This window comes from Sciurus carolinensis, chromosome 4 (assembly GCF_902686445.1).
Source record: "Sciurus carolinensis chromosome 4, mSciCar1.2, whole genome shotgun sequence".
NCBI classification, from domain to species: Eukaryota; Metazoa; Chordata; class Mammalia; order Rodentia; family Sciuridae; genus Sciurus; species Sciurus carolinensis.
This window is the reverse complement of record NC_062216.1, coordinates 54478750-54600645: the sequence shown is the minus strand read 5'-3', so window position 1 is coordinate 54600645 and position 121896 is coordinate 54478750. Positions and strand designations below refer to the sequence as shown.

At 43.1% G+C, this 121896-nt stretch overlaps 2 protein-coding genes across 18 annotated transcripts; one reads left to right on the top strand and one right to left on the bottom strand.

Moving 5' to 3' along the window:
* Positions 1-3095: 3095 nt before the first annotated feature.
* On the top strand, positions 3096-23698 carry Letm2 (leucine zipper and EF-hand containing transmembrane protein 2). Of its 5 annotated transcripts, none has more exons than XM_047551175.1 (11): positions 3096-3101; positions 4515-4596; positions 6091-6541; positions 7857-8000; positions 12425-12562; positions 13074-13274; positions 15173-15292; positions 18908-19021; positions 20798-20890; positions 21582-21683; positions 22349-23698. In XM_047551175.1, the coding sequence occupies exons 2-11, from the start codon at positions 4550-4552 to the stop codon at positions 22409-22411; spliced, it is 1473 nt and encodes a 490-aa protein (XP_047407131.1). In that variant the 5' UTR covers positions 3096-3101; positions 4515-4549; the 3' UTR covers positions 22412-23698. The 5 variants fall into 5 exon arrangements, with proteins under 5 accessions (XP_047407131.1, XP_047407129.1, XP_047407133.1 ...); XM_047551173.1 differs by lacking the exon at positions 3096-3101 and adding an exon at positions 3220-3550; XM_047551174.1 differs by lacking the exon at positions 3096-3101 and adding an exon at positions 3706-3999.
* Fgfr1 (fibroblast growth factor receptor 1) lies at positions 17961-76814 on the bottom strand. Of its 13 annotated transcripts, none has more exons than XM_047551165.1 (18): positions 76336-76814; positions 66962-67143; positions 41822-42088; positions 40354-40443; positions 39902-40074; positions 37476-37599; positions 36381-36571; positions 35256-35406; positions 32194-32396; positions 31253-31398; positions 30901-31022; positions 30333-30443; positions 29731-29921; positions 28711-28833; positions 28421-28491; positions 27992-28129; positions 27715-27820; positions 17961-27607 (listed from the first exon to the last, which is right to left on the bottom strand). In XM_047551165.1, exons 2-18 carry the CDS (start codon positions 67050-67052, stop codon positions 27431-27433), a joined length of 2475 nt encoding a protein of 824 aa, XP_047407121.1. In that variant the 5' UTR covers positions 67053-67143; positions 76336-76814; the 3' UTR covers positions 17961-27430. The 13 variants fall into 13 exon arrangements, with proteins under 13 accessions (XP_047407121.1, XP_047407122.1, XP_047407118.1 ...); XM_047551166.1 differs by lacking the exon at positions 35256-35406 and adding an exon at positions 34374-34518 and having other exon boundaries at positions 40360-40443; XM_047551162.1 differs by having other exon boundaries at positions 32200-32396; positions 76336-76469.
* Between the last annotated feature and the right edge of the window lie 45082 nt (positions 76815-121896).

Sequence of the window (121896 nt, the reverse complement as noted above, 5' to 3'; positions counted from 1 at the left end):
ATTGTAGTGATCCATCTAGTTGGTACTACTGCAAGAAATGATCATCTTTAGAAGATTCCTACACGTCAATTATTATTATTGTTATTTTTAAAATATTTGTTTTAGTTGTAAATGGCTCTTTTATTTATTTATGTGTGGTGCTGAGTATCGAACCCAGGACCTCACACATGCCAGGCAAGCGCTGTAGCGCTGAGCCACAACTTCAGCCCTATTATTATTATTATTATTATTATTATTATTATTCTGGGAATTGAACACAGGGATGCTTTACCACTGAGCTGCAACCCGTCATTAGTGTCTTTTGTTTTGGGACGAGGTCTCTCCAAATTGCTGAGGAATTTACTAAATTGCTGAGGCTGTCAAACCTGCAATCCTCCTACCTCAACTTCCCGAGTTGCTGGGGTTACAGGTGTAGGCTCTCAGCACAGATAAATTATTTTAATGGCCACTAATTATCTATTAATTTGTTAACCGTGTAAAGGTGATATTGTGAATTAAGAGCTCCCATTGCTATTCATCTCTTTTAATTTTACTTATTTATTTTGACATGGAGTCTCACTATGTTGCCCAGCCTGGCCTGCAACTCCTGAGCTCAAGCAAAACTCCTGCCTCAGCCTCCTCAGTAGCTGGGACAAAAGGCAACATCACTACCCAAAATTTTAAACTATTTTTAAACCTATTTTTTGTAATACCAAAAAATACCAAAAAAAATTTTTTTGTAATACCAAAAGTTTGTGTAATACCAAAAGTTAAATGAATCATAAAAACACATTTTTATTATAAATATGTCCTAAAAACAGATCGCTAAGGGAGCCATCTGAGTCATTTGATTCTATCTCCTGGAAAGGGGTTAAATTTGTCTTTCATTTTTTCTTTTCCCTACCTTTCTTTCTACCTCAATCCTCCTTTTTCCATCTGCCTGTAACCTCCATGCTTTGTTGATAAACTGTCACCTTGATATGGAACCTGAATTTTCCCCTTGAGGAGAATCTTGTAAATTGTTCCCAGGAATTTTATTTTAGCCAGCTTCTAATAGCTATGCTGACAATAGAAGTTGAAATTGGGCTGGGGCTGTAGCTCAGTGGCAGAGCGCTTGCCTAGCATTCGAGAGGCACTGGATTCAATCCTTAGCACCACATAAAAATAAACAAACAAAATAAAGGCATGCTGTCCATCTACAACTACAAAAATTTTTTTTAAAAGTTGAACTTATGTCAAGTAGATTCATATAGTCTTCTCTGCAAAACATTAAGATACATTACTATTTAGGGAAATGAGCACAAAAAGTTACAATATACATTTTCAGCATCTAACATCTTCTGAGGCTTAGAACATGCTTACTCCTCTACATAGAAAAGGAGCAGACAGTTCATCAAAGCAGAAATCCAACACAGTTCTCAGAGACAGAATTAGAGAAAAAAATTTTCTTTTTTTCTGATGATTTTATATAAAAACTCCTTACATATCAAATCATGTATCCTGAAAGTCAAAGAAATTGCCAAGTCTGATAATATGAAAAAACAGACTTTGCTTTGAACAAATGGATTTCAGTAAGAAGGGTTCTTAATCCTTTCTCTTTTAGAATAGAGTTGCTGACATATGGCCATGGTAGAAAACCTAGCTCATCTTTCAAATGCTAGGCATGGAATTGTTCATCTGGTTTATGAATACTTAATGATTTTCACTGTGCCTGGTTGTAAGTGAATACAATGCACGAATAAGAATATTTCCTGGTATAAAATGTCTCCCAGTGAACTGGGAAGAATATTTTTGGATCCTTTATGATCTTTTCCAGAAAAGAATGTGTTTATGGTAAAGCAGTGATTAATTTGTGAAATCAATATGAAAGTTATACCTATATTTTAAAATTCAAAATTTTCTATCGTGAATTTTCAGGGAGGGAAAGGTAAAAGGAAGGAAAGTCTTGTAGATTTTAATTCTAGTAAACATAGAACGTGAAGTGAAACATTTATGTGGAAAGTTAGGCATCAGATATGCACAAAGGGGCCTCTAGTGGCCAAACTGAAAAGTTTTACCTATTTAACAGTTGATTCATTTGGTTATTAGCTGAAAAATGCTTTGTGAATTAAAGGCGGTCTGCACTTCTTACTGAAATTTAATACCCGCCATCTTTCATTTTTACAAATGTGCTGCCCAGATGAGTAAAATCTGTAGTCGGTTTACATGTGAAGAGAAGCGTTCTTACTTGAGAAAGCGATCCTTGGTCTAGTGTAAGGGTAAAGCCACTACAAATTTTCTCTTCCTTTAAAAGAAAGCCAGATCAAATGAATAAGAAGGGATAACTGGGGAACAAGAATATTTCTAGATCGTTCTCTTTCCCAAGATGGCTCAATTTCACATTGTAGGAACTGAAGTGCCTCCCAAAGCTGCAATGCGTACGTCATTTCACAACTCGTATAATATACATTTTAAATATAGAGATTTCTACACAGACTACTCATAGCAACACCTGTTAAGAGAACATCTCTAAAGCAAAAAAAAAATTTAGTGGAATCCAGATTTCCACGTGAAGCTTTCACAGCATTCGGACCTTGGGCCTGGAAAAAAAGCCGTTCTGCCACGCACTTCAACCTCCTCCCTGCTCAAGTCCCCCTAGGCAGTTTCGGAGTTGGAGGAGGGCAAGGGCCGGAGGGAGAACACATCAAAGTGATGTCATTCGTGACTCGGAGAAGGTTACCATGGAGACTATCTTGCTAGGGCAAGAGCCTCTTTAATCCAACCTTCACTCAAGGGTTTCCCAGGAGGATAGCCACAGACTACAGAATGTGGACAGACAGAAAAACGCCAGTCTTCGATCCTCCAGCACCGACACTCTTTAAACTAAACCCAGCGGAGAAGTCATTTTGCTGGTGAGACCTTGCTGCTTCCTGGGTGGCTACGGTGAAGGACGCCCGCCCTCCCAGAGTTTGAGAGTTCATTGGTTGGCGGTGTCGTCACTCAGAGTGACGTCACGGGGCGAGGGACAAGAGGTGGAGTCATAGAGACTTGGCCTCGGGCCCTTCTAGCTTGAAGGGCCGGGGAGGAATTGGGAAGGAACTGGGAGGACCTCGGCGGCCGTTCCCGGGAGCCGGGCCGAGGAGGTAGGGGTGGGCGGGCCAAGTCCTCAGGCTGTTACTTGGACCGTGCCTGCGCGTTCTTCTCCAGAGCCCGCTCCCTCTGCATCCTGCCCCTCCCACCAGCGCCCAGTTTCCCCCACGGTTTCCAGTTCCCACCGCGCTCTCCTCCGCCAGTGATTTCGTCCTCTTCCCTGGCCTCCCAAACTTTGGAGCTCAGCCTCCATTTCCCCCTCCATCCGCGCTTCATTTTCGAGTCTCTTCTGTGTCCTGAGCCCTCGTTCTCCTTGTCTTCATTTTCAACCACACGGGTCACTAGAGTGATCGTTCCTGTGTCGGCCCCACCCCCGCACACACACACAAAATCCCGGGACCCCACCGCAACAGTCCACCCACACACTACGCGCGCGAAAGTCGCTGACTGAGGAAGCAGAGGGCGCGTTTTGCACCCGGGTGGTGACGTGCCAGCGTCAGAGGTAACCCCAGGAACCCTGGGCGTGGGGGCCGTGCGAAAAGCCAGGCCGTGCTGGCCGCCGTGCTGGCCACCGTGCTGGCCGCCGGTCTGCGCCCGGGCCCGGACAGCCTGGAAAGTGGTGGCCCACTGCCCAGAGCAGGAGTGCCCGGTGGGAGAGCGGATTTACGGCCGCAGCAGGTCTTGTCTCGCTCCAGCAAAGCATCATCCACCGTTGGGCTGGTTCCAGAGACGCTGAGCCCTGTTCAGAATGTTAGCTCTGTGGTTGAGATTTCCGTCCAAGAAAGACCCTGATGCTCCCTTAAACCCATTTACAGGAACGCACAGTAGATAGTATGAGATTAAGGTTCCTTACAGCTCCTTGCTGGCCCTAGCTGAAAAGCGCCACTTGATGGAGGAAAGCTCAATTTGGGCTCTGGAAAATCGCTAGCGCCGTTTTACCTGCACTTGAATGTAGGCACCATGCATATCTTTTCTGCTACATAAGTGAGATTAGTGAGTACTTTCAGGCTGTAGGATTTGGGATAGCCTGGCCAAACATGGAAAAAGCTAATTGAAAATAAATCCATGGGAGGAGGAAAAAGGTAGGGGAGAAGAAAACAAATTCAGGGTATTTGCTTTCGGCTTGTATTCTTAGTCTACAAATAGATGTGTTTTTCTCATCTTAAATACCTGCCAACCATCAAAGGAAGATTACTAGACATATTGCCCAGAAATAAAAATGTCTTTGACGGTCATATCATCTTGATAAGCATTATCATCTTAGAGATCATTTCTGTGTTTTGGGATCTGAAAGGTCCATTCTCACATCCAGAGCTAAGAAAATATTGTTAGGAATGAACTGAAGGAGGTTTTGTACTTTGAATATGCAAATTTTCTGCCCTTGCCATAGCTAGAAACATTTAAATTCTCATATTGTTTAATTGATGTCTTTTAAAAATACTAAATTGTTACTACTTTTGTCTTAGGTCTCTTTGTTAAAATTGTTCAGAGAAAAGTAAATATGGCATTCAACAGTTGCAATTCAGTCTTAGCTTTTGTCCGCACAAGGTAAGCACTGGAATCCCCCCTCCATAAGTTTATGAACTTCATTCTTCAGGATGGAAAGGATATGTGTAAAAGGATTGACTTAGTACACAGTTAAAACCTTGTTGACTTTTAATTATGTTTGTTCTTAGGAAGCTTACTAAAATCTTCTATATGCTTTAGAATTTGTGCTGAGAGATTTTGTAGAGGTCTGGTACAGGTAAGATACAAGATGTAGTGACAGGTGCAGTGACACTCAGGGGGTTGAAGCAGAGGATTGCAAGTTTGAGGCCAGTCTCAGCAATTTAGTTAGACCCTTTCTCAAAATAAAAATTAAAATGGGCTGGAGATATAGTTCGTTGGTAGAGTGTCCCTGGGTTTAATTTCCAGTACCACATACACATAAGTATGGAGTAGTTTTAGAGTGACACCTCTATAATTGATGAAGCCTTTTGATGTAAAAATGAGTAAAATGGCTAATGAACAAGTCCCTTCTATGGCAAATTCCTGTTTCATTAAGGCATGTTATCACATTGTAAATTTTCCCTTTTGGTTATTCAAAGAATATTTTTATGTTGGCATGCTTCAAAAACACTCAGCAGGGCTGGGGGTGTAGCTCATGACTGGCATGCATGAGGCTATGGGTTCCATTCCCAGCACTGGGGGAAAAAATCTACTTTGTGGCCTGAGCCTATAATGCAGCTACTCAGGAACTTGAGGCAGGAGAATCTCAAGTGTAGGGCCAGGCTGGGCATATAACATAGGCAATATAGGAAGAGCCCGCCTTAAAAAAGAAAAGAAAAGAAAAAGAATGAAAGAATATAAAAAAGCTTGGATCTATCTTATTGTCTTAAGTGAAGACTATAAGCTGTTGTGATAGAATGTAGAGCTCCTTGACTGGGAATACTCAATTCTAATTTTTACTTTGAATGTTCTTGAGAAATTTTAGGTGAAGGGCATTTCAGCTGTAAGTGCCTCCCATTTAAGGGAGACCGGAGACATTACATAGACAAAGAGGTATTATTTGATTGGTTACCCCCACAGGGACCATGGAAAGTTTCATTAAAACATTCCTATTGTCAATAGAGAGATTAAAAACACAATATGATAGTCCTTAAAGACAATATTTTTGAACATAATAATCCCTGATGGAAAGATGTGTGCTAGTAGATTTTAAAATGAGTGGTTGAAGAACTTCTAAGCAATTTATCCTTAGAAATTAACTTATTAATATTTCTCATAGAGCATATTTGAACATATAAAATATTATTTATCAGTTGAGGCAAAAAATTATATTTGGAGTAGTGTAGCTCAGTGGTACAGTATATGCTTAGTATGTATGATGCCCTAGGCTATATCCCTACCACCACCACAACAAAATATGTATATTTCATTCACTAATAAACACCAGCTGCCTATAGGCTTTAAAAAGTTTGGTTTTAACTAAATATCTATTTCTTTAATTTTTAAGTTTGTAATAGTATGTGCTCAACTCAGAAATGTTGCTCTTTATTCCAGATTCCCTAGCCATTTTGTCCATCCTATCTGCTCTTATTCCCCATCACTTGCATTTCTTCACTTGCCAGATTCTCATTTAAATAAGACATATATGAAGAACTATAGAAGCAAGAAGTACTGTTATCCCAGTCAGTCAGGCAATAAAACACTTCATTTACGAACTAGACCAATACAAAAGCTACACACATCAACTTGCTGGCTACAACAGAACCCTGGTAAACCTCAGCTGGAGCAAATCCCAGAAAAGGCAAAGGTGATAATCTCTCAGTCCACAAAAGAAATTGGAACAAAGATTAAAGAAGGAAAGCGATCTTTCAGACAAAAAATTATGGATGAACTTAAATATTATTATAACGGATTCTACTTACTTTGGATTGACACCAAAATTGCCACCAAAGTGGTTTGGAGACTGCTTCATGGACAGGTGCTGACCAGACGAGAGAGACGACGGGTAGGCAAGAATCATATTCAAGCAAGAAGATGTGAAATTAAAATGAACTATTTGGGAACCAAGTTTTAAACTTCATTTTAAATATCCCAAAGTAGCTTGCCTTGCATACTCAAGGCTCTGGGTTTGATCTCTAACACTCTCCATCTCAAATCCTAAAGTAGGAATAGTTAACTACTGGTGAAAATGAGTTTCTTCACCTCACAGTGCTGGGGATCCAACCCAGGACCTTGTACTAAGTAAATGCTCTACCCCCAGCTTCATCCCCAGGCCTCAAGAAAACCAGTTTCTTACTGAGTTTCTTATTGGTCTACAGCTGACTTGCTGTACAGCTTTAGGCAGTATTCTTTGTTGTTTTATATATTTGTCTACAGAATAGATATGTTTTTTAATTTCTCCAAGAGATTGAGAGATTTCAAGTTTAATGTGCATCAGAAATGCCAAGTACTGTTAGCCAGGCATGGGCATACCTGTAATCCTAGGGACTCCAGAGGCTGAGGCAGGAGGATCACAAATTTGAGGACAATCTCCAACAACTTAGCAAGGCCCTTTGTGAAAAAATGAAAAGGGCTGGGAATATAGCTCATGGATAGAGCACTCCTGGGTTTAATCCCCAGTACCACCAAAAAAAATTTAAAAGAATTGGGGGAGTAGCTTAGTGTTAGAGCACCCCTGGATTCAATCCCCAATACTGTGGGGGGTGGGGAGGGGAGAAAAAAGAAATAATAAATGCAAAGTATTGTTAATATAGTAAGCATAGGGGCTGGGGAGATAGTCAGTAGAGTGCTTGCCTTGTAAGCACAAGGCCCTGGGTTCGATCCCCAGCACCAAAAAAAAAAAAAAAAAAAAAAAAATATATATATATATATATATATATATATATGTATATATAGTAAGCATATGCATTTTAAAAAACAATTTTAAAGCCAGACACAGTGGTACATGCCTGTAGTCCCAGGTACTGGAGAGGCTGAGGTGGGAGGATTAATTGAGCGCAAATGCTCAGGACCAACATAGTGAGACACTATCTCAAAAAAGAAAAACAATAAATTTTAACTATGTTATTAAAGTATGGCAGACCCTTCACTTAGATGAAAGCTAAGATGCTAATATTATTTTTTGATTGTTATAGATTTCCTTGAAGAGATCCATAAATAATACTTAAGAGCTATAGGTGAAGAGAAAAATCCCACCTATTTTTTGAACAGCTGCAGAAAACCTATCTTGGGCTCTTAACACTTTAAGAATCAAGGCAGGCTTTTCTGTTCTTAGCATATCATAAAATAATGAAATATTGCTTATGCATTTAATTCTTTAGCTATTGAGAACTTGTGCTGATTTCTTCCGCTTGGTTCCATTTATGGTATTCATAATTGTACCCTTCATGGAGTTCTTGATACCAGTGTTTCTGAAACTCTTCCCAGAGATGTTGCCATCAACTTTTGAAACTGAATCCAAAAAGGTATGTAGAACTTTTGAACTTAAAAAAAAAAAAGAGAGAGAGACTTTATTTTTTGGACCAGTTTTTAAATTTACATGAAAATTGGGCAGAAAGTAGAGAATGTCCATATACTTCTATCCCCCATATTACACCAGTGAGGTGCATTTGTTGCAACTAAAGAAATCATATTGATACATTCATTATTTAAATCACAGACTTGACATTTGGGTTCACTTTTGTGGTATACAGTTGTGGGTTTTGTAAATACATAATGTCATCTATCTGCCTTCACATCATCACACACAATAGTTTTACTGCTCTAAATATCCCCTGTGCTCTACTATTTGTTCCTTGTGTGTTCCTTCCGCAACCCATGGCATCCACTGATATTTTTATTTTTATTTTAATTTTTGTAATTTTAGAATTATATATATTCTCTTTCCTAGAATGTAATATACCTGGAATCATGCAGTGTATAGCCTTTTTAAGCTGGCTTCTGAAAAATAGTATAACTATAGGTAAATATATAAAAAATTTAAGAATACTGCCTAAAATTATACAATAAATCAGTTGCAGATAAATAAGAAACTCAGGAAGAGCCAGGTGTGGTGGCTAATGCCTGTAATCCCAGCAACTCAGCAGGCTGAGGCAGGAGGATCACAAGTTGGAGGCCAGCCTTGGCAACTTATCAAACCCTATCTCAAAATAAAAAACAAAGCCTGGAGGTATAGTTCAGTGATGGGTTCCCCTGGGTTCCAGCCCTGTACTGAAAAGGAAAACTCAGCAAGAAACTCTGGTTCTCTTGGGGACTGGAGATGTGACTCGGTGGTTGAGTTCTTGCCTAGTATGGTTAGTGCCCTGGGTTGGATCCCCAGTACTGTGGGGTGGGAGTAGAGGAGGAGACTGCTTCTCACTAGTAGTTGATATTTCTACTTTAGGATTGGTGGGGAGTGTGTAGTGGTAGTGGGGATCAAATCCAGAACCTTGATGATAAGCAAAGGGATATTTAAGATGAAGCTTAAGTTGAGTTCTGGCAATATGCATTTAAAATTCTTCCATGTATTTTCATGGCTTATTTTATAAATTTTATCACTGACTAATAGTCCTATGTATGGATATACCATGGTTTATCCATTTACCTTTTGAAAATTGGTTGATTCCAATTTTGGGCTATTAGGAGTAAAATTGCTATAATTGTGTTCAGGTTTTCATATGGATGTAACTTTTCAGTTCATTTGGGTAAATAACTAGGGGAGTGTTTGCTGGATCAAATGATAATACTATGTTTAGTTATATATGAAATTACTAAACTGTCTTCCAAAGTAGCTGTACTAGGGCTAGGGCTATATCTCAGTTGGTAGAGTGCTTGCCTCGCATGCACAAGGCCCTGGGTTCAATCCCCAGCACCACCAAAAACAAAGTAGCTGTACTATTCTGCATTGCCAACCAGGAATGACAGTCCTGTTGTTCTACATCTTCCCCAGCATTTGATGTTGTCCATGTGTTAACTATTAGTCATTCTAGTAGATATGTACTGGTATCTCATTGTTGCTCTCATTTGCAGTTCTCTCATGATATATGAATGTTGAGCATATTTTCATGTGAATATTTGCCATCTGTGTTTCTTCTTTGAGGAGGTGTCTATTCAAATCTTTTGTCTACTTTTTAATTGGGTGGTTTTTCTTCTTATTGTGGTTTTGAGTTCTTTGTATATTTTGGAAAAAAGTCCTTTATCAGATAAATAATTTGTAAATATTTTCTCCTAGTCTGTGGGTTATCTTTTTATTCCTGACAAGTGTCTATCACAAAGCAAACACTTTTAATGAAGCCCATCTTACCAATTTTTTCTTTCATGGATCATGCGTTTGCTATTGCAGCTAAAGACTCATTGCCAAACCCAAGATCACCCTAGATTTTTCTCCTTCTCTTTCTGAGGAGTTTCATAGCTTTACATTTTACATTTAGATCTATGATCCATTTAGAGTTAATTTTTATGAAAGGTGTAATGTCAGTTACATTACAGTTTTGCATGTGAAAACTGTTTTTCTAGTACCATTTATTTTGAAAGAGTATCCCTTCCCCACTGAAGTTTAATTAAAAAAAATAAAGATAACAAAAAACCCACTGTGGTGACTAATTAAACAGTAGGTATGATTTATTCAGCCACATAGACTCTTCAGTGCTGAGTAGTCCTTAAGAAGAAGGTGCCTGATGGTTGCCATCAAGGGGATGAATGAGAAAACAGAGGTACTTTTCCCCTTCTGTGTGACAATTAGACAGTGGTATGAAAGTGTGAGCAAAACTACTAGAGGACAGAAATATTTCACAGGAGAGGTAACTTTAGAACTGAGACTTAAAAGGGTGAAATTTTGCCACAGTTTGAAAAAGATATTCTAGACAGAAAGAATAGCACTTAGTCAGGCGTGGTGGTACATGAAATCCAAGCAGAATCTGGAGGCTGAGGCAGGAAGATCACAAGTTCCAGGCCAGCCTTAGCAATTTAGTGAGACCTTGTCTCAAAAACAAAAAGGGCTGAGGATGTAGGTCAGTGGTAGAGCATGCCTGGGCTCCATGCCCAGTATTGGAGGGGGGGAAAGAAAAAGGAGAGATAACCATGATTTAGAATTAATGCCACAGCATTCCAAGGAAAACATTAGTGAATACGGGAAGGTGGGGGAATAGGGGAAGTGATTTATCTAAATATTACCTTTCCCTGGAATGCCATACATTCCCCAAACATACATATAGACACACACACACACACACACACACACACACACACACACTCAGTATTCCAGAGAGGGAGTCAGAGGAGCTTTCTGTGCTCCTCCTGCATTTCTCTAGTCTGGCACAAGCTTGTAATCTCAGTGGCTCAGGAGGTCGAGGCAGGAACATTGCAGTTTTGGGACTAGCCTCAGCAGTTTGGAGAGACTCTGTCTCAAAGTTTAAAAAAAAAAAAAAGGGCAGGGGGTCTGCAGATGTAGCTCAGTGGTAGAGCAAACTTGGGTTCAATCCCCAGGACCACACACACACAATAATAAATAAATAAGAACCATATATTTCTCTTACATAGCACTTATTTGTTCTATTTTTATGTTAATTTGTGGAAGTACTGGATTATTATTAGTCACTGTTGTCCATCTCACTAGAGTAGAAGAGGCCTCTTGGAAGAGGGCAGTAACTCATCAATTTTTGCTAATTTTAATCCTGAGTACCTAGTATATGGTATTGCTCAATAAATAAATGGATAACTGGGCATGGTGGCACATGCCTGTAATCCCAGGGGCTCCAGAGGCTGAGGCAGGAGGATTGTGAGTTCAAAGTCAACCTCAGCAACTTAGGGAGGCCCTAAGTGACTCAGAGGGACCCTGTCTCAAAATAATATGTAAAAAAGTGCTGGGGATGTGGCTCAGTGGTTAAGTGCCCTGAGTTCAATCCCTTGTACCAAATAAATAAATTAGATAGATAGATAGATAGATAGATAAATAGATAGATAGATAGATGGAAGATATGAATGAGAGACTAAATGGATTCTAACCATGGTATTGCTGTTGTGTATTTTTGTTTTGGCTGGGTCGCTTAAGATGTAAAAATCAATGATTCCTATGATTGGCTGATCATTAGAATCTCCGGGGTGACTTTAAAAACATTTTTATATGTACATACATATATAAAAACATATATTTACATGTTACATATAAACATTCATATGCATGCATATGTATGTTTTATATATGTATATACGTGTGTATTTATATGTGTATGTTTTTAAGTTGCTTGGGAAATTCTAATGATCTAATATATATAGATATAACTAGATATAGATATATTCCTCTTTTTTTCTATTTCTCTCCGCCCACAAGCACCCTGACCATGGTTAGATTGAAAATGCTACCACATGGCATTTCTCATGATGAACAGGGATTAAGAAATACTGGTCAACCTAGTGTCTTGAGAGTGTACATTTAATTCCTCTTTGTATAGTGCTTTTTTTCATATGTACCAAAACACTTAACTAACTGTATTGTAATTAACTTTATCTATTCTCTAACTACTTCAGCATAGAATTGATTTCCTAGTTGTCTTTGTAGTGTAAGATCCAGGGCTACTCAGACCAGGAATTGGCTCAAGTAGCAACCTAGTTGATTAAGAAATATACCTCATTCTAAATAATGACAAAGCCTTCCAATGAGGGAACATTTTGGACCTTTTAAATGCTTATGATCATCATATTAATGAGAAATAAATGTAAGGTTAAGGAAACAAGTTTCAAATAGAAGATATTTTGTATTTGCTCTGGTTCTTGCAAATCCCAATTAAGCTTGCAAATAATATTAATATAGTACATGTTATAGGCATGAGCAATAACAAGGTGATAGTTATTTTTTCCATCTTTGCCAAGTTGCAGTCATGAAAGATTAACTTTTTCCTCTTCTACTATTAAGGAAGAAAAACAGAAGAAGAAAATGGCTGCAAAGTTGGAAGTAGCAAAATTCCTTCAAGAAACAATTACAGAAATGGCAAGGAGGAACAGAGCCAAGATGGGAGATGCCTCTACACAGCTATCATCCTATGTAAAACAGGTGTTAGTCTTTTATATCATACCAAAAAACTTCTGAGATGGAGTTATATGAAAAATGCATGTCATCATGGAGCTTCCAAATTGTTCAAATCTTTGAAATTGCTAATATGTAAGTTATAAAATACAGTAATAGTAAACATACAACATCATAAACACTTATAGTAGTTTGCAGGAAAGCCTAAGTAATCAATATGTTGATGATAACTTCTTGGAAAGAACAGCACAATTCTCCTTATTTTTCAGGTGATTCCAGTTCCAGACAGAAAATAGAGTTCATGGGCTGGGGTTGTAGCTCAGTGGCAGAGTGCTTGCCTAGCATGTGTGAGGCACTGGGTTCCATCCTTAACACCACATAAAAATAAACAAATAAAATAAAGGCATTCTGTCCATCTATAGCTACAAAAAAAGAAAAGAATGTTCGTAATGCTTTGATGTCTATTTCAAAAGTCTTTTGGGAAGGTTACATTTAGTAGGAAATACATTTTAATTAGTTTCTTTGTCTTATTGCCTAGGTCCAGACAGGCCATAAGCCCAGCACAAAGGAGATACTTCGTTTTTCCAAACTCTTTGAGGATCAGCTAGCCCTGGAGCACTTAGATCGACCTCAGTTGGTTGCTCTTTGTAAACTGCTAGAATTGCAGACCTTTGGAACCAACAATTTGCTCCGCTTTCAGCTCCTGATGACACTGAAGTCTATAAAAGCAGATGATAAAGTAAGAGCTTAACCATAGCTGAAGGGGATTTGGGAGGCATTGGGAGGCATCTTAGGGTGCCTTTGTGATGAAGTGCAATATTTTCTGCTGGGTCTGCTCATGGATTGATTCTGGCAAAATGAGTGGTTAAAACAATCATTTTAGGAATTGTTTGTTACACTGGGACCCATTTTCTTAAGAATGCCATCATAAGCAGTCAGTAATTTGGATGTCTTAGCTGAGACTAATCTAAAGCAGTTAGGACCTGCTGGGAAGGAAATAGCAGCTCAGTAGATTCCTGGCAAGGCTTTACCCTGCACACCTCTGCTCCCCTACTGAGGAGCTGTTGCCAAAGTAAATATTCTGCTGAGTGAGTTGGGCTGGTTAGAAGCGGGTGGCAAAGCATAATGCTGTAAGGAAAAGCAGAGCCTCGACATCTTACAGAAGGCACCATTTTGACTATAACTACTAATTAGACTCCTTAAAAAAAAAAAAAAAAAAAAAAAAAAAAAAAGGAAGCGTTTCTTGAATCTAAATCAGCTGCTATAAAACATTCTACCAGTGGGAGCAGGCGTCTCAGAAATGTGAAAGCATGATCCTGTTGGCCTTATTTTGTTTTACATGTTGCTTTCAGAACTTTGGAATAAGCAATACTGGTACCAGAGGTACCATAGTTTTGGATCACATCAAGCAGAAACTGTTATTTATTGAAGGAGTTTTGTGGTCCAGTAAGAGCATTCCCACGGTGGTGGTAGGGGACAGTGGGGGAAAAACAGTACTGGGACATGCAACAAATGGTACCATGAAAGCTTTTCAAGTGCAACATTTTTTCTAATAAACCCTAAAGATGCTATGGAAGGGAAAAGAAGATGTCACAACCAGATACTGCAAAATGCAAGAGGGGAAATACTTTGTTGATAAAATGTTGAGGAGTTGTAGAAATATCTCTATTATTAGCCAGGTGTGGTGGCACATGCCTGTAATCCCAGCAACTTGGAAGGCTGAGGTAGGAAGATTGCAAGTTCGTGACCAGCCTCAGCAACTTAGTGAGGTCCTAAACAACTTAGCAGGACCGTTTCAAATAAAAAAAAAGTGTGTGTGTTGGGGGCGGCGGGGGGGTGGCGCCCACTGGGGATGCAGCTCAGTGGTTAAGTGGCCCTGGGTTCAATTCCCAGTAACAAAATAAAACAAAGAAAAAAGAAAGAAAGTTCTCTATGTGATGGGCCGACTCCATTTTGCTCTGAGACTCCATGTTATGTAGGAAATAAACTCCCATGGGAACACCCCACCTCTGTGCCCATCATCAGTTACTTGGTGTGACATGTTTAATAATATACAATGGCAACTACTATGTAGTAAAGAATTGCTCTTTTTTGATTCCTATTGCTCCTAAACAATGTACCATGTGAACAGTGATTATGTGGATGTTAGTAACCATTCTTTAGTTTGGACCTAGGTAAGGGTCATTTTGACCCACTTCTCCCTCTGTCAATGATCTCATGATGTTAATGTGTAATTTTGAATCATAGCCACACTTATGATTAATGTGATTATTGGTATAAAAACCCCTACAACCCTGTGGTCAGGGCTGTTCTCCCAATAGTCATTTTTTGGGGCATTGTGTGAGACAGTCAGCCGGCCGGCTTAATAAAGACTCTCAAATTTGGACTTCTCAGTGGTGATCGGTCTGTTCTTAAGTTGCACCCCATAACATTTATTAATACCTGCCAGCAGGATTTCCTTCTTTAAACTACACCTTTCCTAAGTCACCTTGAATTTTTTAGTGTCCTGGACTTTGCAGCAGTCCGTGCAGGGAACAAAGGATCAAATAATCAAATTCTACTGATTTGCTGGAATGTAGGGGATTAGATAAAATTGGAACACAAAGATCAAACACAGTTCCTTAACATTTCTTGCAGATGATTGCCAAAGAAGGGGTGAAGGCTTTGAGTGTTTCAGAACTACAATCTGCCTGTAGGACCCGAGGGATGAGATCACTGGGTCTTACTGAGGAACAACTGCAACAACAGCTCACAGAGGCAAGTAGATGCACTCCCAGTCTCTTCTCTGGAGCTCTCTCCCCTATGATTTGCAGACCTCATCTTGTGAATATTTACTTTGTAAGCTGTTTTAGTCAGCTTTCCATTGCTGTGACAAAATATGGGAAATAATTTATCAGAAGAAAAGTTTATTTTGTCTCAAGGATTTCAGTTCATGATCACTTGGTCTTATTGCTTTGGGACTATGGCAGCATAGTTCATGATGGCAGAAGTGCATGGCAGAGGTCATATCAAGGTAGTCAGAAAGGAAAAAGGAAGGGCCTAGGGTCTCAAAATCCCTTTTAAGGGCATGTCCCCAAATGACCTAACTTCTTGCCACTAGGCCTTACCTCCTAAAAGTTCTACCAACTCTCAACAGTGCCATAGGCTGGTGACCAAGCCTTTTAGCACATAGGTTTTTGGGGGACATTTAAGATCTAAACCTTAGCAAAAGTGAACCATTTTACCTGATTTGCTTTACTCATTGAACAGCAGAACACTGAAGAAGCTAGATTTATTTTGCACTTTGATTGGGACAGGGCATTTTATTAGCTTTCTATAGCTGTATTACAAATTACCAGAAACTTAGTTCACAGTTCCATAGGTTAGAGGTATAGGCTGTGTTCCTTTCTGGAGGATATGAGGATGAGTCCATTTTTAAGATCATTCAGTTCAATGACTGAAACCAGCTCCTTATAGAACTGAAGTCCTTATTTCCTCAGTGGTTTCAAGCCCTGGACTGCTCTCAGCTCCAAGAGTTACCTATATGCCTTACCTCTTGGCCCCCTCTATCTGCAAAGCTAGCAGTGGACTTGTTACATGACAGATCCCCCTCACACTTCAAATATCAAACTTCCCATTTTTGACCTCTAGCCCCAGATTTAAAGGGTATTAGGTGAGGCCTAACTGGAAAAGTTCTCAAGGTCAACTGACTTGGGACCTTAATCTCCAAAATCCCTTCATATAACACATAGAATAATGTTTTATTGAGTACCTGTGAGACAGTGTGGGTATAACAGGAAGCAGGAATGTTGAGACCACCTTTGAATTTTGCCTACTCTAGGTACTGTACCGGTCTGAGCAGAAATTCTGATTCAAGTCGTTTTATGGATGTGACTCTGTCTAGACATATGGACCTCACCTTGTAGTGCCCAATTAATGCTGCTCCAAACCAATTCAGTATTTGCTTTGCTAATAGATGTTTCATATTATCCTTCAGGGCTGGGGATATAGCTCAGTTGGTAGAGTGTCTTGCAAGTACAAGGCCCTGGGTTCAATCCCCAGTACCACAAAAAAAAAAAAAAAAAAAAAAAAAAAATTATCCATCCAATAGTAATTTAATCAAAACTACCAATGCTTTAAAACAAAGGGATAACTCCTATTAAAATTCTCATTTTTATAATTTAAAAAATGTACAGAGATTATTTTTGGGAAAGAAGCCATTGTTGTGACTTTGAAACCATGGTCAGGAACTATTTCCTTTTACATGTGGGACCAACTATATTTGGAAGATGAACATATTGTAGAGACACTTAAAATCATGAATTTCTTTTTTTCTTTCTTTCTTTTTTTTTTTTTTTTTTTTGTGGTGCTGGGGATCGAACCCAGGGCCTTGTGCTTGCAAGGCAAGCACTCTACCAACTGAGCTATCTCCCCAGTCCATGAATTTCTTAAAATTGAAGTATTAAATGTCATAGAGTATTATACCGTCAAGTTGTTTTCTTGAAAGGGTATATTATTTTATAATCACCAACAAGGGAATAAGAATGTTAACATAATCATATTGATATTCAGCATTAAGTATTACTTAAAGAATTCCATTAAGGATAATCCTATGTTGTTTAATTCACAAAAAGAAAATTGAAAAATGGTAAACATGACATATCTTCACCTTACTCATATGATAAATTAAAACTAAGAGATGCCACATTCACTATTATATTGGCAAAGATCAGACGTTGTAATCACACTGTTTTTTAAGAGGTTGGGTAAAGGGGCGTTCTTGCATTGCTGGTAAAAAACCTCCATGAAGAGTAATTTGGCATTATCTTTCAAACTTTAAAAATTCATATACTCTTTGACTCATCAACTTTACTTCTAGGAATTTATCCCATATTCTTGGACATGTGCAAAATGAAATATGTATAAGATTATCTATTGCAGCACCATTTGTAATAGCAAACAATTGGAAATAGCCTAAAAATCATTGATATGAGAATCACCAAATATACTGTGGCATTTCCATATAATAAAATTTTTTACTAGTATTTAAAGAGAATCAGCACTACATCTACCTACATCTACTGATGTGAATCAATTGCCAAGATAACTCATTAAAAAAAATGCAAAAGACAAAATTGTGTGCACATTACCCTTTGTGTAAAAATTTAAAAGCATAAATCAGCCAGGTGTGGTGGTGCATACCTGTAATCCTGGCAACTCAGGAGGCTGAGGCAGGAGGATTCCAAGTTTGAGGCCAGCCTCAGCAACTGAGACCCTGTCTCAAAATAAAAATAAATAAGTAAATAAATAAAAAAGGGTTGGGGAAAAATTAAAAATGGCTCAGTGGTTAATCACCTCTGGGATCAACCCCCAGTACCAAAATAAAGATATTTTATATATGTATATATATGATGTCGTGGAGGATTATATAAGGAATCTGGTACCAAAGGTTACTTCTAGGGAAGAAGGTGCCTTGAGAATAGGGGTGGAAGGCAGACTTGTTTTTTTTTTTTCCTTCAACATCTTTTATATTTTACATCCCTAGAAAAAGAATCCCAGGATTTTCTCTCCTGTATTTTTGCCTTGCTTCTTCGTGGTCTGTGATGCCAGTTTAAGTTGTCAATACATTGAAACCAAACTGACAGGATAAGCAAATTATTCTGCCATTTTTCTAGATCTTTGAGCTGCACATCAAACCTGGGGCTGATCACAGCTTGTTTAACCTGCCTGTGAGGTTCCCAACAATTTTCCAAGCCCTGATCATCAGTGACTTCAAACTGACCAATGTAACCATGCTTCATCATTACAGAAAACAGATGACAACTTTGGAGCACAGCCTAATAAGAACCTGGCATTTGCCTCTTTTCAGCATGTTGATGCTCTTGAAAGCATCAGCCAGGACATTCAGGCACACCATTATGGCAGCATGGAAAGAGGGTGGAAGAACCAGACTTATTTTTATTGAAAGCATTTTACTTTTTGAATTGTCTTTTGTTTATTTATGAATGATCTAAAAACATTTTAAAAAAGAAAAGCTTGGCCTACTTAATACTTAAAATTTTACATCTCATCCTCATTCTAATGTTTGTTTGGTTAATGAAACCGATTTATTCTTTCATGCCACTTTTTGTCTTAGAGAAGATGCTTAATTACTTTAATCCATAATTGGATCGGGAACTTAGTTGCTCCCTCTCCGGGTCTGAGATCCCACTACAGTGTGTGTGTGTGTGCTGCTGCCAAGTACTAGCACTGGAAGAGAAGTCAGTTGCCTGGTGTTTTTATACTTGTTCAGCATAAGTGGGGGGAAGTTGCAGCTGAGGGAAGCAATAGATGACTGTGGGTCACTTCAGCTTTAACATTCTGTGATTCTATTATATTTTATTCTTTGTCCAGTGGCTGGACCTCCACTTGAAGGAGAACGTCCCTCCTTCTCTTTTGCTCCTGTCACGCACCTTCTACCTGATAGATGTGAAGCCAAAGCCAATTGAGATACCACAAAGTGCAGAAGTGAGTAACTGGGTTCAGGGAGAATCTGTATGTGTCCACAACTGTCTTGTTTCCTCTTATAGTCAAAGCTGGCATTTCTTTTGGAATTTGGCCCAACTAGCTTTAACATCTTCTTTATAATTCTAAAAAGAAAAAATTAAAGACACTCAACTCATTTCCTTACTCTTTTTTTGCCTTCAACTCAGCAACTTTTTTCCTCCTGTTATTTCACCGAAGAACCAACTCAGGATAGGCCCAAGCACTGCAGCACTTTGCTCTGGGTACATCAGAAAGAGCTTTTCACTACTATGTGGTTTCTAGTCTTCATAAGCAAGAAAGGAAATATGACTGTAGAAGATGCTACACATGTGGTTTAGCAGATTAGTCTTAAGTACTCAAAGTGAGGACAAGTCTTTTTTCTTTTTTTGTTTTGTTTTTTTGTACCAGGGATTGAACCCAGGGGCATATAACTGCTGAGCCACATCCCCATCCCTTTTCAGTATTTTATTTAGAGACAGGGTCTCACTAAGTTGCCGAGACTGGCTTTGAACCTGTGATCCTCCAGCCTCAGCCCCTGGAGCTGCTGGGATTACAGAAGTGTGCTACTGTACTTGGCTAGGACCAGTCATTTTTAATCTTAGATATGATGTTGACTCCCTAGGCCAAGCCAAGGATAATTAGTTGAAGCATGGAATATCTACTTCAGTAAATGATTTCCCCTTATGTATTTCCACAGAATATTCTGATTTGGGGCAATTTTGTACAGACTATGAAGGCAGGCTAGTGACTTCTGGATCAAACCCCTGGATCCATTCAAAACAGACTTAAGTTTTTTTGTCATTCTTAGACTGCTTTCAGGAGCAAGGGAATCTTGGAGGAATATGTCTCAGGCTAAATTTGGATTCTCAAAATTATTCTTTATGGGCATTAACTCTATTTAGATGTTGATTTCTGGAGTAAGAAAAAGGAATTAAGGACAATGTGACAAGCTCCTTGGAATTTTATTGGTTGTTCTTTTCATTCATGTTTTTAAACTTCTATAAAATGAGAACAAGTAGCATACCAGGTTTCAAAAAGAACTTATGATATCAAATAAAGAATGCTATGACTTTGAATTTAGATAGCTTCCTTTCCTCCAAAGGACACAAAAGAGGTTATTTCCAAAAATTAGTGATTTTTTTATCAAAATCTAATTAATATAATTTTTAATGATAGATTGACTAATTATTTTATCATTACTCCTTCATCTAACCTGTTATCTATTGTTATTATCTTTCCTCATCTTGCTTGTTACCGAGGGCCTAGACCATGCTAAGCATATACTTTAACCACTGAGCTATACCCCTAGCTTTTTAGGTGCTTTTACTAAGCAATGCCTACATTTTTAGTCAGGCAAATTTACCATTTACTATGATACTAAAAACAATAGATGTCAATTTTGACTATGTCATTGCTATTAGAAACTGATAAGTAATTGAGAAATGGCAACTTCTTTTTGAGACTAAGAACAGGACCAATATTGGCAAGTCACTGGCTTGTTAATGACTGAGGATTTCAAGTACTAGAATTTAATTAGAGTGCTTCATTTATAAGTAGAGGGCTCAAAACTCAAATAGTAATACTAAGTTGCTATTTCAGGGGCATATTTCATGTTATTCACAAAGGGTGTAGTTTGGAGAGGAAGTGAGGGATTTAATGGAAAGCAAAATGTGCTAAAAAGCACTGACTACTATAAAAGAACTTGAGCTTCAGGAAAAGCAGAAAGCTAATGCTTATGTAAAATGTTATTTTCATTAGGCTGCAAAGATAGACATTCCTGTGGAATCACCTACTTCCCCTGACTCTAAAGAAGACACGGTAGATTCTGCACCTCAATTGAAGGGAACTAAGGTTAGACAATTACTTCTTGCTTAAGTTAAAAATATAAAGTGCTACATTAATTTTCTCTATTTTTAATCCTTTCAACGAAACTGAATTTATTCCTTTATTAAGGAACATTTATTGTACTGTTTGATCTGTTTCTAAGGAAGTTTAACATTTGGGATTAAGAGTGTGGCTCAGTGGTTGAACCCTTGCCTAGAATGTGCAAGACACTGGGTTTGATCTCTCCACCACTGGGAAAAAAAAAAAAAAAAAGTTCAATATTTGGTTATATGTAACTGGATTCCAGATTTTGCCTTTTGAATTCTATTCCAGAATATGAAGCAGTTGTGGGCTAAGGATATAGCTCAGTGGCAGAATGCCTGTTTAGCATGTGCAAGACCCTGGGTTTGATCCCCAAAACTGCCAAAAACGAGAGAACATAAAGAAGTTGTTTCTGAATATGAAGTAGTTGTTCTTGGTAGTCATGATAGTAGATCCACTATACATTTAATTTCTAAATGTTTTCTCTTCTCTAATTGTTTCCATCTAATTTTACTGCCACATTTGAAAAGCTAGATAGAAGATGCCAATTTCTATCTTTTTGATGAATGCTTAACTTATATAATGACACTTTTGGTTTTAATATTGTAATCCTTAATTGCAACCATCACATTCTGTTTTAACATCAGTAATCCAATTCTCAATTGTGATGTTTAAGGATGAAGAATTTACACAACTGCCATCAGTGTCATCATCACCCAAAACACCATCAACACCTATTTCATTACCTAAAGGACCCATTACTTCTTCTAAAGAAGCTGTAAGTACCTAACAAGAAAGAAAACAGAAAAAAGCTTTCCCTCTAGTTATCTCTAAAGGTAGTGAGAATCTATAATTATGACCATGGCAAAACACCACACAGTTCTTCCTGTCATCCAAACAGGAAGTTGTAGGCAGAACTTTAGTCATCTTTTATAAGATGTACTATATGCCTGTTACCTCAATTACCCAAAAGTAAAAAAATTACCAACAAATGCCATGGTGGACCAGACCTAAACACGTTAAGTCTAGAAGCTAATTACAATACAGGCAGATCCTTATTTTTTATGAACTAGATGGAAATAGTTTCTGTATGTTATGTTTTACACAGGTTTCTGATGTCAGGAAACACTAGAAGAAAAGCAATTAAAATTTTAGGAGACATACTTATAAATAAAAAAATATTTATCTATTCACTCTTCCCATTTGAGTGAAGGAGTTTGGGGCAAGGGCAAAAAGCATGACACAAATAAACAACAGGGGAGGTCACAGGACAGTAGAATTGTGAAGTGGCAGAGGACCAAAGCTGCTGATATCTGTGAACACAGCATTCTGAAAGTGATCCCAAGGCACTTGGGGGCCTTGTTTACCTGTCTTCTTCATTTTCATTACCAAAGTAAATTTATAAATTACTAATTGCAACCAATGCCTATGTTTTCTACCTAGACACTCCAGGCCAAATCACAGAAGACATCCCAGAACAGCAAGGCTAATTCAAAAGGAGCCTAAGAACTACTTGAGGATGGAGCTCGCTCCCTCCAGCTATCAGCCCTCTTCTGCAGTGGCACCCATGAAGAACTTCAGGCTAAGACAGTATCTGGTTTGAGATAGAGGATCAGCCATTTAGTCCTTGGGGCAGTCCTTTGGGGCCTTGTAAACATTCCAGATGATGTCAGCAGTGACACCAAGTTCAGGCCATTTAGAGAAATGTAATTGCAAAGTCCATTTCCTCTGTACCATTATGTCATCCCACTAAGCTGTAAAGTCCACCCCCACCACCATGTATTTTTTTTTAACAGTTTCCTATTTGTGTGCATGTCTTTTAAGAAAGGAAATTGTTTTGCATAATGGAATTATCTTGGCACCTTGGATATCTTTGCCTCCTATGGTTTGGAATCTTGAGTCAGAACTTGGAGACTCCAAAAGTCATTTTAAGAGCACCTAAGCCAACTTTTTCAGAATGATCCTCAGTAGGAACAGAAACAAAGTACCCTGTGAGACAGGATGGATATACTTCTCAGTAAGGTCTTTCTAGATATAAAGGAAATGCTTCTTAGAAGGGAAAATGGGAAGCTAAACAGACTGGCAATCAAGACTTGGCTACTGCTTAACTGTTCCAAAACATCCTCCTCCTGGGCTTGCAAAGGCTGCTGGAATCTGGGAGGTGGTCACTATTCTAGCACATATGGCTTTCATTAGCCACCATTTTGCTAAGAAACATAATTAAGGGTTTAACGCTTAACCATTTGTTTGTGCTGGGTGTGTGTTTTTTGGTCAGTTTGTCTCTCACAAATAAGACTTTGTTAGTCATAGGGGTTGGTAAAGTTTGATATAATCCCTATGCTACTTAGTAACAAGTAGAATATTTAGTTATTTATATTCAGTGTTTTCATTATTATTAATAGTGAAACAACTGAACAGATTGCTATGCAGCTGACCAAAAGCTTTCTTCCTTTGGGGAAGTGAGAAGGACAAAGGTATTTTAGCCTGTGAGTGATGAAATTAGATTACTTGCTGTGAAACTGAAAGAAGTTAGGTGGAGTCAATTAAACCAAGTAAAATGCAGATCTGCTTCACCTGGAACCACCTATATGATAAATGTCACCAGCACTTTATAGCAAGAACATGCACTTTAAAATGCTTCCTAAACTTCTCCATCAGAGGATAAACCCACCCTGTCCTACCAGTTAATTTCAGCTCCTTAAGGATGATGAATCCCTACTTGCGAATACAGGATTCTATGGATATTGCTATTGGCAGAGCCAAGTGATTCACAATAAATTTTCCCATTTTTAAGATGATGGGTGTTTTTTTTTTTTTAATTCGTCTACATCTCAGGTATGAATTATGGGAAAGGAATAAGCTAAACTTGCTCAGGTTTGTTTCATTTGAATGAGTTGCATATGTAATTGGGTTGTTTACAATTCTTTCAGCCTTTCCCTATGAGCTGATTGGGAATGGTTAGGTTGAGGGGGCCTGGCCACTTTTGGCCCAAGTTGGCCTTCACATATTTTTTTCTAATATCTAAGCATGTAAGACACTTGACACACTTCCCCCTCTTAAAGAGAGTAGCTGTCCAAGAAAACTCAGGAATGTTTCTTTATACTTATCACTTAGGGTGTTTGGCTGTTGGGTTCCATGACTGTTAGATTTAGCCCCATGCCAAAACCTGGCTGATGTTGCTCTGGCATGATTAGCAATCAAACCTGAGGGGGAACAACCCTAATTTGTAGCATTTGCAGGTTTCAGTGATGTAATACTTCTACCAGGCTGATTTCAGGCCACCAACATGAAATCACTGAACAATGCAGAGTTGGAAAGAGATGTGCACCACTTGCTCTAGGTCTCCTGGAATCACAAGAGACAGCTGAACTAGTTGGCATCACAGTTACCCAATGCATCACTTCCATGTGCCAAGGCACGCATCTGGGAGGCAGAACGATACAGAAGGTTTTCAATATTGCTAAGTGTCGACCAGAGGGAACTTGCCTCCTACCGAGTCTTCTTTAACATCTGAGTTCTTGTTGATATTCCCCCTTCCTGGTTCATCAGTTGAGGGAATGAAAGGCAATGCCAGGTTGCTTTGAAGCCCCCTCCTTTCTATCTCACTGCTCTCTACTCTACTCTGCAGATGCAGGTTCCTTGGCTCTACCAGCTACTAATATCATTGCTGATCTTTGGTATTCTCTAACATCCAACCACAGTGATGTTAGACTTAGCCGGTGTCTTACTCACACAGAATTCTGTTCCAATACAGAGTTGGTGGCACTTATGGTCCTGCACTTGTGCCAGGAATAATACTGTAATTTAATCACTGCAGTACAACTCATAATAGTGATATCCAATCAATGCTCTGTAATGCTAAACCTAGGCTAAAGACTTGTCACTCACCACCAGTACATACTCACAGGTAAGGTCAGATTAATATTACTTCAAAGCAAACTGGCACATTCCCTAATGGTGTGAGATTAGCTTGCTGGTGCCACCCAGTGGTGACTGATAGACACAGTGAGTTTGTTAAGATAGATTTCTTGCTTCATCTCATGTTCAATCTTACTTACCTGAGATCAATACATTACATTAGCAGTGCCAAGGGAATGATGATCTTCAGCCTATGGCAATTAGGAAAGATGGAAAGGCAGTATTGATTAATGCTATGGTGATCCCAGGCCCTAATCTTTTAACCCTCAGGAAACCAGGCAGATTCAGTGCTTTGACAGCAAAATGTCTTCATTAGATAAACTGGATTTCCTTCCCCAGGAGAACGAATCTGGTCATCTAAGTAAAATGGTCATTTCATTTTCTCTCAGGTCAATTTCACTATTTTTTATTTGACAGCCAACCCATCCTCTGGGGAAATTTGTGGGTGATTTGAGTAGTAATAGCAAGGACATCATTGTTATAATAATGGTACCTTATATTTCTCTAGCACCTCTCCTACAGGCATATAAAGCCCTTTATAGATCCTCCATCCACTCACACAAAATCATATCAGGTAGGGCCAAGGCAGAAATTACCACCATTACAAGGAAAGACACTACTATATGGTCTCAAAGCACATGATTTTAAGAGCTAAAATTCATTTCCTGGTTCCGTTCACTAAATTATGCCTTCTTTAAACATAAACACAAATGGTAATATGCCAACAGTTGCATATTTACAGAGAGAAACAAAGATAAGGGAATTTTACAATGGTTACCAACACAGCTGCTGCCAAAATATGCCCAGCTCAGAGAGTTAATTTAAAGCAGCAATCCCATTTTCCCTACAGAAATGCTGAACTTTTTTGTTCCAGCAGTTGCCCAGCAAAAAGCAAGCTTTAAGGACAGGCTGAGTAGTACTAGGTTGAACAATAAGGTATAGAAGAGCCAGAATCCACTTGGTGAGGGCAGTGACAACCAGCAGGTGGCAGAAGTTTCCAAGTAGCCAAAAACCAAAACATTTAGAGATTTTTTTTTCCTTTTCCTGAGGGAGGAGGTGGAGTTTGTACAGGAAGAACTATAGGAAGCCAAGAACTGTGATAGACCCAACAAATGCAGTCTGGTCATGTAGATACAGGAAGAATGGTTTGGGGGACAATAATAAACAGAGGAGGCTGGAAAAGATAAAGTGAAGGGACCTGAATGTAGAAGTAGATGACAAGTTTTCCCTCACTCAGAGGCACAGGCCAAGCTACACCCACATCACAGGTGTTAGGGGAGCCAACTATCTTGGGTTTGAGTCTTTGCAGACCTTTTTGATCAGTCTTTAGCTTTCCTCTCAGTCACTTTAGGTTTTTTTTTTACCCCTGGGTTGTTCCAAGGCCCCTCCTCTCTGTGGCCCCTTCCCTGCTTCCTCTGAGGAAACAATCTGTGGTTGTGGGCTGCTTGGTCTTGGCTTTCTGCCCAGCACCTCTAGGGCATGATTCCTGCCAAGATGCAGACATCTTCTTTTCCTGCCTTTCCAAAAGCATGGGAGAGGCAGGAAGTTTGTCCTGGAGGTCTGGGTGCACAACCTAGGAGGAAGAGATTACCAGGGAACTGCAGGGAACATGGTGCCCGCTGGACAGACAGCCCACGGACCCTTAGTCTCCCTTCTTTCCTGTGTTCATTTGCTCCCTTTTCACACAGCCCGTATAAAAATGAAGCAGCAGCAAATTTTATTGAGGGACCTAAACTGAAAATAGGTTTAGAACATAATTTAAAAAAATAAAACAGCAAAAGTAGCAAAAAATATATGACCTTTTTAAAAACATTTTCCTTTTTTTTTTTTTTTCTTTTTTCTTTTTCTTTTTTTTAATATATAGCAACTGATGCCTCCCAACCACCAGGAGCATCTTACCCAATGGGTAAATCTCTGGTAACGACCCTTTTAAAAAGACATGTAAATATATACTCAGATTTATACACTTTGTGTTTTCTTCATAGCTATATACAAAGCCCCTAGTTCAGGGCTGGGCCCCAGGGCCACACCACTACTCCCAGTCTTTGCCTCATCATCCTCTGGTACCAGGTATTTGGTCAGCAAAGCAAATTAGTATTGGAATTAATATGCCACTGGCACCATCCATCTGGAGCAGAGGTTACCTTCAACTGAGGCTGAAGCATTGAGCTCCCTATTGCTGTAGCCCTGAGGACAAGGCACCTGCCACCAGAATGCAAGGGACTGACAGGTTAAGGTGAAACAGACAATACCAATACTAGAAAGCTCAGTAAAGCTCTCACTTGCATGCCTGCTCACTTCCCACTCCCCAACCTTCCAGGCAGTGCTGGGTGGCAGGGAGGGGGTCTTGGTCCAACACCTGGGAAGGAACAAAGTGGCCACCAGCAAGTACCTGCCTCTTTGCTCCTCTCTCTCACAAGCAGGTTGAGAGGAAGAGGAGGAAGAGAGAGAGCTCAGTGGGTGCAGGCAGGCCACACAGGAAGGCCCCAAGTAGGCAGCTGACTCCTGCCAGCAGGAAAGGGGCAGGGAAAGGCAGTGAGTCCAGCAGGGAGCTGTGGGAAAGGGACACTGTTGATGATGGAGGTTGGGGAAGGAAGGGGGTGGCAGTCAGCGTCGTTTGAGTCCACCATTGGCAAGTTGGGTAGGGTGTCGGGGTAGACAGGGCTCCTCAGGCAACGGCTCATGAGAGAAGACAGAATCCTCCCCTGAGGAGCAGGTAGAGCTTCGGGTGTCAGGAAAGCTGGGCGAGTACTGGTCTAAGGGCATTGACAGATCCAGATACTCCTGTGATAGGTGAGAGAGAATGATGGGTAGGGCATGCCCCCGCCCCTCCCTGCACGAGTGTTTGCCACGACGTACCCACGTGAGGACAGCCTGAAGGCCAGTCTTACCTGGTTGGAGGTCAAGGCCACAATGCGGTCTAGGTCTTCCACCAGCTGCTTAAAGGTAGGTCTTTGAGAGGGCACTGCATGCCAGCAGTCCCGCATCATCATGTACCTGTGGAGATTGGGAGGTCAGAGAGGAAGGACAGAAGTAGAAACATGTGGAGGAGGGCTTGGGGGAAGGATAACTAGGAAGGGTCACTTTATCTAGATGAACACTCCTCTCCGTATGCTATCAAGCCCATTCTTCCCCCAGGGCCTGACTGAGGAATCTTCTCAGGCTTACAGCTCGTTGGTGCAGTTACTGGGCTTGTCCATACGATGACCTTCCTTCAGCAGCTTGAAAAGCTCCTCCACAGGCACACCAGGATACGGGGAGCCACCCAGAGTGAAGATTTCCCACAGGAGCACCCCAAAAGACCACCTGTAGATGAGCAAAGAGCCACTGTGTCTCAGAGAACAGAGCTGGGCTTTCCTATTTCCCCTTGAGAAGTGAGCATGGCAGGCACCCATTCCAAACCTCCCCCTGCCCCAACACAACTTTTAACTCCAAGAGAACACCGGGAGAAGACTGGTGTCCTCAACATGTGGGGAGAGAGCTAGTGGATAAGACAATGTTGGTGTCTTCTCTCCAAGACAGGCGGCTCTCATCAGTCCAGGGGGCATGCAGGACTCCCACACTCAGAACCCCTAGCAATTGCTTATTCAAACTCACACGTCACTCTGGTGGGTGTAGATCCGGTCAAACAGTGCCTCAGGAGCCATCCACTTAACAGGTAGCCGGCCCTGTGAGCATCATGAGGAGATCGGGATGGCCCAGGGCAGGCAGGGCACAGGCAGGATAGGGCTGGGGGCCGGGGGTGGGGTGAGTTTGGTGCATATTTTCAGCCCATTCTACCACAATCAAGGACAGCAACCCAGGTAGGTTATAGCAGAAACATCTAAGTGGGTGATGCCTGGTAGGAGAGCACCGAGGGCAGAGGACAAGCCCAAGGCAGCACTCACATTGGTTGTCTTTTTATAGTAGTCAATGTGGTGAATGTCCCGAGCTAGGCCAAAGTCTGCGATCTTCATAACATTGTCCTCTGTCACCAGGACATTCCTGGCAGCCAGGTCTCGGTGTATGCACTGCAGAGGGGAGGATGGGAGACAGGTGAGGGGTGACAGCCCTGAAACATGCACTGTGATCCAGCTGTCAGAGTACTCCCAACTTTAGAACTCATTCTGTAGCTAGTGGCAGAACCTGGTCTTCTACCATACCGTACCCTCTGAGCATCTATTTCCCCTCCTAGAATGTTCTTTTCCTCTACTCCAAACACCCAGTTCCAGGTCTCTCAATCATTTTAGCAAACATTACTATAGGCCTCCTTTTTGGTCCTTTTGGTCTGAGCTTCTGGATTCTCACCCCAGAGAATGACCTTCAGACTGTATGGGCACAACACCAAGCCCTCTCTCTTTAGGTACAGCCTATCTATGGTGAGCTGGGGCTCAAAGAGAGCCACCAATTACTGAGCACCAAGAACTATACTTAATTTTCACTGTCACAGGTGTGGTTTCATTTTATTCCCATAACAATTCTACGACATAAGTGTTACTCTCATTTTGTATTTGAATTAAAAAAAAAAAAAAAGATGTTCAACAGCTGTCCAAGGCTATACATAAAGTAGTGGAAAACAGACTGGAACCTATTTCAGTCTGATCCCAAAGCCATTAAACTACAATAGCTCTCATGCCTCCGAGATTCCCTGAAAGGTAAGACAGCACACGGGATCAGTGGTGAGTATGTCTACAACTCTACCAAAAGATTAAAAATCACAAGTTGGGGGCTGGGGTTGTGGCTCAGTGGTAGAGGACTCGCCTAGCACACAAGGCCCTGGGTTCGATCCTCAGCACCACATAAAAATAAGATGGGGGTATTGTGTCCACCTACAACTAAAACATTTTTTAAAAAAAAATCACAAGTTGAAGTACTCGGAGGGCTTTGTCCAACCCCAATCTCACCCATGGAGACTTTACGTTCCATACCTTCTTGGAGGCAAGATATTCCATGCCTCGGGCCACTTGATAGGCACAAGATACCAGGTCCTTGGAGGAAAGCTGCTCCTCTGGGTTGTGGCTGGGGTTATAACAGTATTCCAGACCCGGGGGCCTCCGGGCCTGCAGGAACTCCCGCAGGTTGCCCTTGGAAGCATACTCCACAATGACATACAAAGGACCTGGGAGCAGGTCAGGCAACAGGTAAGCAGGTTTATAGCATCAGCTGGAGGAAACACCATCCACCAAAACACACCATACATGTGTTCCCTGATCTTAAATTCCCTTTCTACCTCCTGATAACAGGGAAAGTCATTCTACTACCCAAAGAAAGTCAGAGAAACAATTCTTCCCACCACAGTCCAGAAAGTTCCAAGCAAAGTTGGGCGTTAAGAGCCTTAATTTAGACCACAATTACTTCCCTGTTCCTGCCCATACAATGTGTGCAAATCTACATGCCTATATTCCCAGAAGAACACTAATGGGCACCAGTCCAGATCCAGAGAAATACATTCCAACCACTACTAAACTAGCCTCTCCTCTTAACCCGAGAGAGTCCTTGTCACTGGCAAGCAACCAGGGCCCAGACCTACCATCTTGTGTGCAGGCCCCCAGCAGGTTGATGATGTTCTTGTGCTTCCCGATCATCTTCATCATCTCCATCTCTGAGATCAGGTCTGACAGGTCTTTCTCTGTTGCATCGGCTTCACATACAAACCAGAGAATGGGATGAGACTCTTTATTAGGGAGGGAGGGGGCAGGACAGTTAAAGGACAAGAAGAGGGTGTATGTCTGAGGAGCCCCTTTTCTCCAGGACTTGCTTCTCTCCTCCCCACTTCCCAATCAGGTTTATTTTCCCATCCCTTGTGGGAGACAATTCTGCAATATATGGTAGTAAGTGTGGCCAGGGATATAGTGAGAAAAATCAGTTATGGGATCTAGAATGAGCACCTGAGCACAGCCCAGGTTGACATCAAGGAATGAGGTGAGATGATAGCCATCTCAGGGTACAGAATGCCCTTCTACTCGCAGGTAACCCATGTAGGCAGCATAGCAGGTGCAGGCATTGAAAGCCCCAGAGAAGGTGTCCCACTTGGTTGAGACTCCAGTTTGCCTAGAAAGGGAAGGGATTTCTTTTGCAAGGCCAGAAACATTACTTACACTTCAACATCTTCACGGCTACTTTGGTCACACGGTTGGGTTTGTCCTTGTCCAGCCCAATGGCCTCTGCCAACACCACCTGCCCAAAGCAGCCCTCTCCCAAGGGTTTGCCTAAGACCAGTCTTTTGGGGAAAAGAGAACAGTGTAAGCTGGGGCTGGTAAAAGTCAAACCTTTATGACACCTCAGCTCTATCTCTCCATATTTCACCCAAGTGAGAGCAGAGAGCAGGCAGCATTCTCTCTGTAAGCACTCATATACCTTCACTTCCTGGAAGCCATGGTATACATGATTCCCACCATCAGAATAACAAGCAAAAAGGAGTCCTGAAAAACTTTGGGGTTAGAAAAGTACCTGTCCCTAGGCAGCTCCCAGCGGGGATCTTCAGGAAGCTCATATTCAGAGACCCCAGCTAGCATGGGCGTCCCACTGGAGGAGAGACGAGAGGGTCGAACCAGAAGCACCCCAGAGTTCATGGATGCACTGGAGTCAGCTGACACCTGCAGGGGAGAGTGGGGTCACCCTTCTAGCAAGGGTGCGGGGGAAGTGGCAGCAGCAGGTTCCTTTCAGTTCCTCATCAGGGCTTTTCACCATGGCAGAAGAATGCCTCAGTGTATATAATGTTCTTTCCCCAATGCAGAGTGGCAGAAAGACCATTCGAGGTCAAAAGACCTAAGTTCTAAGACTGACTGATTTCTACCACCTCACTAGCCTTTCTGGACTTCACATCACTCACCTTTTAAATGAGCACACAAATGTACTTCTTCCAGCTTGATATTTTAACACTATTCCAATAACCCTATTCTTGTCCTGATTCTTTGCAAAAACTCTGCCTCAGATTATAGTTTCCTGACCCCTAAAGCAAATTTCAGAGTCAGCAGTGTTCTGAGTGCACACACCTTAACCTTTTGGACTATTTCTTTCCTGAGGGAGAGGCATACAGAAGGGAAGGAGTATCCAGGACCTACTCAGGCCTTCTCCACCCCAATCAGTCCTGGGGACTGTCCAAATGCACAGAATCAGCTTCACATTTAAGACAAGACTTTCTTCTAAATCCTTGTGCCAGGTGAGTGGGGCATTTGTGGTTTATAGGAATTTACAAGCATGAACAGCAGTGTGAAACTGATTTGGGAGCACCTAGTTTAGAATGTTCCAGAGGCCCAGAGGCCAGAAAGCAAAGCCTGAAGTAAATTAGGGACAGTGGAGGGGATAGGGCATGAGAGCATGTGTGAGAAGTCCCTGGAGGTCCAGGAAGAGAAGGTAGCAGAGAACATGCGAATCCCCCATCTACTTTCTGTTACCTGTCTGCGCAGAGGGATGCTCTTGGCCAGCTTGTGCACGGCCATCTGGCTATGGAAATCACTCTTCTTGGTGCCACTCTTCATCTTGTAGATGATGACAGAGCCCACCATGCAGGAGATGAGGAAGGCCCCCGTGCAGTAGATGATGATCTCCAGGTACAGAGGTGAGGTCATCACTGCCGGTCTCTCTTCCAGGGCTAAGTCAGTGTGAACAAGGTGTTAGCAGGCTCTGGGGCCCCATCTCTAAGAGGCCCTGCTCCATAAGAAACATGAAACTCACTTCCTTTCCCCTGGGAACTTTTAGGGAGGAGAAGAACCAAGCCAGGTCCTAGCTAGGATTGTGAGTCTGACAGAGGATCAGAGGTCCTGGGACCTCTGCGTAGTCCTTAAAATGAACGGAAGTCCATAAAGGAATGAACTAGACTATCTTAATACACAAGTCCCATCCTTCTTTATCCCAAATGCTCCTCGCTTACTTGGACTGCTGGGCTAGACAGGTTATTAGACACTCCAGAAGCAGCTAAAATGTTTCTTCTGCATGCCTTTCTCAGCCTCATGGAAACAAGGCCCTTCTCTGCAGAGCCTCAGCACTGTACACACATACTGATCACTTGGGAACAGACAGCTTCTGAGTCCTTGTCCCTCAGGGCCCAGGAGGTCATTGAAGATGAGGTCAATATCTTGTTCAGTTCTGTATGCTTATAAACCTGGCACACAGGAGGGATTCAGGGGACAAATAAAGAGAGGGTGGGGACTGTTCCCACCTCACATCTGTGTCATCTGTCAGGTCAGACGTGTAAATATTTACACCTTGCCAAACCACAGGCAAAACTGATTTTGACTTTCAAACATGATGTTTGGACAGCTCCAGATGAAAAACAAACTTTTTTTTTGCCATTCTTAAGAACTTCACAGGCTCTGTAGGCCTCAAAACTTTAGGAAATGGGAAGCAGCATTATTTTATTCTCCTCTCCTACCTTCTACTTAGAATTCACACCCATGGCTACAGAAGACACACCAGTGAGTTCACCTTTTCCTTCAACAAAAGACCCTTGGTGCCAGCATCACTGAGTACTCTCTGCCCCACCATGTGGACAGTTCTCCCTTTAAAACACCAGCCAGCTACTGGGAAGGCAGCACCCCTGGGAGCCCTCCCCGAGGGGTACAAGGCATAGCCCTGGAGTAAGCCTCAAGCCTGACAAGGAGACAGCTGAGCTGATAAGAGGAGAAGGGTTCTGTTTTTCTTTCCCAACGTTGAGAAATGAAGACAACTCATTGGGAGCACAGACAGGACAGAGACAGGAACAATGATAAAAACAGAACACTTCTCTGCCGTAAGCAGGGCATTGTGAGACCTTGCTGGGCAAGAAGGACAGAGATGAGCAGAGGCAAAGAGAAGAGAAAGGAGGGTAGTGTGAGCAGCCACAGGACACAGCAGCACCCAGACCACATGCAGGGCACTCAGAGATGCAGTCACAACTAGCATTGGCCCTGCGGTCACCAGCCCACCAACCTTGCGCAGGTTGCAGGCTCCTTTCGTCCTGGTTCAACATACAGACCTCCTTTCTTAGGAGAGGAGGGTTGGCAATAGCCAGAGAGGATCATTATGCCTCCAGTGGCTTCCAGAGACAGTCCTCACTCAAGGCAGCAGAAGTTCACTGTCTAGGTAGTGACAGAGGATGTCAGTATAGAGGGGTGGGCCAGCGCTGGTCTTTCAAATGGCAAGCCTGTCTTGGCCAAGTGCCTACATTCAGGGAGAGGAAGAATGGGACCCTTTCTCATACTTGGAACTGGCCAAAAAAGATCATATAATTAAGACACTCAGTACCAAGTGGATGAGGGAAAGCTACTGGACCCAAGGAAGGAAGGAGCCTGCCCTGGAGAGAGCCCAACTGCAAGGTAAATCAGAGCCCATGCATGCATTGCATTGGCCAATGGGAGAGCCAGATGCAGGTGTACAGGTAGGAGGTCCCTCTGTTCCTGTCAAATCAGGAAATTTCTGAGTGAGCAGAGGATGCAGCCCTCAAAGTTGGAGTAAAAAAGGGCACATGGCAGGCAGGGGCCATCCCTCTATCCGTCTCTCCCAGCACTGTATGTCCCCCAGCCACACAATGCATGCTCCCCCCGTGCCCATGGCAAGGGCAGGACATCGAGAGGAGAAGTATAGTGTATACCTTCCAGAACGGTCAACCATGCAGAGTGATGGGAGAGTCCGATAGAGTTACCCGCCAAGCACGTATACTCCCCCGCGTCCTCAAAGGAGACATTTCTTAAGTGAAGCACTTCCATCTCTTTGTCGGTGGTATTAACTCCGGCAGTCTAGAAGAGACAACGGAAGCAAAATGGACAAGCACCAGACACGGGACCTCAAAGAGACACAGAGAAAGGGAGAGAGAGAAGAGGGGACAAAACCAGAGGAAGAAATGCTCCCCAGCGTCTCCTTTGCAACAAGGAACAAACAAAAACCACCAGGCAGCGAGACCTGTTAGAAGAAGAGACTGAGGCCCTGAGGGAGGAACTCCGGCAGACCTGAGAAGAGGATGGCTGGTTATGACCCTTCACCAGACGCTGGCAGCCACTGGCCCATCCAAGCATGCGGGCGGTGGGCAGCATGGAGAAATGGGGCCCGGCAGGTGGGGGGCTGTTTGGTTTCAGGTAAAGAAAGTCAAGGTGTACACAGAAGGGAAGGAAGGGTGCTGTGTGCACATGTACACACACACACACACACACACACACACACACACGGCTTGCAAGGGAACATCTGGTCCCTTCTTTCACCCACCACTCAACCAACAGTCTTAAGTATCATTCCTAACACAGCCAAAGTCCATATATAGAAATACGCACAGCCAAGGAACACACAAAAGGCACAGAGGGAGCCACCAACACAGTACCAAACCAAACCAGCCTCCCAGGCCGGGTATTTTTCCATGGCTCTGGGCACTAGAAGTACAGTAGGGTAACAGGGAGAGTCGGCGCTGGCTTCCCCACCTGCCCCAGCAGTGTGGGGCCTAAATCAAGTTCCCAGCACAGGGTCCCATCCATCTCCCCATTACCTTTTGCCATAGGTCTGGTGACAGTGAGCCACGCAGACTGGTTAGCTTCACCAATATAATTGGAAACCTTACACACATACTCCCCGCTCTGGGCCTCTGTCACATTGAACAGGGTCAGCACCTCCGCATCCGAGCTATTAATCCCCGAATGCTGGAACAAACCAACGACACACCAGTCAGTTGGGCAAACACTGAGATGTGGCCATTCTTTGCTCCTGTGTGACTTTCAGGCAGCGCATGGAGCCAAGGCAAGGGAAACACTGAAGTATTTATAATCTTCCCTTTTGAGTAGGACAAAACAAAATTGGCCTCAAAAGTCCAAAACATTTGATTAAAATTTTTTAAAAAGGGAAGAAACCACTGTCCCAAAGCAAATGTTCTATTTGTGTTAGTTCTTCAGGACTGGAACAGGTATTATAGAGACAGGCCCAGGCCCAAGATTATGGCCCCTTTTCCTCTAGAATAGTTTCAGCACCAGTGGCAGAGGGAAGGGTTGGGCAGTAAATCTTTGGGACAGCCAAGTCAGGGGAGGATGAGGTCTAACTCTGGGACAAGAAGGTAAACCACTTTCCCAGCTTTTGGTTACTTCCTGTTGCAAGATCCACTGGAGATTTAGCCAATTACCTTCCCTGGATTAATGGAGCATTCAGGGACAATGAAAGTCTGGGAGTGAAAGGAAAAAGGAAGAAAATGCCATTACTCCTCATACCACTTAGAATTTATCTGTGGCATTTGCTTTTCCAACAAAACTTTACTCTTATCATTACCCAGTTGCCAAAACGCCCTAATCTGGGAATCAAGCAGGGCCAAGACTGGGAAATACTAGTTAGAAAATTTTTGGTCCCAGGCAATGAATAAATAGGAATCTAAATGCACTGAGTGGGCTGACCCAGAGCCCTAGCTGTCCCATTCCCCAGCCATTTGTTCCCAGCTCACCTCTACTTTGTGATCTGTCACTAGTCCTGGGAAATGTGACTAGATCCCTACTACGACGAGTGTATGTCTGAAGGGAAAAGGCTGAGTCCCAGTCCTGGGCACTGGGCCTGACCACAGAGACTCGAGCCCCTAAGAGATATTGGTCACCTTCCCAGCACACTGGCACATAAAGACTGGGGCCAAGATTACCTTCAAGATCTGGACATAAGGCAGGTTGTCTGGGCCAATCTTACTCCCATTCACCTCGATGTGCTTCAGCCACTGGATGTGGGGCTGTGGGTCACTGTACACCTTACACATGAACTCCACATTGCTGCCCAGGGCCACTGTCTTGTTGGCAGGTAATCCTGCCTGCAGGATGGGCCGGTGTGGGGACCGCTCTGTGGAACAAGGGAGAGGACAGGCTAGTCAGACCCTGCCACGGCCTGGTCCTGGGATGCTGACAGAGGATATCCCTCAATAGAGGTACACCCACATTGGTGCCCCCTCAGCTTTCCCAGTGATGGGCAGTGCCCTTCCCAGTGCTTCTGAGTTCTTAAACCTGAGCTGGGAGAAGGGATACCCTATCTTCTTGTCCCAAGCCCTCAGGAACCTCCTCTCCAAGGCAATGCATCCACACTCACAGACAGTCAGGTTCTTGTCTACATGAAGGACCCTGTAACCCAGTCACATTCCCAGTCTCCAGTACAGCCTACTTCTCAACTAGAATCAGTCACTTATAGGGTCAGCAGTGATGCCGGCATCAACAAGGAGCTTGTCAAAAACCAGAATCTCACACCCTACCCCAGACCTCTAGGACCACAATCTTCTTAGAATATACCATCAAAGCCAGGGCAGGATGCTGGTTGTGACACTGCACCCTAAGATCTTGGGAGCATGAGATCCAGAACCTCTAGAAGAACTGAGCTGCAATCACAGCCCTAAGGGGCACGGCATTCCTCCTGGAGTCTCCTGTGATGTCTCAGAGTGAGCACATGCCTGTGGTTCTGCATTCACAGAGTGCCTGGCCTCTCTCAGTCTCAATGTATGTGCTAACATGATGCTACATTTAGCTTCACTGCACAAGTCACATCTTTTAGGATGGACCTTCAACAGCATATTCTGCTCCACAGTGACATATAGCTTTGAGATGTATCCTTGTCTAACCCTCTTCACTCTATTTTACAGACAATAACAGTGAGGCTTAACAGTGGAAGTACAGTGCCACATGTTATCCTGAGTCCATCCCTAGGAATGCCCCTGCCCTTTACTCAAAGCCTATTCCTGCCCCTCTGGTTATCTTACCCACGACATCGAGCTGATAGGTGTGGTTAATGCTGCCATACTCATTCTCCACAATGCAGGTGTAGTTGCCTTTGTCTGAAGGCACGACTGAGTCCATTATGATGCTCCAGGTGGCATAGCGGACCTGCAGAGATACATGCCAAAGGGTTCCATTGTGGGTCTGAAGGCAAAAGCCACAGGGCAGTACTGGCACCCTGTAGTACTGCTCAGAGAAGGCAGCATGTGGTCCCAGGCTGCAGTGTTAGCCAGGCCCAGGTACAGAGGGTTCCAGTCTCCACCCATTTACACTCAGAACATATCCTGCAAATTGGCAGATGGGCCTGGGAACTCTGAACATCTTCTCTGTGGCATTTAAGGTCAGCCATAATGTGGATAGATGTGCCTTCGGCACTCTGTCCCCATTTTACCAGGAACCTTCCCAATCTCACCTCTGTCCAGTCCATTCCATTCCTGTGACTGGAATGGCTCTCCTGCTAAGAGAGAGAGACTCCTAAAAGGCTGCCTCTGACACTTCATTTTAAAATCCATCTCTGCCTCAAGACGAATTTCTAGTCAGATCCGTTCTCAACCTTCCCTCTTCTGCACCTCCACTGAAGGTCTCATTTTAAAAAGAGCTGCTCATGGACATTTGCCCTCTTATTAGACCAGAATATCTTTATGGACAGGAATTCTGTCTTGTCCCATCTGAAAGTCAGTGACTTGCAGACAATCAGTGCTTGGTGAATGAACTTAATAACCTTTCCCTATTTGTTCTGGTTCCCTCTGGTTAGAAAAGAGAGACTAGGTTAGACAAAGGATAAACATGAACCCTGAAGATGATCAGAGACTCTGAAGAGGGGTTATGATAAAGATGTTCTTCCTATAACTATAAACAGGCAAAGGACATAACAGAATTTACCAGAGGGAATGAAAGTTGCTTATTAACGTGAGACTTCTAACTTTAGTAATAAGTAAAACAAAAAATGAAAAAAATTTTCATCTGTTAAATTTGTTGGCAAAGGGGCTGGGGTTGTGGCTCAGTGGTAGAGCACTTGCCTAGCATGTGTGAGGCACTGGGTTTGAGTCTCAGCACCATATATAAATAAATGAATAAAAAAAAAAAAAGGTCTATCAACATCTAAAAAAATGTTTAAAACAATCTGTTGGCAAAGATCTAATAAACTTGTCATTCTCATACTCTACTATGGTAAGGTGAATTAATTTTCCCCTTTTAAGAAAGTAATTGGGGTCTAGAGATGCAGCTTAGCAATACATTATATGCTTAGCAAGGACAAGGCCCTGGGTTCAATCCCCAGCCTGCAAAAAAAAAAAAAAAAAAAAAAGTAATTGGGTAATATGCATCCACAGCTTGAAAAACACTCATACCCTTTGACCTGAAAACTTCATTTCCAGCAGTCTATCCCAAGAACACACATTTTAAAATGCTGATTATTATATCCTCTGTAATATTTACATTAGTAAAAAACTAGAAAATACCTAATAGCTCAAAATTGTTTACTAAGTTATAGGTTATTTTTACAAAGGAACCCTCTTTCCTTCCTTCCTTCTTTCTTTTTTTTCCCCTTCTTTTGATACTGGGGATTGAATCCAGGGCACTTTACCACTGGGTTACATCCCCAACCCTTTTAAAAAATATTTTGAAGCCAAGCCTGGTGGTGCACAACTAATCCCAGTGGCTTGGGAGGCTAAGATAGGAGGATCCCAAGTTTGTGACTAGCCTCAGCAACTTAGTGAAGCCCTAAGCAACTTAGTAATACCCTGTCTCAAAATAAAAAATAAAGGGGCTGGGGATGTGACTCAGTAGTTAAGTACCCTGGGTTTAATCCCTGGTATCAAAAAGTAAAAAAATAAAAAATCTGAAGCAGGGGCTTGCTAAATTGTGGATGCTGTCCTCAAACTTGGGATCCTCCCACCTAACCCTCCCTAGTAGCTAGAATTATAGGTATGCACTCCCATGCTTTGTTCTTAAAAAAAATTCTTAAAAACATTTTTTATTAGTGCTTTATAGTTGTAATGAAATCTTAAGCAACCATGAAAAACTAACTTTCAAACACTCATGCTTGAAAAAGACTCAGTGTTAACAAATGATAAGAAATTATACAATGTGATCAACTCTGTTAAACCGCTAAATACATGGAAAAAACTGAAAAGATTTTTAAATTTATTCACATTTTTTGAGATGGAAATTTTTCAAAATACATTACCATTAGAGTTTAAAAGCATTATTTGACACAATTAAAGGCGGGTGATGGTGTAGTTTAGTGGTAGAGCGTATGTTTAGCATGTATAAGGCCCTAGTACCAAAAACCTCAACAAAACAACAAACACTAATTAAAGGCATGTAGTAAGGACCATATATCTCAGCTCTTCCCCTTATTCTAACTTTTTTCTGCTCTTCATATCTGTGTATACATACACATGTGTACCTTATAGCCTCCAATCCTGTGGTCAGGTTTGAACTCTTTCCCATTTTTCAACCAGCGCAGTGTGGGGTTGGGTGTCCCACTGGAAGGGCATTTGAACTTCACTGTCTTGGCAGCTGGCACTGCATGCAATTTCTTTTCCATTTTTTCTGGGGATGTCCAATATGGAGCTACGGCTGCCCAGGAAAAGCCAAGAGAGACAAGAGGGGTGGGGAGAAGGGGATGGTCAGGCTCAGGGGCAAAGTCTGGGCAGGACCCGGAGGTGCCCCACCCATCTGTCCAACCCCTGTGAGCAGTGCCCAGCACTTATCAGAACATTTAGAGGGGGGGCAGTTAGGCACCATGACCCCAGGTGCCCTCTGCTTCTTTCTTCCCACTTCAAGCAGGCCTCCCACTTCCCTCTTAAACCCAACTCCCAGGCCCCAAAAGCAATAAGGTAGGAAACAGTGTCTCACGCATACGGTTTGGTTTGGTGTTATCTGTTTCTTTCTCCTCGGAAGAGGAGTCGTCATCATCATCATCATCCTCCGAGGAGGGGAGTGCATCTACGGGAAGAAGAAGGGTCACTGAGGTCCCTCTGAGGCACCTCTAGAATTCCATCCATAACAACAGTCATGCCCTTAAGGCCACTAGAACATAGATGAATATAGCCACCCCTCCCTGTGAGGACTCCCAGTCCCACCTTTCCCTTGGTGATGACCTTTCAATGGGGCAGAAACTAAGAACTGTGTGCTCCAGTGCTGGTCTCCTTCCTTTCCCACCCCAGTGCACTGCCCCTCTCTGCCCAGAAGCCTCTCCTCTGATTGCTCCATCAGAGGCAGCTGTTCCTCTAATTTAACTCCATCCTGCACTCAAAGGCTTTCTCTCAGTTCTTGATACCACCTGGATGCCCTGGATCTTACAGTAGCAAGTCAGGGAACCTACATCCTTTTTTGGACTGTCAATCCCTGGAAAATCCAGGCAGATCGAGGCAGACCAAGGCATACTGTGCTAGAAGCTACCTCCAAACTCATGGGCTCAACAATCTACGGTTGGGATTTCCCTAGCACAGTTCTGCTAAGGTTTGGAAGATACCCTTTTTAACCACAGCAGATGGGGAGCCTATAGCTGCCAAGACCTCTCCCCAAGAAGTATCCACCCCTTAAAAGAACAGGCTTCACACCCATGTAGTCAGCAACAGGCTCATGCCAGAGCTTTTTCCAGTCCTTCTGGCACTTTTGGGGATCCGGAGGGAAATAAAGAAAGCAAGACCCTCAGTGGGGAGCAGGGCAGGTTCTCAGTGATATCTGGGAGGAGGAGCCAAGTCTACCTCCTGGGGTGCACAAATGGCAAAGAGACAATTTCCACTCTACTTCCTTAGATGGTAGTTTTGTGAAAGTCGCAATCTAAAAGTGGTAGATTCCCAAAGTCACAGAACTCTCTGGCTGCTCTGGCACAGCTCCAAAAGCTGGTGGACAGGTGTTTCTGTAAAGCCTGTGGACATGACGGTGCACCTGGGTCCTTCCCATCACAGCAGGGACTCACGGCATGTGCTGGGGCTCTAGTCACTAAGCTCAGTATCAAGTCCAAATGGCAAAGTAGTGGCAGGATGGAAGCTGGCTGAGAACCACTTAGCACCCTGGAGATATGGGCAAGTTGTTGTAGGAAAATTGTGGGTTCTTAACATCCCAAAAGCATCAGCAACTCCTCTGAGGTAGGTCTTGGAAGCCTCATATTTCTGGCCTGTGGCCTGCCCTACCTGGTTACCCCTTCAAGAGCTAAGCCACGCGGCGGGCAGGGAGCAATGTTAGTGGGCAGCAGTTTCTGAAGCAGAGTGGGGGCAGATGGTGGAAGGGAAGGAGGTTCACCTCATCCTGAAACTAGCAGAGAGAGTCAGAGGGGTGGGATCCAGGGGGAAGTTGAGGATAGGGTTTGGCTACCAACCTGAGACATTGACGGAGAAGTAGGTGGTGTCGCTGCCAGAGGGGCTGCTGGTCACACAAGTGTAGAGGCCAGAGTCAGCGGGCACGGAATCCCGCACCTCCACCTCCTCCCCTGTGATGCGGGTACGGTTGCTTTCCACCAGCTGTACCCCGTCTCGCAGCCAGTTGATGCTCTGCACATCGTCCTGCAGCCGACAGCGAAGCTGCAGCAGGTCACCAGGGTGGACCAGGAGGGACTCCACTTCCACAGGGGCTCCCCAGGGCTGGGCTGCAGCCACCCATGGGGGCCAGGAAGGGGAATCAAGGGGGGAGAGGAAGGAGGGGAGAGACAAAGGGAGTTACGCTAGCCACAGCGAGCAGCAACCTCCCTGGCCTCAACTCACCCCAGGACACAGCTGGGGAGGCAGGAATTGGAAGCGGCTGGCTACCTAGGACCCCCATTTCTTTTCCACCCCACTCCTCCAAAAGTCAAAGGAAGAAAGAGGCAAAGTTAGGAAGCGGCTGCAGCAGCATTAAGCGAATCACGTTTCATTCCCCCCATCCTAGGGGGAAAGTCAATCTTTGCCAGAACTTGTGTACAGAGTGCCCCCTCCCCACACGCTCAGCTTTTGTCAGGAATGACCACCTCCCAGAAGGAACACCCCATTCCTCTTGGCTAGGTCAGCCTCGCCCTTTTCCCTAGTGACAGTTGAATAAATGCTGCTCCTCAAAAATCTAGCAGCCCCCACACCCACTTTGGGAGGAGACCCTGGGTTCACGTGATTCAGTGAGGGTGGGGTATATGGCCCCCCAATGAGTCAGATGTGAATGTGAGAGAGGCAGCCCACGAAGAGGTCAGCTTAGGGGAGCCTTGAGCTAACAGGTGTCGGCCGGAGGATTTGGAGCTTTTGCCTATATTAGGAACGGAGGCCTGCAGCTGCCACAAAACCCACACTTGCTCTGGCAGCAGAAGTTGCTGCACACAAAGCCCCTTTCTCCTCATCTCACTGCCCCGACTCACCCTCCCATGCGCCCCACCCTCCTCCCTGCAACACGCTGTCACACATCTACCCCTGCCCCACCCCTCACTTCTTTTCTGGACAGCATTTCTAGACCTGGGCAGGATGTCCATAGCTTGCAAGATCTGATGACACCAAGAACACCCAACCCTCTCCCAAGAGCTTGCTCACTCTTGCTAGCAAAAAGGTCTGAAATCCTGACAAACCTGGGAGTCAACTCCCCTTCAATAATGGGGGGGAAATGAAAGTTTCTGTTTCCTTTTAGGGTGTACATGCATGCTCCTGGTCTCTGCATCCACCAAAACAATGCACTGGGTGCCTCTCACACCTGCCACCTGACCTACTGCTCCACACCTGTTCATCATAAGAGGCTCTAGAGGAACCTGTCACAGGTCCACAAGGCCCTGAAATACAACATGCTCTCCCTCTGTCCCTGCTCTGACCTACTACCTCCCTATCACTAAAGGGCCCCTGTCTATGCCTGGCTTTCTCCACACACTCTCCAGTGCTTGGTCTGACAGGGACTTCCTCCTGGAAGTCACTTCTCACTTCCAGTCTGATGTATTTACTTTCAAATCTCTAGCTAGCACCCCGTCCATCTGATCGATGTTTGGCACCTAAGAGCTGTTCAATAAATGCTTGATGAATAAATGTCAGAGACATGGTCTCTTCATTGTCTTCCTCTCTGAATTCCCTTCTTTCCTTTGCCCCACTCCTCACTTTTGTGAGCCTTTTTCTGAGTGCACCACAGGTTCTCATTAGAATCCTTAAAAATAAAAATGTATGTCTGAGACCAGACCTGGTGGCATATTCCTATCATCCCAGCTACTCAGGAGGCTGGGGCAGGAGGATTGCTTAGCCTAGGCGTTCAAGATCCGTCTGGGCAACATAGCAAGACTCATTTAAAGAAATGATAAGGAAAGAAAGGAAGGAAGGAAGGGAGGGAGGGAGGAAGGAAGGGAGAGGGAGAGGGAGAGAGAAAGAAAAGAGAGAGAGAGAGAAAGACAGTGGGTGTCCACATTGCAAGCCACCAGAGGCTCGGTTTTCTTCCAAGGGGCCTTGTGCTTTGGCCCACTTCAATTCAAGGTTTCTATCATAAACTAGGGTCATCAGAAATGGGGGTGCTACTTTAAAAGGGCTTGGAAATACTAGGCTAGCACATGTTTATTTTTGTGAATCTGGTGAAGAAGAACACCACAAAGGTAAGCAGAACACACAGTTGATTAAAAATAAGCTTTTGTGGGTCTCAGAGAAAGTTATTCTTTCCATTTATAATGGTTTGTGGTTTTGCCAAATGAAGGCAGAAGAAAAGCAGTTTGGGACTCAACCCTTAAAGGAAAGCAGTAGACACTCCTATTGATCAAATCTTACTTCCCTCAAGTGACCTCACTGATTAAATATTTTGTAGCTCGTGATCTGCATCAGCCGTTGGTCAACAGTGAACTCAAATTCTTAGACTCTGGCATCACACAGCCTATTTCAACAGGTCCCAGAGATGAAAAGTAGTTCCCAAGACAAAATCACAGCAAAGGAGAACACTCAGACACTTGTCCCCAAAAGAAAGTAGCCAAGGAACCTGGCCCTGCCAACACCCACCCCAATTAGAATGTGCAAACAAAACTCTCCTACACAATCTATGAAAAAACCTCAAGAACCAGCTTTCCTTTCTCCTGCTGCAACCCTTTAGATTCTGGTTCTTTTCCAAATGTGTGTCTGGTTTGCTTCATTCTTTCCCATTCCTGGTTCCATCTTGAGATAACCTCCTACATGGCCTCTCTGGTTAGAGTTCAGACTTCCCCCAACTTTTCTCCTGATCTAGATCAAGATCCCAGTCACGAATAGGCTAACATCTACAACCCCGTTGACCTTTAAGGCTCCCCACATCTGTTCCCATCTGGTCTGTCCAACCTTCTCTCCCTACCAGGAGTCTTCCATTTTAAGTCTGGGAGTTCTCTACCCTGACTACATCCTCTCCTCTAAAATAACTAAGCTTCTGTTGACAACTGTCAGCATCTCTCTGGAGTCCTCCTGCCCTCAACTATACAAAGTTCATCATCAAAAATGTCCACCAAGTCTTCAGTCTGCACTAGTGTCTCTATTCTTAATTTTCTGTAAAACAATCACTGGCTGAACCACATCAATTCGATTATATAATGTCTTGTATTTTTTTTAAACACCAGAAATAATTCACACTGTAAAAACTCACCCATTTGAAGTATACAATTAAATGGTTTTTGGTACAGTTTTCCCTTGGTATCCATGAAGGATTGGTTCCAGGAAACTTCCCTCCACCCCACTCTCATATGAAAATATGAGGATGCTCAAGTCCCTTGTATAAAACAGGTAGTATTTGTATCCAATCTTGGTACTTCCTCTCCTATACTTTAAACCATCTCTAGATTAATCATTTGATTAATCAACTAATCAAATGTAAATCATTGTTACACTGTATTAGAGAATGAAAATGGAAAAAAAAAGTCTGTTCATATTCAGTACAGATAACTACCCCCCTCTAATACTTCCCATCCAAGGTTGGTTGAATCCACAAGTAAAGAAACCATAGGCATATGCAGATGGCTGTATATTCAGAGTCGCAGAACTATCACCACAACCTGACTTAAAAGAATATTTTTGTAAGCCCAAAAGACACTCCATACCCACAGAAGTCACCTCCTATCTCTTATACCATCCACTGATCTACTTTCTATCTTTATAGATTTATCCATTCTCCATTTCAGTGAAATCACATAATAGATGATGTGTTGTGGCTTCTCCCACTTTGCACAATGTGGTTAAAGTTCTTTCATGTTGTGACATGTCTCAATACTTTATTCCTTTTAATAGCCTAAAAATATTCCACTGAATGGATATACCACTTCCAATTATCAGTTGAGAGACATTTGAATATACTGTTTCTTAATTGTCAAAAATGTCCATGTCTTGCTTCCCTTAAGAACAAGGAAGCAACACAGAGCACGATTACCTATTATAATTTCCCGAAGAGTGCGCAACAAGGTCAGAAATACAGAAACTATTTGATAGGTCTTTAATTAAATTTAGCATCTGGCAAAAGCTAATTCTCAGAGGAATCAAAAATCAGGCTAGGGCTCTAGGGTATTTGTGGCTTGTTCATTGCTAGTATTGCCCTTGAGTGTATGTCAGATTCTCTATTTACAACACAGGGATAATGCCATTTTCTCCTAGGAGGTGATGGAAAGGTAACCAACCACTTGTTTTGTTTACATGGTCCTCCTGTCTGCATTGCTGCCCTGTATAGTGGCCCTGACTTTGACCCTGTCCTTTGAAAGGTGGCTTATTCCAGAGTATCACTGATCACCAGCAGCCTACAACTATTTAAGTCACCATTTCCCATTCTCTTTCGTTTTTTTCCCTTACTTGTGACTTCTTTGGAAAAAAGGCCCTCCATCCCTGGCTCCAATTTAAAGCTGGTCTTTCTCTGGCCAAAACCAATAGGTTAGGCTAGACATGTCCTTAGGTGTCCGTTAGCAAGAGATGAGCTAACTGATGCTTTTACTGAGCTGGCCGTGAAAAGCAAAGAAAAAAGTCATTTTATTGCTTATCCACTTGAAACTAACATTCCAACCCTTGGAGAATTTGATTCATTAGACTCAGTGACGAGGGTTGTCCTCAATATGTACAATAGGGATGCTTGAGGGAAGTTGCAGACCAAAACACTTGCTTTATGTATCTTATTTCCTGAGAGATAAAGCAGGGATGGAGGCTGAAGACCATGTGGTATCTGGATGCCATGGTGACCCTGCCTAAGGCTGAAAATGTTTTGACTGTGAGTCAAATTATAATGTTCACTATTACAAGCTCTGGATATCATGTGCTTAAAAGTGCTCTATGGGAAAAAGGTGCATTGTGCTTGATACCAACAGAATAGAGTCTCTGTTATCACTGGTAGCGGAAAGGTTAGGGACAGGGCTTGACTTGACATGAATATCCTGAGAGGACTGGGGATGCTGACTTCATTTCCAAAGCCCTGAGTAACTCTCCAGAAAACAGGAGAGAACAAAGGCTCTTACTTAGCTGCTGAATATGAATTGGAGAAGGTCCCAGGTCCTCAGACAAGTGTCTGGGTCAGTATAGATGTATGGACCAGGCTGGATCCAGGGCTCCTTGCAGTAAGAATGAAAGTGATTCATTCACCAATCCCACACTGCTTCTCGAACAGAGCCTCTATCCCCTGGGGTGGGGGAAGTTCAAAAGAAGGGGGACCCACAATTTTCAGTAATCGTCAAGGGAACAGATAGAAAAGACAGAGGTGGGATGGAGGGGGACCTTCCCACGGTGCTTTCAAGTTTAGGAACATAATTAATTAGTGTTAATGAAGCACTATTGAGTCCTCCCTCCCTTCCTACTTGCCCCTCACATACTGCAACTGTGCAATTCCCAACAAGTCAACAGGTGTGGCATTTACTTAAGGCAGGACTGGCCAGAAATCTCCCACTAGTAATTCAGCAGGAGGTTCTACCCTGGGTACATTAGATCAGATCTAAGCTCTTGATTCTAAATCTCTGTGTCTTCTGCCAGCTATGGCCACTGTGAGGTAACACATCAGAATTGAACATTGGTCAACCTTCCCCTTTGGGCCAGCTTCAGCTCTCTGGATCACAAGTCCCTAGAGAGGTCTCACACTGCCTCCTGTCCCCTCACTCTGTGTAGGGTTGGGAAATGGAGCCTTGAAGAGGCCCAAGCCCACCCACACCTTGTTATTCTTTTTCTTTCTTTCTTTCTTTCTTTTTTTTTTTTTAGGTTTTGCAAACCTCATTATGAGGATGAGATACTTCAGCCCCTGAAAAATCCAAGAAGACAGAGAACTGTCTTCAAAATAGCTATTATTAGGTGTGTCTGTGAGCCCTTATCACTGTGCAAGAAGAAATGGGTTAAACAAAGACATGTCTTAGCCTAACCAGGGTGATAAGATGCTCACAACAGCTTTATATGCATGATGCCCTTTATATTGCAACAGGAGACAACTGGAGAATACAAGAACTAAGTACAGGCAATCCAGCACAGGTTCTTAGGTGATACAACTTTTTTAAAAGTTATCAGTGGTCAGACCAGACCAAGTTCATGGCAAAGATCGGACAATGTTGGAAGGGAGGGAGGACAGAAAAGAATGAAATGCTTCTGAGCAAGACTATGCCTTGGGATGAGAAGCACCAGATGAAGCCTGACTGCATGGCCTGCTTGGAACAGAAGGTTCATGATAGAAAATAGTGGTGGTGGGGGGGAGATTTCAAATTGTAAGGACAGAAATATAACAGAGCCACTGAAGAAGTCCCAGGGAACACATCTCTTTGCAGAAATTATAAATGCAGGCCATTTAGGCCACATGGACAAATATACTTGAAAATGTATTTTGAAATACCACTTTGCCAGCCCTGGTCCCATCGCAGCCAATTTGGTCTGGAGGTTATCCATCCCCAAATCCCACAACTTAATATGACCCCAGTGAAGAATAACAACATATTTGCATAGTACTTTGCATCTGCCACGTAACAGATATTATCTCGGGATCCTTAAACAACTGTGTAGACAGGAATACCAATACTGGACAATATTCACAGCATGTGGACTGTACCCCACATAGAGTGCAAAGCTTTCCTCACAGACTATCTGATTTTATTCTCATAGCAGCCCTTTGGGGTTGATTCTCTTCTATCTTATGGAAGAGGTTGCTTACTATATGCCAAGCATAAATTTCAGCATGTTAACTCCTCAAAACCCCACAACGATCCTATGAATTAGGTACTATTATTTTCACCGAGGAGAAACTGAAGCACTGGGATTCAGAATTTGTCCACGATGGAACAGCTAGGTACTGAATGGCAGAGCTGGGATTCAAACTCAGATGGCTTTGGTTCGTCAGAATTCACACACCCAGGGTCTGGCTCTACCACTCTGAGAGGAAACCTGTACCATTACTGTATCTTTACAGTTCCTGACTTCTCACAAGTGATGAAGCCCTCTGGTTCAGCCCACTGATCCTGTGTAATAGTACCCACCTTGGGAGTTCTGAAACTGGTAGCTTTGCCTTATCCTCCCTCCCTTTCCTCATTCCCTTAATTCCACAGCTCATCTCATAACCACTATCTTATAACAGAATGCTTACAACTTATAAATACACTTTTCTGCCCATGCTCATCAACCTCTTATAGTTGAGCAGGTATAGTTGTCCACAATGACAGGTGAGGAAATGGGGGGTGGGATGCACAGCGACCATGGCAGTCTCAAAACTACTAGTAGTGCCCTACTTCGGTACTGCAGCTGATCTGTTGCAACATGTGTATTCATGATCGTGTCACTCCTATTCATTACCTTCTGAACATAAGAAAACAGAGGTCGAGAGGCTTCTTCCTAAGTGATCAGCAATGACCCAGATGACAGGTCTGCGGAGTCCTGGGCCCCTTCACAGTGCTTCTCACCAAGGGAGGTCCAGCAAGCACTGTCACAGCAAGTGGGTCAGTGAGAGGCAACCGACACCAGGCACGCAGGGGCACTGCCTCTGCCTTAGGTAGTACAAGTAGTATATATAGCACAGCCCTCCCTGCTTGTCTCCCTGGCTCAACCCCTCATCAGTCACCTGACACCATCCCTCTTCTCAAGCCCCTCACCCTTGATTACAGCTTACAGCTGATGACCTCTGATGACCCACTGAGAAGATTAAGAACACTAGGCAAAGAGGCTGGTCAACTCTCCCCTTGGGCCAGCTCTGTGGATCACAAGTCCTCAGAGAGGCCTCATGCTGCCTCCTGTCCCCTCATGTTGTGACAGCCCAGGATTTATTCCTTCCACCAGAATTCTGAGCCGCTGGGCTCTCTCTCCTCCTCTGCCTTATCTGTCCAACCTCCTAGTTCCTCACTGCCCCTTACTCTCCCAAGAGACTTTGCTTCTCCTAAAATGCCTTTCTCCTCCTCTCTCTCTCCAACAATCTCTCCATCACATCCCTAGACCTTTAAGCTCACTTATCCTAGATTTGTAGCTGAACTACATTCTTCACTTCATCCTTAATGTACCATTCCCCTGGACTTGAAAATGTTCATGGTTTCATCTTGCACTTGGTCTTGTTGCCTAGCTGTCAGGTTGGTCCACACATGTATGTCTTAACTCCCTCTGGGGTCAGGAAGAGCAACTACATTGGATGGGACAAAGGGCTGAGGCTTTGAGTAACTCACCCCCCACAAACCAGACTTCATTTTTTAGCATGATGTCTCAGGGTAGCAATTTCTGTCATCCCCATTAAATCCTTTGGATTTTGGATTTCTGGGTTAAGAAAATTAGGGGAGAAAGGCCATGCTCTTAAGTAACATGGGGGAACTGGTGGTCTAGGAATGTTTACGGTCTTGGCACAAGCTCCCCAGAGATAAATGAGGGGGCAATTGTGGGAGGGGGAGGAACTCGGGGTGGCTTTGAAAGTAACTTAAAAGGAACACAGAACAGCACAGCGGGGCTCCGGGGGCCCTCTGTGAGGTTTTTTTATTACGTTATTTTGGCTTTGAAATGGAACTGAAAACTTACTTGAGTCTGGCAAGACCAGGCCAGAGCCAGGGAATCAAATCCTAGGTAACACCCATCATACCACAAGGGTTGGGGTGTAGAGAGAAAGAGCCTTCAAGATATGTGACTCCCTGAAGTGAGTCCCTACAATACAAGGGAAGCTGCAGAAACGAGGAGCACAGATCTTGTGTGTGGCAGGAGAGACAGGACAGAGACAGGTGAGTGTGGTAGGAGAGACAGGAACACCAAATCAATTAGCAGGGTCTGACGCCCAGATAGGCAGCATTCACCAGTTGCCCGACCCAGGGGATTTGGAGTAGGGTGCTTTTTTTTTTTTAATAGAAAAAGGGAAAGGAGTAAGAAGGAACATTTTGCATGCAAATGGGCCACTGCCAGAAGAGCCCATTAAAATGTAAAAACTCCACATTCAGCCTGACAAAACGGTGCAAACTGCTGTGTTTGCCAGAGGGGCAGCAATAAAGCTCACAACAAAGGGGCCGAGGAACAATGGCGGGCTGAATGGCCTCTGTCAGCAGGTCCCCTTGCGCGTTGCCATGGGGACCCCACCGGGGCTTACTAAAGGTATTTCCTGAGGAGAAAGGCAGTGCACACATGCCCAGGCAGCCCGGCTAATCCTGACAGGAAGCCATCGCCATTCAGCAGCCCAGGGGCTTGGGGCCGGAGTTTTGTTTTGTTTTTATTAAAAAAAGATTTTGGTCTTTTGTGTGTCCCACCTCGTCACTGTAATTTAGCACAGAGCCGCCTGTGCTGGGTAAAGCCACAGCCAGGGCCCGGTGACTGCCCCGCGACCCCCCAAAACCAGCTCCCCAGGCAGAACCCCACTTGGGAGCCCCAGGCCGTGAGAGAGTTCTGTGTCAATCTTAAAACAGACAGGAAGCCTGAGTGCTAATATGCCGTAATGCACGAGAATTGAGTTTGGGGTTCAAACTTCTGTTCTTGGGTTTATCGGATGCCTCCTTCCTACCTGTACTTCAAATCCCTAGGGATCTGGTCCCCTTCCCCCAACTGGCATCAGCGTCCCCAACCTCCCACTTTGGGAGAGTCTTCTCAGCTTGAAGAAGGACTGTAATTAAGTGATTAACAAAGGAATGCACCCAAGAGTTGTCCTAAAAAGAAATCTCCTTTCTTTCCCCAGCAAGAAGTTCTGGCCCCAATTGTTTACTGATAACACCTTGAGCTGGGTCAAAAATAAAACTCTTATTCCACCCATTTCCCAAAATGGTTCCCAATATACTTTGTTTCTCTCCTTCCTATCTTATCAGCAAGTAAGAACCCAGCATGAGTGAAGGTGGATGCTCTGCAGCTACAGAGAAGGGCAGTCAAGGCTCACAGCTCCTAGAAGTTTGTGTCACCATTTCTCATTTGGCACCAGAAGAATCCGGCCTTGGCAGATTCAGGGAAGAGAGCCAACTACACAGCTGGCGGTGGAGACAGAAACTCCCAAGTGACAACTGCCCCCTAGGACACAGTTTAGAGTAAATTAACATTTCCTAAGCAACTCATAGGTGGAAACAGCCATCTCCAACAGAGTCTGAAAAATGAAGGTGGTACAGTTCCTTCATTGTGATTCGAACCCAGTTCTGAGTTTGAAAATCCCATAATCTTTCAGCTAGACCTTTCCCCAAAACATGTTTGAATCTGGCATTTAGATAAAATCATAGAGGATGACATATTATTTTGGAGGCAAAGAATACTGCCCAGCAACTCTCTTAGACATCTTGGGAAAATTTGAAGGCCATAACTAGATGGAGAAAGGAGTAGGAGTCTGATCAATGATAGGAAACTCCCTAAAGGAACCCCAAATCTGGTATGGGCAATTTATGAGGACTGTAGGTCAGGTGAAGGTCTTATTCCTGTCTTTAATTAAAAAAAAAAAAAATGTCCTAAACTCAGAGCAAAAGTACAACTGCTCACCAACTGATAGAATGCAAAAGAACGAACATCTTCCACTAAGATGTTAGCTTGGTGTGTATGTGTGTGTGTGTGTGTGTGTGTGTGCGAACGGGCGCAGGGGTCCTGATGAAGGAGGGGAGTTAGACCCTCCTACCACTGGCCCGAAGCCCAGCCCTCTCAGCCATGTGTCTGCAGCTGCGACCTGTCATGCACTTCCTGGTCTGGGTTCTGTAATGGAAAGATCATTAAGAGTGGGGGAGGGAGGAGAGCTAGATGAATCAACAGTGAAGAGGTAACCCTGCAGCTCCCACTCTCCGCTGAGCTCTGACCTTAAAGTCTGGTCAGGTTCCTTAAAGAAAAGAATGTATTACCCTGCCCCCCCCCCCCATATGGCTGCCCCTCCCCCATGCTCAGCGGTGCTGATTTGGGGAAGGAAGCGCCAGCAGCTGGGCAGGAAAAAGTTGTCACTCCCTAAACTTGCTGATGCATTAGTAGTGTCCTTAGCTGATTGAGAATGTGCCTTCTGGTGCCCCAAAACCGCAATAGGTGCTGCAGTGCACAAGTCACTAGGCTCTCAGCACCCCAACAGGTTGCCAGTTCTACACCCCATCTGGTCTCAATGTGGTATTGGTGGGTCTGGGAGGTCTGGGTCAGAGCCCTGCATAAAGACTACTCCCCGGTGAAGAAAGGAATGGTTTCTTCGTAAAGTAACATATTTCTCAATGTAAAGAAATGCCCTGGGCTCAGAGCTTGTCTAGCATGCTCGAGTCGCTGGGTTCCACTCCCAACAGACCCCCCCATTTTCACTTTAAGAGAATAAAGATGATAAAACATCCTCTTAAAATGAAATAATGTGGATGATAGTTTCAGGAGCTAAGGTAAGGGAGGAGAGCTCACTGATTAACGGACATGTCAATTAAGTTCTAGAAATGGAATGGTAGTGATGGCTGCACAACAATGTGAGTAAACAATATCACATAACTGTTTCCTTGACAACGGATAAGTGGTGTATTACATGTTAGGTATGTTTTAATCCCAATAAAAATAATTGAATGGTATGGTAGTAGACACTGATGGTTTAGTAAAATAAGTTGATAACCCTATGTGGGTTCCAAAATATTAGGAGGGGAATTATACTGGTCCATGAAACATAAAAACGTGGGACCAAGAGTCAGTTTCACAGATTTCCAGGACCGTGGAACCCCAGAAGTTGCTTCATGTACATGCCATCCATCCACATACCGCATATTCATCTGTTAGCCTCCCTGACTCATGCACACAGCATCAAAGATAAGCATTTTACTCTGTTTTAAGAATTAAAAACAGGGTTTCAAGGTTTTTCTGACTGCGATGTTATGGCTTTCAGGTGGAGCAGGTAGAAGAATGAGCCCAGAGTCTGTGTGCCTTTGCTTCCACAGGGATCCAGGATCACCAGAATCTTGGGGAAGAGAGGTCCTTGGAGAAACTGTTTAGTCCCCGACTGAGCTTGAGTCACACTGGCTGTCACTTAAGCTGTCACTGGCTGGAGGCAGCAGAGACAGCACCTGAGTAGAAATCACTCCAGTGGCTGACCTTACCACTAACTGTGTGACCCTAAGCAAGTCACCTCCCTTGTCAGATTCATGCCGTGTGAAATGAGGAGGCTGACTAACTTGAAAAGTCCTAGATTCCTTCCAGCTCTAACAAATGTCTTGGGTTTTAACTGGGCCTTGCTAGATGGACATTCCCACCTGCTTCCAACCAAGAGCACACTGGTGAGGGGGGAGGGAACATCCTCTCCAAGTAACTGTCCTTAAGAAAAGGGATTCTGTTTTGGTCACAGAGCTCTGGCCACCAGCATCTTCAATAAATGCTTCTTATCTTCACTGCTTCTAAGACTAGCAGAAAACTCAGACATTATTCAAGGATTCATTTCTTGGTCCTTTTTTTATATGCTAATGGAATACAATCCCATGAGAAAAGTTAGGTTAACAAATTTTTCAAATGCATTGGGGATTTGTGGGTAACAAAGAAGGGCTAACCTGATAAAATAAATGCCACTTCCAAACATATTCCTCAGGCATTAATAGGATTCTGACCACTCAAACAACAAATTGTAAGTTTTGGATATCAAAGGGGGAACTTTATTCTAGGTTCAAAAGCTAATTCCTAAAAGCAAAGGAAAATAAAACTTAATTCCAAAACTAAACCCTTAAGTTTGACAATAAAGGAGCAGACTCCTAAAGGGATGGAGAACTGATTAGCAATCCAAACAAAGGTAATGATAATGGACTTAGAGCAAGAGGGTGTCCTTCCTTTCTAGGATAGCTTCTAGAACATTTCCCTATTCCTGCCTTCCTCACACAGCCCTCCAAGATAAAAGTACTCATCTTCTACCTCTCCCCACCTTCTTGCCTATCTTGTCTTTCTCCTCCCAGATCCTCCAAAGTTCCATCTTCATTCACCTCTTCCTGGCATAGAGGTTAGAGCAGTAGGCATTGGTTTTGGAAAGACCTGATCCTGAACAGCTTCACCATTTATTAGCTGTTTGACCTTGGCAAGTTTTGAGACTTTGAGTCAGTTTCCTAAGCTGTTAAGTGGAAACAATGCCTATCATGTAGACTTTTTGGGAATGGAAATGAATTGAGTTTAGAGATTCTCAAAACTATGGGTCCCAGGACTGGTGACAGTAGCATCCCCTGGGAACTTGTTAGTCACCAATGTTGGGCCCTTTTTCAGAATCAAGAGGTCTAGGAGCAAAATGCAGTGATGTGCTTTAACATGTATTCCAGGGGACACTGAACCAGGAGAATCTAAGAACCACTGTACTGAGTTAGGTAAGAGTTCAATACATGGTAGCACAAACTGTTTCTCAACGATATTCCTTGTCTTCTTATTTAAAAAAGGTTTTATTCCTAGCTTTGCTTTTTTCCTTCCATCCTTCCCCATTTCTTTTTCTTTCTTTTTTTTTTTTTGCGGTGCTGGGGATTTGAACCCAGGGTCTTGTGCTTGCGAGGCAACACTCTACCAACTGAGCTATATCCCCAGTCCCCACTTTTTTCTTTTTGGTACTAAAGATTGAACCCAGAGGTACTCTACCACTGATCCCTAACCCTTTTAATTTTGAGACATGGTCTCACTAAGTGTTGAGACTGACCTCCAACTTGTGATCTTTTTCAGCCTCCCCTGTTGCTGGAATTACAGGCATGCACCACAGTACCCCAATAACTTTTCCTTTTTAAAACTAGAAATTTCAGATATCTTTTTAAAAAATGACAATGGATTGCAACCTACTTGTGCAATCATCTATTTAAAAAGTGTTAATAGTCTAAGACATCATATATATATATATATATATATATATATATATATATATGTTGGACACACACAGTCTCCAACTTACTATAGTTCAATTTAAGATTTTTCAACTTCACTGTAGTAAGAAAGTGATACATATTCAGTAGAAAGAGTGTTTGAGTTTTATGATTTCTGATATGCCCTACACTCTCTTGCCATGCTGGGCATCAACAGTGTGCTGCAGCTCCAGGTGAACAACTGATATTCCACAGAATACTGTATTCCTCAGGTTGTTTTGGATGGCTATTTCATAGACAATATGAGATATCAGACGCTCTATTATAGAGCAGGCTTTGTGTTAGTTGATTCTGCAAGCTAACGTAAATGTTCTGAGTGCGTTTAAGGTCGGCTAAGTAAGATAAGCTATGATGTTGAACTTTAGAAGTACTAAACACTAACTTTAGAAGTATTAAATATATTTAACTTCCAATGGCTTTATCAGGATGTAACCCCACTATAAGTCAAGGAGCACCTATGCAGATACATATAGAAAGAGCCAGAAAGATACAAAGTCATGCTCTGTATTACATTTTGGTCAACAATAAGCTACATATGACAGTGATCCCATAAGATTATAATTGAGCTGAAAAATTCCTATCACCAGTGACATTATGTCAGTCCCAAGGTCACAAAGCAACACATCACTCATGTGTTTTTAGAGAAGCTGGTATAACAAACTTACTGTACTGCTAGTCATATAGCACACCCAATTATATACAGTATATAATACTTAATGATAATTAACTGTTTTATGATTTTATAATATGCTTTTTATTGTTATTTTAGTGTGTGCTTCTTCTAGTTAAATATAAAAAGTGTACCGTAAAACAGCAGGCAGCATTATGCCAGCAGCAGCCTCATATATCTCATGTTTTCTGTGTCTTGACTGCATCATTTTCTCTTGTGCTTCATTTAAATCTTATGTTGTCTCATCACAGCCACAGGAGTAGTGGGCTACATCACGTACATAGACGCACACTCCACTTATCCTACGAGTGTGGGAGGCCATGCTACATAGGTCTGTGTAAGCCCTCTATGCTGGTCTCACTACCATGAAATCTCCTAACCATGCACCTGTCAGAACATTCTGCCATCATCAAGGCGATACCCAACTCTGTAAGTATACGTGCTATTATATATACTCTAGCCTACAGATGGACAGTTTACCCCTTTCCTTTGAGAAGAAGCAATCCTATGTCACTGCAGATGTCCTCGTATAACCAAGGGTCTGATGTCTTTATTTGACGTGGGCTTTGAATATTACTTCTTTTTTTTTTTCGGGGACCTTTTTATTTTTTAACATCCAGAAAAGAAAGATGAAAAATGAATAGCACATTTGGGGATTGAGAAAAATATTTTAAAAACTAGTAAGAGAAGATAAAATATTGTGTGATCATAGTTATATTCAAGTTGAAGTCCACACCTAGCTATTGAAGTTGTAGTTCAAGAACTAACAACATTAACACCAACTGGGAACTTAAAATGCTGATTCCTGGGCCCTTGATCAGCCAGATGGAACCAAGGTCTGCATTTTAACAACATTGGATACTACTTCTTAAATGAGTCATTTATTGTATTTGCGTGTTTATTACGAGTTAATGTTGGCTGGGTGTGGTGGCGCATACTTGTAATCCCAGCAGCGGCTTGGGAGGCTGAGGCAGGAGGATCATGAGTTCAAAGCCAGCCTCAGCAATTTAGGTTCTAAGTAACTCAGTGAGACCCTGTCTCTAAATAAAATATAAAAGGGCTGAGGATGCGGCTCAGTGGTTCAGTGCCCCTGAGTTCAATCCCTGGTACCAAAATAAATAAATAAATAAATAAATAAGATTAAAAAGAGTTAATGCTGGCCAGGGCTGAGCCTACCCATGGTGAGGTTATGGGTATAGTTCACTCAAGCATTCAGGAAGGGTCTCCAAGACTTTTGCTGTTTCCTCCCAAAAGGATACATGGATAGTCCCAACTGACAGAACTGGAAGAAAACATTCCCTAACTTTCAATAGGTCTGGTTTCTATTCCTAGGGCACTACAAATAGTGTACCACAAATTGATATGTACCTTTAAAATCCTGTAATTATTCTGTGGTACTACCTTGTAATATATATTTTTGTTTAAACATTAATTTGTTAAATATAAACACTAAGAAAACAAAATTCAGATCTCCCCCACCCCAGTTTTTGCACTTAAAAACAACACTGTAGCCTTAAAAAAAAAAAAAAAAAAAAAAAAAAACCCTAAAACTCAACCTTTATGAACCTTCTGACATGTTTATTTCCATCCATCAGATGCTGTAGGACCACACTACTTTAAGAGCAATCTAGGTAGCTTTTGTGTCCAGGCAATACTGCTACATTCTAGACTAGGTGTGACCTATTAAAAAAACTCAGGTGTGGTAGCTGACACTTGTGGACTTCTGATCCTAGACTTTTCCCAAGTATGAGGTCTGTGGCTACTGTGGAGGGCAGGGTTTTGTTCCACTGATGATTCCAGGCCCAGGAGCCACTGTCATTAGGGCAGCTCACAGACCTGTGACTGATGTGGAACCTCACAGTACAGAACAGAATGTCACAGGAGAAATGGTGCAAGGCAAGCATCTCAAAGGGAGAAGTCAGATTCCTGTGAGATAAGGGGGACTAAGCCAGCAATGTTTATTTTTGTTATTTTTATTTTATTATTATTTTTTAAACATTTAGTTTCTATGGTATTGGGGGTTGAAACCAGGGATACTCCACCATTGAGTTATATCTCCAGTTCTATTTTTTGAGATAGGTCTCTCTTAGTGCCCAGAATGGAAATTATAATCCTCTTGCTTCACACAGGGATGTTTACATTCAAAAGGTGCTCTGTCTCAATTCAATTTGATATAGGGATGGAGAATTATGCAGTAGAAAAAAATGTCATCAAACCTAATTGAGTTTGAAACCTCATGACACCTCTCCCCAACTATATAACCTTTGGCAAGTTACTTAACTCCTTGAACATCAAACTGAGGTTAAGTAATCTCAAGTTGATCATGGGCATGAACCTTGTGTCCACAGGATATAAAGATGTAAAAAAGTAAACCATGGGGGCTGGGGAGATAGCTCAGTTGGTAGAGTGCTTGTCTGGTTCGATCCCCAGTACCCCCAAAAAAAAAAAAAAAAAAAAAGTAAACCATGCAGTAGAGAGTTGCTTATTATTAATTATTATTACTATGGAACCCAGGGTCATACTAGACAAGTACCCTACCACTAAGCTAAATCCCCAGTCCTGCTTTCTGGGGGGCAATCTGGTACAGTGATGAGATCAAAATTTTTAGAATGTAATTACCCTTTGATACATGAACAAATTTTATTTGTAACAGTATACTCACTCAAATTACTGGAAATAACCTAAATTATTCCCAAAGTAGAGGACAGGACAAATAAATTTTATACACTCACAATGGAATACTAAGTAATTATTAGGCATGATAAAAAGTTTTTTTGTGTGGCAATAAAAATAGACGTAAGCTGTAAACCAGTACATAAGTTTCATTTCTGAAAGTTTGTATAAATGTAAGAAAAAAGTCTTTAAAAAATCATTTTTGGGTGATGGGAATATAAGCCTTTCTTTTTTTCTTTATAAGTTTGTATTTACTCTTTCTTTTTTTTTTTGGTACTGGAGATTAAACTTGGTAGGTGTATTACCACTGAGTTACATCCCAGGTCTTCTTATTTTTTATTTTGAGACAGGGTCTTGCTTAGTTGCTAAGACTGGCCTCCAACTTGTGATCCTCCTGCTTCAGCCTCCTTAGTAATTGGGACTATGAGCTTTCTGTATTTTCTATGGTGAACTCATACTACATATCAAAATGAGAATGTTTTAAAAGAGCAATATTCTTGCTAAATGCACAGAACTTTGAGAGGAGTAAACAAACAAACATTAAAAACTCCAAGGGTTGGGGTATGGCTCAATGGTACAGCATGTGCTTAGCATGCATGAAGCCCAAGGCTTAATCTCTGACACTGCAAACAGACAAAACCCAAAAACTTCAAAAAATGTGAGCAAGGACAGGGGATATAGTTCAATGGTAGAGTGCTTGCCTAGCAGGTGCAAGGCCCTGGGTTCAATCCCCAATATACACACAAAAAAGTGAGGCAGAGTTAAGTATGTACTAGATTGCCAGTAAAAACAAACTAAACAAAAAAAGCAAGGAGTGAACAGAGGAAGACGCCAAGAAGAAGAGGTCCCTTACACTAAGTCTTCACTTAAACTCAAGCTAAACCTTAAGCCAAGAATTGAGTAGGAATTACAAAATGTGAAGAGGAGAGCAGCGTAAGGACAGCCAATTCTGTGTGAACACTGGTTACACTGGGTAAATAATGTCTATTTCTGACTGGACAAACAGGTTATATATATAAAGTATATATTGTAGGCAAAAAATGGGAAGAAACTTATTTGGCCAGATGAATGAATGAATGAATGAATGAGTTAAAAAAAAGTCAACACAGGAATGGACCATTAGCCAGAGGCTAGTTTTCAATCCCAGTGAAAACAGGAAGGGGTAAACTCTGACTTCAATTTTCTTGGTTGATTAAACATTTAAAACTTGGTGCCCTTTTTCCCTGCCCAAATTCATAACCACTGAGCCCACTCTTTCTTGAACTCTTTGACCTTCTCACCCACTTGGGGCTCAATATGCCTACGTGCCCAGGTCAGGGCCTGCTATCCCAACATTCACCTCCTTATACAAAACCCATACCAGAATTGGCCATGCCACAACATGGGGTATAAGGAGAGAGCATGGAGTTTCAAGTTCTGCCTGAGCAGATCTTTGTCTGTCCCTGTAACTAAATGGACAGACCCCTTGTCCCAGCCTTCCTCAGTGTGCAGGACACAAACCTTTAAATGAAGGCAGCAGGCATCCTCTTTGGCAAGGAGAAAGCTGTTATGAGCTAAGAGTCAGGAGAGTGGAACTTGGGGGACAGAGGCTCAAGCTTGATGCTACTATGCTGACAGCAGACCTACTGTGGGGGGAGGGTCCAGACGACTGTCCCCTCTACGTGGGCAGTGGCCACCGCCCGCGGGAAGTTAGAGCAAATCCTCAAGGTCAGGAGCAGCTCAGATTCCAGAAGGAATTCTCCTAAAAGGAAATGGTTTGGGATTTACCCCAGGTTCTTAGGATGCCAGATAGGGCAATTAACTTTTGGTTTCAGAGGAGAGGAGACAGTTTGGGAGAGAAGTGTCTGTGGTAAGTCTGTGAATGGGCCATCTTCCCTGAATGAACAGGGAGGACTGGGCAGCTAAATTCAAGAGCCTGGGGGAAGGACAGCAGCTGGACCTCCCTGGTCAGCAGGAAAACAGTTGTCTCATTTCCAGGCTTAGGGAAGGAAGAAGGAGGCAAAGGTGGTGTCTACAGGGGGAGCGGGAGCCCCTGGTGGCCCCAGAGGAATGAGGCATTATAAAAACAGGGTGCAGCTGCTGGTCAGGCTCTCTGACCCTGGACCTCGCCCTCTTGGATAATGACTCCCCAGAACTCACTTCTCCCAAGGCCATCCATCACCACCTAGACAGTCACTCACTGCTTTGCTTGACCAGAAGCAAACACTCTGGCTGGCTGAACCCTGTAAACCCACCTCTCCACCTCTATGCTAAGGCCACAGGCTTGAGAAGAATCCCTTGACTCTTCCTGCCTTACCCTAGACTCTAGGTAGTTACAGAAACCAGGTGACAGAATCACGGGGTGATTCTTTGTTTGGGCTCCTTCCCTTCCCCCACCAACAGCACGTCCTCTGGATAGCCATTTGCTCTTCCCTGAGAAATTCCTCCTCCCTGACTTCGGGGAGTGGGCTGGCAAAGCCAGAGTGGAAAATCAGTGAAGCTAATGGTGTAGCAATGCAGAAGCCAGAGCCAAGAACACAGAGCCTTGGAGTGGCTGAGCTCTACCCAGTGCGGTCAAGCAGGACACGTGAGCACCCTCACATTTTCTCACAAGCTGCTGAGAGTTGCTGGGTCCCCCCCGAACCCCCACCCTAACTTTAACACTTGCAAACAGCCACCTCTTTGAGGAAGCAGATATGGGACAGAGTAGATCCTGGGGGAAACTTGGTAGCTTAGAGCATCTGTGGATTCTAAGACCTAAATCCCCGGCCCTTGTTCTTGAGTGGGTCATTCAACATCACCTTTTGCTCTAAGTAATTCCACTTGCCTTCTGGAATTCCTCTTGCCCTTCAGTGTGATTTAGAAGCAAACAGATTCTTTTCACAAGAAGAAATTATGCTGGGGATGAGGTGGAGTGGGGGCACATCCTCCAAGTATCCCAGGGCAGCTATGGGACACTGGTCTTTAGGCCATGCCAATTAGCTGCAGCCAGCAGAATCACAGCATGTCTTATGCTGGGACACCCTCTGGTACCCATCTGAGGCTCCCACTGCAGCTCAGCCGATGCACACCCCTTTGGGCTAAAGGCAGCTGCAGGACCCCTGTGGGGTGGGAGAGTTGCCAGGACTTTACAACTTCAGGCTGGGCCATGGTTCTGGCACTACCCGCAGCCTTTCTCCCATGGGTGCAGGTTTCTGCAGAACACAGAGACAAAGCCCTGCTCTGTGGTACACACATGGCATGCCGGGGGAATTGCAGCCAGAAATGGAAACATACAGCTTTTCCATTAAATGTAACCTCTCCCCCATTCAAGCAGCCACCAGATTCCTTCAAATCTGGGTGGGTGGGAGGAGCTGTAAAACCCCAGCCCATTAAACCGCTTATGAGTTGCAGGTTTCTGCAGATGGAGGCAAGTATTTTGAGACTGCAAGTCTCACACACTATGCCCTGTACCACGGGATCTGTACGTTTAACCCACATGACTGCTGAAAGAGGGGTGGGTGGGTAAAAGTCCCCAAAATGGCCTTGCAAGCAGTTTTGGATGAACCCACTCATGCTTCCCTAAAGTCCTATTCTAAGAGAAAAATAAATGGAAACAGCCCACTTCAAGCTCAAAACGTCCTTCAAGTTGGTGCTTACCTTTTGAAAGGGGTAGAATACCCCTCAGACTGTGACCCAGCATCAGTCCACCCACAAACCTCAAAGCCTGATCTAAAACAAGCTTACACATGGTAAGATGGCAAACTAGAGAATAGGAAGGAGAGGGAGAGAAGGAGGGAGGTTGGTTTTCCTGGAACCCTTATTAAATCAACTTTCCAAGGACAGCCAGAAACTCCAGGCCCTCCCCGTCCCTCAGGAGCATTTGCAGACTGCTAGTATTGCATTCAGCTGGGGGAGGGGCTGCCAACACACAAACTCACACACACACACACACACACACACACACACACACAGAGCAAAGCCTTTCCAACGGGGAAAAGTTTTCAATGTAGGTAGGACTTGGGGTAGTTGCTTTCAGTTTAGGGACAAATCCTTTATTACACAGATTATAATGTTTTTGAGCACAATACCAGCCTTATTTAATAATCAGTAGAGCCAAGATGATACAATATATCTTACATTTATAAAGTTCCTTAAGGTTTACAGAGCATGAAGATATATTTTCTCTTAACCTGTCCAAAGTCACAGCTGTCCTCTGAGATGGCAGGGCAGTGTGTCGTACCACAGAGCTCATGAGGGATAAAAGGGCCACGCTAGGACAGGGACTTCTTCACCAAACTTGTTCTCCAAGTCCAGTGGCTTTCTACTGCTGAGTCCTAAGGTATTCCAAATTGCCCCATGAGACCACATGTCCCTCACCATATGGGGGTCACCTCCAGGGTCCCAGGAAAATGGATTAAAAACAGTCACTTATTAATCACTGTGTACCAAGCTCTGTTTAAGAGCTGTGCAGGCAGTCTCATTTGATCTTTACAATGACTTTATGAGCACATATTCAATATCAACGGAGTTTACAGAAAGGCACAGAGAAAAACTGTCCCAAGAGCCAACAGTGAATAAGAAGTGGAGTCAAAGCCAGGTGCAGTGGTGCATGCTTGTAATCCCAGAGACTTGAGAGGCTTAGGCAGGAGGAGGGCAAGTTTAGAGGCTAGCCTCAGAACCAGTGAGACCCTGTCTCAAAATAAAATAAAGGGCTGGGGATGGAGCCAGACTAGCCCTGAGTTAAATCTCCATTACTACAAAAGAAGAAAAAAAAAAAAAAAGAAGTGTAGTTGAAATCAAAACAAAGGAAGTCAAGGAAAAACTTAGGCCCACATAAGAGTTGTGCATGAATGTTCAGAACGTGGTAGTTTTATTAAAAATAGCCCAAGCTGTTAATAACTCATGGTTCATGTGTTGGCAGGTTGGTTTCCAGAGTGGCTCCCTATCTCACTATATGATTCCTCTTGCATACATTCCCACTGTGACACCACTGGTCATGTTGTGATGTGGCACAAAGTGGGGGTGGGGTGGGGGAGCATCACCTGAGGCCAAATAGATGGGGTTGCTGGATCATGGACTCTTAGCCTCCAAAATCATGAGCTAAACAAACTTCTTCTTCTTCTTCTTCTTCTTTTTTTTTTTTTAGTAAGTATCCAATTTCAGGTCTTTTTTTTTTTGGCAGTGCTGGGGATTGAACTCAGGGCCTTGTGCATGCAAGGTAAGCACTCTACCACGGAGCTATATCCCCAGCCTTCAGGTCTTTTGTTATAACAACTGAAAATAGATTAATACAATGACCAAAATGGTCATCAACAGGTGAATATACACGCGTCATGTAATTTCATTATATGAAATTCTAAAACAGGAAAAACTAATTCATGGTGAGAGAAAGCAGATTAGAGGTTGCACAGGGACTGGCTACAGAGAAATAGGGTGAGGAGTGATGAAAACTACCTTGTGACTGAGGTAATAGTTACATAGTGTATACACATTTTATAAAAATGCATGAAACTATATACTTATAATCAACACACTTTACATTATGTCAATTATACCTCAAGTTCATTTTTTAAAAAGTGGCAGTCTAGGGGTTGGAGTTGTGGCTCACGGGTAGAGCACTTGCCTGGCACGTGTGGGCCCTGGGTTCGATACTCAGCACCACATGTAAATAAATAAAATAAAAGACGACTAAAAAAAATTAAGGGAAAAAAAGTGGCAGTCTAAGCTCAGTCCTCACTGCGTATAGCTTCCTAACAGGCACCATCCACCTCTCCTCCTCCCTCTATTCTCAGAGCTTGTACTTTGTCCTCATCAAGACCTTCAGATCCCCTGGCTCTGTCCTCCATTTCTTTTCCCAGTTTGGATCCACCATCAGCAGCTTCAGTGACCCCACCTCCTCCACCCCCACCACCCCTCTAAAACTCCTTATGCTCACACTCCCTGGCTCCACACCTGCCTCCTGACACCAAGTGGCTAGGCCAAAGATTTGTACAATTCATTTTCTCCACCCTCCATTCTTGGGCTGCAAAGAGTCTTGGAGAAAGTTAAAAAAAGAAAAGAAAGGAAAAAAGAAAAGAGAAAAGGAAAAAGACAGTACTTCAGGGTTCATCATAAATGCACATTCTCAACCCTCATCCCACACCCTTCTTGTTCCGGGACTCCCTTGCCACCGTCCACGCAGTGGCTGATCCCCAATTTCTTTGCTCCACACAAACCTCACATACTCCCTTACTTTCACTGCATTTTATCTTTGTCTCTGAGACAAAGACACCTGACATTCAACCAACTTGAACCATAGATTCTATTTTCTGGAGTGTCTTTACTGTTTTTTTCCTTTCTTTACCATCTCACAGCCCCCATCCTACTTCGCAATCTCACTCCAACTAGACATTCAGAATAACCTTCCTAACTTGTCTTTCTGGCAACAGAAATAACTGTTAACACTTTACATCTAAGTGCTTTATTTGGATTATTGCATTTAAGTCTTTATTACTGTTCCCATTTAACAGATGAGCAAAACTAAGACTTATGTGTTTGAATTTGTCAAAGCAAGTTAATGCAGCTATCACATGACAGAGTAAAACAAAAACAGGTCCACCTAATTCCTTCCTCCCATCAGTCCAAATTCAGATGCCAAATTAATTTCCTGAAAGTTGGAACATGTCACTAAACTTTTCAAATTTCCCAGCATCTACCCATTTTAAGTATAGTTTCCTTAGCATGGCATTAAGCCTTTCACATGGTGGCCAAATTTTTCCAGGTATTATTTCCCACAACTACCTACTCAAGAGGCAAACCATTCTCCATTTTATTTTATATATCCTGCTGTTCCACATGGAAAGTCCTTCATTTCCCCCATCCAGACCACTACTTTCTATACCCATCTCAAATGGTCTCTGCTTTGTATTTATTTGTATTTACTTTGTATTTATTTCTCTGTACTTGTCTCCCTACTACTTAATGGCTGACTTCTTATGGGCAGAGATACACACTCCTACTTTGGATCTCCAGCATATTCTCATTCAGATCTTGCCTGTGGTTCTAACAGAATGCAGTGTGAATACACCTGCTCCAGTTATTGTACCTTCAGGAAAGTCTCACACAACCTTCCTTGCTTCTTCCCACCATCATGTAACTAGACACATATTCTCACCCATCCTTCATCATTAAAACAGGTCCCTGATAGCCTAGACTGATGGCCCTGTAAATACAGCCACCACATCACAAGCACCCCAAGATTTTCATCCGCTGCTTGCCATGTAACCAGTCACCAAGTCTCAAAGTACCCCAAAATGCCCAGACATCAATTCTCTCAAAGTCTCTCAAAAGCCATCAGGTATGCTGTACTTCTAATCTCCCTTAGGTATTTTCATAACTTCTGCAAATCCCATGAGCAGGGGGCAAGTCTTCTTGTTACTAATAATCTCTGTGAACTTCCCACACCATAGGTCTCTACGCTCCACTCTGCTTTCTAGTTCTCAGTTTCTTTGAAATCCCTCAAATAGGACATCTCCAAAGCAATCCACTCAGCAGGCCCCCAAACAGGGATTGGGAAACATAGTCAAGAAAGGCAAAATGGCAGGTCATGACCACCGACCCTTATAGAAGATGTCTTTAGAACAATTTTCTATAAGTCAGAGGCTGTCATCAAATTCTCACATCCTACAATGTCCCCTGTTGTATGATCCAAATGCTAAACCCAAACTCATGGGTTACTCACTCCCCATTGCACCATCTAACCACATTTTATATATCACCCAGGATAAGGACCCAGCTCTTGGGTGCTGATCAGATGTTCTTTCCTCATCTGATCACTGCAGGATGGATGTCACCAAACTTCACAACCCCAAGCTCTGATAAAGTCATTTATCTTTATAACCAGGCCAAATCAGCCTAAGGATCTCAAGTATCTCTCCTACAGGAAGCCCTTTACTCCACCTGGGAAGGAGTCTTCCTAGTTGACCACATCACCTCCAACCACATCACCTCCGTGCAAGGCCAGAAGGCTCAGGGGTCTGGGCCAACCCCTCAGCCTATTGCCCTACCTTGTTCAGGCAAGGTCGGGGCCGGCCTGGCAGTGCAGAGTGTGGCTGTGACCAGCACAGCCCAGAAGAGGAGGCACTTCCAGCTCCACATCCCAGTTCTGCAGTTAGAGATTGGTGACAAGGCTCCTCCACACCTCCATGGATACTCCACCTTGAGCTTGATTCTCCTTTTCAAGCTGACTCTGGGGAAAGGAAAAAAAAAAGTTAAGAGGGTCTGGTGGGTGGAGGGAGGCACACAGAGAAACAAAGTAAAACATGTCACCTGGACACCCTGACCAAAAGGTTGCTAGAAGCAGTAACTATTCCTTAGGGTACAAAGAAGAGAATTGTGAGCTTATCCCAACATTTAATCAGAGGTTACAGGTCTCAATTAGACCAAGGGTTGTTTTAATTCATGCTATAGTTTAGATCTGGAATGCTCCCCAAAGGCCATGTATGTGTTAAAGCTCATTCCTCAGTAGGGTGCCACTGGGAGATGGTGGAACCTTCAAGAAGTGGAGCGTAAGCTGGGCACACAACTATTATCCCAACAACTCACAACACCAGCTACTAGTGAGGCTGAGGTGCGAGTTCAAGCCCAGTTTGGCAGACACAGTGAGACATCCCCCAGCACTCCAACCCCAAAGAGTTGGAACCTAGGGGAGGTATGCCCTTGAAGGGGATTATGAGAATCCAGTCTCTTCCTTTCTTTGTCATTCCTGGCTGTAAGGTGAATCAGGCCCCAAAGCAACATGGCCAAACCAACCACAGATTGGAACCTCCAAAACTATGTGCTAAATAAACATCCTATTTTTCCGCTGATTATCTCAGATATTTTGTTACAGTAATAGAAGGCTAATAGTTCAATTCTACAACTATGTTTTGAGTGCAGACTAAGTGTTAGACTGACTGGGAAGATCACCATGAGGTTCTCCAAGGTATAAGCCCCAAGATTGTTGATGGTGAGAACTGAACAATCTCATCCATGTCCCAAACTGTTCTGTCACTTTGCTGGTGAGGGCTTCACCAAGTGTAGTGCAATTAATTGGAGGAGACTTAAGTAGGCTGAGATTCCCCAGCATCATATGGAGTCAAGTACTCACTCACAAAGTAGCAGAACCATCTGGGAACATTCATAAGGTCATTCACTTCTCAGCATTAACGATCTTGAGGCTTACACCTTGGAGAATCTTATAGTGACCTTTCCAGTCAGGCTAGCTTTTAGTCTGCACTCAAAACAGTTGCAGAATTGATCTATCCCTTTGGTGAAGAGAGAGAAATGAAATGTGGAGCAGGCCAAAGACTAGGAAATGGAAGCCGAGTACACAGGTAACTAACTAGTAGCTATGGAACTCAAGGAAGATGCTGAACCTATGCAAGGAAGGAACTGAAAGATATGATTTCCAGGGCGTGTGAGTGTGTGTGTGTGTGTGTGTGTGTGTGTGCGTGTGTGCACCAGAGTTTGCTGGGGATGACCTTACACATACCAGGCAAGTGCTCTACCTCTGAGTTATATCCTCAATCCTCTGGAGTTCTTTCTTTTTGTCTCTAAAACTGTATGAATCACAGGCATCTCCGGTTCTACCCACCTCCCTCACAGAGAACAGAACCCTCATCATTCTTACAAAGGATTTCAGAGAACCTCAGAGGATGGAACCATGAAGTGGATCCAGTTGTCCTTGATCTTGGAAGGTGACAGCTGATGTCTGACATAAATGAATCCAGAACTTAGGACAGGAGTGGGTGGGAAACATCCCACCTCACAGTCAAGGGCTCTTGCAAAGGCTGACTCAAAGATGGCTCATGCCAGCCTCAGTTTAACGCACACACTCTGTAGCCCTTGACCCCTCTCAGGTCTGCAGTGGTAAAATTTTAAACAGTTCCCTAGGGTCTTAAGGAAAGAATCACTGCTGAAAACATTTATCAAGTGCTAAGACATTTTGGTTACTGTTGGACTATGTGGGGGTGACCATCTCTCTCTTCCAGGTGGCTTTTGTCCTAAATGCTCCAGGGAACCATCCAAGTTATTCAGAGAATCTGTTTCCCCGGAACATGCCCTAATGTGGTGCTTCAGCCCTGCCTCTCCCTGAGCCAGGCAGGGCCCCTCTCAGTGACTCAGTCCCAGCTGGCAGAAAAACCCCAGATTCTTGGCTTTGCATGTGCTTGGCCTAGAGGAATACGTATGCACTATCACTGCTCCTTCCCAAGGCTTACTAAAATTTTGTAATGATTTCATATCAAAGAAGTAAACATTTCTCTTTTGTTTTTCTAAATTTAGGAAAGGGACTAGGGATGGAAGGAATATTTACTGAATACTTACTATATGCCAAACTACACTAGGTATAATTCATTTATCACTACAAACTTCATTTATTCTTCAATATAAATTTCAGAGGGATAAAAGGTATAATTCTCCTCTAAGCAATGGAGAAGCTGAGGCTCAAAAATCACCCAGTTTTTCATATGGTAGGGGAAAGGATGGAAGGATGCAAATAGGGGGTTAATCAAACTTGAGGACTGGGTATAGCTAAGTGGTACAATGCTTACCTAGCATACTCCGGGGCAAAATGAAACAAAAAACACAACACAAAACAAAACAAACAAAAAAAAACAACTGGTTCTAACTGATAAAGAATCAAAGGGATTCATACCATAAAGAAAGTGAGTGGATAAGGACAAATTTGAATTATCTGGAAATGAATGGGTGTTTATTAGACCTTTGTTGGACAGAAAGACCCCTGGAAACAGATCACAGGTGGGCTGTCTAGGATACAGAATAGGGCACAATCTTGGGGCTGGGACAAAAGCAATGTTCACCTGAGGGTATTTCTGACCCCACATTTCACTATATCCCAAAGATACACCTCATTGATACAGGTTTGTCACCCAGAAAGATGCACCTGAGAAAACCAAAGTCCCAAAGTAACTGCCAGAGTACTACATGAATTTTTAGTACCCAAAAAGTGTAGATGGGAGAAGGGAGTATTATCTTGAGATGATTCAGCTTGTTTTAATTGTAGAGCTGGTTTCAGACTGTCCTCTTTAAGCTCCAGGATCAGCATACTTCAAACTAATCTAGCAGTTTCCTTCCAATTCATTCCCAAAAAAGGTGCAGAAGCTTTCCCTCTCTTACCCCTCTAGGCCTCAAGTTTCACCTCTAAAACAAGGATGCTAAGAAAACCTGGCCTCTAGGCACCAGTTCCTGGAATGAGAAAATAAGTGGGCACATACCCCATTCCACACACCTGCAGAAAATGCAATGACACAAACAGCTAGTCCACGTGCTATCTGTGATCTTTGGGACTGCCACCTCACCTTCTCATTCTACTAATTAATGAATTCCTAAAAGCCCTCAGGAACAGCCACCACCCTTTACTGCTTGACAGATGTGACCTGTAGCCCTTGCAGGTGCACACAGCATTTTCCCCAGAGACCCTGCAGCTGGCTCCCCTCGATCTCTCCAATATCAATCAGGACTCCAGGATTCACAGCCTGACTTGCCTGGGTGCAGAGGTCCTCAATGGAGAGTGAATGGTGTAACACAATATCTCAATCTTCATACTTTTTTCTGCCCTGCCTACATCACAGGTGGTTATGAGGACTGAATGGCAGCATGCATCAAAATATCTGAAGTTCTCACCCAACAGAAGATGACTAGTGTCTGGTGGGAAAGCAGGGGCTGGACCACATGACCATGCACCTCTCCCTAATTCTAAAAGTAAAGATTCTAAGCCAGGTATGATGCACACTTACGACTCCAGCAGCTTGGGAGGCTGAGGCAAGAGGATGCAAGTTCAAAGACAGCCTCAGCAACTTCATGAGTTCCTAAACAACTTAGTGAGGCCCTGTCTCAAAGTAAAAAAACAAAAAGGGCTGGGAATGTGGCTCAGTGGTAAAGTGCTCCTCGGTTCAGTCCCCCATACCAAAAAAAAAAAAAAGACTCAAAGAAATCTTGTAATGAGATTTCAATCTTCTTATGATATAAACAACATATAAAAACGGCAAGGAAAATTAGTTTATCAGTTCAGGGTCAAATCTTTGGTTGGACAAGATAACAAGTGAATTCTTGCCTTCCATTTATGACTTTACCATTCTGGGACAGTCACTTAACCTTTCTGAGCCTCAATGTCCCACTTGTTTGAAGGGGTTAATAAACTCGCCTTGCCTACATCACAGGTGGTTATGAGGATCAAATAAATGAGCAGCATAGTCAAGGGACCCACTCTCACCTTTTCAAAGTACCAACTTGGTGAAACATAAGGGGTTATTAACTAAATATTGTGTTTTGATGGTACTCTCAGAAATTTTGGTAACTGTGGCAGAAGGACACAAGCTTCGTACCTTGGACCATCCTACCTTTTCAAAAGTATTTTTACTCTCTGTCTCTAGGACATACCCTGTACTCTAAACCTGGCTGGCCCATCCAGTTGCCTCTGGACACATGTGGTTCTTTAGCACCTGAAATGTGGCTACTGCTACTTGGGATGTGCTACAGTGAAAAATATACACTGATCTTTCTTATTTCTTGGTATGAAAACAAAAAAAGAATGTAAAGTGTCTCATTAATTTTTTATGCTGGGACTGGGAGTATAGCTAAATGGTAAAGCACATGCTTAGCATGAGTGAGCCCCAGGGATCAATCCTTAGCACCTCTACAAAATTTTGCATATTGATTACATGTTCAAGTGATAATATTTTGGGAATATTAATATGATTAGTAATATAAATATAACAAAATACAACAAATGAATCAAATTATTAAAAATAATTTTAAAATTATTAAAATCTAAATAAATACATTTAAAATTGATTTCATCCATTTATTTTCACTTAATTTCAAACGTGGCTACTAGGAAATCTAAAATTATATGATGTTTGTGTTTTATTTCTATGGGATGGTGCAGCTTAAGGTAATCTCCATGCCTCTATACAAGTGTTCCTTCCTCCCTCTGCAATGCTTGGGGTCTTTCCTATTCTTGGAGCTCCAACTCAAGAAGTTATATCTCTTCCACAAGCCTTTCTTGGGCCTTGCAGCTGCAGGATCCCATTCCCCTGAATTTCCAAAACAAATTACAAGCCCCTCTCCCATGGGGACTGTGTTGTCTTCTATGATTGTTCTTTATGTTCCCCATCCCCTTCTGTGCCCAACTAACCTTTGTCAATACCCTTAGCACCTAGTATATACATAGAAGATGCTGGTATATTTGTTAATTGGATGAATGGAAGAAAAAAAATTCTGACCAAGATGGAACTGATGCAGACTATATCCCTTTTTCTGAAATGATTTAGGGACCAAAGTATTTCAGATTTTGAGGTTTTGCAGATTTTGGAATATTTGCATAGTTTATGCCAGTTGCACATTCCTAATCTGAAATCTGAAAGTTTTAGGTGCCAATATGACATGAGCACTTTGGATTTCAGATTTTCAGATTAGGATGTTCAACCTATATTAATACAGAGTATGTTAGTGGGGGAAAAAAGTCATAACTAGTAGCCTTGTTAGCTAATCAAACTCTATTCTAAAGAATACAAAGTGAGAAATTTCTAAACATCTTAAAGATTCAGAATTGAGGGAAATACAAACAAAAATGGTCACTTTCCCCCAAAGTGAGCAATCTCTACTCCATGTTGAACGGTGCAAACAAGTACTTTAATAAACATCTGAAAAAAATTAGGCAGCTCAGTTTACAAAATTTTTAGTTGGTCCAAAGGAAATGCTAGTTGTTTGAGTTTCTGCAAAAAGTGTCCAGTATCCTTGCAAGTGAGAAGCATACATAAAAATAGCTATAAATGAAATGCTAATTGTGCCACATCATCTAGGACAACCTATTGCTGAAGAAAGGTCATACTTGTGGAGTTTCACCCAGATGGGTGCTGTTTACTTGGGCGGTAGGGAGGGAAACCAAACACAGCTTCTTTATTGCAAGAGAGGTGGTGGTGATGAGGAGAGGGTTTCTATTTAAGATGCAACTTTGGGGGGAAAAACAAATATCCTAGCTCATGTCTGGTATTTAATCCCCTCTGGAAACACCAGAACCTTCTCTAAAGCTCTACATCTGGACTCCCATCCGTCCCTTGGTGCATTCAGACCTTTTACAGAGCTCTGGGGAAGATAAATGTGAGGCAAATTTCCCAGGAGGAAATTAAACTCATCTCAAGTGATGTGAGAGGCTCTTTCGGAATAAGACGTTTGAGTCAATTCTATCTAACTCATTTTCCTCCAGCAGCAACAGGCTCAAACTTCCTAGACAGCTCTTTAACTAACAGCCATTTTGATGAAAGAGATTTAAAGAAATGGAAGGAAAGAAAAAAAAAAAAGCCTTCAGAGGCTGGCTGCTAAAACCTCAACCTCATAAAAGCACCTATTTTAGGGGTCCTGTTTCAGGTTACTATCTCAAATAAACAAAAAGCAAACCATCAAAAGGCAAATCAATGGATTTTCCTTGGTCTCCAAGGCTGGAGTCTGTCTACGCAATGTTCAATTCAATTTTCTTACCCTCTGGAGCCCACCAAGAATAAAGTGAACCCAGGCTTAGGGATTCCTGGATGTATCTATTCTTAATCCCCCTCTTCCCTCCCAGGAGGAAGAGATAACATCTGTGATGCTCCTCCATTTCTTCAGGTTCCTGTGCTTCACTTGTTATTCAAAAGGCACCAAAGGGAACTTTCTAACAGAGGTCAAGGAAAAGAAGCACCTTAAGACTGTCTACTTCGGTACCAAAGAAAGTGATACTCACTTTGGCCTAAATCCCCATTGTGAAAACACCTCTAAAATGGGCATTTCTATCCTTATATAAAAGCAGGCAGTGAAAGTACTCTCAATTCAGAGGGCTCATTAAAAAGCTGACACTCAGCTATGACTAAGTAAATGCAACAGATACTTCAAGGGGCTTGTAACTAATGCGGCACATAACCATCCTAGAGCAAGCCAGGTCCCAGCAGCCTCACTGTCCCCAAACACCCAGTACCCTGAGGGTCAGCACAGCCCTGGAGCTTCTCCCAACCAACTTAAGAGAAATATGTAAACAAGTCATTAGGAAGGGAGGCAGGCCATCAGGACAGACACAGGGCAATGGCAAAGCTTGCTGGTCCTTGGTCACTGAAAGGAAGGGAGATGACCTGGGTCTGGGGGTAATTAGCCAGAAGAAGGCAGGTCCCACGGGTCCTGCTACTTAGCTTTTAAACAAGCCTCAGAGAGGAAACTGGGAGCCTGAGCCAAAGGAGGAAAATGGCCACTTTCTGCTCAAGTCTCAAGGCAAAGGTTCTACAATTTAGATGGTATTCCAAAAAAAGCACTGGTCCGGAGGTGCAAAGGGCAGGGCACATCTGCAGAGGAAACAAGTCACCTTAATTACCATGTCTAGAGAAAGTGCGATTTCATTACAGCCTCCAAAACTACCGCCCAAAGAAGGAAACCAGAGAAGTGTTTTCAATTTGAAAGAAACTGGAAAGGAGAGGGTGAGAGGGACCAACTCTCCCCACTCTGCAGCAACTTACGCCTTGGATGGACCCTATGATGCTTTCCTACATCAAAGAATATTCAAAAGACAACTCCACCCCCACCCCTGCTTACATACCTGTAGCCATTATTTAAATGGTAAAACAACCCACTTTAGTTTCTGAGGGCTGCAGCCCAAGTAACTCCCTAAAAACACACAAGGAGCACCTCTGGCAGTAAACAGCTCACATCCCCGGCCGCAGCGCACCGGGCTCGCTTTAGGGAGAGTAGAAAAGGGACGTGTGACACCGCGGTGCCGCGGCTCCGGACCGGGACAGACACTTCCTCTTCTTCAACTATAATTAAAGGGGAGAGAAAGCGATGCTTTGGTTCCAGAAACATCTGTAAGAGCCGGTTCTAGGCCAGACTCTTAGCCAAAGAGGCCACCTTTAGCAGAAGAACCGTTCACAAGTACTACCGTCGAAAACCTTGGCCCTATCTCTCAAGATGCCTCTTTTCTGCACAATCTAGAGAGCACCCAAATGCCACCACCAGCAGTAGAGAATACTTAGTTCGGGAGGATACTAAATAACTTGGGCTCCGCGATAACTGTTTTCTCCTCCAATCCCAAAGCCTAGTTTCCAAGTCTCAAGAAATTTTAAGGAGGGAGGTGGTAAGAACAAGTTGGAGAATCTGAGTTTTAATTTAGGAAAGGGGGAGGGGAGGAAGAGGGATGTTAATAATGTGGCTGCGGTGTACCCGTGTGGGGTGAAACGGAACCAGATGCGGCTGCTACATCTGGGAAAAGGGGGTGGGGGAGAAAGGCACCGTAGAAATGCTTTTCAAACCGGTTAATAGCTTCTACGTCCAGAACAGAGAAGCAGGTTTCCCCCACCCCCCAAAAAAGGTTACTGGCTGTCTGACAGGGTGAGACAGGGTGTGTGTTTTATATGAACCGAATCTACAATGTCACAAATTCTGCAAATGTGGGTTCTAGCTTCTCATCCCCACCCCAGACATAACGGGAGCGGGGAGCAGAGGGCAGTGTGGGGTCTGGGTGGGAGAAGCAACAAGCACCGGCCGAGGAAACCGCACCGGACAAAAACCTCATCCCTTCCCCCACCTCCAAGAACTAGATAGGAACTGAATGCCCCCCCGCCCCCGCCCCATACTGGGCTTAACTTCACTCGCTGGTCACCCTCCCCTTCTCCAAACTTCGGACTCGTTCTGAAATCGTTTAAGTAGAACATCACCCCCTCTTGGAAAAGGCAATCTTTTTCCTCGCTCTCCGCTAAAGCAGATTCAGCCATTTGGTGACGACACCTCCTTAAAACCTATTCCAAGACAAGCTAACCTTCCCCTCCACTTCCTTTCCTCCTCATGCCTCCACCTACCCGCCCCAACCCGGACCCCAGACTTTACCGGAGATGGAAAAGATTTGGAAATACACCAGATTTTTAGTGTTGCGCCCAGAGCTACCTGCGGAATCCTTACGAGGAGACCAAAAAGAGATGGAGTAGAATGCAACACACACACACACACCCCACCTCGCTGCCCACTCCCGCCCTCCTTCCTAGTCCGAGGAAACAGAGGGCCTCCACCGTCTTCGTCCCAGCCCAATCCCTCCTAGGACTCACCGCGAAGCCGCCGCCGCCGCCGCCGCCGCCTTGCCAGCTCCGGAGCAAGAGTTGGCGGAAAAGTTGGGCGGCAGGAGGAGCGGCGGGACCAGCGCGGGGAGGGGGTGCAGAAGGCGACGCGGAGCGAAAGGGAGGGGAGACCAAAGGGGGGCGCCGAGCGCTGGGGACAGAGCTGGGAGGTGGAGGGGGCGGGTAAAGAGAGGGAGGCGCCGGCCCGGACTAGGCTGCGGCGGGCGAAGCGCGCAGCCTGGAGGCTCCAGCGCCGGGGGCCGCTCGGGACGCCAAGCCCGCCCCGGATCTGGGGGCGCCGCGGCTCTTACCTCACTTGGCGCTGCGGTTCCGCCTCGGGAGAGCTCGCCGTGGCTTGTACGGGCGGGTGTGTGTCCGCCTTCCCCACTCTGGCCCCACGTCCCCGGGCTCTGTTCGGGTCCTTGTGGGGTCGCGAAAATCCCGCGGCCGGCGCTCGACTCCCGGTGGCGCTCGGTGCTCGGCGCCTCCAGCCCGGGCGGGAACAATGGAGCCGAAGCTGGTGCCCCGGAGGCGGGGCGGGGGGAGGGCTCCCGTCCGCCGCCCGGGGTCTCCAGACCTGGTGCCTCCCCTCTCCAGAACCCAGCGGCGGCGCCTCACGCTTCTTGCAGACCCGGCTCCATCGCCCTGCGGAGGCCCGGGCGCCGCGGCGTGTCCGACTGCAGCACTGGAACGGTGCGCCCTGCGGGGCGCCCCTCGAACCGGAGAAAAGTCCTCGGTCTTCGCCGCTTTTCCAGCTGCGGCGCGCGCTCGCGTCCAGGGAAGGCGAGGTCACCGCAATGCGCTAAGCACAGTCTCGGTCCTGTCCGACGTTGCCGCCCAGCTCAGGGCACAGCCCGGGTTCCTCAGCGCGCTGCGGCTGGACCAGCTTTCGGGATCCTCCTAGCCGCCTCTGCCTGCTACCGAGGCCGCCGCACCAGTGGCCGCAGGAGCGCTCCAAGCGCTGTGCGCCGGCGAGGCGCGAGGGCTCGCTCTCTCACTCCCCTCCCCGGCGCTAGTCCCACCTCCTCCTCCTCCCCCTGCAGCTGCCTGCTGGGCCTTGTAGTTCCCGAGCCGCGGCCCCCGAGAAGCCGGGAGGCGGCTGAGCGGCCAGGAGCTCTACTTTTCTTCCCAACAGTCTGGGGCTCTTTGGCTCTCCTGCCCCTCCATCTGGCAATGCCAGAAAGGCCCGCGAATTTCAGGTCGTGGACAGTTTAGCAAATTGGAGGGTAGGGTGGGGATTCACTGTAGCCCTGAGGTTGTACGTGGCAGCCTGGGCTTTGGATTCTGTGCGCCTTGGGGAAAAGATCTCGCTCCACATCTCAGCTTTCCTGCCTGTAAAATGGGGATAATAGTACTTTGCATACAGAGTGGAGGAGTAAAGGAAGGCCTGACATAGTTCACAATCAATAAATACAAGGTGTTTTTATTCATGAGTAGGTCGACCCCAACTCCCCAGACCCTTTCTTTGGATCTCATCTTTCTCCAGTCACATAATTCGGGTTTCTCAAGGAGTTGGGCCTTGCAAATTCTATAGCACCATTCTTGGTCTCTAAAAGTCTCCAGCCTGCGGTGAATGTTCAGAAAGCAAAGAGTGTTTGGGAGGGGTGGGGTGTTTTGTTGGTTTGGAAATTAATCAGCCCACTCGAAGTACCCTCAGTGATCCATGGAACCCCAGGAAAAGTGGTTCAAGTGCCCTTTCACCTCGATCCTTACACAGAGTGTGTTGTGGATCTGTAATTCAAATGGGTATGAGTTCCCTGGGGAACTTTTGAAAACTACAAAGTCTTGGACCTGCTCAGACAAGAAGAATCAAACTGTCCTAGGGAAAAAAAACAAGAATCTGTATTTTTTCCCCCAAGACTCCATGGTGACTATGATTTGAGACCAGGTTGGAGACAACTAGTAGGCTGGGAAGGATACTTTCATTCTTACCCACCACTCATTAACCTTTTGATTTTGGACAAGTCATGCATCTGACAAGACCCTCACAAGATTGTCATGAGAGTCGTATAGAATAATACATGTCAGAGCACCAAAAGTGGTGCATAAATAAAGTTAATTGTAGGGCCTGTTCCCTCAACCTCACCCCACCCTAACTGGAAAGTCATAGAAGCATGAATACTGAATGAGATTGTGCATCTCATTCCAAATTTAAGAAAAGAATCTCTCGATATTTCTTTGTTTGATCAGCAGGTGAAAGAACAGTGAGCCACATAGTATCATCACATCCTAAGCCCTCAAGATTTATTTGTTGTACAAGGTCCTGGAGTTAAATCCCAGCACTGGGGTTGGGGTGGGAGAGCAGGAGGTGCAACTCAGTAATAAAATGTGCTCAGCAAGTAGCAAGACCTTGATTCAATCCCTAGCACACACCATGCACACAAGAGGTTTACTGGCTGGCCAAAGAATGAATATTCAATAAGTACTAGTTGAACAAATGAATAGATAAAAACCAAGGACTCATTTATGGAATAAATGAAATTTGGCCATTGTTTATAGGGCTATGCTCTCTACAAGAAAATCCCTCTATTGGTTAGCCCTTTGACTCCTCATCAGTCAGGTTCAGTTTATCTTCCCACAGAAGCTGCCAAACTCTCATCTTCCCTGTCAATTTCAGCCCAGTCAGTCCATGGAAACCCTACTGACTTTCTGGTATATTCACTGATTTTATGTTTGTGGTTTTGTGTGTGTGTGTGTGTGTGTGTGTGTGTGTGTGTGTGTATTTGTAGTACTGGAGATGGAACCCAGGGCCTTGTGCATACTAGGCAAGTGCTTTCCACTGAGCTATGTCCCTGATCTTACTCACTGATTTTATACTTAACATGGCTTTGGTAGTTGTCTTTTCACTCTTTGCACATTCTAGCTTCTTTTCACACTGCCTTTCTCCAGCTTCAGAGCTGTTCTTGGGCGAGGATCCCATTGATGCATCTGACCTAGCTCAAGGATTGCACTGATGCATCCCATTGATACATCTGACCTACTCAGGATGTTTCCCTTATACACATTTGTTGTTTTTGAACTCAGCAAGTGTAATAAGTCTGGGTAACCAGGAAAGGAGATAAAATTTGAGGAATATGATTAGGAATTCAAGCCAGGGGAAAAAAATCCAGACTGCCATGTTAATACTCAAGTACTACCCTATTTTAGTCCTAAATGAGAGTGTATTGACCTTCCTTCCCGTGATCTTCTAAAAGGAGTGTTTTAGAATCCCTGGGCTGCAGATGTGGCTCAGTGATAGAACACTTGCCTAGCATTTGTGAAGTCTAGGTTTATTCCCCAGCACCAGGGGTAGGGGCGAGCAAGAGTGGGAATCCAGCCCTTTTGTTTTGGATTTGGAACCACTTAAGGAGTATCTTGAATGCTAAAGAGGAACTGAGGAATGTATCCTCGATTTAAACAGAAAGAGAAAAATTTAAATGTCTTATCTATTTGGTGTTGAAGGGTAGAGATTCACTGTTGAACAAATTTCTTTCTAAATTTATCAAGAAACCAGAATGAAAATGGGTGCCCAACTTGCTAGCTCTCACTTCACTTGTTCTCGGGGATACAGCTCAAGAGGGTGAAATGGAGAGAAAGACTCATGGGCCATCCACAGACCCAGTCAGTTATTTACTTGAGAGATGACTGCTTTTATCCTTGCAACCCAACTCCCCTTCAGTACCACTCCTCACTGCCTCCTTGCTCTTCCAGAAACGAAGACCCTCCACTTTGAGAAAGGCCCAGATTTGGTGGAGGGAGAGCGTCCGCAGAGCAGCCCTGAGCTGCTCCAGGCAACAGGGATCAGACAGCAGCTCTGCCTGCCTCTGTCCCGCTCTGAGGACTCCTGGCACCTTGCCTCCACACACAGAAATGTAATCTTCCCTCTGAGATAACAAAGAGCTGGGAGGGTCAGGGAGGATTTGTAGGCCCCTTGCCCTGCCAGTGAGTTGTCTGAGGGAGAGACAAAGGCCCTAATGCTCCAGGACCTGATAACCAGTTGGGGGCCTGTTGCCCCTTGGATCTGTGGGAGGAGGGAAGGGGTGCTGAATGAGAGGAAGAGAAACAGAGCTCTCCCCAAAGCCCTGTCAGCTCCCTTTGTTGAAGAACATTGCAGAAAATCTCTCCCTCTTCTTCCAGCTACTTGTGTCCTCAGAGTTCTTCCAGGGAGGAAGGAGTCCCCCTTTCTCTCTCCCCACACACCATCTCCAGCGCTGTCCTGCTCCCTCTGAGCTTATTTTAGAACTCAGCCTTGAGTACCAGGGATGAACTCCCCGCTTCCCAGGGTCAGGACTGTGGAGTTGATGCCTCTTTGTTAGGAGAGCATTGAGGGCAGAAAAACTACATCCATACTGGGTGAGATCGAACTCTGCCTGGTCCAACCTGCAGGAATCCCCAGGACCAGTGGGAACTAGTAATCAGCAGAATCTCCATTCTGAGAGTTTATTGCTAGGGGGGATTCAAGAGGAGAGAACTGTCTGGGTTTTTCCCTACAAAGTGAATGTTCACAGGTTCCTGGGAGCAGGTGGGCGGCCCAGCCTTTTGCCCCAGGCCCCTGGAGTTAGGGAGCAGCAGCCAGTTACCATCTGGCCGCCATTTGGTGACCCCCGGCTGTTCTCAGCCAGCTTCAGCCTGTCAGGGAAGGGAGGGTCTTGTTTGGCTTGGTGTTTTTGTAAATAACATTCACTCTCCTACCAACTGGGAGTGGGAAGGGGAGCTCGCAATAGTGGCAGCTTGGCCCTTCTGGCCCTTGTGCCACATTTATTCACTGAGCATTGGGGCTGGGGAGAGGTACCTCTTGTGTGTCAGGCACTGTGCTGGGCACAATGGATCTAAAGTAGAAAGAGAGGAAGGCACAGCCTTCAGGAGCTCACAGTCTTGTTAGGGTGTGTCACCCAGAGGCATATACAGGGTGTTTGGGGAGGAGAGAATAGGAAAGGAGATGACTCAGGAGAAGTGATGCCTGAGTCTTAAAAGTTGATAAACAACAAGTGAAAATCCATAGACTCCTCTAGGATAATTGAGGAAAGCAAGCCTGAGAAATATATCTGGGGTGGGTGGTGGTTAGGTGGGCATTAAGGACTTTGAATTATGTTGCTTTGAAGAGATGAACATGGTCCTGAGGTCAAATAGTTTTGAATGCAGATTCTGATTCTGCCACTTCTTTCTGGCTGTGTGATCTTGGGTGTTTTAATTTGGCTCAATTTCCTTAAGATTGAAGTGAAGATAACAATGGTAATGATTCTTCATAAGACGGTTGAAATGATTAAATGAGATATATACTTGGCACGTGCCTAGTATTTTATAGGTGCTCAATAAAATTGCAGTCATTTAAAAAAAATAATACACTTGACACAGTACCTAGCACATTGTAAGTGCTCAATAAATGGTAGCCATTATTATTTTATTAGCCCAAGGACTTTCTTTTGACCCAAGACATCTCTTTTGGAGTCTCTTTTCAAGGCATCTGTGTGACTTTACTATCCATTCACCACCTCCACCCTGCTCCAGATTCTGTGTTCTCCAACTCCAACTGCAGGAAAGAATATTTTTTCTCTCCCTTCTTTGCCACACCCCAAGATAAATTGTTATAGATTTCATGCAAAACAAGAGGAAAACAAGAACATGTATGAAGAAAGCTAAGGAGGCTTATGAGACCTCAGCAAATCCTCACAATCATGATTCCTGACCTGGGTTTCTGACTTCCTTCACATCGTTAACTGAAAAAAAAAAAAAAAAAAAAAAAAAAAAGTTGAACTTTAGTCCTCTGCTTTTCTTCTGGGCTCCCCAAACTCTCCTGTCTTTCTGACCCGAACTTACAAACTCTCTCCCACTTAAAACCACTCAACCAGAGGCTGGGGACTGGAGTCAGCAGTGAATAATTTGCATTTCTGAAGATTCCCCCACCCAGAAGTGGAGGACTCAGTTTCTTGACTTCTGCCTGCCCTAGGAACAAAGATCAAAGTTTCAGAGTTAGACTTGGATCCTTGAGGTTTCAACTTTGAAGTGGATTCCAACCAAGGATATGCTAACAAAGTTGCAGATGACTTCTCCTGGGTTGTAAAGAACTTTTGGTGATATTGGGATTGGTAGGGTAAGAGAGGAAGCAAACCTAAAAATCATGTTCTCCTATTTGGGTTAAAAAAGATATATATGTTTTTGAAAGACTGGAAAATAATGGTGTTGATGGGAAAATGAGCACTCAAAACCATTGTTGGTGGAAGTCTTGATCAAATAACCTATTTGGGAGCCATTTGATAATATGTATCATCATTTAATAGGTAAATACTTTATATGTTCTTTGACCCAATGATTCTTTTCTATGAATTTATTAAACATTTTTTTCTTGATGTTATTGTTTTGTTTTGTGGAGGGTACTGGGGATTAAAACCGGGGACACTTTACCATGGAGCTACAGCCTCAACCTTTTACTCTTTCTCTTTTCTTTTGATATAGGGACTTACTAAGTTGTTAGGGTCTTGCTAAGTTGCTGAGGCTGGCCTTGAACTTGTGATCCTCCTGCCTCAGCCTCTCTAGTCATTAGTATTACAGGCATATACCCCCATGCCCAGCTTATTAAAAGCTTTTGCATACGTATACAAAGACTGTATTTACTGTATAAAGTGTCTGTGTGTGAGTGCCCCTATTTTTTTACAGAATTAAGTGGTCTTTTATATGCACAGTACAAAGTTTCTTGTTCCCCTGTTTCTTTATAAGTACATAATGATCTTTCTTATTCCTTTTAATGGATGCCCAGTTTTGTAATTATGGATGTACATGATTTATTTCACCAAATCCCCTGTAGAGTGTTCTAATGATTGGCATGCACATTGTTTTCAGTGCTTTTAACTTACAAACAATGCTGTGACAATTATTATTGTATAGACATAATACAATCATCCTTGATCCAAGGCAGATTGGTTCTAGGACCTCCTCATGGACACCAAAAATCTGAGGATGCTTAAATCCCTTACATAAAATGGCATAGCATCTGTCTATGACCTATACACATCTTCCATATACTTTATCATCTCTAGATTACTGATAGTACTTCATATAATGTCAATACTATGGAAATAGTTGTTGCATTGTTTAGGGAATAATGACAAGATAAAAGTTTGTATGTGTTCAGTACACATGCAATTTTTTTTTCCCAGCACTGGGGATTGAACCCAGGGGAGCTCTACCACTGAGGTACATCTCCAACCCTTTTTATTTTTTATTTTCTGACATGGTCTCACTAGGTTGCTTGCAGCCTCACCAAATAGGCTGACTTTGAACCTGCCTCAGCTTCCTGAGCTGTTGGGATTACGTGCATGTGTCACCACACCCGGCTTTATTTTTTATTCTGATACAGGGTCCTGCCAAACTGTGAAGGCTAGCTTTGAATTTGTAATCCTCCTGCCTCTGTCTCCCAAGTCACGGAGATTACAGGAGTGTACCACTGTACCTGAAGATGCAATTAAAAATGTATATTTTTTTTCAATTCTCAGTTGGTCAAATCCACAGGTGCTGAATGCTGTACCCTTGGAACAGAAGGCAGGCTGAATATGCTTATGTACGAATAGAACACCTGGAAAGAAACCCACACAACTGGTGAAATGGATAACTAGGGATCAGTGGTCAGAAGGTGATTTTAGATTATGCACGCTACTTAAATTTTCACCTTGTTCCTATATTTCTCCATCTAATTGAATTTTTCTATTCTGTTAAAACAAAACAAAAGAAAGAGCTGTTAACCAAACTATAAATAGTAGTTTCCTTTGAGAGTGTGATTCTAAGAGGCTTACACTTGCTTTTTTACATACCTTTGAATTTTTTGAAAGGAGTGTGTTTACAGGCACTGCAGTGGCTGTGTGGTTGAACAGGTTGCGTCTTGGGCTGAAATTCTGCATAATGTGATCTCCACCTACTCAGAGGAATTGACTTCTTCCAACTTGCTCAAAGGCATCCTGGTACTACTTTCAAATGAGCAAAATAATGGTAAGAGTAATGACTGCATTTTTCATTAAAGCAAACCTACCCTGTGTGATATGATTTTATCTTTAGGCAAAAAGAGAGATCATAAAGAGATGCCCTGCCAAATGCAAGTCCGTTTGGATAACATTTATGTGGCTACTCTTAAACCTTTCCAAGATATTCCTAATCCCTCACCCATGGTGACCACTGTCCTGGTCACCCTAATAAATAGCCCCTAATCTGAAGAGAGATGACAGGAAAGCTGATCTTCTGAAATCTTCAATGACTAAAGGTTGCCTTGGTGAAGTTCAGGAAGGGATGGGGATGCTTCTGACTGGTTGGTCTTTATTAGAACCTGGTTTCCTCCACACCAGGTAGTTCAGAGACCTTGCAAGCTACCTTTATGAGGCCTGCCCAAACCAAAAGAGACCAGGCCCTCTTCCGCAGTGCCTTTCAGGCCGAACTTGCACATGCTAGACAAGTACTCTCCCACTGAGCTACGTCCCTAGCCACTGTGTATGGTTTCAATCTACAGCTGAAGGAAGTCTGTAGAGATTTCTTTGCCAAGTCAGCTGAGAGGATTTCTCAGGCCTATCTAGAAAAGCAACATCAAGGGGCTGTTAAGTCCTCTCAGGTCTTCCAGTAAGTTTCTTGCTAAGACTAGATAGAGACCAACAACTCACTGCCATGTTCCTAAATCTACTTGTTTGGTTCTGATAGGTTTCCAAGCATGTGAGCTTATTTTCTTAAGAAGTGTGTAGAAAATATAAATAACAGTACTAGATTTGATCTCTCTGCTTAAGGTGGTTTTTTGGTGTGTGTGTGTGTGTGTGTGTGTGTGTGTGTGTGTGTTTTGTCTTGAGGCCACAATGGCTAATATTTAATGGATGTTTGCTTTAAGCCAGCACGGTGCTGAATGTCTTTACAGAAGTTATTTTATTTAAACCCCCAACACTGAGATAGATACAATTGTCAGCCCCCATTTCACGGGTAAGAAAACTGAGGCTTGAGAAGGCTAACTAGTCTCACAAGTAGTGAGGTACGGAAGTGAGTCTACAGATCCAGACAGGCTGACTCCAGAGCCTTTGTTGCCAGTCATTCCATGGTTGGAAAAGAGGCTGTTCTTGATTAACAGTGTGTACAGAGGGAGTTTAAAACTTCTTTCTTTAAAAATTCAATTATTAAAAAAAAAAAGTTTCAACCACACCAAACAGGATTGTTAACAGTTTAAGCACGTGTTTTAAACAGGACGTGATACGAAACGGTTCGAATCCACACCAGCGCCATTTTTCTTGCCTTGTCGGATCTTGTGTGGTGTGTGTGTGTGTGTGTGTGTGTGTGTGTGTGTGTAGAAAAGGTGTGGGGTAGTAGGAAAAGAAGCTGAAATCTGACACCTGTGAATCCAAATCTCACTTAGGGGTGTCACTAGCTTTCAGAATCACCCCTGCTGCTCAAGGTCAACTGGTCTCATTGGAGGTGTTGTTTAGGAATTATGAATTCATGTGAAGCAGGGACTAGTGGAAATATGGAAGGCATTTTTAAGGAGACTCAACCAACCAGAGCAGAAACCATATTTTAAGAAACCATATCTCTGTTATGAATAGGTCCACAGAGAATTGAAATGGAAAAAATCTTTCAAATCAAATGTGCTTTCTGGTAGGTATGTTTCCAGTTTATTTTTCATTTTTATCTCTCTCCATGTCCTCTGCCTGCTTATAATTCCATGTCCTTCTGTCTTTCTGAATTTTGAGTGAAGGAGAAAGGGATAATGTTCTGATTAAAGAAATGATTTTGTCTCCTACTTCACTGCCAGTTCAGCCTGGTTAGACACTTTCTGTTTGGTACTAGCATTCCCTTGCCTCTGTAAAGGATCCTAGGGGACTGAGAGTGTAGCTCAGTGGTAAAACCTATGCCTATCATGCACTAGGCCCTGGGTTCCATTCCTAGCACTGCAAAAAAGGAAAGTCCCCAAAGTAGCCCTCTGCCCACCTAGTTGCCCAAATCAGATTTGAAGTGTAGTAGGGCAAAATGCTAACTGTGGAGGCAGGGCGGTGAAGAAAAAGAACAATCCAGAAAGACAGATTCTCAACACATCACTGTCTCCCTATTTGTCACTGAGCCTGTCCTTCTACCAGGAGGGTCCCTTCTGCAGCAGCAGCCTGGCAATCTGCACCAGAGCTGCAAAGTTCTGTCTTAATGACTTAATGGAGACTCAGAGAAGACTTGCTGATGCGGCTCCGCTCTGTGGTTTCTTCCTTCCTGTATTTTTATTGAAGCCCCGGGAAGGGAGCCAGGACATTTGATGATGTTTGTTTCTACAGATACTCCACTCCTGGTTTTTCTTCCAGATCAGATTATAGTGTGTTGGTGGCAGCAAAAACAAGTATTGATGACAGTTAAGAGAATTGTTGGGGAACACACCGGGGCAATAAATACACATACAATTTTTGTCCAGGTGGTAGATTATGTTGCCCCTAGTCCTGGTTGAAGGTGCTTTGTCTTGGGACCAGTGAGTAGGTATGCTCCTGCCGGCCTTCCTTTTCCTGTTTCTGCTTCAGGAGACCTTTTATTTAAACTCTTAAACTCACTGGAAGATCTAAATGAGACTTTCTCTGGTCTTAATCAAAAACACAGAATAACCAGAGACCTCCTTAGCATTTTGCTTCACCAACTTTCCAATATTCTCCTGGGGGTCAGGTAAGCATTTATCATGTTGGCAAGTTGAGTAGCCGTTCTGGGTCACAATTTCCTCAACTATAAAAGGAATGTAAGATGATCCTAAACCTATAATGGTTGGACTTAACAATTTTCCAACTTTACGATGGAGTAAAAGCCATTGCATTCAGTAGAAACAATACTTCAAATTTTGAATTTTGATCTTTTCTCAGCCTAGTGATATGTGATAAGATACTGCTTTATGATGCTGGGCAGCCACAGCTCTGTCAGCCCTGAGGTCATGAGGGGAAATCAATGATGCTCTAGTGTTTTGTGTCATTAAGCTAGAATGCTTGATAGGTTGAATGTGTTTGTTGCATTTTCGGTTTATAATATTTTCAATTTATGACAGGTTTATCAGGATATAACCCTATGGCAGGTTGAGGAGTAACTGTATAGGGTGGTGAGGTTGGACAGAATCACTCCATCTAAATAACTGAGCATGGCACCTGACACAGAGTAGAGGTTCTTTAACTGCAGATAACCCTTATAGAGTTACTATGCTGTTTCCTAGGAGTCCGCGATAGGCAAGAAGGCCTGTGCTGTGCTCTGATTTATCATTCAGACATTTGGTGGCAGGTACAAGGCTTGCCACCCTACTGAGCCACTCTAAAAGACTAAAGGGGCAAGGGGGTTCCTGCTTCCTTTACTTCCCTTATTCTCACTCATCATCCTCAGTGGTCTTCCTCCTTCCTATCCCCACTCCGTGTCTCACCCTGCACCCAGGTTTTGGAAAGACAAATGTTGAAGAAACAGAGATGGAGACAGAGAAGAATGATAAGTGATCAAGGAGAATGAAACAGATTGATGACTCTCAATTCCTCTTTCTCCATAAGCTCCTTGACACTCTCTCTCTTTCTCTTTCCCCCTCCCTCCCGTTATATTTCTCTTTTCTTTATGCCTCACAGCTAGGTTTTAAATGAATGATGTAGGACTGGGGGTGTAACTCAGTGATGGAGCACATGTGTGAGCCCCTGGGTTCAGGCCCCAGCAGCTAAATAAATAAATGAATGATGTAAAGCTAAAGATTTATGGAGTGTTCTCAATGTTCCTGGCCCTGGCTTTTGCCCCCTCATGAACAGACATTCTGCTTTCTTTCTCTTCAGAAGGCCCCTTTTAATCCTTCCTCAATTGCATTATCCTTCTCTAGGGAATCCACCAGTGAGCTAAGGAGGAACCTCAGTACTTTCTCACTACACTTTGTAAAGCACAGAGCTCCATAATCCCCATTCATCCAGGAGGATTTTTCCACAGTTCTGATTCCTAAGAGGTCAGATGGGGGTAGGGAGTGCAACCTGACAGTGGCAGAGGCTGACCCTTCCCAGAAGTGGGGCTTCTTACTGACCAATTGGCAGCCAGTGCCAGCTAGCCAGGCTGTACAGAAGGCACCCAGGAAATGCCTTCAATGCGAAATGGTAGGAGAGGCCCTTCATGCCCTTGGTTGGGTTAGCCATTCACTGCAAACCAGGAAGTACAAACAGGCAGGCAACATACCCTTTTGTCTACCTTCTAAGTGAGACTCTTCCAATTCTTTATGGCAGAAAAGAAGCCCTTTTGTTAGTGACTAGGGCACTTTAAGATAACTTGTGTGTGGAGGGGGGATTGCAGCATGTACAATTAATTTATACTACAGATGCTTTCTATTTTCTATCACTAAGACTTGCTTAACTCCCTCACACTCCTGGCATCAGGGAAAGCATGATTCAACAGCAGCTTCTTGGCTACACAGTGGCACATGTCTATAATTCCAGCAACTTGGGAGACTGAGACAGGAGGATCGCCAGTTTGAGGCTAGCCTTAGCAACTTAGCAAGAACTTGTCTCAAAATAAAAAAGGGTTGGGGAAATAGCTCAGTGGTAGAGTCCTCTGGGCTCAATTCCCAGTGCTGCAAAAAAATAAATAATAAGAAAATAAAAACGAATAAAAGCAGCTCCTTGGGATAGAGACAACCAGGAAGGGAGCAATGGTCCACACATGGAGAAATAGTTGTTCAGTTATGAGATTCAGAAATGGGGTGCCCATGTGCAAAAGGGAACAGTGATTCCATGTCTAAGAAAGAACAGAAATAATACCTCAACATTGTAAAGGCTATTTATGCTGAGTCCATGGCCAACATCATTCTTAATGGAGAAAGACTGAAAACTTTCCCTTTAAAAACTAGAAAAAGACAGGGATGCCCTCTTTCACCACTTCTATTCAACATCATGCTTGAAATACTAGCCAGAGCAACTAGACAGACCAAAGAAATTAAAGGAATACGAATAAAAGAACTCAAGCTGTCACTATTTGCCAATGACATGATTCTATATTTAGAGGATCCAAAAAACTCCACCAGAAAACTTCTAGACCCAATAAATGAATTCAGCAAAATAGCAGGATATAAAATCAACACACATAAATCTAATGTATTTTTATTCACAAGTGATGAATCATCTGAAAGGGAAATGAGGAAAACAACTCCATTCATAATAACCTCCAAAAAAATAAAATACTTGGGAATCAATCTAACCAAAGAAGTGAAAGATCTCTACAATGAAAACTACAGAACATTAAAGAAGGAAATTGAAGAAGATCTTAGAAGATGGAAAGATCTCCCATGTTCTTGGATAGGCAGAATTAATATTGTCAAAATGACCAATTAAAATTCCAATTACATTCCTCATAGAAATAGAGAAAGCAATCATGAAATTCCTCTGGAAGAACAAAAAACCCAGAATAGCCAAAGCAATTCTGGCAGGAAGAGTGATGCAGGAAGAATCACAATAACAGACCTTAAACTCTACTATGGAGCAATAGTAACAAAAACGGCATGGTATTGGCACCAAAATAGACAGGTAGACCAATGGTACAGGATAGAAGACACAGAGACAAACCCACATAAGTACAGTTATCTCATACTAGACAAAGTTGCCAAAAACATACAATGGAGAAAAGATAGCCTGTTCAACAAATGGTGCTGGCGAAATTGGAAATTCATATACTGTAAAATGAAAGTAAACCCCTATCTCTCACCCTGCACAAAACTCAACTCAAAATGGATCAAGGATCTAGGAATTAGGCCTGAGACCCTTCACCAAATAGAAGAAAAAGTAGGCCTGAATCTCCATCACGTTGGCGTAGGAACAGACTTTCTTAACAAGACCCTCAGAGCTCAAGAAATAAAAGTAAGAATCAATAAATGGGATAGATTCAAGTTAAAATCTTTTTCTCAGCAAAGGAAACAATCAATAATGTGAAAAGAGAGTCTATAGAGTGGGAGAAAATCTTTTCCACACACTTCAGACAGAGCACTAATCTCCAAAATTTATAAAGAACTTAAAAAACTTTATACCAAAAATACAAAGAACCCAATCAATAAATGGGCTAAGGAACTGGGCAGACACTTCACAGAAGAAAATATATAGGTAATCAACAAATATATGAAAAAGTACTCATCATCTCTAGTAATTAGAGAAAGGCAAATTAAAACCACCCTAACTCCAATTAGAATGGGTATTATCAAGAACACAAGCAATAATAAATGTTGGCGTGAATGTGGGAAAAAAGACACATTCATACATTGCTGGTAGAGTTGCAAATTGGTGCAGCCACTCTGAAAAGCAGTAGGGAGATTCCTCAGAAAACTTGGAATGGGTGTTGGGGTGTGGCTCAGTGGTAGAGTGATCACCTAGTCTCCATGAGGCCCCGGTTCAGTCCTTAGCAGCACCACACTTAAAAAAAAAAAAAAAAAGGATTGTGTCTCTACTTACAACTAAAAAAAAATGTTAAAAAAAAAAAAAAAAAAAAAAAACTTGGAATGGAACCACCATTTGACCCAGCTATCCCACTCCTTGGTTCATACCCAAAGGACTTAAAATCAGCATACTACAGTGATGCAGCCACATCAATGTTCATAGCTGCTTAATTCACAATAGCTAGATAGTGGAACCAACCTAAATGTCCTTCAACTGATGAATGGATAAGATACTGTGGTATACATACACAATGGAATATTACTCAGCCATAAAGAAAATGGTAAATGAACAGAGTTGGAGAATATCGTGCTAAGTGAAATAGGCCAAGTCGAAAAAACCAAAGGCCAAATGTTTTCTCTGATAAGTGGATGAAGATACATAACGGGGGAGCGGGGTGGGGGGAAGAGAAGAATGAAGGAACTTTGGATGGTGTAGAGGAAAATGGGGTGGGAGGGAGTGGGGGAAGGAAAGATAGTAGACTGAGACAGACAGTATTACCCCATGCACATGTATGATTACATGAATGGTGTGAATTTACATCGTGTGCAACCATAGAAATGAAAAGTTGTACCCTATTTGTGTACAATGAATCAAAATGCAGTCTGTAAAAATAAAAACTAAAAAAATTTTGTATTTAAAAAAAAAAAAGAAAGAACAGAAATAGAGGGTGTGGAAGAGAAGGAAGAGGTCAAAAGGGAACAGGAGAATTAAAGTGGATAAATGACAAAGATAACAAGAGCAGAGAGAAACATAGAAGGCTGAATGAGAGAGGAGGTTGCTGCACAGCCTGTCACCACTGAGAAGAGAGAGACCTATTCAGGGAGACACTGCCGCTTGGCCATTGTGGGATTCCAGAGGGGACTCATTAGGGCCTGTCACATGGGCTGCATTGTCTCCAGACAACAGTTCCTCCAGACAGTCCCACTGCGGTTTGTGCAGCCAGGCAGCTGTCTGCCTACAGGTTCCAAGCTCTTGGGGCTGAACAGAGAGCTGCTTCCCAAGTTGTTTCTGTGGTCACCATGACAGTTTCAGGGAAGAGTACCTTCCAACCTCCTGTCTGATCTGGTGCTAAATTCCAAAGCCTGTAGCCTCCTTGGTGTGGGGTCTATTAAAACTGTCCAGTCTGACGCTTTTGTTTGTGTGACTGTAGAAACTCTGGACCTCAGAGTACAGAAAGGAAATTAAATTTACATGAATTGAAAGACTTTATGTATAATAGTGCTACAAGAGTGTCCACAATGACACAAGACACAGCTCTGTCCCAGAGTGGCATATTGCTTCCAGGGGAGGAAATTGCATCTCTCAGTTTTCTGCCCGTAACACCCAGCCAGGACCAGTCACTATGGCATGATACTGCCGCAAGAGGCTTCCTGTGCACCTCAGGATACAGGAGAAAATTGATGGCTACAGAAGAGGAATGATCCTCTGCATTCCAGGTGACAGAGGTCACCTGCACAGAGAGTAGCAGTCACAAATTCTTGGAGAATTTCTATACTCTGGGCTTTGGAAATCACCTGGCATGGCACCTATATTCTCTTACTGAACTACTTCATTGTCTAGAAGCACAAAGGGAGCCTAGGTAATTTGTCCAGTTGGAATTCAAATCTTGGGAATCTTTGGAGCTAGGAAACTCCTCTGGAATCATCTCTTAATTCCCAACTTTGCAATATGGTTTCCTTTGGTGATAAGGATTTCAGTAGTCTGCAATGAAAGGAGAAATGTAAAATCTTGTAGTGGATTTTTCCACATAACTCTATTTCTTTAAAGGGCTTGCCTTAGTATTGTAAGATTATGTCCCCTCTACTTTTTTTTTAGTACTGAAATGTGCTTTCTTTTTTAGACTGACAGGGTGATATTTTAAAAACACTCTTTTTGGTAATATAAAGTTAGTCCCTCAAGGACTGGGGTTATAGCTCTTTGGTAGAGAGTTTTCCTAGCATATGTGAGGCCCTGAGTTGATCCCTACCTCTGCAGGAAAAAAAAAAAATGTCCCCCAAACTTTTAGTAAATTTAGGAATTATTGGTCAAATCCAACTCCATCCTAAGGTCAATCAGAAAACTAGACCCAATGAGCTTGAAGGACTTGTCACAGGGCAGGTTAAGGAGCCTCTATGGTTCTGTGTCTCATTTTCATAGTTCCCCATCTTGGGGATTTTGTGCAACTGGAATATGGATAAACACTATGGGATCCCTGATAGTAGGATAACCTCCCACTGCTGTATTTCTTTCTCTAGTTCGTCTCTCTTTCCTAATCAGTCACCAGCTCTCTACATTTCCTCCTTTGCTTAGTCTCGCATGCATGCCACACCTGGCCTTCCCTTATAAACCAGACAATGGCTAGCATTTCCTTTAATGACAGCTAAGAACTGGCCCCCTCTGCAAAGTCATCTCTAAAGGCCGTGGTCCCCAGGTCTGACCTGCATTAGATGTGCTTTGTGCCTTGTACTGGCTCATAAATTTTGTATTTAACAGGCTTAGCTTTGTGCTCACCTGATTTAAATTAAACTTCCTGAGGGAAAAGACCATTTATTCTCTTTGTTCTGTAACACTCTACTCCTTTGGGCCTATTATCTCTAACAATGCAATTGACTTTGCCAGAGTTCCATAAAGATCAGATGGACTGAACAACATGGCGGCTGAAGCAGGGAGGGGACCAAGAGGAAGGGGTGTAAATGGTGGAGGGAGGGATTCTTGAGGCCAAGTTTGAGATGGTAGTTTCCTCAGCCCTAGCCAACCTCTAAGATTAAAGATGTCCTCCCATTCTTTAGCTCTAGGACATGATTGCTTTGGGAATTGTGCAATACTGATGCTTCTGGACAAGGACAGACTTTGAAGCCCTCCTCAGCTGAAGTCAAAGCTGGTAGAGAATGGAGAAGGTTCCTTCCTATCCTGGAAACTTCCCAGCTTCCTCTCTCTGGCAGGCTACTGAATCGGGGAATAGATTCATCAAGCCTTCCAGCCCCTAAGCAAAAACAATAATCATATTCCTTCCCTCAGCATTGTTACTGTCTGGGAGGTCGGTGCCAGCTTTGTGTTTACTGTCCCAACCCAGGAGGGTGGGGCTCAGACTAAAACAGAGGTTACATTTTGCCTTGGGCACACACACACACACACACACACAAACACATGAGATGTAAGAAAAGAAGAACACAGAACACTCCCTGCTCTGTGACTGAGTTCCTGGCCAGCTTAAAGGGCTCACAGCCCATTTGCAGATCAATGAAGACTGAACAGGTCATTCAGTCCGAAATGGGCCCATTCAGGCCTTTGGGCTGTGGCCAGTGGTATCACCCTTCCCTGCTGAGAGATTCTACTAGAAGTGGAATTTACTATCACCTGGAATACAAGGGTTCAGAGGGGGCATGGGGAGAGAACAGCATTTGCTCTAGAAGGAAGCCTTAGTTGTTTCATTGTGGAGGAGCTGAAGGGCAGCCAGGGCTTGAAGTCTCCCTCCTTTGCCCATCAGTTGTCTGAATCAAAGAACAGGAAGAGAGTGTCCCTCTGACATCCCCACTCACCAAATAAATCTTCCAGAAAGTTCATTTATTCCCTGTTTAGTACTAAATGACAATAATCTGGATTTGCAAAAATTAATTAATTAATTAACTTATTTATTTATTTTTACAGTCAAATGTCCATTAGGCAACAAGATGTGAGTGGATGTTAGAATTAGGCAGGCATTGGCTCACATCCTAAAATTAAGAGATTTGGTTAAGGTCACTGCTGTGACATCTTTGTAAACTCAGGCAGTTGCCTTGTTTCTTTGAGTCTCAACTTCTACATTTGGAAAATGGAGGCAAAGAATAATCTTACATCTGGAGTGAATCCAAACGATTAAATAAAGACAGAGCATGTGTAAGAACTGGTGCTTTGCAGGTTCTCAAAACTGCTGTTCCCTACTGCTTCGAGCTACCTACCTTCCTTCAGAAACTTCTACCAGGGAACTTAGACTTCTGAAAAGGGAAAAGTGAACAATTCATTCTCTCAAAATCTATATAGATTCTCTATCACTGTGTCCTGTACCCAGGCAGCTGAGTGAATGCTAACATCTTTTGAGCTCATTAATTCCCCTACTTTCAACCACACCAAGCTGCTCATTTGGCAGCTTAGCATGGAAGAAAGAAGAGAGAATCAGAATTCAGAAGACAGATTATTTCTGACCTGTTACTTACTACTCACCTATAATAAGGACTGTGAGCCTCAGTCCTTATTTTAAAATAGGGGTAGTAGCCACGGGCAGTGGTGCATTACTGTAATCCCAGATACTTGGGAGGCTGAGGCTGGAGGATGGCAAGTTCAAGGCCAGCCTCAGCAACTTAATTAGAGCCTGTCTCAAAATAAAAAATAAAAAGGCTGAGATTTATAGTTCAGTGGTAGACCACTTCTGGCTTTAATCCCCAGTATCACAAATGAATAAATAAAATGAAACAATAAATGAAAATAAAAATAAAATAAATAATAACTAAAAACATGGGTAGTTATTCCCACCTTATCAGTTTTCAGTGTGAAAGCCCTATGTTACTGGGAGGTACAGAGGTGCACGCCTTTGTAATCCAGTGGTTTGGGAGGTTGAGGTGGGAGGATAACAAGTTCAAAACCAGCCCCAGCAAATTATCAAGGACTCAAGCAACTTAGTGAGACCCTTTCTCAAAATAAAAAATAAAAAGGGCTGGGAATGTGGCTCAGTGGTAAAGCATCTCGGGATTCAGTTCCCAGTACCAAATAAAAATTTTTAAAATAAATAAATAAAAGCCCTGTGTGGACTGTAGCTTGTTCCCTGTATTGGTCAGTTTGGGCTACTGTAACAAAATATACAAACTGGGGGGGCTTAAACAACAGAGACCTATTGTTTCTCAGTTCTGGAGTATAGAAGTCCAAGACTGCAATGCTGGCAGGGTTGGATTCTTCTGGGGTCTCTCTCCTGGGCTTTCAGAAGGATGTGTTCTTGCTATGTCCTTACTTGGCTGTCCCTAGGTCTGTGTTGCCTGTGTCCAAATCTCTTTTTATAAGGACATTAGTCAGATTGGATCAGGCCCACCCTAAGGACCTCTTTTGCTTTCATTACTTCTTTAAAGTCCTTGTCTACAATTATGGCTACATTTTGAAGCATTGGGGGTTAGGGCTTCAACATCATAATTTTGGGGAACACAATTTAGCCCATATCACTCACCAGTGTGTTGTTAGCAATTTTATTTATTGTTATGTTGTTCGGAGATGGGATTTTTGGAGGGTCATTTTTTTTTTTTTTCCCAATGGATCTCCTTTATTTTACTTATTTATTTATATGTGGTGCTGAGGATTGAACCCAGGGCCCCACACATACTAGGCAAGTGCTCTACCACTCCAGCCCCTGGAGGGTCTTTTGTCTGTGAGAAATGACACATTTCAGGCCCACTATAATAGATATATAATTTGAACAGGTAACATGTTCACATGGTTCAAAATTCAAAGGGCCATTATTCCTCAAGGGCCCATGTGTTAAAGGTTTGGTTCTTAGGGCAGCACTATTAGAAAGTGGTAGAACCTTCGAGAGGTGGGATATTTTTTATTTACTTATTTATTTAAAAAATTTTTAAGTTGTTGATGGACCTCTATTTTATTCATTTATTTATATGTAGTGCTGAGAATTGAACCCAGTGCCTCATACATGTGAGGCAAGTGCTCTACCACTGAGCCACAACCCCTGGATCTTATAGGAGATCTTTAGATAATTGGGATCATGCCATTGAGGGGGATTGTAAAGCCCATTTTCTTCCTTTTTCTTTTGATTTCTGGCCTTGAGGTGAGTGGTTTTGCTCTGCCACGTGTTCCTGCCATGACGTGCTGCCTTGATGTAGGCCCAAACCAAAGAGGCCAATTGATCATAAACTAGGACCTTTAAAACTATGCACCAAAATAAACCTTTTCTCTTTACAAGTTAATTGTCTTGGGCATTTTGTTGTAGTAATGGAAAGCTGACTAACACAGTCATAGAAGAGGAAATATGAATAGCCATTAAACACAAGAGGCTTTCAATGATACCAGGAACCAAAGCGATATAAATTAAACTCACAATATCATACATTTTACACCCACTGGATTGACAAAAAATTGAAAGTCTGTTAATATCAAGCATTGGTGAGAATGTAAAGGGACAAAAGCTTTTGTGCTGCTGGTTTAACTTCATCAATCCATTTGGCAAATGGTCATGGAGTGGGGGTATGGCTACCTACTGGCCCAGGAGTTCCAATGCTAGGAGCAAACCCTGGACAACTTTAGCACCTGTGCACCAAGGTGTGGGCATAAGGCAGTCCATAGCAGCCAAGATGGGAGGTAACCCAATTTTACTGCCAGGAAAATGGATCAGTAAAGTGGGCATATTCACTCAGTGTTGCTAACAATGAAAATACACAATTTGAAGTTGACACTGTCAGCATGAAACTTAGAACCATGATGAGAGAAACCAGCTAGTCACGGAAAAGTGCTCATGGCATGATACTATTTTTACAAAGTTCAAAGCAAGTAAAATGAAATGACATGTTGAGCAGAGATACATACATGTGTGATGAACTCCACAGGAAAGCCAGGGAAACAGGAAAATAAGACTAGGCTGGTATTTCTCTGTGGAATCAGGAGGGTTGCTGGAAGATTCAATCCCACTGGTAATGTTCCATTTCCTAAGATGAATGGATAAATGCTTCCGGGGGCAGAAGTACTCATTATATATCAATATATATATTAATTTCAGATAGTCTTTGTATGTGCCAAATAATTCATTATAAAAATGTTTTAAAAGTTTGAAAGGTTTGTTGTGAAAATCTTTCTCCAAAGGCAATTAATATCTTCAGATTTTTTTTCAGAACATCCCAGCTGCCTCCCTTTTACATTATAAATTAATGCATTATAGTTATACATAATAGGTGGGTTCATTTTGACAAAATCATGCATGCATGGGACTTTTTTGGGAGGTGGTTTTAGGGATTGAACCCAGGGGCACTTAACCACTGAGTCACATCCCCAGCTCTTTTTATTTTTTATTATAAGACAGTGTCTCACTAAGTTGCTGAGGCTGGTCTTGAACTTGTGATTCTCCTGCTTCAGCCTCCTGAGTGCCCAGACATGTGTTCCTTCTTTCCCTCTCCTCCTCCCTCCCCCAATTCCTCTTGCTCTCCTCTGCTGGTCTTCCTTTCTTTTATTTATTTTTTAGGTACTAGGGATTGAACCCAGGGGCACTTTATCACTGAGTCACATCTCCAGTCCTTTTTATTTTGCATTCTGAGACAGGGTCTTGCTAAATTGCATAGGTTCTAAGTTGCTGAGGCTGACCTTGAACTTGTAATCCTTCTGCCTCAGCCTCCAGAGTCACTGGAATTTCAGGTATGTGCCACAGTGCCCAGCTATTTATTTATTTTTATTTGGTGCTTTATAGATACACATGAAGGTGGAATTTGCTGTGGTATATTTATATATGCACATAGCATAATTTTGTCAAATTCATTCCACATTTCCTCCCCTTTCCCATCTTTCTTCCCTCCCTCTCAATTTCCTTTTCTGTGCTGATCTTTCCTATATCTTTATGAAATCTGACCTACCTCCACCCTTTTCCCCTTACTTTGCTCTTGATTCTGCAAATGAGAGAAAACATTTGACCCTTGACCTTTGATTTTTCGGCTTATTTCACTTAGCATGATGTTTTTCCAGTTCCATTCATTTACCAGTTTACCAGCACATGCCATAATTTCATTCTTCTTTACAGCTGAGTAAAATGCCATTGTGTATATATGCCACACTTTCTTAATCCATTTATCTCTTGAAGGGCACCTGGTTTTAGTCCTTCTGAATTGTATTTTGAGACAGGGTCTCACTAAATTGCCTAGGTTGGCTTCGAGTTTACCATACTCCTGCCTCAGTCTCCTGAGTCACAGGGATCACAGGCTGTGCCACAGCATTAAATACCACTATTATGAGATGATAAAAGGTCAGGGTTAGTAGAAATTCTGAAAAAGAAAAATGAACTTGTCTGTTTATCTAGTAGCTTGAATTTTAGAAAAATCAAAGAATTGTCACTCATAGGTCAAGAGCCTCTGGAGAGCAGGGATTTGGATAGGCAGCTGAAGATGATGAGATACACATTTAGATTTATTTAGATTTAGACCTGTTGAAAACCCAGGGGATGGGAGTCCAGTCATATCCTGATTGAGTCAACAAAAGGGCAGAGGCGAGCAATTCTCTTTTCTTGATAATGGGATCCCCTGAGTTATATGTCTCAGACAAATGACACAGATGTGAAGAAGTAAAGAGAGGGCACGATCATGACCAAGTAAAAGCAGGAGGCGAATACATCAAGAGATAATCAAGTATTAACATCAAATACATGTCAAGTGCATGATGGAATCTGGAAGCCAGGAGAGCAGGCAAAACCAGGAAGAGCTGGGTGCTTGCACAAAACCCAGGCGAAATCCAGCAGCTCCTTATGGAGTCCAAGGCTAAGTGCCCTTCAAGGTGGAAGATGGGTGAGCAATGCCCAGCAAAACCTGAGGTTCAGATAGGGCCAACTCACGGAAGCTGCCAGTAGCTAGCTGATCTGGGAAGACTTCCCAGAGGAGATGGACTTTCAGAGCAGCTTGTGTGAGGAAGAGGAACAGGTTGGTGAACAGACTGAGGGCGGGAGTTTCAGGCAAGCTGCCGATCTGCGCTGGCAACATTCCAAAGGAACGCTTGGTTATCGTCTTTCTGTTGTGTCTTTCACTCTTTTGTATTTCCTTAAAGATCCCCAGATCTGGCATGGGTGTTCGGGGATAAAATAAACTGGCAGGGGAGTGGGTGTGCCCTAAAATGTAAATGAAGGCTGCTAGCTTCTTGGTGTCAGAGGTGAGAGGAAGGGTTCCTTGCCAGAAACCAGCCCTGGCAGAAACAGAAACAGTGCAGCATGGGACACACTCCTGTGTAGGAATCAGAGGTCAAGGCCATTGCCCCAGCTCCAATCCTAGTTTGTTCTAGGACCTAGAGGAGATCAGAGTCATCTGCTCTACTTTTTTAAAGGTTAGTGCTGGGCTCCAGGATCTATATGATTCTTCCCAGTCTAAACAGCTCAGTCACTGATAGTCAAAATAAACAGTCTCTCCATTCAATGGAACTGAACAGCCTCGAAGCTGCACAATATAAACAATCATTTATAGTCCAGACTGCTGGGACACTTTACACAGGTCTCTCTCAGGTATCATTTTATCTGCATCTCATAATAATCCATGAGGCAGGGTTATTAGCCTCATTTTACAAATGGAGAAATGGACAGGCAGACTAATTTATTAAAGGTTTTTGAGCTGAGCTCAACACTGGATAAGCTGGGTATTCCCCATTGTACTCTCTTATCTACCCATTCCTACTTGGATGTTGAGTAAAATTCTGAGTCTACCCAGCACTGGCTCTTGAGCCATGATTTCAGGTTTACTCTCACAGTCTTGACTGCAAGGTCATGCTGTGACACTTCCACCTAAGTCTCCTCCCCATGGCAGTGCATCTGTCCCCACCCTTCCCCACCTCACACACCCTTGCTCACTTGAACTGGGTTAGGGTCTCTCCCCACACCTCTTCTCTCTCTCTCTCTCTCTCTCTCTCTCTCTCTCTCTCTCTCTCTCTCTCTCTCTCTCTCGTATGCTGGGAATGGAACCCAGGGCCTCACACACATGCTACGCAAGTGCTCTACCACTGAGGTACACGCCAGCCTTAGGCACGTAGATGTGTGTGAGTTGGCACACGGATTCCAGAGGACCGATCCTCTGGGCTCTTGCAGGGGCACAGGCTGCCTCAGCTTTCACATGAGGGGAGTGTCCTTGCTTTTCTCTCAGCCTGGCTTCCTGTCTAGACATCTCGAATGGTCCACTGGATTTAGCGTGCTGAGTTTGCCTGCCAGCTCTGTCAAGCCCACACAGTTCAGTGCCCAGCGACTGCCTCCCTCTCAAGTTCTAGAAGGAGGGGCTGGCCAAGGAGGATGGAGGCTAGGAAATTGTATAATGAAGGGACCCAGGGGAGTATACAGATGACAACACCCCAGAGGCCGCTGAGCGTCCTAGAAGCCTGCCCTTTTCAGAACTCACACAAGGCACTCCCTCTCCTCCCCACACCTGGGAGGATGGGTTGTCAAGGCAACTTCCCGAAGGCTCCAGTATCCACAGTCCCATCAGTCCCCACCGGCTCACTGAAGCCAGCTATAGAGGAAGGAGGCTGTCCCTTCCAGTGCTCTAAAGAGATGTGATTAGAGACTAATCCTCTGGAATATCTAATCCCAAAACAAGACTCTCTCCCTCTTGGACCCAACTTTATTGGAGGCTGACCTTTCTATAAGAGGCAAAGCTGAGAGAAACACCAGATCGAGCACTGGTAGAGTCAGGATGCCAGGGCTTATTTTCTGAACAGCTCACATACTCCCCCACAAAGCAGCTTTACCCTGCTGCTTTGGCTCCTCAGTTGCCCTGGACACAGAGTCTTCATGATGGAAGGAAGTGAAGCTGCCTCCCCCTCTTACCTACCCAGGGGAAAGAAGTGGTTTCAGCTCTGTGGGTCCTACTGTAGTTCCAAGTGACTTGACATCAAGTTCAGAAAAAACATCAGACAAATCCCAGTTAAGAGATGTTCTACAAAATACAGTTCAGCTGTACAGTGTTCCATGCCCATAATCTCAGCTACTCAGGAGGCTCCCGCAGGAAGATTGCTGCAGCCTAGGAGTTTGAGACCAGTCTCAACAACAACAACAAAACAACAGTTGTTCTCCATCCATGGGTTCTGCATCCGTGTATTCAACCAACTGCAGATTGGATGGTATACTACCAAGTCAGGCCTATAATGATTATATCTGTGCCAAACAGATGCAAAATTTATTGTCATTATTCACTAAATAATAAAGAATAAACAACTATTTACAAAAAATTATAATGTATTAGGTATTATTAATAATCTAGAGATGATTCAGAGTGTACTGGGCATGGTGGCTCACATTTGTAAATCTCAGGGATTCTGGAAAGCTGAGGCAGGAGGATAGCAAGTTTGAGGCCAGTCTCAGCAACTCAGTGAGATCCTATCTCAAAATAAATTTAAAAACTGGCAGGGATGTAGCTCAGTGGTAAAGCATCCCTGGGTTCAGTCCATAATACAGCAAAAAATAAAAAAAGTTAAATTGTACAGGAGGATATACATAGGTTCTATGCAAATATAAGGCCAAATATGGAAAGATAAGGGTCTTGAGTATCTGTGGATTTTAGTAAACTCTGGGGGCCCTAGACCAGCCCCTCAAAGATAAGGGGGAATGACTACACCTGACTGAAACTTCTTAAAGCTGCCAAGGTCATTAAACGTAAGGAAAGTGGGAGAAACTGTCAGCCAGGAGGAGCCCAAGGAGTATGTCCAGCCCGGGGTTAAGTGTCTCTTGTTAACACTAGTTATAGCTAATACTGACCAACATTGGCAGAGTGCTTTTACTTGTTCAAAGTACAAGTTTTGTATGTATTTTATAAATAAAATTTTTCTTTTAGGATCATTTTAGATTTTTATACAGAGAGTTCCCATATGAGTATTCTCACCCAGTTTCCCTTAATATTGTCTCACATTAGAATGGTACATTTATTGTAATGAACTACTGTTGACACATTATTATAGCCCATACTTTATTCAGATTTCTGTTGTTTGGTTGTGGTGCCTGAGATCAAACCCAGGGACTCACCAATGCTAGGCAAGTGCTCTACCACAGAGCTATACCCTAACCTCAGAGTTTTACATTTTTTTACTTAAAGTCTTTTTTTCTGTTCAGGGTTCCATTGAAGATGTCACATTACATTTAGTTATCATGTCTTGTTAGGCTTTTCTTAGCTGTGACAGTTTCTCAGGCTTTCTTGTTTTCAATGACCTTGATGATTTTGAGGAGTATTGATCCAAGTATTTAAAAAAAAAGTTTTCTGTTCTATGAATTTTTTTGTTATGTTTTGTTTTAGGAGTACTGGGGATTGAACTCAAAGTCTTGAGCATGTTAGACAAGTATACTACCATTGAGTTACATCCCCAGCCCCCTATGTTGAGGTGGAGGAGGAGGAGAGGGAGGAGGAGTAGGAGGAGAAGCAGCAGCTGGGAATAGAACCCAGGGCCTTGCACAAGCTAAGCAAGTGTTCTATCACTGAGCTATGCCCCTAGCCCACTAATGAAAAACTGTAGCTTGTTCTAAAATTGGAATTTCTCTGATGTTTTTCTCATGATTAGACTGGAGTTTGGGGTCTGGGGAGGAAGACCACAGATGATCTTCAATGTTGACCTTGATCACTTGGCTGAGGAATACTGTTTGTTAGGATTCCTCACTGTCAATTTACTTCAAAGTACAACTTTAACATATAATCTGCTTTCATCTCATTGGATCACCTTTGGGACTGTGCATAGCCACTTATTATCCGTAGCTCCTGGCTGCCTTTTTGTTTGTTGTTTGTTTCTAGTACTGGGGATTGAATCCAGGGGTACTTTACCAATGAGCTATATCACCAGTCCTTTTTTATTTTTTATTTTGAGACAGGGTCTTTCTAAGTTGCTGGGGCTGACTTCAAACTTGTGATCCTCCTGCCTCAGCTTCCTGAGCCCCCGAGATTATAGGCATGTGCCATTGCACCTGGCCAGGATTGTAAAAGGAACACACAGAACAACATCTCAGGTCCAGTTATAAGATTCTGAATTGTACTCTATTATGACACTCTGACACTCTGACCTACAGGGTAAAGATGGCAGCACAGGGCTGTAGTGTTCCAACCTTCCCTAGAAATGACAGACTCCTAGAGCTGAGAGTGGGCTGGATGTGGGCTCCCACTTTTTCCAGGATATAGAAGGTTTCTATAATCTCTCCAAGTAAGCAAGCAAGCAAGCAAGCAAACCAGGAGATGATGAATGAATGAACAAGATAAAAAACTGATTGAGAATGAACTAGTGCCCAGTTCTGTGCTAGGCATTACCAGGGATAAAGAGGTATAAGCCATGATAAATCAAACTTAATGTGAGAGGCCAGATGTGAGTCAGTGAACAGTGAAAGAAGACATTCACCCTGTTTCTTTTTTAAAAACAATTTTTTTCACAATGCCTTTATTTTATTTATTTGCTTTTATGTGGTGCTGAGGATTGAACCCAGTGCCTCACACTTACTAAATAAGCACTCTTACCACTGGGCTACAGCCCGAGACCTCGTTCACCCTGTTTTATCAAGTCCATCTTGAATACTACTTCCTCCATGAAGCTGTTTCTCACTGTCATACCTGGAAGTTTCCTCAGAGCCCTTATGATACTCTATGTTAAGAAACCACCTTTGCCTTGCTAGGGTTGCTAGTATAGCATCTTATGTATCTGACTTGCCCTGGCAGGTGGGGATTCTGTTATTTATTTCAGGAAATTATCATGAAAAATCACTATGTTTTGTCGTGGTCCAAGTCTGAGATCATGAGAAATTTTCTTACAGGTAACAAATATGCTGGGCTCTGAGGAGGGGAGGTCTTGTGACTTCCTAGAGGAGATGAGTCTGGAAGTATGGTTGGAGTATAGATGAAAGCCTTTCTTCTTACAGATGAGGCAAAAGTGAGTTCCAAGCTGGGCTTCTGCCTCAGTGTACCTTAGGGTCCAGACTCTTAATACCCAGCTCTTCAAGGCTGGCTCTTCATACCTCCCATAATCTTACTTGATTAGCTCACATCAGTCTCTCCACCTGGAGTGTCCTTTCCTTCTCCTTCTCCGATCACTCCAGCCTGCAGTGACTCTCCTTCTCTGATTGCCCCAGTTAGTACTTATGGTCTGAAAGCAGGCTGTACACTGCCCTGGATTGTGAATTATCTCTTGTGAACTGGCCTGGTGTCCTTCTTGACAAGCAGGCCTGGGTCTCATTCCTTCCTAGCTCATCCCTGGCACATAGTAGGTGCTCAACCAACAGTGACTGGTTCTCCAGACTATGAGAATGGAAGCTTTTCTTTCTTACTGGCAGTATATCAATCTTCAATGCCTAATTGATTCTTCCTGTTTGGTTTCTTTTCTCTTATTTCTCAACCCTCTTTTCAATAAACGAGAAGATATTGTGGAAGGGAACATGACTCCCACTTCCCCAATCACTGCTCCCAAGGAGCCTGGGAACCTGTCTATCAGTGATCCAAAACATCCATAGTCCGTATCCTAGCGACTCTAAAAAGTTGCCTCCCCAGCATTTCATGAATGAAGAAAAGCTCTTGTCTGTAACCTCTGAAATAATTCTGGTACATTAGTATATGTGAGTGTAACTGTGTGAATGAGTATGTGTGTGAAATGGGTTATGTGTTGTGTTCATGTGATTGGGGGTGAGAATTATAGGTATCTGTGTGTTCTGTGGGTTTGGGTGTATGGTTGTTTGTGTCACTATGTTGCATGTGTGTGGGTAAATGAGTGCATGGGGGTGTTTGAGTGTGTGTGTGTGTGTGTGTGTGTGCATGTATAAGCATGGTGTGTGTGTGAGGGTATGTGTGTGCATTGTATGTATGTGAGTGAGGCTATGAGTGCATGTGTGAGTCTGGGTGTATGGCTGAATTGTATGTGTATCTGTGTGTGAGTTGAGAGCGCATATAGAGGCATAGGGTTATGATTGCATGTGTACGAGCATGTGGACATGCATGTGCTCCAGAGTGATCCTGTTAGAAGACATGGGACTGTCTCCTGGCCCTCCCTGACTGTGGCCTAGATGGTTGTAAGAACTTTCCCTTCCTCTTCCCCTCTGAGTCCAAAGCCCTCCTTCCCACCAACCAGGGGCCCTCCATGTTCCACAGGCATTGGGGCATCGTTGCTCCAGCTCCCAACCAAGCAGGTCATTCCCCTCCTTCCCATCTTGGTTCTGCCCTCTACTGCAGAGGACAGGACAACCTCTGAGGATGCCAGAAAGTGGATTCCCGTTCCACCCAGGCCATGATCCAATACTTTGGAGACCCCTAGACCCCACTGCTGAGGGAGATGAGTTTGGCAGCAGACACCAAATGACAAGAAACTGCTGACACAGGCGCGAGGTTGTGTGGGCCCTGCCGAGGTGATGGATGATGAGTTCCCAAGTGTAATCGAATGGAAAGTCCATGCATAATACATCTTTATGGGAGCAAATTCCAATTTGCATCCCATTAGGTCGCTGAAGTCTTGGAGGCTCTGCAATGCGGATCAAGCCTTTCTTCAGAAGGTATCCAGAGCTGAGAGGTGCCTGTGCTGGCAGAGGCAGGACCCCTGTGGTACTGTGGGCTAGGCCACACTCTCCCTCTGTGCCCTCTCAGGAGCCCCAGGCTTGACCCTAGGTTGGCTCTTGTCATGTTCTCTGTCTCCAAAGGTTCTTCACAAGCAATATCAAAAGACAGTCCTGATTTCCTAGGGCTGCTGTAATTTATATTCACTGCCTCACTCTAGGTCAAGAATAGGGAGGAGAATAATGTGTGCCTCAGTTTCCAAAGATGTAAATAGGGCCTGAAAAGCAGAAGGACCCCTCCTGGCAAGGACAGGGTACTATAGGACAGTGCATAGGTGTAATGGGGTCACAGTTGCTGTACTAGGACTACAAATGGGCTCATTCCATGCTCTGCCATTCAATGCACCAACCTCCTTTCTGTACTATGCATGTAACCTCTCCAGGCCTCAGTTTCCTGATCTGTACAGGAAATTATGTCACCTGCCCTGCAGAGCCTTTGTATGGGAAAGTGTGTAGGAGACTTTACAGGGCTGCAGTGCTATGGCAGGTGCTCTCCAGACCCCAGATGTGGCTGATGGGGGGAGGTGGGGTTGGGGCTGATTCTGTATATTAGGGTCTATAGGGGAAGGGGAAGATGGAACATAGCTCCTGGTCCTGGAGCCCAGGATTCTGTCTTCTGATTCCTCCTCCTTCCATCAGGTTTCAGGCTTCCTCTGCAGGCTGCAGGGCAGGTTAGTTGCACGGCAGTCAGTGTTGGAGAAGTGGGGCTCAATCTGAGAATGTAGTTTGGTTTTCTTTTCAGGGCCAGAGCAAGTTTGGGGGAGGAGGAGCCTGAGCAGGGGTCAGTACAGTTAAACTGGAGCTCTTGATATTTTAAGAGCAGAAAAGAATTCTGGAAAAACTGGGAGAGGAGCCAGGGGCGGGGGTGGGTGGAACGAGATCTGGTCAAGGAGAGCCCCGCTATAGGAGGGGCCAAGCTTTCTGTTGCTGTAGAGCACAGCGGGCAACTCTCTCTGACAGTGATCTGGGACTGTGGCTATTCCTCCCCCAGTCCTCTAAAAAATGCATCAGAGGGTCAAGCCACTGCCCACCTCCTCTGCTATCCAAAGAGGTCTCCCCTGGATTTCTTTCTGGGGCAGAGAAGGGTGGTAGGGATTGAAACCAGCGCCTTGTTCATGCAGGGAAGGTGTTATATTACAATACCCCTAGTCTTCCCCCAGGGGCTAGGATATGCTTGTGAGGACAGGAGTCTCTGTGCCTTAGGAAAAAACCCTTCTCTGAGCACCACCCAGTTCCTACTTGGCCATTTGCCCTGCTGGCCACTGGCCTTTTCTTCTCGTGCTCTGTAGTTACCACTGAGCTTACCAGAGGCTCCCAACAGGCCTCAACAGTTCCATGGGGACTTCCCTCCCCACAGGAGGGTTGATTGGCACTCAGACCCATCAATTACCTTCTGTAGTTCATGGAGAGGCCCAGAACTGTGGTCAGGTGAGAGCCCAGAACAGAAGCATCCTGGCTGGATGTGTATGCCTTTGGTGATGTGGCAGGGCAGAGTGCAGTGTGGGAGGGAGAGTACCTCCTCTCTCAGGCCTCAGAGTTATACAAATTGCATATTTTACATAGCACTAAGTGAAGTGGAGGTTTTACAACTTAGGGCCACTCAGGGCCCCAAACATTTTTCAGGCAATCCTCTCAATTATTGGGGGAACATAGGGTAAATATGTAAAGTGCAGGGTATCCTTTGGATAATACACCCTGATCTGTAGGTGTGAATCCACGAGGGGATGGATGTCCCAGTATAACTACAATGATTCATGGGCTAGGTCACAAATACAGGCCTGCAGTTGCTGAATGATTTCAGTTAGTAGAAGGCCCAGCTGCAGTTTAGTTTTCTCTCTTACAAAATGATACTTCAAGTCCCACATTTTTCTTGGGATAGTAAAATGGAAGAATAGAAACAAAAGCATAAGTATAATAAAAGGTGCAACAGTGCATTTTTCTTTTTCTTTTTTTGGTGTTGGGGTTGGACCCAGGGTGTCACACATGCTGTACCACTAAGTTACTCCATTGCCCTAGGTCCCCTAGTACTTTGAAAGTACCCTGTATACTGTGAAACTTTAAGGCATAATGCTATTGTAGTTGTATAACTTATTATAACAGTCCCCATCATATTAGCCAACAATGTGAAAATAATCTGTTGTTGAGACCAGGACAAATAAGGCAATTGTCTAGATGTCCAGCCTTTTGAATTGATGCAAAAGTGTACTAGGTCCTGATATCCGAGAGATGAGCCATGAGATGATATGATATGAGAGAAGATGAAATGAGAAGAGATGAGATGGAAGCTTCTCCAGCTTCCAGAGGGATAGCAGATTGACTACAAGACTTTCTCAGGTTCCATAGTTAACTCTAGAGTTGTCCTGCTAGGAGCATGCATTGCTTTGTTGTTTTAAATAGGTGGGTGATATTTCTATCAAGACTTCTGTGCCTTTGTCAATGGCCTCCACAGTAATTATTAATCTTCTCCAGCAGACACACTGTTTGCTCAGTTGGATGGAATTTGTTGATCTGCTGTCACAGCTCAATCCCAGGACATTTTGTGGTGATTATTTTCCAAAGCATTCTTTAATTTGTGCTATCGTATTGCACCAATCCATTTATCAGGCCACACTTGAAGGCTAACTATTGCCTTGTAATTGTTATATACCTGTTTGCATGATCCATGGCAGACAGGGTGGCATGTCCTCCAATTACACCTTCAATCATTTCCTTGGTTGGTTGTTGTTAAGCAAATTTTCATTTCTTATGAGCCTGCCATAATGTGTAGTGGTGAATGTATGATCCTGGATCCACCAAAAAAATATTCAGTCTTGGCCAAACATCTCGCTTTCTTTCTGTTACAGGTTAAACATTGCTTTATCCATATAATTTTATCTAAGCTGCCTCAATAGGTACCTGGAGGGTTTTTAGTTGTCCTGTTTGCATTTGCTACTGGGTCTTCCCCCACCCTCTAATAGCTTTTCTAACAGATTTGACTGTTTAGTTTTCAGGTTTTAATGCAAAACTGCTATAATTTTCACAGACCAACTAGGTTGCTATGATACTCACCAAAGACTTGCCTCATTTTGCAGTCATGGATTGGTCTCTGTTGTCAATGTGAATTACTTCCTTTCCACCTGAGAAGAGGGAGGCTTTTAATAAGAGCATTTCCATAGATAGTTGCTGATTAACACTTTGATGTTCTATATAATGTCTGCTGTCAGACTGTTTTATAATACTGTGAATATGTTAGAACAGAAGCAACAAATGGCAATATTTGCCTACATCTCATTGCCTGTGTTAAGGCAAGTTAATTTTAAATTTTTTCTCCATGGGACTAGATGTTTTCATTAGCATTTTTATATTATCTTGTGTGTGTGTGTGTGTGTGTATGTGTGTGTATGTAGTATTGGGGATTGAATCCAAGGTCTCATGCACTGAGCTACATCCTCAGCCTTTTGTTTATTTTTAATCTTGAGACAGGGTCTTGCTAGGTTGCCTATGCTGGCCTCGAGTTTGTGATCCTCCAGCGTCAGCATCCTAAGTAACTGGGATGATAGGCATGCACCACTAAGCCTGGCTTCTTTTTTTATTGTAGTCAGCTAGATGGAATCTACTGGGCGAAAGGAGTATGGGGATATAAGGTAAATAGAGGCCCAGTTACTCTCTCCACAGCTGCTGGGACAAATGGACAGGACACTGTCATTACTACAAACTTACATACGTATCTGAAAGTGCTTTATCTTACTCAACTTTGAAGGTCTAGCTTCAAACGAACAAACAAACAAACAAACAAACCCCTAAACAGAAAGAATTCCTTTAGAGAGGAGGGGCTGATAGGGATTGTAACCCTTAGAGACAATACAAAATGTTGCAAGTCTTTTTGCAACTAAACCTTCACCTTTTCCCCTAATAAAAGCTTCCAGTTTCTTATGATTCAAGTTTCAAAATTTCTCCTTGTACTGAATTTGCAATTATTGAAAACAGTGATTCTCTTTGGAGTAGGGTGGGGGGGAATATGTCAAATTGGGAGGGTTTTAGGCAGTTTGAAAGAGATTTTTTTCTATATTATACTGTAATTTGGTATTGATAAAATAAAAATAATAAAGATTTTACTTTTTTCAAGGTACAAATCACAGCGTCAAATGTCCACTGGGAGGGTAAAGAGATGTAGATTCCCTATCAGTTATTCTCAGGGGTGAGGGAGGAGCACACAGTTTTATCACAAGTTGTTCTTTCACAATTTGGTTCAGTTTACATTTCTTCTTGGCAGCGTCCATCTGTGCCAGGGAGTGTGGAGACCTGGCTGACCTGCAGGTATATCTACTGGATCTAGAAGCCAACCATCTTCTGGTGGACCTGAGAGGACTGGAGAGCCAGCCCATTGCCAGGTCTCTGTTGCATTGCTTGACTTGGCAAAACAGAGCTTCTCACCACACCCTATCTCTAAGGATGGGAGAAGCCACAAAGAGAATGGGTGCCTAGTTCCTTGGTTTTCCAAGGCAGAGGCAATTTGAATTAGTGAGTAGGCAATAGCACAATGAGATCAGGAAAGGAAAAAGGGGGTGGGGGGAACCCTTGAAAAACAAACAAAAAAATCCCTGAACACGGACAGGATTCCTTTTCTGGCGGGGAATTGCAACCTTACCCCCTGGGACTCTGGCTCAGAAGCCTAGCCGGGCAGTTCAGTGAACCCGTTAGTAACATGAACTTGGTTGCTGTATTTCTCAGCCGGAGCTCATGCATTATTTACCTGGCGTAAGTGAACCTGCTTCTCCCACTGTTGCTGGGGAAACCACTTTGATTTATCGAGTTCTCTTATACTCTCCAACAAAAATGCTCCAGAGTGTGAAGGAGGGAGAGAGGCAATCCTGGGTCCCAGGGGCTCAGGATGTGGATCAATAAAGGGGAGTCCCTATGTTCCCCTGGGGAGAGCTCATCAGGCAGGAAGGTAGATATCAGCATTGGGAGCCCCAGGGTTGTCATTTCCTGCTTCTCTGAGCCTTCCCCTCTCTGCTGCACACCTTCAGGAAGAGGGAGGAATATATGGAGCAAATCCCCAGGAGTAAGGTGTGTCTTTTCTGAGGCCCTATGGAGGCCACTTGCTGGTCTCACACTGACTGCTTTCAAGATACGTATCAGTCTATGCTGGGCAGGGGAGAGAGGGAGTCAAGTTTCCCCAGAGGCTGTTTCCCAGATGAATCAGCCCTGGGAAGCCAGCTCCATAAACACAGGTACAGCAGTCCTTTCTGCTCCCCAACTCAACTTTAGTTCACATTTGTGAAGTATCCTCATAGACCACTCAGGTCTGCTACTTGGAAGGCTTGGGATGAGGGGCGAGGACCCTGGGCTCAAACCACAGTGCTTTTAGTTTTAATGTAAATGTGAGCAAATAATGAATATTTCTGACTCTGAATCCCCCAATGTGTGAAAGATGGATGCTAGAATCTGCCTTCGAGTGTTTTGGGGACCATAGCTTGGTATGTGATCTGTAAATCTGGTTTGTGCTCAGTCCCCTTAGTGTAGTGTGAAGGCCTGCCAGTGTAGGCCACCTCGTTCTTTTTCTTGACAGCAAGATTCAGACATTGCTCTGGGCTCCCTTCCTCCTCTTTACTGCTTATCGATTTTTCTTTTCCTCTCTTTGTTCTATTTATGGCTCCTCTGGCCCCTCACAATTGCATTATCCTTCAGAAGAGGGCTGGAGGAGGAGGCCTGTTTGTCAGCAGCATCGTCCTGGGCCCTTCTCCATGCCCAGCTGGTCTGTGACCTTGTTGTATTCTCCAATGCACCTTGTGTGCCTTTTCCATTCCTCCCAGATTCTTCTGGAAGCTGCCACCTGTCAGGTGAGTGTGGAGGTCTTTGCCTAGGTAACGAAGACTCTAGACGTGTCAACAATAAGTTTGCAATGATCAATGCATTTACAAATTATTTAGGCAACAACTATCAACTTTGACTTTTTTTTTTCTCATAAGCTACAATGACACAACACTTATAAGAAAAAAGCCCAGCTGGGCATGGTGGCGCTTGCCTGTAATCCCACACGCTCGGGAGGCTGAGGCAGGAGGATCACGAGTTCAAAGCCAGCCTCAGCATCTTAGTGAGGCCCCAAGCAACTCAGCGAGACCTTGTCTCTAAATAAAATATAAAAATTTTGGGGGATGTGGCTCAGTTGTTAAGTGATCCTGGGTCTAATTCCTGGTACAAAAAAAGAAAAACCCCAAATGTCCTGGGTATCACTACATAACTGTTTTATTGCAACATCTTTCCAGATTTTATTTTGTCCTTCGGGGGCTATTTTGTTATAGTTAGGTTTATGTTTAAATCTGTGCTTAGCTACTATTGAGATTAAAATAAAGGTGTTAATTACATCTTTAACATTTCTACTTTTACATTAGGTGCTAAATATCCCCAGGTAACTTCATTTCTCTTCCCTTAAGCCAGTTCACCTGTCCAGGCCTCTGCTCTTGCTGTTTTCTCTTGTGGTAATAGTCTTGTGGCCAGGAAATCTATGCATGTCTCTGTGCCTACCCCAGATCTTCCCATTTCATCCGTCCAGAACTGTTCCCATGGGACAGTAGTTCCAATCTGGTTTCTTAGAGGGACTTCTAATTTCTTCCAAAGTAAACGGTAAATCAACAAAGAAAACACAAGCCAGCATCTTACAAATATCTTTTGGCAGCAGGCACTCTTCTGAGGGGAATAAAGAATTCTTCCCTGAGGGAGTGCTGGTCAAAAGAGGAACAGAGAGAAGTTTTCTAGACCACTGGTTCTTTTTTTTTTTTTTTTTTTTTTTTGGTATCAGGGGTTAAACCCAGGGGCACTTAGCCACTGAGCCACATCCCCAGCCCTTTTTCATATTTTGTTTAGTGACAGGGTCTTACTGAGTTGCTTAAGGTCTTGTTAATATGTTGAGGCTGTCTTTAAACTCACTATCTTCCTGCCTCAGGCTCCCAAGCCACTAGGATTACAGGCGTGTGCCACTGTGCCCGGCTAGGCCACTGGTTCTTAAACTTGAGTGTGCATCAAAGGGCAAAGTACATGGGATCCACCTTGAGTTTCTTCTAATCTGGAGATCTGAATGGGCCACAAGATTTGTATTTCTATTAAGTTTCCAGGACCCGCAGAAGCATTCAGTGCAGGAGCCACTGGTTAAAGCAGAAAGGAGAGCAAAGGCAGCAAAGAGTTCCAGGCTAAGAAAGGATGGCTTAGGGGTATAGTTCAGTGGTAGAGCATGTACTCAGCATGAGTGAGGCCTTGGGTTCATTCCCAGACCCACACGACAGAGAGAGGCAAGATCTAGAGAGACAGGCAGGGACCATGCCATGCAGTGGAAAGACACAGGGGCATTGGAAGGAGTGTGTGCGTGGGGATTAATGATTCAATCTGCTTTTGACAATTGTTATTTAATTTGATTCTCATCAGTGATCAAATGTTACCACACTCTGAGCTCTGGGTCATTTGTTTTTGTTTTTGAGGTAGAATCCCACTATGTTGGTCAGGCTGGTCTCCAACTCCTGGGCTCAATTGATTCTTTGGCCTCAGCATCTTGGGTGCTGGAACTTTGGGCAGGCCCCCTGGCCCTGGCTAGCTCTGTCTTTGATCTCTATTACCCCAGCACCTTCCATGGAGTAGATGTTGGGTAAACTTTATTATGTGTCAGCCACTCTACTAAGCTCTTTTAGAATCATTATCTCATTTAATTCTCCCAATGACCTTGTGAAGTGGGTACTCTTATGATCCCATTTTACAGGAAAGGAACACTGAGACTTCAGAGAGGTTCCATGGCTCATCCAGGGTTGCATAATAGGACATAGCAGATTGAATCTTAGTGACACAGCAGCTGAACCCGGAGCCTCGACAACATGCTGCTTTTTTTTTTTTTTTTTTGGCGGTACTGGGGATCAAACCCAGGGCCTTGAGCACGCTGAGCTATCTCCCCAGCCCAACATACTGCTTCTGTTCCATGCCACTGCCCTTAAGTGCAAGGAACAACCAAAGGCAGACATGATTGTCATTGCCTTTTATTTTCTCCTCTTCTTTCTTTCTTTCTTTCTTTCTTTCTTTCTTTCTTTCTTTCTTTCTTCCTTCCTTCCTTCCTTCCTTCCTTCCTTCCTTCCTTCCTTTCTTTCCTTCTCTTTCTTTCTTTCTTTCTTTCTTTCTTTCTTTCTTTCTTTCTTTCTTTCTTTCTTTCTTTCTTTCTTTTTCTTTTTCTTTTTTGCAGTGTTAGAGATTGAACTCAGGGCTTGAGCATGCTAGAAAACCACCCGATCACCGATCACCGAGCTGCACCACCCGCCCCTCATTGCCATTTAAAAGATGAGGAAACAGACAAGCAAACTAGTCAGTCACAGGTGTAAGAAGAGTATCAATCTCGATCTCCTGATTGCAGTTTTGTCACAAACCTGGGCTGTTCATAAACCACAGACCCTAATTGAGTGTCTCCCATGTGCCTGATGTTGAACTAGGCGGACAAAGAAGTTAACCAAGAAAGAGGAGGCCCCACCTGGCAGGTGTGAGGGCGAGTCTGCTGCCCTGCAAAGATGTGGCTGATAGCTTTGTTCTGCTGATGGGCGTCCTGTTGGCAGCCTCCCTCCCTCCCTGGGCTGGGCTAGGGTAGCAGCTGGGCTCCTGGGCTTGGAGGTGCCAACAGGGCCAGTCATTCACAAAGCCACACGGCCACAGAGAAAGACACAGTTCTTCCCTCCAGGGAAGGAAGCTGATACTGTAAACACTTAGGGCTTTATCTTCGATCTGGCGGGTCATCACAGCTGCTTTCCTGCCCAGGTGAAGTTCCCAGGAGAGGGCTGACCCAAACCTTTGGGAAGCTGTGCCCTGCTGAACAGATGGTACAGGGTGGGGTGAGGGCAGGCTCTGAGAGGGAAGCCCAGCAATTACTCTCCAAATCTGGAACCCAGACACCAAATTCTAGGCCTTGGGGAAATTCCTATGTTCAAAATAAATTCCTAGGGGTGTTTGTGACTTTTGGTTTTTGGCTTTAAGAACAGTTCCTTTCTAGTTATAGGAAAATAACAACATGCATAATTTAAAAAGCTCTAAACACTTTAAATCTAAAAGTATGTAAAAGCTAGTGCCAGGCCTTGAAAAGCCCTAAGGTTGAGATGATTCATGGGGTGCCTGTGTCTGAAGCACTTTTCTCTCTTCCAATCCATTGATTTTGATTTGGAGTCATTTCCCTGGGAGTTGTATTGGATCATAGTTCTGTTCAAGAAGGTGGTTATTTTCAAGTGAACTTTTAACATCAAAAGTGACTTCTCTTACTCGGTTTCCTGTGCTTGTAATGTTCGTGATGCTTTTCATCTCTGTGAACTCCTACTCAAACTTCAAGACACTTTTTAAGGGGCTGGAGTTGTGGCTCAGTGGTAGAGCACTTGTCTAGTATGTGTGAGGCCTTGGGTTTGATACTCAGCACCACATATAAATAAACAAATATAAAAGATCCATTGACAACTAAAAAAAAAAAATTTAAAAAAAGACCCTGTTCAAATATCACTTTCTAAACCACCATCTCCTACTCTTCTTTTAATACCAGAAAATTATATATGTGTATATATATATATATACACACATATATGTATACATAAAATGTATATATGTATACATTTTAATTGTTGATGGCATTTTATTTAATTAATTTATTTATTGTGCTGAGAATCAAACCCAGTGTCTCACACATGCTAAGCAATGAGACACAACTGAGACACAACGCTAGCCCCCCAGAAAATTATCAAGCAATCAAACTACCCCACTGCTAGAATCCATTCTGGAGTACCTTGTTCACAATTCCATATAACAATCAAGGTTGTTTTTCCGGTCAGATGGACCACAGAACTCAAGGAAAAGATTCTTTCTTATGTATCATTGGATCCTCAATACCCACTGTGATATGTGATATTTAACAAATGCCCTTGAATTAATATCTTTAAATCAATGTTCTTCTTTCTACATCAGAAGGGAAGTAAAGGGAAAGAACTATTTCTAAGCATCTATCATAGACCAAGTACTGTCTAGGCATCATTTCTATGTTTTTAAATGTATTCTCTATTAGAAGTGTTTTCATTTGTTTAAATCCAGATTGTATAGACAGAGATATCATAACATAGTGATCAGGGAAAAAACAAACAAAACAAAACAAAACAAAACAAAAAAACAGTTGATGAATACCTGAAAGGTGCTTTGTAAGATTCAAAGAAGGAAAATGTCTGATTTTTAGGCAATTCAAACCTTATTGGGGCACTGGGAGAGGGGCTCAGTGGTAGACCATATGCTTAGCATGCATGAGTCTTTAGACTTTATCCCCAGCAACCAAAAAAATTTTATTGAGGGGGTTGGGGTTGTGGCTCAGTGGTAGAGTGCTCGCCTAGCATGTGTGAGCCCTGGGTTTGATCCTCAGCACCACATAGAAAAAACATAAAGGAATTGTGTCCACCTATAACTAAAAAAAAAAAAAAATCTTATTGAGGACATCCCCCCAAATACCATATCCATTCAAAGAAAGATTACTGACATTATAAAACACATTCATATCTAAATACCTGATACAGACCTAGATGTAACAGAAACGAAACAGACAAGAACTCACTGTGGGTTGTGGTGTTTTGATGAAGTCACCCCCCCCCCCCCCCCCCCCCCCGCCTCTGTATGCCTGGAGGCTGTGGGGTAGGCTAGTGGAGCTCCAGCACTCTGCTGGTTGGAGAAATGGAGACTTGTTTATAATGATACCTCACATTTATGACTTTTCCAAAGGTGCTAGAACATCTGTGATCATATTTTTATCTCTGAAGTCATAGAGCTGAGAATGGAGTAGGGCCTGGGGTTGAAATCTGGGCCTGTCATTTATCAGCAAGGTTTCTGTTCACCCATATGGCATCTCTTTGCAAGTTAGAAAATGATGCTCCTTCCTCAATTAAAATGGTGTGAAATTGAGCATATTACTGCATAGCTTGAACAACTGTACATGGCAGCCCTATCCTGGCCATGCCCAGTGGAGAGCTCCCCAGGACACCTGCATGGCATCAGTCCTGCCCTGGGCAGTTCACATACTATTTTCTAAGTGGGGAGGGAAAGGAAATTGGTTCTCCAAAGTGGAGGGGGCAAAAAGAGATTTGACCTTAGGGACCCCTGGGTGTGACTGGGACAGATACAATGGTGTGATATATACGAATGTTTTTCTGACAGTGTGCAAGTTCTGGTGTATGGGTGTGGGTTTTATGTAGGAAAGGATTCTATTCTGCACCTTCAACTCTTGGACTTGTATCTCCAGCTGTCCCTTCACTCCTCCATGTCTATGGTATTTCCCACACCAGATCTGTGTACAGTGCTCAACCTGGACAACTGTAGACAGTGTTCATTGAATTTGAAGAAGTAACTTTGATTTTTCCTTTTCCTTTTCTTTTCCCTCCTCCCCTACCCTTTCTTTATCTGTGATGCTGGTGATCAAATGCAGGGCCTCATACATGGGAGGCAGTGCTTCACCACTGAGTTACAACCTGAGCTCTCTTAATTTTTTCTAATTGTGAAAGTTACATGCTCTCTTATGACAAACTAAATAGGGATATAAAAAGGAATTGAACCATTACCCTCACTTCTACTGAGTGGCCACTATTAAGTTTGCATATTTCCACTACTTTATTCGTGCTAAGGGAAATATAAGTATATATATGTACTATATATATATATACACACACATGCATACATATTTATATGCACACACTATATATATATTATATGTAGTGCAGTACTAGGGATTGAACTCAGGGGTGCTCCACCACTCAGCCATATCCCTAACCCTTTTTATTTTTTATTTTGAGACAGGATCTAAGTTGCCAAAGCTGGTCTGGAACATGCTAACCTCCAGTTTCAGCCCACCCTTCCACCCCATATAGCTGGGATTACAGGTATATACTGCTGTGCCTGGACACATAGGGGTTTTAATTCCTTTTAAACAAGTGTTCTAACAAAATTTTATCAAATACTACAAGCACTCTTTAAAAGTTTAAGAATATATCATTGAAACCCTGAGTCTAGATCAATATATCAGAATCCATTTATTAATATTGATAACTTCATGATATTCCATAGTATAGTAGGTACAATTATAGTTGTAACATAATTTATTTATTCTTTACTTGGTTAATGAACATTGAGGTCTTTTTTATTTCTATTTCAAACAATGCTATAATAGACATTTTTGTACACATCTTCATTATGTATTTCTACAACTTAAATTCCTTAAAGTAAGATTGTTAGACCAATGAATATCTTCAATTTAGATAGATTTTTCTAGGTAGAGTTCCAAAAATGTTTTAGCAATTCACATTTCTGACCACCTTGTATATAAGTGTTTATTCTCCCACACCCTCACCAGCACTAGGTCATATCAATCTTTTTGATATATGGCCAATTTTTTTAATGTGTTTCATATCACATTTCTCTTACAACAGTTAAATAGTAAGGTTGGTTGTATTTTTAGACAATATGTCCATTTGTATTTCCTCTATGATGAAATTTTCTTTATGTTTTCCCCCTTTTTCCAATTGTCTTCTTGCAATTGTGTAGGCATCTTTGTATTTAAGGGTTATCAATTATTGTGTTTTTTTTTTAGTGACTAATCTCTTAATTTTAAGATATCTTTAAAAATATTTTATTAATTAATTTATTTTTGGTACTGGGGATTGAACCCAGGGGCACTTAACCACTGAGCCACATCCCCCAGTCCTTTTTATATTTTAAGACAGGGTCTCGCTAAGTTACTTAGGGCCTTGCTAAATTGCTGAGGCTGGCTTTGAACTTGTGATCCTCCTGCCTCAGCCTCCCCAGTGGCTGGGATTACAGGCATATATTTTACATACACATTTGTGTTTTTTTTTTTTTTTGCAGTACTGGGCATTGAACTCAGGGCCTTGTGCTTGCAAGGCAAGCGCACTCTACCAGCTGAGCTATCTCCCCAGCCCCATGTTTGTGTTTTTAAGATGTCTTCTAATACATGTCTAGTCTATGCAAGACTCCAGTTCCTGTGGTTATTTATACAAGTATTGTATATTTCTTCATTGAATAAAAAATTAAATTATGAATCCATTTCAATATTATTTTTCTAACCTGTGTGAGATATGGAGGCATATCTAAATCTCTTTGAGACTTGGCTTCCTTAGTTGTAATATGGGCAAAGAGGATAAAAGAAAAAGGTGTGCCAACTACAGCGTGGCTGTGGCTAGAGTGAGAGCTGGACCCGACTCTGTCTCGGTACTTGGCTCATCTTGGTGACTCTGGCGCGTTTCTCTGGAGCAGGTGTGTTGAAGGGAGAACGGAGGTCGCCCGCTGCCTCCCTCCGCTGGGCTCTGACTGGCTAAAGCGGGATGGGGATTGGGGCTGGGGAGGAGGACGCCAGCAGGAAAGGGCTCAAGGCAAGTTTTTGAGTCTGAAGCACTGGGTCGCTGACAGGAGCCTGAACACTCCTTGCTGCAGGGCCTTCTGAGCTCCTGAGAGACCAGAAGGAACAGCCTCCTGGTCCAGTAGGGGACTCTAGCTGTAGGAAGAGGAAAGGGATTAGGGCTGGGGTACATGTGGGAAGTGAGGTGGGGGGACCACTGTGTCTCTGGGAAATCTTTCAGAGATTCCTGCTGCCTCACCCAGGAGACTATTCCAATGAAGAAGTCAGAGAGGTTGAAGAGGGAAGTAGGAAGAGACCCGGGGATCCAAAGCTTTGGATTGCCTGTCCTCATGCTCAGGAGGGAGCTCCTCAGCCCCAGGTGGGAGGCTTCACTTCTCCAGACTCTGCACAGCTCAGGCTTAGCCAGGTTGCTGTGTGTGTGTGCACCTCACCATCTATGTTCAGTTTCATCAGTTATCCCCAATGATGTCCTTGATAACTAATTTTTTCCTGGCTCAGGACCAAATGCAGGACCATTCATTGCCTTCAGTTATCATTTTCTCCTACCCCCTTCTCTCTCTCTCTCTCTCCTCTCTTTCTCTCTCTTTCATTCTTGATTTTGGTGTTGGGGATTGAAACCTGAGATGATTCACCACTGAGCTACATCCCCACCACTTTAAAAATATTTTTAAAATTATGAGACACGGTCTCACTAAGTTGTTGAGGCTGACTTTGAACTTAAATCCTCCTGCTTTAGCCTCCCCAGCCACTGGTATTACAGGTGAGCACCACCATGTCTCACTCCTTACTTTCTTTTAAACTGAACATTTCCTTAGCTTTGCTTAGTGTTTCACATAATCTTAGTGTTTCAAATGACTTTGACATTGTTTTTTGTAAGCTGTTCCAAATCAGACCATGATATATTAAAATAATATTAAGTCAATTATTAAGTCAAAGTTCTTTTGATTTAGTTTTTCTGATGCTTTTTGGTGATTAAATTTATGTTATGTATTTTGGATAGAAGACAAGACAATGGAGGGATGTTGTGGTCTTCTCAGAATACCACATCAGAGAATATGAGGCTGGTCTGTCCCAATATTTATGACCTTGACTTTGATCACTGATTAAAATGGTGGTTTCCAGGTTTCATTTCTATTGTTACTACTTTCCTCCTTTGTAATTAATGACTTATTTGTAAGAAAGTATACTGAACCTTTGTAAATATCCTGTTTTTCATCAAACTTTCACACAATTGTTGTTTAAAAATTACTTATTATTTTAATAGTACAAATTCATGGGATTCAGTGTGATAATCTGATACATGTAACTGTGTGATGATCCCATCAGGGTAGTGATCATTTCTATCTTCTTAATATTTTTTATTTAACTTTTTTTGATTAACACATAATAATTGTACACATATGGAGTACAGTGTGATAATTAATACTTGTCTACAATATATGCTTATCAAATCAGGGTAATCACTCTCTCCATCTCATCTCTTTCCATCTCCTTATCATTGCTTTGCATTTGGAGCCCTTGAGCACCTCTTTCTAGTGATTCATAAAATATCTAATAGGTTCCTGTGAACTATAGTCACCCCACTGTGCTTAGAACTTACACAAACTCATTTTAATATCCACAGATGGCTTTCCATCTTCATTGTTCCTTGTTTTTTTACTGGTTGACATTTTACACCAAGGAAGAACTTTTCCCTTAGCTTTTCATCTATGTATTTATGGATGGGTGGATGGACATCAGCATGAATTCATGGGCTATTATTTTATTCATGCATTATAGTCCATTACTATTATCCCTTTTTATTGTTCAAAATATCTGTTTTTTTCAAAATATCTGATTTGACTGTTAGGTATGATGTGAATTTTTTTTTTTTTTTTTTTTTTTTTTTTTTGGTACTGGGGATTAAACCCAGGGGTGCTTTTATCACTCAGCTACATCCCCAGCACTTTTTATTTTGTATTTTGAGACAGGTCTCACTAAGTTGTTGAGAGGCTTGTTGTGTTGCTGAGGCTGCTTCTAAATTGCAATTTTCCTGCCTCAGCCTCCTGGGTTACTGGAGTTATAGGCATACGCCACTGTGCCCAGCAGGTATGATTTTTGAGCCTGTTATTTTCTCACTATTTATTCACTTACCTGTTCATTTATTTTATGGATCAAAGTTTACTTATCCATAAAACTTGTTCCTATTCATGACCTTGACCTAGAATCAGAATTTTAAAGCTGGAGATAACTTAGATGTTATTTTTCTTGGCTCTGGTCTCTCTATTTTCATATGAGAACCCTGACCCCAGAGAACTTGAGGCAGTTTTTCAAAGTCATTATGGCTTTCTAGAAGCAGAGCTTGAACTGGCACCTGCGTGCTCAGATTTCAGCCCAGAGCTTCTCCAGGACATTTCTGGCCTTCTTGTCATCAGGGAACTCCTGCCATCACAGCTCTTTAGGCAACTGGTATTCCCCGTGGCATATGCAGGCCATCAGGAGTGGATGATCCAGTATTTGCTGACAAGGATTTGCAGGGAGTTCTTGGGCATCTTCCTTGAAACTTTAATCTTGGCAATGGAAGAAGAAGGTCCTTAGAATCTTCAGAACCTCTATCACTGTACTGAGCAATTTCCAAGGGCCTTATATTTGCTAAGAATGGCAGTTATAAACAACCAACATGTATCAGTTTCTCAGAGTTTGCTATTAGTATGCCCACCAGAGGTGCAAACTGATCTTGGATTAGAACCTCCAAAACCATGAACCAAAACAAACTTTTTTTTCTTTATAATATGATTATCTCAGATATTTTGTTATAGCAATGGAAACTAACACAACGTGTAATATGGGAAGGGTTGGTTTGCCTGGCCAGTCAGATCCCCAG

Coding starts and splice junctions, on each gene's coding strand:
- Letm2 (XM_047551175.1), top strand. CDS start 4,550: ATGGCATTCAACAGTTGCAATTCAGTCTTAGCTTTTGTCCGCACAAG. Junction 15,293..18,907: donor TGCAACAACAGCTCACAGAG/GCAAGTAGATGC, acceptor TTCTTTGTCCAG/TGGCTGGACCTCCACTTGAA. Junction 20,891..21,581: donor CTCAATTGAAGGGAACTAAG/GTTAGACAATTA, acceptor GTGATGTTTAAG/GATGAAGAATTTACACAACT.
- Fgfr1 (XM_047551165.1), bottom strand. CDS start 67,052: ATGTGGAGCTGGAAGTGCCTCCTCTTCTGGGCTGTGCTGGTCACAGCC. Junction 40,075..40,353: donor CACCAAACCAAACCGTATGC/GTGAGACACTGT, acceptor TTTCCTGGGCAG/CCGTAGCTCCATATTGGACA. Junction 30,444..30,900: donor AGCCGTGAAGATGTTGAAGT/GTAAGTAATGTT, acceptor TTGTATGTGAAG/CCGATGCAACAGAGAAAGAC.